The sequence below is a fragment of the Mya arenaria genome, chromosome 3 (genome assembly GCF_026914265.1).
Source record: "Mya arenaria isolate MELC-2E11 chromosome 3, ASM2691426v1".
Taxonomy (NCBI): domain Eukaryota; kingdom Metazoa; phylum Mollusca; class Bivalvia; order Myida; family Myidae; genus Mya; species Mya arenaria.
This window is the reverse complement of record NC_069124.1, coordinates 36,024,816-36,147,771: the sequence shown is the minus strand read 5'-3', so window position 1 is coordinate 36,147,771 and position 122,956 is coordinate 36,024,816. Positions and strand designations below refer to the sequence as shown.

At 35.8% G+C, this 122,956-nt stretch overlaps 4 protein-coding genes across 7 annotated transcripts; 3 read left to right on the top strand and 1 right to left on the bottom strand.

Moving 5' to 3' along the window:
- Positions 1-1,867: 1,867 nt before the first annotated feature.
- Positions 1,868-38,618, bottom strand: LOC128226816 (thymosin beta-like). Of its 3 annotated transcripts, XM_052936884.1 has the most exons (9): positions 38,479-38,618; positions 31,657-31,786; positions 23,024-23,119; positions 13,582-13,683; positions 9,299-9,412; positions 7,105-7,212; positions 6,652-6,753; positions 5,392-5,423; positions 1,868-3,967 (listed from the first exon to the last, which is right to left on the bottom strand). In XM_052936884.1, exons 2-8 carry the CDS (start codon positions 31,763-31,765, stop codon positions 5,404-5,406), a joined length of 651 nt encoding a protein of 216 aa, XP_052792844.1. In that variant the 5' UTR covers positions 31,766-31,786; positions 38,479-38,618; the 3' UTR covers positions 1,868-3,967; positions 5,392-5,403. The 3 variants fall into 3 exon arrangements, with proteins under 3 accessions (XP_052792844.1, XP_052792843.1, XP_052792845.1); XM_052936883.1 differs by lacking the exon at positions 5,392-5,423; XM_052936885.1 differs by lacking the exons at positions 5,392-5,423; positions 9,299-9,412.
- Positions 38,619-40,125: 1,507 nt separating this feature from the next.
- On the top strand, positions 40,126-48,440 carry LOC128228203 (alpha-N-acetylgalactosaminidase-like). 2 transcript variants are annotated; one of them, XM_052939368.1, is made up of 9 exons: positions 40,126-40,466; positions 43,840-43,996; positions 44,575-44,749; positions 44,950-45,124; positions 46,191-46,285; positions 46,548-46,709; positions 46,948-47,145; positions 47,422-47,520; positions 48,234-48,440. In XM_052939368.1, the coding sequence occupies exons 1-9, from the start codon at positions 40,439-40,441 to the stop codon at positions 48,396-48,398; spliced, it is 1,254 nt and encodes a 417-aa protein (XP_052795328.1). In that variant the 5' UTR covers positions 40,126-40,438; the 3' UTR covers positions 48,399-48,440. The 2 variants fall into 2 exon arrangements, with proteins under 2 accessions (XP_052795328.1, XP_052795326.1); XM_052939366.1 differs by lacking the exon at positions 46,191-46,285 and adding an exon at positions 46,039-46,133 and having other exon boundaries at positions 40,133-40,466.
- Positions 48,441-52,816: 4,376 nt separating this feature from the next.
- On the top strand, positions 52,817-61,680 carry LOC128225984 (acid-sensing ion channel 1A-like). Its single transcript, XM_052935876.1, has 6 exons — positions 52,817-52,916; positions 53,192-53,393; positions 54,422-54,968; positions 57,815-57,917; positions 60,251-60,416; positions 61,632-61,680. Exons 1-6 carry the CDS (start codon positions 52,862-52,864, stop codon positions 61,678-61,680), a joined length of 1,122 nt encoding a protein of 373 aa, XP_052791836.1. The 5' UTR covers positions 52,817-52,861.
- A 19,821-nt stretch (positions 61,681-81,501) lies between these two features.
- On the top strand, positions 81,502-97,621 carry LOC128228953 (gamma-aminobutyric acid receptor alpha-like). The gene is made up of 9 exons (XM_052940537.1): positions 81,502-81,530; positions 81,637-81,737; positions 92,116-92,183; positions 92,932-93,155; positions 93,492-93,574; positions 93,801-93,947; positions 95,693-95,845; positions 96,807-97,066; positions 97,322-97,621. The coding sequence occupies exons 3-9, from the start codon at positions 92,142-92,144 to the stop codon at positions 97,619-97,621; spliced, it is 1,209 nt and encodes a 402-aa protein (XP_052796497.1). The 5' UTR covers positions 81,502-81,530; positions 81,637-81,737; positions 92,116-92,141.
- Positions 97,622-122,956: the final 25,335 nt, after the last annotated feature.

Below are 122,956 nucleotides of genomic sequence, written 5' to 3'. Positions count from 1 at the left end.
GTCAAGGGGCGTATGGTCGTGGTGTGTTTTCTTGGTTACCTCAACGTATACCAGATGCGTCGAGTGGCGTATGGTAGTGGTGTGTTTTCTTGGTAACCTCAACGTATACCAGATGCGTCGAGGGGCTAATGGTAGTGTTGTGTTTTCTTGGTAACCTCAATGTATATCAGATGTGTCGAGGGGCTAATGGTAGTGTTGTGTTTTCTTGGTAACCTCATATTTACAGAATGTGCCGAGAGACCTATGGCCTTGTGCGTTTTCTTGTTAACCTCAACGTATACCAGATGCGTCGAGGGGCTAATGGTCGTGTTGTGTTTTCTTGGTAACCTCAACTTATACCAGATGAGTCAAGGGGCGTATGGTCGTGTTGTGTTTTCTTGGTTACCTCAACGTATACCAGATGCGCCGAGAGGCGTATGGTCGTGGTATGTTTTCTTGGTAACCTCAACCTATACCAGATGCGCCGAGAGGCGTATGGTAGTGGTGTGTTTTCTTGGTAACCTCAAAGTATACCAGATGCGTCGAGAGGCGTATGGTCGTGGTGTGTTTTCTTGTAACCTCAAAGTATACCAGATGGGTCGAGGGGCGTATGGTCGTGTTGTGTTTTCTTGGTAACCTCAACGTTTACCAGATGCGTCAAGGGGCGTATGGTCATGGTGTGTTTTCTTGGTTACCTCAACGTATACCAGATGCGCCGAGAGGCGTATGGTCGTGGTATGTTTTCTTGGTAACCTCAACCTATACCAGATGCGTCTAGAGGCGTATGGTAGTGGTGTGCTTTCTTGTAACCTCAAAGTATACCAGATGCGTCTAGAGGCGTATGGTAGTGTTGTGTTTTCTTGTAACCTCAAAGTATACCAGATGCGTCTAGAGGCGTATGGTAGTGTTGTGTTTTCTTGTAACCTCAAAGTATACCAGATGCGTCTAGAGGCGTATGGTAGTGGTGTGTTTTCTTGTAACCTCAAAGTATACCAGATGCGTCTAGAGGCGTATGGTAGTGTTGTGTTTTCTTGGTAACCTCAAAGTATACCAGATGCGTCTAGAGGCGTATGGTAGTGGTATGTTTTCTTGGTAACCTCAACGTATACCAGATGCGTCTAGAGGCGTATGGTAGTGGTATGTTTTCTTGGTAACCTCAACGTATACCAGATGCGTCTAGAGGCGTATGGTAGTGGTATGTTTTCTTGGTAACCTCAAAGTATACCAGATGCGTCTAGAGGCGTATGGTAGTGGTATGTTTTCTTGGTAACCTCAACGTATACCAGATGCGTCTAGAGGCGTATGGTAGTGGTATGTTTTCTTGGTAACCTCAAAGTATACCAGATGCGCCGAGAGGCGTATGGTCATCTTGTGTTTTCTTGGTAACCTCAACGTATACCAAGATGCGTCTCGAGGCGTATGGTAGTGTTGTTTTCTTGGTAACATCAACGTATACCAGATGCGCCGAGAGGCGTATGGTCGTGTGGTGTTTTCTTGGTAACCTCATATTTACAGGATGCGCCGAGAGGCATATGGCCTTGTGCGTTTTCTTGTTAACCTCAACGTTGTCAAGATGTGTCGAAAGGCTATTTTTTGTGATATATTTTTCAGTCGAACAAGGGTCATAATTAGACTATTATTAGCCACGGCGTTATTGGCCTTGCTACAAACAATGTCTGGTTACTATCACTTTGTACCAAGTTTCTTCAACATTTTTGGGTTATGGCCAAGGTAAAAGAACTCGCACACCAACGACGAAGCCGACGACAAGGATTTGAGGAGAACGCCTTGACGAGAAGGCTGTGACAAACAACCCAAGATGCATAAAGAGCCAGCTGCATAAAAAGGATTTTCTACAATCAAGAAACCATAATAGATAAAAAAAACAAATTTATTATTTTTTTTATTGTAGCAGAATATAAATGTTAATACGTATGATGTACACTAAAATATGTTGTGAGAACACGAAGAAATCTTGAACATTTTGAGTTAACCATGTAACAAACATATATTAATTATGAAAAGAATACTATTAAACGTCTTCATATTCACAAAGTTTGGTCCCAAAACATGAATACAACAGAAAGAAAAAGTTTTGATCAACATGGGTTGAAACAAATTTAACAAGCCACCCACTTTTGCTTACGAAGACTGCTTATCAGAGATTCTAAAATTAACTTCATACTTCTTATAAAAGCTACAAATTATGAAAGCAGACTAGAAAAAGTCAAATGATAAAATACTGAAACATAAACTACAAAAAGCTCTACAGTATAACTATCAAGCCACACCAATGTGATTTTTACCTCCACAGATTTTGACTGAAAATAAAATTGGAGCAAGCCAGATTATTTTTGGGGGGTTTAAAAAACAGTGAAAAAGAAACATTTTTTCTACATAATTTATCTCAAAGAATGATAATCCTGAGTAAATATAACTTAATTCACACCTGATTCTGTTTTCCGTGGGTAGTCAGTGATAAATAATAACATGTTTTTGCATTGCACAATGTGACATGGCTGAACTATTATTATTTAGTAAAAAATATATTTGGTGAAAATTAAAAGAAAAAATATTTTTTTCATTTTCTGAAAAATAGTTGTGGTAAATCAGATTAATGAAACATCAATTTGGTGTGGCCCAAGGAAAAAACTATTGCAGCTACAAAAGCATTTTGTAAGAAAAATAAACACAAAATTAATATGAGATTTTCATTTCTTTGTCCTAACAATCACCTAAACTACAACACAATATTGCGAATTTGTACAGTGCACCAATAACCAATATGGCAGGAAAAAATGTTGCAGGCAGTTATAAAAAGTATGCTTTATCTTAATAATATCAGATATTCAACAACAGAATATTCAGTGAACATCTACAGAAGTAAAAAAACTTGTAAACTGATCCAAATCTAAACCATTAATTAATAATTAATTGCACTTTAGTGTGAAAAAATGCCAACATCATTGGGCTAAGGACAAAACTTTTGAGTTTAACTCTATGTGGACAGACAAGAAAAAACACAATAAGTTTACAACACAAAATCAGTTGACAACAGTAAGTTATAACAATACAGGCATAGGAAACAAAAAACTGAGAATGCAGATTTATTAGAAAGTTTGTTAGATTGAAATAATGTTTTCGTAGAATCTCAAAACCACGAAGTTTGCCTTAAAAATATGCTACTACTTTTTAGACAATCCCATACAAGCAAGATAAAATGAGGTGTTTTTGTTTTTTTAAATATCTGTTAATAATTTAACATACGATATCAAAAGTGGACGAAGTATTAGCGATATTCCTTTTTTAATACTAGTCATCCGTGAGCTGTCAAGTCAGTATGCAATCTACATAAGTATATTGAAACATTGTTATTCACTACAACGAGATACACAAGTTTATACAATTTATAATTGATATAGCAAATTAATTAGGCAAGATATGATACAGAGTCAAGATATCTAAGGAAAACATCTAACAAGTCATGCTAAATATAATGTTGTAATGCTTAATACATTGGTACCCAAGACAAACCAATACAAAACATGTATAAGTAATAAATGGGAGAGATGACAATTTACAGTGAGAGCAGCAGTCTCAGAGGTCTTGGTGAAATGTGCGTCAGCGAAGCGGAATCTACCAGAGAATAAGTCCAGGCCAGTTTGATCAATGTGCTATGCCCCGGTACCAACATCCAAGCAAATCGGTTTAAGCTTAATTGTTAATGCCAAAATAATGCCAAGTCAATAAGAAACCGAAAAATCAAATAATTTCAACAATAACAATCATTTCATTGAACCTGAATCTTGTTTAACTAACTTATGATATGTTTGGTTTCCCAGTGAGTCAAGTTAATCAGTGCAATTTTTCATAACAAAAGGGAAGAAATAACAAATTGGTCAATGTCTGAACAAAGCAGTGATCTCCCTTAGACTAGCTGCCTAAACTGGGAGACTCTTCTATGAGGTCGTCTTTTCTTTCTTGATATCTGAAATAAAACACAGAATAATATTTAGAAAACATTTAACAATTGATAAGGTATGGATGTTACAATTTTTATAATTATTCCTGGACGCCGGAGACAATGCAAATGTACAAATGATTATATAAGACATTAAACAACTTACATTTTAATATGACATATTAACGCGAATATTTCACAAAATGAAAGTTTTAGGAGCTAAATGTCAAAAGATTAACTTCTAATTAATTCAAGGTTAACTTATTCAAAATCAAAGAGCACAAACATTAAATCATTAATTCCATGAGTGATATGGCACAGCAATGGGTGGGTGCAAGTGTGAATTTTTATAACTGACATACTTTTCAAAGAACTATGAAAGAACTATGAAAGAACAGGTAAATTACTGTGTTTCAAGGCTGAATCTTGAATGCTGCACACATATTTGAAATGAAAGGTTTACTCTAGTTGTTGGAAAGTTGTAGCTGATGTGGATTTATCACATAGTAGACTCTACTATACTTAAAAAAACTGCTCCAACAAACACGGTATACCAGACGAAAACACACAATATGGACACAACACAGGAGACATTGACAGGTTTTCCAATGAATCATTTGGATTGAGATTGTAAGCATTGCCAACACTTCAAGGCACTTTTGATCAACATTAGACCAAGAAAACTACAACATGTTTTTCTGTTCAAATATGCATGTATTCTTACAATGCAAAAAGTAAAATAATAATCTTAACCAGTTGTCTTTGGTATATCAGCATTATGCCATCTACTTCTTTAATCTACAAAGCTTATTAGATCTATTCAAATATATTTTATACTAGTTTTCTTTATCTGAATGTACAGCAAATCTGTATTATAATTATACACACGATGTTATATAGTCTATAATCTTGAATAACACTCATGTGTATCTTAGGTGATATAATTAAAGCCTGCAAAAATGACAACCAGCACAGCACAACACTATCTACACAGCAAGAAACACTGGCCATTGTTAACTGTTATTGGGAAACTTGTACCCAACCAACGGTTCACTTATCATTGCAGTGCAGAGCCTTTCAATTGGAGGAAAGAAAACTTGACAGCTTATGTTCATTGTTAAGTTGTCGATGTGACAATTCACTCTTTATCTTTGAATTACATCTATTATTGTGTTGTGTAAAATAATTTGAGGTAACCATTACTCCATTTTAATTACACTTAAACAAATGAGAACAATGAAAGACCATCAAATCAAGCTCTTAACTTGGGATCTTTAGTCAAGTGAAAGGCATACAAAGTTTTTGATGATTCTAGGAGGGACATGTATCTTCCAACAAAGGAATTATGGCAAACCACACATGGTCAAATGAGCAATGTTGGACAGGGAATTTGGGGGAACACGGTACATGTAGGGTAGACAATGTGTCTTGCTGATGTGGGTGAGCGTTACCTGGCAGCCTCCTTACTCCTTCCCATGAAGCTCTAGTAAAGTGGAGAGCAAATAGTTCAAGCAGTGCATGTAATTCATTAGGTGATGCAGGGCAATTCACTTTTTAAAATCCTTCTTAAAGTTATTATCCCAATAGCTTAAATATCAGTCAGCCTTTTCACATGTAAATACATGAGTGCCACTGAGCTCACGGAAATGCTCGTCTGTTGTTGGGGAATGACAGAACCATTCTTCAAGCCAGAGTTACTGGCCTTGCTATACATGTGTGTACTGACTCTGGTAACATGTTTACCAAGTTTCATTAAAATAACTTAGTGTTTTGAGTTCTGGACAAGGTTCAAGTTTTTACATGCTGACATTGATCACTTTGACACCAAGGCTATAACAATCTTAACATTTTTTCTAAGAAAAGGAGACAAGCTAAATAAATGAAGTCCTACTTTTGGTGCAAAACCATTTTGCATCACCCTTAAGATTTACCAAAGATATCACAGTTTTAAGAAATGAAATAATGAAAAACTAACAGCAGCTCATGAAAGGAATCGATTAATTAAGGATTATACAACTGAATCCTAGCTTACCAAAATAATCCCAACAGAATAAAATATGTTATATCACCCAAAAAGCGTCAGAGTGAAGCAAGCTGGTAAGCATATTTTTGGCAGTTAACATTTCTTGTTGATCTACTGATTGAGAAGCAGGTTCCGATGGAAAGCAGTTTCCGACAAATCACTTTTTGCATACATTCTTTCATAATTCATTAAATCTTGTAAAAACTGTTGGAAACTGCTTCTCAACCAGTAGCCGGTATTCATAGAACATCGTAAGTCATTTCCTCACTTCAGTTGATTACTTTAAACTTTCATTGTCAAATAAAAGTGTTTTTAACATAAAAGGAAGTATTTTCAATAAAACAATGAAAATTAAGTATAGAAGCTCAAATGTCAGGCACTTGTAAAATTCTTGCTGAGCTTGATCAATCTTACATACCCGGTAGTCAGTCTTCGTTATAATTTTCAAAGCCAATTAAGGATTCTGGGCTTGCTGCTCAAAATTCCAATTTCTATGAGGCCAGAAATTTCATTTTAGATTTTTATCCAGATTTGGAGCAAAAGGGTTTGGTTGGATTTTTTTTAAAATGCTTGTTCTTAATTTTTTCGTCATATATTTTTCCTAAATATGCATAGACTTTTTGGCAGGCAGAGATGAGAATCTACTTTTTTCCTCTGACTCAGGGACAAGGCAATCTGGTGCACCTACCATCAGCAGTGGGGAGTGGGTTTTTCTCAACAGTTTCAGCATGTTTAAGGTTGTCTTTGCTGAAGCTCTCAATGCCCTTGTGGGTTGCTTCCTGTGCTACAACTGAAATACACAAAAAACTTTAACATGCATTGATTGTGTTTTAAATGTGCTGCCTTGGGGAATGGATTATCCCACCCATTACATTCTTGAGAGAATCAAATAATCATTACTAAATGAACAATAGTTCTCTCCATAAAATCAACAGCATTTTTCAATCAAAGGAGTTTTAGCAATCGATTTTTATATCTTTCCTTGCACAATCCCTCTCATATATTGTATAGTAATAACTGAATCTAACTCTCTATAAAATCAATGAATTTTCCCAATCAAAGGATTGGTCGATATTTGAATTTCTTACTTTCAATGAGCATGTAACATTTTTCAATCAAACAATCGATCGATATTTCTTACTTTCCTTGAGAGCGTCTCTCTCATTTGTCTCCACCTTCCTGAGGCTGCTGCGGTCGTGCTTTCCGATCGAATCTCGCAGCTGCACTTCCTTTTTCTCCTGGACGATCGCTAAAACATTGAACACATGGACCTTTAATAAAAAGACGGTTTAAATGAATTATGTTAAGTTTGTTTCCTGGGTAAAAAAAAAAGCATAAGTGTTAATTTTCAGGAGCCTAGACAATGTGACACTGTACAAGCGTGAATACATGACCTCTTGGTTGAAAGACCGTCACTTCTATCACAAGACAATCTCTTAACTAGGTTTGACCACCTCTGTGTTTACGAATGGTCCAATATCTGAGTTTAGACATAAGACTCAAGAGCCCTAACCATTGAAGTATTATTTGTGAAATTTGTTGAATGTATTTCTACTTGCATGCTTGGCCATTATCTACATGCATTTATTTTTATTTCTTTATATAAAGTGTTTTTGTTAAATTGAAATTTGCATTTTTGAGTCTAGGCTCAGACTTCAGACACAGTTCTCTTTAAGGCCCTTCGTACTGCCAACCAGCACTAGGTTCTTAACCACTTGATCAAACGAAAAAGTACAAAATTTTATAAACAAAGTTCATGTTTACTTTATTTTTCTTCCGATGAAGCATTATAGTAAAATTATTACGATAGAAAAAAAACTCTGCATCACCAAGTAATTATTCAATTTTGAACTAAAGGTATAATGGTTTAATAATCATGATCTCTGAAAATAATTCTTGGTATTCATGCACAACTCACAGAAGCTTACTGCTATGTAATGTTTGACGACAAAATTGTAAGTGTAATTGGTCAAATGAAATAAATATATATAGGACTTTTCTTCATTTGTTCAAATATCAAAAGCATGTTAGGTAATTTTTGTTATCTTAAACTCTTTTTACATCTTAAGTCTGTAATTCTAAGATCATTTTAACTACATCAATGAAACGGGCAATTGTGCACTTATGTTTACAAGTTCAAGTTTTTTATACAAAAGCACAACTGTGTTTATTTTTCATACAAAAGCAGGATTCATGTTTATATTGACAAGCATTTATTATAATATTGTTGTCTGTGTATGCAAGAAAATCAAGCTCATTCAGATAGCTTGGATATAAAGCTTGAATATGTAAAGACGGAACCAAATATAACAGCCAAACCTGGAAGAAGTTCTCAGTTTCATTACAGTCAAGCTATACAATAAAAAGTTTCATGAAGTAACAAACTACTTGTGTTACTCAGGTGAATACTTGAGGCATGTGCAGTAGTAATAATGTATTTTTGTATCCCAAACATGTTGAGTGGTTCTATGGAGTCTTATGCCAATTGTTTTAAGAAACACCTCATTTTTTCATATTTTCTTTCAACTTTGATATATGTTTTATTTTGACCATTAATTTAACTGTATAGAATTAGCATGGACCCTCAACCAACTCAACAACTCAGTGGGGGTTAAGCAAGTCAGGTAGACTTAAGCTATGCACAATGGACCACTTGTAGGCTAGGAAGTCTTTTAACTCAGGTTACACTCAGTTAGCATTGGGAAAAATGCTCCCAACAGTGTTTCCCAAGTTACAAACAATGGTGGCAATTATCATGCAGGTATTGATCTGCCTACATACTGAAGTAGATATTAATTAAGCAATGATATATCTAGTTTAACCCTTTTTGGGTTGTGAATGCTTCATGATCAAAACCATGCCAACATACCAGTTATTGATAACATAAAATAATACACTGGTCAACCCAGCTTAAACCTTAAAAGAACTAACGATCAACTGTATACATCAATGCCTTTATAATGTCAACAAACAGATGGATCCACAATTACAAGGGGACAATATAATAAGCCAACCCCAAACAGCCATATCATCTGAACTCCTTTTCTACACAAATGTTCACAAACAAGATGAAGTATAATGTTTCTGTCACTGTTAAAGCATTGCTCAAGAATGAAACAGCTGATGAATTGATATAATGCCACAGGAAGCCACACTCCACCTTGTGCCTTGAATGAGATTTTTTTTGTCAGTTGGTACTTTAGTAATCCAGAGGATTATAAAACCATGTGCTATTAATAGTTTATAAACAAAATATAATCCCTAGTAATTTGTGAATTGAAAAACAACCAGCATTTTCTTAAGTACAAATAACGAAATTCCCCCGGCAGTCTTACCTTCTTTACTTGGAAGGACTATTTTTTCCTCGGTACGTTGTTGCTTTAACAGTGAACGGTCAAAATCGCCTATGGACCGTCTATGTTCAACTTCCTTCTTTTCCTCTTCTATCACTATTTGTTTTAATTACATTCTAATAAGAATAATTTGCTTTGTTGCCTAATTGACACTTCATAATTTTTTCTTTATTTAATATATTCTAATTAAATTAAATACATTCTTTCATTGCCTCTAATCTATGTAGAAATTTATCATGAAATAATTATAACATTTTATTTCCTTTTTTTCTTGATTATTAATCTTGCTACTTAGTTATAATATAATAAATATTTGACCTCATAAAAAGAGAGTTACTTTAAAAGGGTACATGAGAGCTGTGCAGCAAACGCCAACTCTTGTCTAATGTTGTTCTTTTATCGGTCAAACAAGGGGAAGAATTTAAAGATCATTACAGCCATAATTATGGGCCTTAAGCAACATTTGTTGGGCCTTAAGCAACATGTGTTGGGCCTTAAGCAACATGTGTTGGGCCTTAAGCAACATGTGTTGGGCCTTAAGCAACATGTGTACCAAGTTTCATCTCAGTTATGGCCGAGGTTGAAGATTTTGGTATAACAACAATGACACCACGACCATGATAATACTAAAGTATTTTTCTTAAAAAAAAACAGATTAGCTAAAAATAACAATTGATAATACAAGGGTGGGATCGAAGATAAATTAATAAATTAATATGAAGATAAATAGAAAATTTACATTGGTGACTACAAGTTTTATTACTATTGATAACAGATGAAGAATAGAATACACTCAAGGAAGTAATTAATGGTTATACATGTACATGAGACGTTATTATTTACATTCAACAGATTTTATACATTTTTCCCGAAGGCTTTTGGCTGGTACTGGTAATTTAGATGCACATGCACAGATGGCACATAAAGTTCACTATATAGAGTTTAAGACTTTTATTAATATTTAGTTTGTTTACAAAGAATCCATCTTACCCCACAAAGATGACATTAAAGGCAATTAGCACTACCGAAGAAATGTTCCTTTTGTCAAGAGGCAATATTTTAAAAGGTGAAGAGTTTAACGATTTGGATTGTCTCAAATATATAGGTTTAAAAATACTGAGATAACCCATAATAGCAATAAGTTTTCACACTCGATTTCATAAGATGATATATTAATGGCTATGAACTCTGTCAGCACAATAAGATGTATATATAAAAACACAACAGCCTTTATATCATTGTATGATAAATAGGTGAAAGATACATTATGTATACATTGGTCTTATCATTTGCATTTATTGTTTGTGGTCGTTAATTGTTATAATGTTAATGTTCATATAATTTTATGAAAGGGTGATATTCACAAATTAACTGATGTATTAATAATTTGGACTAAGATATTCATACTTATAATACATGTAATAACGATTTTGTATTCTGATTTATTTAGTGTCCGGTTTTGTAACTTATTTGCTTCCTTAAACTTTGTACCCTTTAGATTATACATGAATGACACACCTTACCAAGCTCTGATCATACTCATGCATAGTTTAAGCCAACATAAGCTCACCTTATAAAGCAAAATATTCCGAAGGCAATGATTTACTGAACAGTTCAAGTAGGGGCAATATCCCGTAAATCAAACCACTTTGATAAACAAAACTCCCACATGACCGGATAGTTACCGGATCAAATCTCACTGTCTTTATATTGTAGTGTAATCTAAATACTAAAATCATTTAAAATAACATGGTCTTTAATCTAATTGACCAATCATGCAAATAATTTTTGTCTGACTGCAGCGAGTAACAGTTCCCACAGACATATAATCAATCTCCATGTTCAACAATATTGTAGCTACATGACAATATAAGTATAAATGTACAAGCTTCTAACCTTGAATTTAAACTATTTACATGCATATAAATGACCATGACACTAAAAACCCTTGACGTTCATGACCTTAGAAAACAATTTTAGTTTAACATGATAAAAATGCAACTTGTGTGCAAAACCTTCAGATTTATTTAGAAAACAAAATGAAAACTAATCAAGGATCTTTGAGGGACCAATGCAATTTAATTAAAAGATTAACACCCACAATTTGAGGATTAAGGATCTAAGATCAAATATGGCAATCCTTGAAGAAATTGATTGCAATGGCCAAACCCACATTTTGTTACAATGGATCAGTTGCAATAAATTACTTTTTGATGGCTCTAGAGAATTGGGACGGACTGGTCGATGGCTCTATAAGGGGAATGGGACCGTTGGTTGATTGCTCTAGGAAAATATGACCAGCTGGTTGAATATAGCTCTAGAGAAATGGGATAGGCTGGTTGATGGCTCTAGGGCCTTGCTGGTTAATGGCTCTAGGGAAATGCAGCTGGCTGGTTGATGGCTCAAGGAAAATGGATACAGCTGGTTGATGGCTCTACATTAATTGGTCTGGCTGTTTTATGGCTCAAGAGAAATGGAACTGGCTGTTTGACAGCTTTAGGGAAATGGAATTGGCTTGTTGATTGCTCTAAGGAAATGTGACTAGCTGGTTGATAGCTCTACAGAAATGGAACTGGCTGTTTGATGGCTCTATGGAAATGGGACTAGCTGGTTGATAGCTCTAGAGAAATGGGACCGGCTGGTTGATGGCTCTAGGGAAATCGAATTGGCTTGTTGATTGCTCTAGGGAAATGGGACTAGCTGGTTGATAGCTCTACAGAAATGGAACTGGCTGGTTGATGGCTCTATGGAAATTACACTAGCTGGTTGATAGTTCTAGAATGGGACTTGCTGGTTGATGGCTCTAGGGGAATGTGACTGGCTGGTTGATGACTATAGGGGAAATGGGACTGGTTGCTTGCTGGCTCTAGGGAATGGGACTGTCTGGTTGATGGCTCTATGAAAATGGAAACGGCTGGTTGATGGCTCAAAGGAAAGAGGACTGGTTGTTTAGTGGCTTAAAAATTGTATAGGAAATGGGACCAGCTGTTTGATGCTTCAAGGGAAATGGGACTGGCTGGTTGATGGCTCACGAGAAATGCACAGCAGGCCTTCCAGAGGTGACTATTCAAGAAAAAGCAATTTTTGAATATGTTTTTTTTTAGATTTGGTCAAGCAATTTTTACTTTTAAAGGATAGAGCGTATCATGGAAACATGAGACACCATGCAGCTATAACATTTGAACTCAATACAGTCAAAAATTAATTATTTGGTAACAACAGTAAGTGTTTCATTTTACAAAGAATATTGCATTACAGTTTTTATTCCATTCAACCTGAGGTTAATGGTAAACTTTTCTACATGTATGACACAAGTGTGTAAAATAATAATTTTATCATAATTTTATAATGCTGTTGTTAATTAAATTTTCACATTACTCATTTTTATATCATAAATACAGAGCCGCACATTTTTATATTCTGAAAAAAAAAAAAAAATTGCTGAAACTCTGATTCACATTAAAGTGCATGAGACCTGCAAACAAATAAATGAATGAAATAAACTGACGTTACTCATCATGTTGTTCATACAAATGGAATTCATAGGATTGTTAGATATCCTAATTTTAAACCTGACACTTTTTCACTTGTATTATCTTAAAGATGTTGAGATGAACATTGAACACATTTATAAGCATTTAATATTTAACTTCTAAGTGACACATGCAGTGCTTAACATCAGATGTGTACAGAAGTCAATGAGGAAAGATAACATGTATAATGCCAACAAATATAGAGTAGGTAGATCAGGATAAAAGTTTGTTAGTCAAGTTGTGTCTTAATAACATTTTCACATTTTCTCATTGAAAGTCGTCGCCCTTTTGTCAGGGTGCATCTATGCGTCTTTCCTGTGCAAGAAACTACCAAAATTATATCCCTAATGGGGAACAAAAAAGTGTTTTTTTTGCCTGCTTGCAGTAATAAAGAATCAGGGTCGGACGCTAAATATTTAAGGTAGGTTGGGAATGACGCCTGATGCAACCAAATCCTGACTGAACACTGCTTAAACTTTTAAACTATCGCAAGGTGACACACACAGTGCCAAAAATGAGATACGACAGAAGTGAATAAAAAATACCATCAATAAATGATGATGCAAATGACTACATTAATAGAAGGCTTAAACTATGCTTTTAAGAAATTCTATTTCGGCTCCATACTTAATGTAACTAAACCTTAAGTGCTGCCAATAACTAAGAAAGACACAATCATGCTGAACAACGAAAGACACAGATTCAGAGCATGAGTTAATGGGAGACAATTACCATCCTGGTCTGGCAGTGGGTTTTTCTCAGAGGTCTCTGTGTGTTTCAGCTGGCTTTTGTCAAACTTCCCCAACTCCTCCGTTGCCTTGTCATGGCTTATTGCTGCAAATATACATCACATTGATAAGGCCAAAGTTTTAAACCATTCAGGATTTAAACCCAGACACATATACATTGATTTACATTGAATCTGCAAATATACAACTTAAATCAGGACAAAAACACATGAATTTGAATGTTTAACTTTCAAATGTAAAACAGTCATTTTAAATCTTCATTTTTTTCACAGAACAGTTTGTTCATCAATGAAGTTATACTATATGGCCTGACTGTAAGCTTAGTAACTGACTGGTCATGAAAACTGCAAGTATATACCATTGAAGCATGCTTCGTTCCATTTCCTGGGTAGAAATGAGTAACAGCGTTCAAGGGAGTGAGAGTGGATTATTAGAATGTTTGTCAGGGTTGTGTGTTTGACACTCCATAAAGGAAAATTCTCTTGACCTCTTGGACACAAGTACTGGTTTCTACCCAGGAAACAGACATGAGCATAATTTTGTAAGCTATCAGCTGTTTTGAAAATGGAGCTAAAAGAACATAAAACTTATTAAGTTCAAGAGGACAGTTCATAAAAATGTGTCAGAAGTGGCTTTCAAACCTTTTGAGGTATTGAGCAGGAGGCTGACACCTATACCAGTAGACTATTTAAGTCATGCTGATTTGAACATTACACAGCCTTACAATATCAACGAAATATGGCCATTATATCAACTATTTTATATATGAACATATATAATCATGATGATATAACATTAAGCCATACTAGGATATGTGTATCAAAATGCAACCATTTTTGTATACAGTAGTGCATGTCATCATTATCATAGAATATTGCCAGCAGCTTTTGAACATCAATCAAGGAAACATTTTTCATACATATTCATTTTGATTAATATCATTTATTTTAATATAAATTAAACTAGAGCTATAACTGAAGGTGATTAATACCCATGAACGGCACCTCTCATTATGATTTATCATTGTATGAAGTTTTATGGTATTCCATCTATTGTCCGGACAAAAGTTTGACACAAAAAAAAACACAGAAAAAGACAATAACTCTGTAATTGGCTAAAATAGTGTAGTGATTCATGTACTCTGAACTCCTTCTCATTGTGCTGTACCACTGTTTGAAGTTTTATTACATTCCATCCGGTACTTTTCAAGTTATGCTCCGTACAAGAAAAAAGTAACAAAGGGCAATAACTCTGTAATTGGCTGAAATAGAATTGCAGTTCCTGTACACTACACTTCCTCTCATTATGATCTATCACTGTACGAAGACTTATTAAATTCCATCCAATAGTTTTCAAGTTATGCTCCGGACAAGAAAAAGTAACAAAGGGCAGTAACTCTGTAATTAGCTGAAATAGAATTGCAGTTCCTGTACACTGCACTTCCTCTCATTATGATCTATCACTGTATGAAGTATTATTAAATTCCATCCAATAGTTTTCAAGTTATGCTCTGGACAAGAAAAAAGTAATGAAGGGCAGTAACTCTGCATTTAGCTGAAATAAAATTGCAGTTCCTGTACACTGCACTCCCTCTCATTATGATCTATCACTGTATGAAGTTTCATTAAATTCCATCCAATAGTTTTCAAGTTATGCTCCGGACAAGAAAAAAGTAACATTAAGGGCAGTAACTCTTTGTGCACTGCACTTCCTCTCATTGTGCTTTACCATTGTATGAAGTTTTAATAAATTCCATCTAGTATTTTGACAGCAAAAAATAAAATAAAGGGCAATAACTCAGTAATAAGCTAAAGTAGAGTTATGGTTCTTGAACAATGCACTTCCTCTCATTGTGCTTTACTATTGTATGAAGTTTCAATGAATTCCATCCAGTACTTTTCAAGTTATACTCCGGACAAAAAAAAGTAACAAAGGGCAATAATTCAGTAATAAGCAAGAATAGAGTTATGGTTATTGTACACTGCACTTCCTCACACTATGCTCTATCATTGTATGAAGTTTAATCCAATTCCATCCAGTGGTTTTTAAGTTATGCTCTGGACAAGGTAAATTGCAACGGACCGACCGACAAACTGACAGACTGACATTAACTAACATTAAGTTGGTTGAGCCAATGCCATGCTGACAGCAGTTTGAAATTCTGCTTTCATATCTCCATTTTCTCCAGCAATTTAAACAAAGTTTATAGATGCAAGCAAATATACTAAATTGGCTATGAAGGTTATCGTAAAATGCAACCTTGCAAATATCACTGTAGGCTACACAGAAACTAGAGTACTCAAATGAAAACAAATGTCTGGTTTTGACACCAATTTTCCTCACCAATTACCCTGTTTACAGCACAATTATGCAGGGAAACATTGAACTTGCAAGTTGTAAAGTGCTCCCTTTATAAATGTAAAACTATCAAGATAGAATGTAGCACCAAAGCAGAATTTATTATGACATCTCCCTGCAAACAAAAATGCAGATACACTACCAACCACTTGTTTTTGCAGAATCAGGATTAATTGTGGGAATATATTCCATGATGGCTAAATTGACACTAAAATATGCCTTCGAAAAGGCTTTCACACCTTAGTCTTACAGCAGTATTTAAGCTTCTTTGTTGGAAGAGCAAAAGTTATTGTGTGTTTTTGTAAATGTCAACAGTAATAAAACGGGTAACAACACCAGAAGGTGCATCCCGCATGTAACGGTTAACAACACCAGAAGGTGCATCCCGCATGTAACGGTTAACAACACAAGAAGGTGCATCCCGCATGTAACGGTTAACAACACAAGAAGGTGCATCCCGCATGTAACGGTTAACAACACAAGAAGGTGCATCCCGCATGTAACGGTTAACAACACCAGAAGGTGCATCCCGCATGTAGCGGGTAACAACACAAGAAGGTGCATCCCGCATGTAACGGGTAACAACACCAGAAGGTGCATCCCGCATGTAACGGGTAACTACACCAGAAGGTGCATCCCGCATGTAACGGTTAACAACACCAGAAGGTGCATCCCGCATGTAGCGGGTAACAACACCAGAATGTGCATCCCGCATGTAACGGGTTACTACACCAGAAGGTGCACCCTGCATGTAACAGGTAACTACACCAGAAGGTGCATCCTGCATGTAACGGGTAACAACACCAGAAGGTGCATCCCGTATGTAACGTGTAACAACACCAGAAGGTGCATCCCGCATGTAACGGTAACTACACCAGAAGGTGCATCCCGCATGTAACGGGCAACTACACCAAAAGATGATTTCCGGGTGTAATGGTAACTACACCAAAAGGTGCATCCCGCCTGTAACAGTAACTACACCAAAAGGTGCATTCCGAATGTAACGGGTAACAACACCAGAAGGTGCATCCCGCATGTAACGGGTAACTACACCAAAAGGTGCATCCCGCATGTAACGGTAACTTCATCAAAAGGTGCATCCCGCATGTAACGGGTAACAACACAAAAAGTAATAAACATTGAATCATTAATATATTGCCTCTGTTTGTATTCATTATAAAACAGCCTATTGTTAACCGTGAACCATGACGTCATGCCAATAATCAATATTATGTATAAAGCATATAATAATATCATATTAATAATTGGTGTTTAAAAATAGCTAGTGACGTTTATGGGAATTTTCAACAGAAAACAATGCAAGGATTAAGACCTTCAAACATGTGCTGTGAACTTCGAACGCATTTTTGACCCTAACCACTGTCAATAATGATTTTCTTAAAATCTTTAAATGGAAACATAGACTGTTTTGGGTGTAATGTATTCATCAACATTTATACTATATCAAAATAAACTGCCATTATTCATTTAAGATATAATCAAACATCGGCAACAAGAGCAAAATTAAAATTTTGATTGCACGGAAAAATCTAGATACAGTGGTGGTATTTTTAGCTACCTTCATGCAAAACACAATGTTAAAGTTTATAAAACTAGAGCTGTCACAGGAGTGACGAATACCCCCAAATGCCGCCTGGACACAGGAATCGCAAACCATTCCTTTGAAAAGAGGCCATAACTCCAAGGTTACTGCACCTGCATCTTCTTTTATCATGCATGTATTGTTTTATTTAAATCTGTTGAGTAATTCAGAAGTTACACTGCTGAAAAACTAGCTGATGCTCTAGCTGATCTCTTCTGGAATAAGACATCTAGAGCATTCATGAGCTTTTCTTCCAACACGATTATCATCAAATTTTGACCTTGGCCCCACCAGCCCCAATATCGAACTTGACCTGTATCTTCTGATGTTACACCTGTGTACCAAAAAATGTTCAAATCTGTCAAGCCTTTCATGAGTTATCGTCCGGAAACCATTTTTCTATTTTTAGTTAACAGTGAACTTGACCCCACCAGCCCCAATATCGAACTTGATCTGTATCTTCTGATGTTACACCTGTGTACCAAAAATTGTTCAAATCCGTTTAGCCTTTCATGCGTTATCGTCCGGAAACCGTTTTTCTTTTTTTTAGTAACAGTGACCTTGACCTTGGCCCCATCAGCCCCAATATCGAACTTGACTTGTATCTTCTGATGTTACACATGTGTACCAAATTTTTTTCAAATCTGTCAAGCCTTTCATGAGTTATCGTCCGGAAACCGTTTTTCTATTTTTAGTAACAGTGACCTTGACCTTAGCCCCACCAGCCCCAATACCGAACTTGACCTGTATCTTCTGATGTTACACCTGTGTACCAAATTATTTTTAAATCTGTCTAGCCTTTAATGAGTTATCGTCCGGAAACCGTTTTTTCTATTTTTAGTAACAGTGACCTTGACCTTAGCCCCACCAGCCCCAATACCGAACTTGACCTGTATCTTCTGATGTTACACCTGTGTACCAAATTATTTTTAAATCTGTCTAGCCTTTAATGAGTTATCGTCCGGAAACCGTTTTTCTATTTTTAGTAACAGTGACCTTGACCTTAGCCCCACCAGCCCCAATACCGAACTTGACCTGTATCTTCTGATGTTACACCTGTGTACCAAATTATTTTTAAATCTGTCTAGCCTTTAATGAGTTATCGTCCGGAGACCATGAAAACCGACCGACCGACAGACCGACCAACCGATCGACAAGCTCACTAACTTGATCTGTATCTTCTGATGTTACACCTGTGTACCAAAAATTGTTCAAATCCGTCTAGCCTTTCACGAGTTATTGTCCGGAAACCGTTTTTCTTTTTTTAGTAACAGTGACCTTGACCATGGCCCCACCAGCCCCAATATCGAACTTGACCTGTATCTTCTGATATTACACCTGTGTACCAAAAAAATTTCAAATCTGTCTAGCCTTTCATGAGTTATCGTCCGGAAACCGTTTTTCTATTTTTAGTAACAGTGACCGTGACCTTGGCCCCACCAGCCCCAATATCGAACTTGACCTGTATCTTCTGATGTTACACCTGTGTACCAAAACTTTTTCAAATCTGTCTAGCCTTTCATGAGTTATCGTCCGGAAACCGTTTTTCTATTTTTAGTAACAGTGACCTTGACCCCACCAGCCCCAATATCGAACTTGACCTGTATCTTCTGATGTTACACCTGTGTACCAAAAAAATTTCAAATCTGTCTAGCCTTTCATGAGTTATCGTCCGGAAACCATGAAAACCCGACAAACCGACCGACCGACAAGCTCACTCCTATATACCCCCTCAAACTTCGTTTGTGGGGGTATAATAATTTGTGGATCAAAAAAACCAAAACAGCTTTTACTGTAGCCATAATAATTAATTAACAGCCTTCTTAATTACCATTATTAACACTTCGCAGCACATTGTACACGCATGGGGACATTGACAAATTTTTAGTAATTAAAGCGGCATGCGATAAGCTTATATCACAAGATATTATGAAAAATAGATCAAACAGAAATTGTCACACAAAGAACACTCTTCAAAAATGGATGGTTGGTAGTGTATTATAAATAATATTTTGTCTGTGTTTATATAATAATCTCCATCATTCCGATACATATACTAGTGGGGTCACCTGCCAATCATTACTACTATGACCAGTGATCATAAAACAGTCTCATAAACACTTCCCACAATAATTGATTTCCTATCAGGCATGCACTTTTGTGAACAAATTAAACCACAAGATCCTGATGATTTCAGATTAAGATTACGTGTCATATCCTATTATTCATCAATTCAGCACTTGACAATAGCCCTATATAGGACTTTTAGGTCTAAGGTATGCCAGCTTCCGGGCTACATCTCACAATTATTATTTCAACATACATTATCAGCATAATTTTAACTTCCTCTGATCTAATCTGCTGTCAAATATCATTTTTCTAAATGAAAACCAAAGATGTTAAAATATTTCAACCAGTCATCATCATTATTCATTCCTTTGCATAAAACTAACTGTTAACAGTTTACAAGTACAGATATTATAAAATATCATGCTTATGATCTATCATTTGTATGACTTATGGTAGCTAGATCTACATGTAGGACGGATTTTAGACACCTTTAATCTAAACAAAAGCTGTCACAGAGACAGCGCGCTTGACTATTCCGCCGCTTTTCAGTGTATGGATTGAAGTTTTGGCGAAACATGCATGGATCACTGTTAGATTAGATTTCAATGCAATACATGATGTGCTGAGATATTAACATAAATGTGGTTACATGGAAAATTTCAACCAGAATTTTTAAGTCTAATAATAAAGGGCCATTATTTGCAAAATACAGTTATCGTTATTCAATTATGTTGGGTGGTTGAATACCATTGTATAAAGTCTCAATGCAATACATCTAGTAGTTGCTGAGATTTTATCCTATGTGTGCTAACATGCAAGACCTTAACCAAAATTTCTAAGTCGCATAAGAAAGGGGCAAAAATTATATAATATGAAAGACAGAGTTATCGTACTTGATTAAAGAAGAAGGTTAAATGGTTGGAAGCCTGTGTGTAAAGTTTCAATGCAATACATGATGTATTCGCTGAGGTATTGACCTAAAAGTGGTTACATGCAAATCCTTAACCAAAATGTCTATGTCAAATAAAAAAGGGGCCATAATTTGAATTTAATGAAAACTAGAGTTATTTAACTTGGTTAATAAAGTAGGTTGGATGGTTGAGTACCATTGTAATAAGTCTCAATGCAATACCTCAAGTAGTTGCTGTGATATTAACCTATGTGTGCTTACACACAAAACCTTAATCAGAACTTCTTAGTCGAATAATATAGGCCTATTATTTGCATTAAATGCAAACTAGAGTATTATAACTTGGTTAATCAAGTAGGTTGGATGGTTGAGTACCATTGTATAAAGTCTCAATGCAATACCTCAAGAAGTTACTGAGATATTAACCTATGTGTGCTTGCATGCAAAACCTTAACCAAGGTATGACGCCGACGCCAACGCCGATGGCGATGCCGACGCTTGGGTGAGTAGTAGAGCTCTCCATATTCTTCGAATAGTCAAGCTAAAAACCATAAAGTAATGTATTCAAAACACATTTGTTTCAAATAGAATTACTAAAAGTTAAAAAATAAAAGTCTTATCATAGTTTGGAAAATTACCAAATCACAAAGACCAAGCCATGACTCAGATAATTAAAAACGTCAATTATGACAATATCTCATTTCTGCATTTGATCTTTTCTGAATATAAAGGATGAGAGGCATAATTTCATTCACTATTATATTCAGTCCTTTCAGCAAGAGACGTATTTTCATCAAGAGACTATAAGACGAACAGCAAGAGACATAATTCCAGCAGGAGACAAAAAGACGGAAATCCAGCATCAGACTAAGAGACCTTCACCAGCAAGAAACAACAAAGAGACAAACGTCCAGCAAGAGGCTTATGTCCAGCAAAAGACAAAGAGACCTACGTCCAGCAAGAGACAAAGAGACCTATGTCCAGAAAAGACCTACCTCTAGCAAAAGACAAAGATACCCAAGTCCTGCAAGAGACCTACCTCTAGCAAAAGACAAAGATACCCAAGTCCTGCAAGAGACCTACCTCTAGCTGAGACAAAGATACCCAAGTCCTGCAAGAGACCTACCTCTAGCTGAGACAAAGAGACCCAAGTCCTGCAAGAGACATACCTCTAGCTGAGACAAAGAGACCCAAGTCCTGCAAGAGACCTACCTCTAGCTGAGACAAAGAGACCCAAGTCCTGCAAGAGACCTACCTCTAGCTGAGACAAAGAGACCCAAGTCCTGCAAGAGACCTACCTCTAGCTGAGACAAAGAGACCCAAGTCCTGCAAGAGACCTACCTCTAGCTGAGACAAAGAGACCTATGTCCAGCAGGCTGTGAAGTACATCTAGCAAGTGATTAAGAGACCTATGTCTAGCAAGTGTCGAAGCGGGTTCAGCCAGAGACGAAGAGACCTTTGTCAAAGCAAGAGACTTATTTTCAGCAAGTAACGGAGACACCTATGTCCAGCAAGTGATCAAGAGATGTACATTCAGCCAGAGATGAAGAGACCAGCAAGGGACATACTTCCAGCATGAGACCTGCTCATGAATAGGGCTTTGTCTAGGAAGAGACCCATGCAAAATATTTTTTCCAGCAAGTGACGAAGATACCTATGTCAAGCATATCCAGCCAAAGATGAAGAGACCTATTTTTCCATCAAGTGACAAAGAAGCATACAACCAGCAAGAGACATACATCCAACAAGTCATATCTGAATTCTGCATATTAAACTGTATAAACATCATTATGTACAGCATATTGTGAAAGTCTGCATATTAAGTCTTGCACCTTAAACAAGTAACCTTGATCGAAGTGTATAAGGGCTAGAATTTTGCACTTGATAAATGGGAGTGAACATTGGAAAATGCGAGTTGAGTTTTAAGGTTCTTGCAAAATTTTGATAGTGAAAACTTGGAAAAGGAAAATTCATTTTGCCTTCTTTCTTTTTCTTGTTAACACTCATAAAACGATGACGCATACACAAGCTCGTTAACTTAGTGCACAGTGCAGATTAGCATTTCATGTCTAGATTATAGGCGGTAGTATTTTGCTAAAATCGTATCAATTTTGAGGCATAGTCCACATTCATGACAAGCAAAACAATTTTTGGTACGCATGGATATTTAAAATCAACAACGGCTGATGGTGATGGTTAAACAAATCCAAAATAGAAGGCAAAATCAAATAAACCGTCCATAAAAAACTAAATAAATGGGAGCAGAAACTCCACATTATATTAACCTTCAATACAGACAATGATGGGAATATCAGCAGGGTATTTTGTGCAGACTGGGAATCAGTTTTTCTATGTTTACAAATAATATGGCTTTAGAAGGCGGAAAGATATGACACAGAAAACCTTATTGTTGTTTTTGATTACATTACATTTTCCTAACAAAGTTCAATTTCTTTCTGAATTCAACCCCGTGTGTATACATACATTCCTTCCAGCCGGTTTTCTCCTGTGGTTCCACATGTTTCAGCTGGCTCGAGTCAAAGTTGGGGATAGCCTGGACAGTCTTCTCTTGGGAGATGTCTGAAAATATGCCATGGTAGAAAATTGATTAGGTTTGTACAAAATTCAGCTCAATTGTGCAAACAGCTACTGTATAAGGTGATATGAATCATTCTTAAGTCTATTTCATCGGTAAAAAGAATTTCAGGTGTCTCGTTTAGAGACCAAGTCAATGTGCGTCCGACTTAATAAGCAGCTGCAAGTAATGCAGACACTTTTTGTCTTAGGTGACTATGGGCGTCAAATAGTAGATAGGAAATTGATAAAGCCATAGTTCTTTCAAACTTATATTTGTAGAACCTCTGTTTTTACCTTCCTGAACCTGATGCTGATGTGTGCAAACTATTTCACGTAAAAGAGGGAATTCCTGAAACCAATGTTTTATGCATTTCGAGCGTAACACCAAAATAAAAACCAGACCAAAAAAGCATTTTTTCAATATCAAATGAAACTGTAGCTCCAATTTCAGTCTGAATGCTCTATTAAGATATAAAAAAAAGAACCAGGAAGGAAATCTTAGAAAAGACAGGTTCAGTTTTTATGCCTTATAATCTAAACCTTGCACATGATTTATTCATGTTTATCATTTGACCATTCATAATACTTCCCTATGAAATATTTAAACATTCAAGCTGTTTTTCTTCTGTTTTTAGTTCTGAATTTCGCCTTCTTTCCCCACCTTAATAAGCACATACTTTTCCGCAATATTGCATTAAAATTCCCCTAAAGCTGCCCTGTTTATGAAGACAAATCGGACAAAAAAAAGCCAAGATATACTCTTATTTTACATGCAATATGTTGCAACTCATCCTCGGCACCCCAGCATATCATAACCTTTAAAGATGATATAGGTTATGATACGCTGGGGTGCCGAGGATGTTTGCAACTAGAAACCAGTTGTTATTTGAATATTAATATGAGGTCTATATGACACAACAATTTACTAACACTTGATTGTATTTAAAAAAAATTGAATCATTTCTGTTCATTAAAAACTCTCTTTTTTATCATATGCTTCACATTGTTTCTGGTTATAAATATAGCTAGCTTTCACATATTTTTCTGTATCATACATTTGTAATATAACATAGCTCCTTTTAATTGGTCAGAAAATATATCAAACTGCACATTTGTAAAAAAACAAGCAAATTTATTCAATTGATATCCCGCTACCAGATTTGGCAAAGTAGATGGCATGCAAATTAGGTATAGGTGCAATATTCCAACCAAAATATTCAATATGGCTGCAGGGTAATGGACACTATTGAATATTAGATATGATATGAGAGTTTGTTTGCAAAGGATTGAAATAAAATAATTCTGTTAATAATGTAACATTTAGATTTGACCCTGTTACCTTTTTTTGACCCTACGTTACCTAGTTGTAAACTAAGGCAGCATATTGACTAAGTTTTGAAATTGGACCAGAAATATTGCAAAAATATAGTCGCTAGAGTATTCTGAAGGCGTTTCTAAGATTTGACCTTGTGACCTTGTTTTTGACCCCATGTGACCTAGTTTCAATCTAAGCCAAGATTTCATTGACAGTGTGTGTATACCACGTAATAAATTGCGTCATAAACGCTACATCAGAAGGCAATATTTTGCTTGGAATGAACACTTTAAACAAAGATAACTTCCCTATTTCTTCACCATTTTAAATGAAACAAAGCGCAGCCTACGCCTTTTGCATTGCCCCGCCTTCGGTCTTTTAATAAAGTTTGATTAAGAGTTTAGTTTCTTAAAACACTTCGACAAACCTTTTGCTTCTGACGGAGCACAGAAAATGAATCAAAATGTTATTTTGGAAACAGGTTTGTCGAAGTGTTTGATGAAATTAATCACCTTATCAAACTTCGGTAATAAAACACAGGCGGGCTCTTTAAGCATCATAGACTGCCCTTTGTTTATTTAAAATGGTGTAGAAAAAGAAGTTATCTTTGATTTAATTCTTTATTTTAAGCAAAATGTTGCCTTACGACGTAGCATATATGACGTAATTAATATCACGTGGTATACACACACTGATTGAGGCAAATATTCTTATGAAGTTGCATTCAGATTGGAGACGATTTAATGTCTCTGTTTTTGTCTCAAGATTTTTTTTCTAAATTTGTCCTCATAACCTATTTTTTTACCCCATGTGACCCACTTTTAAAGTATACCAAGATTAAAATCAAGGGCAACATTCTGACCACAGTTTGAACCAAGTCTGACCAGTCAATACCTAGTGAATTTGTTTCTGACATATGACCCTGTTTCAAACTAAGTCATTGATTTCATCAAGGAAAACATTCTGATTAAGTTTCATAAATATTGTACTAGATATATTGCCTCTTGTATTTTCCCAAGATTTAACCTCGGGTGACCCACTTTCAAAATAGGTTTTATTAAGGGAGACCAAGTTTTTCTAACACATTCATAACTCCCTTTCAAAATGCGGTGAACTTTGTGTTCAAACAGTGTTCAAATTTTAACATTATCTGACCAATTATGTCCATGGTTACAGACAAAACAAATCTAAGATTTGACGTAGTGACCATATTTTTCAAATCAAATTTGACCAGTTTTATATTTGACCAAGATTCCATCAAAGGGAAGCATTGGTTGTCCAGTTAGCGCAGTGGAGTGCTCACTCGCTTCTCACCAAGGCGACCCAGGTTCGATTCCCGGCCTGGGCGCATGTGAGTATGGTTAGTGGTCACCAAGCCGGACAAGTGGATTTTCTCCCGATACTCTGGTTTCCCCCACAACACAAGACCACACTCTCGCGCAATATCGTGCCAACGAGAGTGATTAATATAAGTTGTAATAGCTTGTTTCACAATCATTGTAAAATTAAATAAAGTTTAAACTAAAGGGAAGCATTCTGATTAATTTTAATGAATAGTGGACTAAATATAATGCCTATACTGTATATAGTGCTTCACTTTTTTCTAACATATGACACAGTGACCCCATGTGACCAATTTTACAAGAGGTTGAAACTTAATCAAGGGGAACATTCTGACCAAGTGAACATTATCTTACCAATCCATACTAAGATATGGTTCCAGTAATATGGTTCCAGAAAAAATCGAAGATTTGACCTGGTGACCTAGTTTTTTTACACCACATAACCTATATTCAAATTAATCCTTTAGTTAATCAAGGAAAATATTCTGGTAAAGTTTCATGAATATTGGACCAAATATAATGCCTCTGCTGTGTTCCAAAGATTTGACCTAGTGACCCATATGACCCATTTTTACAAGCAGTCAAGATTTATCAAGGGGAATGTTCTGACCAAATTTGAACATTATCTGACCAATCCCTACCAAGATATAGTTCCAGAAAGAAAAAATGTGGCTGCTTGATGCAAGGACAGACGGACAATGCCAAAACAATCTCCCCTTCCCCAAACTTTCTGGTCGGTAGGGGATAATCAATTGGCAAAAATATTTGCTTCATTGGCAATATTCTAGCAAGTGATAAGCAGGGCTCTCGAGAGGGGGGGACTTGGGCGAAGTGGTCGCCTAAAATTCCCAGACTTTGCCCATTTGTATCATCAAAGCGACATTGACTTTGCTGAAAATTTAAGCACATTGTAAATCTGTCAATCAGCGAGTATTTGGCCATTGTCCCATTAGACAAAACATCGCAGCAAGCCATTCATAAAATTTTGTAATCTCCTAATCTGATAATTGGGCCGTGTCATCCAATTACCAAAACATCACCAGTAGACGGAGCTATTGAAAGTTCAACCAATCAGAAAGTACATTGAGAAGACCCTGATCAAATGATATAAGTTTGTTAAAATGAGTTAGAAAAGGCGACATAATTATGAAAAATTGTGTCAAGCATTAATGAAGTTAAAAAGTAATTGATACAATTATGTATTGAACAAACATTGCAAGACATTTTAAACATTGTTGCTTTTGAGGCAGACTTTCATAGCCATCTGGGGCCATCGGTAAGGTGGCGCTAAGAAAATTTATACCATGACGTATCACCAAATATTTGATTGGTTTTATTGAAATGTTCATGATAAAAATTGGATTTGTAAACACAAATTAATTTTTTTTTTGCTTTATGTAGAGTTTACATACAGTATTTTTCTCCTGTTTACGATATCAAAAAAATCAGCGAGATCGCCATTTTGTCAGAACAATTTTCCGAGTTAATTTCTTAACCTCCTATTACGAATTGATAGTTTTCGTCAAGGACAGCTAGTGATTTAAATGTCATTTGGATCTTAAATGTCAGAATATTTAAAATTATTTAGCCAGAGACAAGTAAACAACAGCAAAGCTGAATGCGTACCCTATCCCGAATGTACCAAAATAAGACTCGTCCCCCTACTACAGTACACTCAACGAGTTAGACCCACTTTCCGGTTCCCTCCGCGGATTTTTGCTACCGCGGCCAACACAATGATTTTATCGACTGTCCGCGTTCCTCGGAGTTTGAATTTAAGGCCCTCGGAGGGTGATAAGTCGACCGAAGAATAACGAACTCGGCGTTCCTCGGAGGGGTTAACTCCGTGAAACTCTGCGGACACTAGATAATAATCTACGCTAAAGGTATATTTATTTTATCAAAATTTTCAACAGATTACGACGGCTCCAGTAAATTGCTATTATTCTTTTTCTTCTGCCCGTTTTGCATGAAGTTAGCTTACCACAAAAATGCAGTCGTATTTCACTAGTTGCACATGCATCTTATAAACGTGTTTTTGCTATTAAATGACTGATAAACACATTTCTTCCGAGAAATTCTAGATTACACATTTTTGGAAAATCAGGAGGTCAAACACGCGTTCAAAGTTCACAGCGCATGGTTTTGGAGTCCTTCTTGCCTCGTTTTCTGTGGAAAATTCCATGAAACGTCATAGCTAATTTTAACCACCAATAATAAATAGTATATTCTACATGGTATTGGTCACGCGCATGACGTCAGAGGTCATGGTTCAGAAACTTGTAAATAGCCGGCTGCTTTATGATGCAATAACTTAGTGGATATACTTTAATGATTCAATGTTTATAATTCAAGACAATATTCAATTGGCCTTTACGGACAAAAATACAAATTAAACGTTGGTACATGTAAGTATCTTTTACGCTTAACAATGTGCATAAGCATAAAAATAAAAAACTTCTAAACAAGAATGATTTCTTGCTTATCTGATTAGACTCGGAGTTCCGCCACGGGATCATAAAATCGGACGATTCTCAACGCTATCGTTCATATTAAACTCGGCGGTAAGCCAGCCACTCGGAGGAACTCGGGGGGATTTTAGCTAGGGCAACAATTTTACCCTCGGAGGAAACCCGCGATCATCGACTTTATCCCTCGGAGTTAGCGAGGAAAGTGGGTCTAACTCGTTGAGTGTACTGTATATTGACAGTTCATTTATAAGGTCATTTTGATTGTTTCAAATCCTTAGCTGTGTTAGTTTTTGTTTCATTTTAGATGCTATTTCGAGATAAACTATGTGACCTTGACAAATACATTTTTGCTGAGCCATAAATGATACATTATATTATGAACATTTTATATAGTTATAGCAATCAATTTGAATGTGAATATAAACTGAGGTGTGTGGTATGGCATAGATTTTGTATCAGGTGTTACGAAAAGTATCACTTCTCCCTAAAGTCTCCCCACTTCTCCCTAAATTGACTGAAGGGAAAAGTCACTTCTCCCAAAATTTTCAGATAAGTTTACTTCTCAATTTGTATTTATGATTAAAATTTATTAAATACATTAGTACATTTTCCATCTGAATCTTAAGATAAAAGTATGATATTTCATCTTGATTTTGTGAAAGACATTCAGTACTTAATGTGTTTAAACAGGAAATCACTTTATTAAAACATATAACAAAATAAAAAGTAAAAATCTAAAAAACTGCAAAACAGTATAGGAATTGTTAAGGAGCAACAACTGATTAGCATACAAACTTGTGTAAATAATAAACATTGAAAGTTGCAAGGAAAGTGTAGCCATTATTAGCAAACCAGCAATAAGTGACGCATTTTAAATATACATGTACTATAGATTGAGTATCAAGTAACATCACAGCCAGAAACATGATATTTTATGATAACCAAGTAGCCCTTAATAGTAATCTGTTAATATAACTGGTACTGAACATGTCAGACAGATGATGAAACTGGTGTATCAGTTCCCTCATTTTGATGATATCAGAAAGACATTATCCTAGGAGAGGATCAATAAAACTATCTGCATGATATTACATGTTGATTAACTACTAAATAAAGCCTAAAGATGGTTCAGTTTAATGACTTTTTATGACCGAAATCAGCTCCCTCTCATCATTAACCAGTAACGTAATGACTCTCCAAACACTGCTGTACAAACAGTGAACATCATAGCAGTAATCAAGTAAATCTCAGAAAATGCCCAAATTAAGCTATAAATTTGAAACTTTTTGATCCATATTAGGTTTCATAAACAAGAGTTTAATATGCCCATAAAAGGCCTGCTATACAGTGCTTACGTTACACCAGATAAATCAATGACTGTGACATATTTGCAAGATGATACTATTTCCTGTTTTATATTCATATATATACAGTTAAGTCAGCAGTGTATTAGAATACGTACTATAGCGAGTTTCTTGTCTAGATCTCTGACCATCTGTCATAGATATCGTAAAACTGATCACACTTGTATCGCTGTTGTGCAATAAATTCATCTATATAATTTCTGGATATCAACAAGCAAATTGCAAGGTAATTAGGTAAATGTCACTCTGTTTTATTGGAAACAGCCCATATAAATGACAATCACCTTTTTTAGTCTATTCTGACACTTGTTAAATAAATATATGCCTGAAAATACATGTATTATATTATACATAAACATGCAATCCAAAATATTAACCCTTACACCGAGGACTTTACAATTAATGTATATCTATTATTAGAATGATGATAAGCAGCAATACAGTCAGTTATTTAACACATCATAAAGAAGTAAACTTGATACAAGCCAGAATACAAAACATCCAGCAAAACCAAAAACACCAATCTTATATTTGCTTTTAATTGCAAATGATTATCAGGAAAGCTTGAGATAAAGTTTACACACACCCTTGTAAAGTAGATTTTTATAATATTATTACAATTTCACAGTTGCTGTATTTACCATGGGACACATAACAGCATATTTGTATTTGCATCTTTGATTTCACCAATGGAGCAGTTACATCATAACCCAACTTGCATCTTTATGTAGTATATAATATTGTATTGATAGCAGGGTTGTCATTATGAACCGATTGCCGATCAAATCCATCGTTTAAAATCGTGAAAAAATCGGTTGCTTTTTCAGGAATTTTAAAATTGAGATCGAAAAAAAATGGCCGAAAAAGTCGAAGAAAATCGCCGTACTAATTGCCGATGAACACTGTATAGCGACACCGTTCCTTGTAGTACAAACGCTTGGAAAAAATAACACAGCGTTGGATTGATTACTCCAGTTTTGAGCGACCAATGATGTGCCGCGATACAAAAAACAAACAACACATGCACAATGGCGCAGCCGAAATCAACAAAGTTTAAAAGTCTAGGTGAGAACGAAAATGCAAATTGGAAACACATTGTTTGTTGTTCTTTTTAAGTTACGATCGATGCATGGCGCCTGCTTGAAATGTCCATTTTGTTGAATAAAATGTGTTTGTTTTCTGTTACGGAACAAATCTAGTGTAGCGGATCGCGATATATGTGTCGTTTCTGATATGTCTGGTGCTGATACCTTCAACCCCCCACTAAGATTACTCATTATGAAAAGCTAGCGAACTTTCTGAAACAAAATGTAAGATACTATGGTCGGCGATTTCAGCGGTCCACTAAGCTAGATTCTTCCCACTTTTTATTTTTCTCGGCGATCTCCGGGTAGGAGGTGATTTCATTGCTTCAAGTTCATTCTGTTGTTAGCTGTTATCAAGGTAAGACAAACGATTTATTATTCAATCTATGTAGAATCTAAGTGTTAATGTAAATTATTTCCATTCCATTAATGATTGAGTCTGGGCCCATAGTTTCGCCAAACTAAAATAGACCGACATCATCAGTCATCTAGCTCCGATTACTATTTAGAACAATTTGATTTGCAGGAGATAACAAGAGATTCTAGAGCCAGTAGCCACATAATCCAAAATTGGATATTTTGGCCCATTTATATTGTTTCCAAAGTAGAATAGTCTGAATAAATGTTTTCTAAACAGTCAATTTTGCTTTCAGGGAAACAGGTTTTAGACCCTCAGCTAGGAATGTCTAAAATTTGTTTTCGTCTCGGGGGGGCTTCGCCCCCCTGAACCCCCGACCAGGGCGTTGCCCTGGACCTAACAAGGGGGCCTAGGCGGCCCCCTTGACCCCTGGCCAGATCCGTTAGATTTATAAAAAAATCGGTTTGTGAAAAACATAATGACAACCCTGGATAGAGAATTATTTAAAGCACTTTTTACAAGCTATGATAGTATAATACCAAGCAACAGAAAATGGTTATTTAATTTAATTCTTGTAAATCTGAATATATATGTCTATGCTAACCTTCCACACTTGGAAGTGGGTTCTTCTCCTGTGTGGCAGCATGTTTGAGGTTTGTTCCACTCTCAATGTCCTTCAGAAGGGCGGGGTTGGTTTTGTGGTCCACAGACATTCTCAAATTTGATCAACCTCACTGCAAATAGAAAACACTGACATATTGTTTTGGGTTTAAAGCTGACAAATGAAAGTTCAGATTATAGTCTTTAGGGCTGCAAAAATATTCTGTCTTCTGTTGTTTAAATGTTTTGGAAATGCATTCATTCAATGTCACAAAAAAATGAAATGAAACAATAAAGATTCCTTGTTTAACAGCTGATGCCGTATCTATATAATGTCTAATGTTTATATGATAATGGGCCTGGGGCTTGAATAATTTGTCCCCACTAAAGTTACTATATTGTGATATTGGCTCTGCATACTGCATAACACTGGAATGATAACAAACCAAAAATCCCTATCCTTAAAGTTTACTTTGATTAGAAATGGATTCAGGCCCCAAATGCTGGGTTAAGGGACTAGACTGAAATTGTTTTCAAAGCCATTTTATATCCATTTTAAGGTACTTCTGAATATTGTTAATGCTTATGTCCAGCAAGAACAAACTAAGAAAATAAAGAGCAATATATAAAATTGAAAACACTCAATTGTGAGGGTTATTCTTCAACTTTTTATTACCCTCCCTCCTTATTACAATATGTTTTTACAAGCATTTATGCTGCCTTAACCAGCGCTGGCTGCCTTCAGTTGGTATTATACTTAGCATTAAAATTCCAATTGAAGTTTGCTTTCTCAATTCTAAGCCTGAAATGCTAAAACAGGACAAATTTATACTCAAAGTTATCCTGGTATGAAGTTATCAAAGTCAGCACAAGACCACAAGAAATGCACTTACAAATAGTCATTAACCTCATTATCAGAACTCTTACAGGCCTTCCATCAAGAAATTGAAACTGGAAGTATGAACTTCCTTGCAATCAATTTTGGAAGTTTTTCTCCGAAAGATGGAAGTTAAAGTCTCTGAAACACTAAATAATTTGTGAACTATCTTTCAAAAACTTCTGATGGAAAAAAGTTGCATGATAAAATAATAACATTGATGGGTGGAAACCCTATTAACTGGTTGCATTAAATAGAATAAACCCATGTCATGTCATTTAAAAAAAAAATAATTTCATTATGTTATTGATATAGTATTTATTTTTTTAATTTCTTTAAAAGAGGTGAAAGACCTGGTAAAGAAATTCAGCACCACAATGTGTTCCAGTAGGCAAGTAGTTTTTGGACAGTTGTAGTTCTAGGACAGTCGTGATTTTCACCTCAAGTTACATATCAAGCGTCTTCAAGACTTGTTATTATCAGTCAGGTGCTTCAAACGTCTCAGCAGGTAACAAATCTTTACATCAGGTTAGGATTGTAAAAAGTTTTAAACCAAATGTTTCAAGCTGTATAGAAAATCATATGATACAAAATACAAGTAGTAGAAATACTACTGTTCTGCAGGGCTCTCACGAGGGGGCGACTTGGGCGAAGAGGTCGCCTAAAATTCCCAGACTTCGCCCATTTGTATCATCAAAGCGACATTGACTTCACCGTAATTTTTGCACATTGTTAGTCTGTCAATCAGGGAGTATTTGGCCACTGTCCCGTTAGTCAAAACATCGCATATAGCTATTTATAAAATCTGGTAATCTTTTAATCCGATAATTGGATCCTGTCGTCCAATTACCAAAACATCACCAGTAGGCGGAGCTATTGAAAGTTAACCAATCAAAATATACATTGAGAAGACCCTGATCAAAGATACAAGCTCATTTAAATGCTATAGAAAAGGTGACATAATTTTGAAAAATCTTGTCAAGCATTAAGGCCACTACTTTTATATAAATTGGTTTACAAAACCGGCGGGTCTAATTTTCCGAAAAGTACAAAAAAAATAAAAAATGAATTTCACTTTTTTTTCAAGATTATTTTCCCGACCATATTGATTTTGGTGCGAAACGAAAGAAAAACGAACAGATAAGAGTACGAATGCAGTAGATCTCGACTGGTTTGTTGTTCCGTAGCCGTATTTGTCGATTTATAGTGATAACATGTGAGCCAGTCAACTGCTATGGCAGCGCCGTTGGCAATGGCGAAATTGACGATAGCAGTTATTCTTTGTATGAAATAATTAAGTTAAATATGCAGGAGTTGTTAAAATAACAATAGCAAAATACATTGGCAAATTTAACAGCCGACACAAACAATAACTGTCACGTGATTGTTGTTTTTCCCCGCAAATTTAGGTCATGAAAATATTGTTGTTTATAGATGAAAAATAAGTGGCAGCGGCTGCCATCGAATAAGTAGACACAAATATCTGTAAATTATGTGTGAGAAAATATTTTATAACATTTTATGGTTAAATATCAAATAACAGTGCACTTAGTGTGAGTGGTGAAATCGAAAGTAAAATTTCTAAGTTGACACCGGTGATCTACTTTCACAAGTTCGGTCGGTTGTGTTTATGGATTTTAAATCACAAACTGGTTTGGAAATACTTGTCATTGAGTCAATGTAAAGCTTGTGTTTATTCTAGATTACATGTTTATTCATGTTTGGGTTAATAGTAGAGTAAAAACAATGAAAGAGTTGAACACATGTGTCAATGCCATTTACTAATGCCAGGAGTTGTGTGCAAAACATTAAGATAAAACAACATGGAAAACTATTTTGAATAAGTCCATTTTAATTTGTTATGAACTTGATATTTCACTATAAATGAGATTTGTTGTTGTAACCAAGGAATTCTCTTTAAAATGAAAAATAAACAAGTTGGAGTTGGGAGAAGATGAAAATATCCGATAAATAATTATGGATTTCACTGTTACTATCATTGGTACATAAAGTTAAGTCACATGCTAGATTTATTATTTTGCTATGTGATTTTTATGTACTGATGTGGTAATTTGCTGCAAGATTTGAATTTGAAATGGATTTGCTGAACATCGCATGGTAAATATCCCGGTCCGAAAATATCCGGACTTAGCATGGATTGGGTTACACACAACTGGTAAAGGTTATTAAAACTCAAATCTAGGTCTAGTTTGGTTTTTAGTTTTTCAGGAATTGTTTGCACAATATTAAAGCACAATGTATTCATACAATATTACTTCCTTATTTACAAAATTGGAAATTATTTCACTTTATTGACATTTTCCAATATTGAAATAACTGAAACAATGCTTAGAAAATGTAATGTATTGTCTTAATACAGTGCAATTCTTGTGTATTTTAAAGCGTAACATTTGCCTTCCCTTTTTTCCAATTTAATATTGGTCAGTTTTTAAGTGTTCTGCATTCACTTTTGCTTTAGCATACCCTTAAAGCTAAACAAATGTCCTACTGAGTAATATTCAATGAATATTTGATAAAAAGTGTAGTTTATACATGTAAACATGTCTATAGTCAATTTCATTGATGTTTTATATGCACAGTATGTAAGATTTAAACTGTGTGTTTAATTACAGTACACTCCACGCGGAACTACCACTTCCCGTTTTCCTCGGCGGATTTTGGTCATCGCGGACACGACATCCAATTGATCATAATCCTCTTTCCTCGGCGTTTTTACTCGTTCACCCACCGAGGCTGATCAGTGGACCGTATAATTACAATCGCCGCGTTACTCGGAGGTAAAAACACTGCGAAACTCGGAGGAAACCGATAAGAATCTCCCACTGTATCTAATTTAGTTTAATTTATTTGATATTTTTTGCTACACCCGTAATTATTTATAAAAATAATTTATTTCGCGTACCTAATTTTCGGACATCCAAAGGACATCTATCATAACTTTCACACTTACCAAGTTTCACAGACGAAGATTATCTACCTAACTGTATACGCAACTGTTGACAAGTTAATGAGTAAATAACCATCCTAAACGATGTATTGCATGTAGAAAGAGGAAGTGTGAAATAATTATTGGAGGATTAAATAAACAGCAAGGGCAATCATGGGATTAAGAAAACAAAGACATGACATTTTTGTAAAACGTTCTGCCAATAAACTTTAAAACGTGTACAACACTTGTACACTGTAAGAAGCAATTATGTACAGTTATACTTATTGAATCATCAATAAAAGTCAACACATTCAATGATTTATAGGTAACTAATTAATGTGATGAAATAAAGTTGGAAATGCAATACTTAAGTTACATTCGAAAACACCACTCAGACACATTAATCCTGCATAACAATATACATGCTCTCCATGAGATCCTCGTGGGTAAAACTGTGAGTTATGTGACGTCACACAGTGAGACTGTTTGATCTCAAGCCGACAGAATGTGTTATTCATTTCAATGCATGTATACAATGGTGTTTAATGAGATTTTAGTTAACTTGATGAAGGATTTACACTTATATGCGTAATGAATAAGTTTAGAACCATTGATAACTACGGATAAATTAATAAGTGGTAAAATGCAAATTAAGAAATAATGACCGAAAAATATTCACACTTACAAAGTTCTCAACACCTTCATTACTCCAATCTAATTAAGTTCTCAACACCTTAATATAGTAAGAGAAAGATGACAATAACAAACACAAATACACGTTATGGTATATCTTTTAATTACATAATGTGAAAAACAACATTTGTTTGACGATGCTGATGAAAATTGATATGGAAATTTACAATAATTGTTTTTAAAAAGAAACTGACTGTACTTTGAAAAATTAATTATTTAATACTGTTTTAACAGAGCAATGTACTGAAGTAGCTATGCACAAAACGCCGAGTTCCGCGATTAGGTCAATAAATCGATACGATCACCGGCGCTACCGGCAATAAAACCCTCCATAGAAAACGATTAACTCGGTGCAACTCGGCGAAATTTAGCGAGGAAAAAGGTTGCGTACTCGGCGGAAATCCGCGATAAATTAAAAACGCCTCCGAGTCACCGAGGAAAGTGGTAGTTCCGCGTGGAGTGTACTGTAGTTCTTTGAAACTTTGAGTGTATTAAAACATGCATTAATAGCAGTTTAAAAATTGTAAATGTCAAGTAAATGATATAAATTTTCAATGTTTTTATATTGTTCTCTGATTTTCACCCTTTAAGAGTATGTTTTGTGACTTTTTTCCTTTTTTTTTTTTTTTTTTTTCGACCACCCGGTGGACATTTTTTCCAAAAATTCTTGTAAACCAAAAAATAAAAAAGGAGTGGCCTAATCAGGATAAAAAATAATTGAGATATGTATTGAACAAACAAAGCAAGACATTTTAAATATTGTTGCATTTGAAGCAGGCGGTCATAGCCATCTCGGGCCATTGGCAAGGTGGCGCTAAGAAAATCAATAACATGACGTATTAACAAATATTTGATTGGTTTTAGAGTTTACGATGTAAAAAATCGGCGAAATCGCCTTTTTGTCAGAACCATTTTCCGAGTTTATTTCTCAACCTCCCATTATGTATTGGTAATTTTTTCATCAAGGACAGTGATTTAAATGTCATTTGGTCCTTTAATGTCAGCATATTGAAAATTATTTAGTCAGAGACAAGTAAATAACAGCACAGCCGAATGTGACATTCGTACCCTATCCCGAACGTACCAAAATAAGATTCGCCCCCTCCACTTAATGTATTTTGACAGTTCATTTATAAGGTCATTTTGATTGTTTCAAATGCTTAGCTGTCTTGGTTTCATTTTAGATGCTTTTTGGAGATAAACTATGTGACACTGACAAATACAATATTGCTGATCCAAAAATGATACATTATTTTATGAACATTTTATATAGTTATAATAGCAATCAGTTTGAATGTGAATATAAACTGAGGTGTGCGGTATGGCATAGATTTTGTATCAGGTGTTACGAAAAGTATGACTTCTCCCTAAAGTCTCCCCACTTCTCCCTAGTTTGACTGAAGGGAGAAGTCACTTCTGCCAAAAATTTCAGCCTAGTGAGAGCCCTGTTCTGTGCAGACAACTTTATCCTTTTTTTATGAAGAAAAGCTAATTTCACAATTGATTTCATTACTGTGAACATGAAACAAACAAGCCACGTCCAGCCTTATGAATGTCATGTCTTGACAATGTATATGTGTATGCCCTGCTCATCAAAATCATTTCAAATGTATTAAAACTGGTTTACAAATTAAACTTTAAACTTTATATAAAAAAATGCTTCAAGACAGGATTACCCATTATGTTAATAATTCTAGAAGTGTCTGCGAACTTCAGTTACTTTACAATTGTTGAATTAAAATTTCACCCTTTTTTAATACCTCATTCAGAGACAAAACAAATATAGTTTAGTTATTCAATAACACCTTATTTTGCAGTATTTCTATAGAAGAAAATCTTCATTATGGAAAAACAAATATTAAGATTTCTTTAAAAATCAGGGGCATATTCATAAAGCATCTTCAGTCATTTCCTAACTTAAGTTGATTAAATTTTTCATAGTTAAATTAAAAGAAATGTGTAAGTGTTTTTAACATAAAAGTATGTTTTTATTCAATAAGGTCAATGAATTTTGGATTTCTTTATTTTTTATTTCATATGAATAAAGATATCTTTTAATTAGGAAAGTGACTTAAGTTAGGAAATGACTATGGTTATGGCAAAAATTGCATGCATAAGTCTCGAGCAGGACAATGGACAATACGGTCTTTTATCACAAAACTCACTTCCGCATTAATTTTACCAGCGCCAGAGTGTTTTTGAAACAATATCCACCATAAAAAGCAGTTGTCAACCTTATTGCAGCATGCACTATATAAATTAAAACAATAAAGAATATGATTTTAAATGAAATAGCACTTTCTTACCTGAATAAAACGGAATACACTGAATAATTTGTCTGCACTTTTATCTGCGTTCCCACTGAATAATAATGGTGTAAAAGGTGTGTTTCACTGCAAAAATACTGTCCAATGAAAATCGTTGTATCAAAACAAAATAATGTACCTTAATGGTCACTTAACAGTCACAACGGTATATGAAATACGGTCGATTTTATAAAAAATATAGAAGACGAGTGTAATTTCATTGGCTGAAGATGTGGGTTGTATTTTAATCTGATAGAATACAACCTACATTTTCAACCAATGGCATTGCAAATAGGCAAACAATAAGTGCTAAGCTTAATCATAAAGAATTTACACTTTAGAACGTGTTTAAAGGGACCAGTATTATTTATGGATTGAAATTTAAAGAGCACATTTTACGAATTTTTTATTACGAAATAAAGTTTGGCAAATCATAATTAGTGTTGAAACTAAGATACTGACGACTGGAAGCTTCAGTAAATGTTAACATATACTCAAATATTGTCCTTGAAGTCCAAAATTTTCCAAAGCGTTAGTAACGCGATTTTACAATAGGCTGTCCAGTATAGAGGTGAGTTGATCGACATTTTAACGTGGTACTTCCAATATTTTCATAAAAAGTTAAACTATCCGTCAGGTTGCTATGAGTCCTTGGGAGTGAGTGGAGAAGGTATAAGTTTTCTATTGACGGTACCGGCGTGGGTGCGTTTCCAACTACATCCAGTTTTTTTAAAACTTGTAATGGTATCTATTCTGCAATTTTAGTAGATCTAAGAGTACACTAACTACAGTATAAGTGTTTTCAAAAGTATTTTTTGGTGCCAAAATATTAGCGAGTCCCTTGAAAAGGTCAGCCTACTGCCACTGATCTACAAGATTTTGCGTTGACAATGTGTCATCCAATGAGGTTGTATTATAATTAAGCTACGCTAACTCCACTAATTCTTATTTTTTAAGATTTTACTTCAATTCATCTAACTATATCATAACTTCTAAATCTGTCTGTAGTTAAAATTCTTTTTGTAGGGTTTTAACGTGTTTTTTGTATTACTAAGTTTTCATTGATTTCCAGTAAAATGTATTTTTGCATAAAAATGAAGATTCCCAAGAGTAAAGTCACTATTTAATTCTATTAAGTTTAAATTCTTAATTGAAATTAATATGCGATCTATTTGCAGCGTAGTTAAGTGTAAGGATATCTGACATTGTAAAACGTCCATATACATTTGATGTCCCGAATGCCGGATCCGCCACTGTGTACCACCCCCCACCCCCACGGAGACAACGTCTGGGGTGTCTGTTATCTGCTTAAAAACCCACGAATTGCCTCTTGTGGGGTTCAAACCATTGGTTAGGGACGGGCATATTATGGTGCCCTACGTTACTTATCGTAACAAAATAAATATAATGAGGGCACCCGTCTAGGCGGACATGTGCCAAATTGCGCACCAACTTTACTTGACCTGTCCCCGAATTTGTTATCCGCATTGTATCACGCTGAATCGAATGCCACTGCTCTTATATATTTTGTATTTTAGATTTGAAACGTTTAGTTTATTCAGGTTTCATAAAGTCTGATAAAGCATGACAATGCATATAAGCAGTTTAGGAATACACGCGCCATACCAGGAAACATACACGTAATATATAATAATAAACCAGGTAGAAGTTAAAATTAATTATAACTTGGATCAATTTTATGTTTACTGCGGCTGTTTGGCTGATTAATTTATCGCAACGTTAACAACATATGAATATAAGAGAAATAGTAATCAAGAACAGTGCAATAATGTTATCGTATTTAAGCATGTCCAAACATTAGGACGAATCGTCATATGACTGCATACACTTTAGATAAATCCATAATCATGTTGTTGACTGACTGATTGCTGAGTGTGTTCTAAATCTTGAAGTTGAAATAGTTCAGATTGATATATAGCATACGCATACTTTTTCTGAAATGGATAAACCATCTAGAAAAACAGGCGGTAGGTAATTTATTGGCATTTTTAAAGTGACTTCCTGATTTGTACAAATGCTATTCATGTCAAATTATAACACTCTGTCTTGGACGGGTTATCTTTCTTGTTATTTAAATGCGTGTCAATCGATACAATGCACGTCAGTGACATATGCAAAACACCTCAATACAATACACGCTTTAGATATTTATAATTATATAGATCAAGATTGATGAACTCAAACAGATTGATATAACTGGTGTATTTACAAGTGTATTTTTATGTGTTTTTTCAATGTGTGATTATAGTATATCACTTATGTCTAATGTGGAATAATGCTTCTGTCCCCTGCTATATAATGCTCCTGTTTCCTGTGGTCTAATTATTATACACCCTGTGAAAGTATGCTTCTGTCCCCTGCTGTTTATTGCTTCTGTCCCGTGTGGTATAATGTTTCTGTCCCCTGTGAGATAATGCTTCTGTCTTAACTTATCCCCTGTGATTTAATACTACTTTCCCCTTAGGTTAAATGCTTCTGTACCATGTCTTTCTATGTAACTACAGCCTGCGGTTTAATGCTTCTGTCCCCTGTGGTGTAATGTGCATTTCCCCTGTGGTGCAATGCTTCTATCCCCTGTGGTATGACGTTTCTACCCCCTGTTGTTCAATGCTTCTGTTCCCAGAGGTTTAATGTTTCTGTCCCCTGTGGTTTAATAATGCTGTCTCTGGTGGTTTTCTGCTACTTTCCCCTGTGGTTAAATGCTTCTGTACCATGTCTTTCAATGTAACTATCCCCTGCGGTTTAATGCTTCTGCCCCCTGTGGTGTAGTGTGTATGTGTCCTGTGGTTTAATGCTTCTATCACCTGTGGTATGACGTTTTTATCCCCTGTTTTTAATGTTTCTGTCCCCTGTGGTTTAATGTTTCTGTCCCCTGTGGTTAAATAATGCTGTCTCTGGTGGTTGTATGCTACTTTTCCCTGTGGTTAAATGCTTCTGTCCCCTGCGATTAAATGATTCTGTCCCCGGTGGTTTAATTGTCCCTTATGGTTTAATACTACTGTCCTCTGTGGTTTAATATTTCTGTCCCATGCGGTTCAATGTTACTGTCCCCTGTGGTTAAATGCTTCTGTTCTTAGTGGTTGAATGGTACTACCCCCCTATGATTCAATGCTATTGTCCCCTGTGGTTGAATAATAATGTCTTTGATGGTTTAATGCTTCTGTCCCTTTAGTTTAATATGCTCCTGCCCTCTTTGGTTAAATGATGCTATATGTCCCTCGTAGTTTGATGATTATGCCACTATTGTCTCCAGTGGTTTAATGCTTCTGTCTCATGTGGTTGTATGCTACTGTCCGCTGTGGTTTCATGTGTATGTCCCCTTTGGTTAAACACTTTTATTCCGCGCGGTTAAATGATTATATCATATTTTGGCTAATGCTTCTGTTCCCTATGGTTTAATGCTACTGTCACATGTGGTTTAATATTACTGTCCCCTGTGGTTTATGCTACTGCCCTCTATGGTTGAATGCACCTGTCCCATGTGGCTCAATGCTACTGTCCCCAGTGGTTTAATCTTTCTGTGTACTCCTTGTAGTTTAATGTTTCTGTCCCTGCCATCCCCTGAGGTTTAATGTTCTGTCATCTATGGTTTCATGCTACTGTTCCATGTGGTTTATGCTTCCGTCCGCTGTAGTTTTATGTTTCTGTCCCTTTTGGTTTAATGTTTTTTCCCTATTGGTTTAATGCTTTTATTCCCTGTGGTAAAATGATTCTATCACATGTGGTTAAATGCTTCTGTTCCTCATGGCTTAATACTTGTGTCCCTTGTGGTTTAATGCTACTGTCCCCTGTAGTTTATGGGGTTTACGCATCTGACCCATATGTATTAATGCTACTGTCCCCTGTAGTTTATGGGGTTTACGCATCTGACCCATATGTATTAATGCTTCTGCCCCCTGTGGTGTAGTATGTATGTGTCCTGTGGTTCAATGCTTCTATCACCTGTGGTATGACGTTTTTATCCCCTGTTTTTAATGTTTCTGTCCCCTGTTTTTTTAATGTTTCTGCCCCCTGTGGTTTAATGTTTCTGTCCCCTGTGGTTTAATGCTACTGTCACCTGCGGTTTCATTAAGAATATAAGAGCCGCGACAATCAGAAATGTGTCTTACAGTAAATTTTGAATTGCCAATTCATCATATTAAATTTGTTTTTTACATTAAAAGACATGTAAATTACATTAAGCATTTTGGCCTTACAAACACAGTGTGTGTGTATACCACGTGATAAATTACGTCATATATGCTACGTCGGAAGGCAACATTTTGCTTAAAATAAAGACTTAAAATCAAAGATAACTTTTCTTTTACTACACCATTTTAAATAAAACAAAGGGCAGTCTATGCCGTTTAAGAGCCCCGCCTTCGTTTTATTACTGAAGTTTGATAAGGTGATTAGTTTCATCAAACACTTTGACAAACCTGTTTCCAAAATAATGTTTTGACAGTGCTCCGTCAGACGGCCGTATTGTGAAAAGGTTTGTCGAAGTGTTTTAAGAAACTAAACTCTCAATCAATTTCTGGTAAAAGACCGAAGGTGGAGTTATGTAAGCGACGTAAACTGCGCTTTGTTTCATTTAAAATGGTGAAGAAATAGTGAAGTTATCTTTGTTAAAAGTCTTCATTCGAAGCAAAATATTGCCTTCCGACGCACACTCATCTCTTCTTATCGCATTTCGTAAGTATAAAACATTTCTTTGCAAAGCAATGAGTACACCTACAGTAAAGTAAACACCTCATATCAATCAGAAAACTTACAGTGGTTATTTGATATACAAATTAAGCTACATTCGGTCGCTGATCTTGTTCTTTTATCATTAATATTCATTATCCATAATGGGGTGATACGTACACTAGTCAGGAGGGTACCTGTAGCATTTTGAATTGTACGACAGTACACATGAGATAATCTTAATCTGTCATACGGGGTGGTTGCGGCATGCTTGTCCCCCTCCCTCAAGATATATTTTTTTTTAAATATAGACATGAAATAACTATTTTCTAGTGTTTCTTGTTTCATTCCTTATCTCAAGATTCAAGCATTTGTCATTTGGGGGAAACGACAATTGATTTGTACGTCCGGGCGTACTGGAGTTTGCCCAAGTAGGCCCCTGCTAGTATGTATCATGATACTGTTACCTATCATCACAAAACACTTTGGGCTGGCATAAAATCTACTATTTTTTGTAAGTAATAGACTAAGTGATTGATAAAAGGTCTAGCACAAATTATTTTTTTGGCTAAAACATTGTTATCTTTCTTGAATGCGCAGACCATTGTGCAGAAAAACAATAAGGGAGATGATAATGAATATTTAAAGACGTTTTTGTGGTTTTCTATTTAGCGAGAACAGTTCGGTTCGTCCTCTCGCTGTTGCTGGTTGCCGGGGTGACAGTTGCCCTTGAAAACGGGTTGGCCTTGACCCCGCCCATGGGATGGGTGTCGTGGGAACGTTACCGATGTAATGTAGACTGCGACATAGAGCCAGATAACTGTATCAGGTATTTGCTAACTCATATCGTCAGATCAAACACTCTATGAGTCCGTGTATTCTGCAGTATCCTTCTACAGGGAATTCATGGTGTCGAGGGTGATGAAAATGGCGATGATGTCATGTAATCTAACCGAAGAATGACACGTGTATATTCAACACTATGAACTGCCTACTTGGTAATTAATGTATGAAATTAAGCTTGTATCTGTTACATATGGCAATAGTGATATAGTACTATATACAAGTTGTCCCTTGTTTAGATAGAAAAACATGTATGCAAAAAATATTGACAAATAAAATAAATTACCCTTTTATCCATTCTGCCATTAACAAATATTTTTCGGAAATTATCATGAATGTTCTGTTATTATAAGCCGTCTATTTATAAATATGTTTGGAAAGTCTTAAAATTGACGCTGGAAAACGCTCAATAAATAACTGTCACGTATACTAACGTTACAAAAGCTAACAACACTGATGTCAGTGCTATATCTCTAATCATTAAATATGATTGCCAGACACTAAGAAATTTATGAAACACTTTAATTACTTCACTCCAATAGTTTTGTAATTTTGTATTTTCAGTGAGAATCTATACATGAAGATGGCGGATCTCCTGGTGTCGGAGGGATACAAGGACAAGGGTTACGAATACGTAAACATCGACGACTGCTGGATGGAGAAACAGAGGGACGCCAACGGTACCCTCGTGGCGGACCGTGAACGCTTTCCACACGGCATCAAGTGGCTCGCTGATTATGTACGTGATATATATAGCACGCCTCTACATTGCGGTAATAGGAAAATGCTATGTATGTTTGAACGTGTAATTGTTATGGCGATGATCTGCATCATGGCAATAGAAAACATTGAATTGCCTGTTCAGCACAAAATCTGTAATACATATATGACGTCAATGTCAATGCCAAAGTAGTTACCTAAACACTTGTAATGTTGAAGGTACACAACCTGGGCCTAAAGCTAGGCATCTATGAAGATTTCGGTACGTTCACATGCGGTGGTTACCCTGGAAGCAAGTTCTACCTTCAGAAGGACGCGGAGACGTTTGCCGCCTGGGGCGTTGACATGCTCAAATTGGACGGCTGCTACTCGGACATCTCCGATATGGACTATGGTGTGTCACATGATTCAACAGTTGTCAAGTAATCGTCGTTTGTAAATATATTAATGTGGTATACAACAGTATTGTTCACAAATTTGCCTAAATGGTGTGTTTGAATATTACATGTATAAAAACTAGAACAAACCTTATTTGGTCCACAGTGGCTTGATGACAAAGGCTCATTAATCTCATTTTATGTTTATGGCAATGTATTATATTGATGATATACATGTTCATGTATGTATAAAATATAATTTTGGCTAGTTGAAATTATATATTGTGACTTTAATGAGCCTGTGTCATCAAGCCACTGTGATTTGGTCAGGTAGGTTGTTAGTGTAAGACAAGATTCTAGAGTAAAACAACTTTTAAAATAGAGTTTAGTATAAAGTGAGTTTCTCGTTTGAAACAGCACATTCAGTATTAAAGCTGCACTCCCACAGATTTACCATTTGGACAACTTTTTTATATTTTGTCTTGGAATGAGCCAATTTTTGCGTAAATATCTGCAAACCAGTGATAAAAGACTGCTGACAAAAGATCGCAGATTTTCATATTTGCGAAAAGTAATGTTTTCTGACTAAAGGCGTTACTAACGGTAAAAAATGCATAAAACTTCAAACTTTGAACTTAAATATAAAAATGTGCGATCTGAATTTTGTCAGTAGTCTTATATCACTGGTTTCCATGCATTTTCGCATAAATTGACTCTTTTCAAGACAAAAAAAAAAAAAATGATGAGTCGCCAAAAACATTCATAACACCATGTCATTTGTTTATTCATTTTCTTTGTCAATTTTCATATGCATGGACCAGACCCTGGGGCTAATGCTGATCCTTAAACAAACCCACCAAGACCCAATTTCGCCCGAACAACATCGAGAGGCTGAAGGCGATTTGTCTAATAGTCACACGTTTATTTCCAGGTTACCCGGCAATGTCGTTCTTCATGAACCAGACCGGTCGCCCAATGCTCTACTCCTGCAGCTGGCCTGCATACGTCGTCTTCAGTGGACAAATTGTAGGTTTTCATAAAAATAATCAATCATTGAAAACAACAACACACGTTTATTCGTAGGGTACCCGGCAATGTCGTTCTTCTTAAACCAGACCGGTCGCCCGATTCTCTACTCGTGCAGCTGGCCTGTCCCTCTTGTCTTCACCGGACACATTGTATGTCTTCCACGAAGTACTTTTGGATACACGTCGTGTAACTGACATGTTTGTTTTGATATTTTATATTTTCAGTCTTGTTTCAAATGTTTTACTAACTAAAGGATACCGTGGAATATACATTCCTATCCCATCCCTACCCTGCCCCCTGCCCCTTGAAGAAATCAACATTCAAAAATAAGAACCACGCATCCTTTAAAACTGCAATGAATACAGATCTAAGTATGAATGCTCCAACATTAAACAATACGTAATATTTCAGCCTGACTACAAGAAGATCGCGAGTTACTGCAATATTTGGCGGAACTACGCCGACATTCAGGACTCCTGGGATAGTGTGAAAGGAATCATCGAGTTTTACGGCAACGACACAGGCAACTTCAGCCTAGTCGCAGGACCAGGGAACTTTAATGACCCAGATATGGTAATGGTTTAATAAAATGCTTTATGATGTAACATTATGTTTGTTCTCAAGTTGTGTATGGAATTGTTTTTTCTGGACAATGCGTCTTTCTAAATTTCCACCGAACGTCCAAGTTTAAAACAAACGACCAAAGAATAAGTTTTATCTTGTTGTAGTTTGATAATTTGTATTTGATTGTCAATGGTAGGAATTCTTACATTCTACGCTATGTGATTTAAGTTTCACCCTCCTATTACAGATCATAGTTGGTGACTACGGCCTCAGCTACGATCAGCAGCGTACCCAGATGGCCATGTGGGCGATCATGGCGTCTCCACTTCTCATGTCCATCGACCTACGAAACGTAAAACCGGAAACCAAGGCGCTTCTCCAGAATGACAACGTCATCCGGGTCAATCAGGATGCCCACGGCATCCAGGGCCACAGGATTGTCAAGGCAAGTTCTTTTAAGTGTGTTTTAAGAAGCTCTATTTGCCTATATTTTGATCGAATTATTCCGTCATTTCTTTTGTTATTATTTCGGGAATCCAAATATAGCCCATATTTTTCTTTGTAAAAGAAAATAAGTTTTACTGTGAATTTTTACCTTTTTTGGAATACTACCAAATATCATACATGTATATCAAGGATAGACCAAACGATTCCTTTGATGTCAACACTGTGGGATCACGCCTTGATATCCAATTTCCATACGTCGTTTTTCTTTCAACAGCAAGGTCCGTTCGAGGTGTGGATGAAGCCAATGAGTGTAGACGCCAAGGGCGGGGCATTCGCATTCCTCAATCTGAATGATGGGGGCGGGCCCATGCAGGTATGCCGGGCTTCCTTGAATTAGTGTGGCAATAGACCCGACACTCGTCTGTAGCACGCGCAATAGGGAAATATGAATGTTGTCACTTTACTTTTATTCGAACAGTGACACCTATAAAATGACATTTTTTAGTATTTAAGTATAGTTTAAATATTCAATGTAAAAAGGTAGGATCTAGATCATGAACCTCCCCCTCCCCCAAAGATTCTGAGTTCCGAACGTCTAATAGACTATGCGGCAGATAGTTATTGACAGTCAGTCATCGGCCACATGAACACGTATGAGCTTTCTCCGATTAAAAATACGTATTCGATGCTTTAAATACCACTGGCGGCTTCAGTGTGCCCCCCCCCCCCCCCCCCATACCCGAAAATCGTCCAAGTTTACTGTTTAGTTCAATGAAGGAGAGGAAAAGTAATAAAATACGCCCAAAGTGCATCATTTCGGACTAGAAATTGTTAATATTCCCTTGGGGAAGGACCCACATACCCCCTACCAACACTTTAAACCAAATAAATTTCGTTTCTGACGGAGGAGCGCAAGTAAAAAGGGTACGCCCCTTAGTTACGCCCCCTCTTACGGCGAATCATGTTTCCGCCCGTGAATACGAATGTATGATAGCGTATACAAATTCAATTCATCGGTGGATTGGTTTTATCAAATACATGTCTTATACCCTCGTTATACTATATTTTCGATCATGTTGGTTTCAGGTGTCAATGAATTTGCAAGACCTTGGCCTGACACAGGCGGAAGGATACAACGTCACGGAAGGATTTACGGGACAGTTTATTGGTGTTCTCAAACCACATGACCTCATTAACGCTTCAGTAGACCCATCCGGTGTGTGGTTCGGCATCGCTTATTTTGATTGTTAACCATGCTGTATATTCTTATGCAATAAATACAGTCATAATGCACGTACATGTAATTGTATTTCTATGAGTGGTTGAATTTTTTTAGATACACACATATCACATTGGCAAATATAAACATTGTAGATATGTTTACAATTGTATCTCTCTTTGAATGTCATTTGTTATTTCAAATATTTCCCATTACATTTCTCTCGTTCTATGCACTTAGGGAGTTTCTTTCCATCAACATGTATTGAGTTTAATTTAAGATCAAATATATTCTGTTCCTTGTTGTTCATACAACATTCAGATATGTTTCTTGTAAATTGATCAAATACCAGTTAAATTTTCTTTCCATCTAGATACAATCGAAATGTATTTACACAACATAGAAACTCTGCATATCATGTGAGGAGATTAGTCCCCACATTTCCACACAATAAGTTATCAGTTATTCTTCATATAACGCCAACTTCTTAAAGAGTTTCCCCCCGCTTTCAACAAAACTCTTGGTGTCAAAGCTTCTTTGGGACAGTGCAGCTGCGTACACTGCAAAACATCTGCTGGACTTATTCGAATGTTGAGATGTAGCTTGCTCCCGTAAAACGTCACAAATATTCACCAACCGAACATGCAAATGCACGACATGAACAAAGGAACAAACAAGATGAATCTATTATGCACACCTATTATTAATTATTGCACAAAATTGGGTGTTTTGCTAAAGCTGTTTGCTAACGCTGTTCGCTTGAGAGCGCTATAAAGGTAATTAAGACACCACTTATTCATGTTTCCATAGCCTCCTATGTTAACAATAGAACGCTGACAGGTTATTTCTACACAAACAGAGTGATGATTGACCATCAAAAACCACACATAGCCTTAAAATTTAACCTCTACAATTCGAAAAATGGAATCCAGACAAAAAAAAACTATAATTCATGTAAAACATCTTAAAACCAACACCCTGGAAAACCAAAAATGAGAAATTAAATAGCCATGCGCCCTTAGGAACTCGGGCATGGATGGAAAATGGCTGAGGAGTTCCGAATGGTCATGCGCATGCAATCCGGCTGGTAATATATATCGATGTATATAACAGTCCAAAGACTTTCCAACAGTTTCCTAAATAAGTCACCAATATATCAAACACATGTTTTAATATGATATTTTTCTTTATCAGTAATTATTTTGCAGCAGGACATTGAGATTTTATCGATAATACATTAGGTTAGTTGAGAAATAGCATCCGATTTGGAGTACTCTTCCCTATACATGAATTCAAACACCTGTTGTTATTATTTTCATACAAAGTATAACCAGGTTGTCCATTACTCTGGAAACAATAGAACATAAAACTATCTCCTATGCAGGGATGCGTAAGCAGAGTGGCACCTAGGTATGTCCATCGCTTACTCTCACATAGCGCTTTGCCATGAGCCAGTGTGGCATTACTGCAACAATATTGATGGCCCACAACTGAATAAATTGTAGGTTTTCTATTTTCGGAGAAAATACTATTTAAATTAAATTTTTATTCAAGTTTCTACAAAATCAATGACTCATTGAACGTAGTGAACTCCTGGCTCCTACTAGCAGAAGAGCAATAGCTGATTTACATACCAACTATCAAAGCTTTTTATGTACAGGGTTAAGACAAGAACAGGTCTAAATTTTATGTTCTTTTTAATCAGTACACAAGCGATTAATTGTAGTTCCAATGCAGTTAATTTTAACAACCTTTGCTAAGAACCTCTAGCGTGTGTTATATATATAAAAAGGAAACATACGGAATAGGTATTTCTGGCTGAATTGCAAAACTTGCTCATGGCGGTGGTCAACTTTGGATTGAAAGGTATTCTTAGTCTGTTCAGGTCAGGTAAGTAGGACTTTGCAACAGAAATGGGCATACGCAATTAGCCTTTTTAGATCGGCTACCGTAGGACCCTGCAACATAAATTGACATCTGCTTTCATCCTATTTAGATTATCTCACGCAGGACCCTGCTTCAGAAATGGACATCTGCAGTCAGCCTATTTAGATCGGCTACCGTAGAACCCGGCAACATAAATGGACATCTGCAGTCAGCCTATTTAGATCGGATACCGTAGAACCCGGCAACATAAATGGACATCTGCAGTCAGCTTTTTTATGTGTTCCGACGTAAGTATTATATTTGCATGCGCCAGAATGTTCTTACGATGTGTGTATGCAACAAATTGTACTTGAAATGCTAGCAGATCTCAAAATATGCACAAGTCCGACTCGGGAGAAAAGCTCTTGGCACCAATGTTCCCAATATGTTATTGTACCGCATTCTCCGGTTTTCGAAATATGCCCTTTAGATAAAATTATCAAATAAAATATATATCATATTCACGTGTGTAAAAGTAAACACAGGGCATTGCTGCACCACGGAAGTTCTTTGCATCCTGTTTAATGGTGGAGCTGGCATTTAGCGGCCATGTAATAGTACTTGAAGTCATTCTTTCGTGTAATGAAATAAGTGCGAAGCATACATAATTGAAAGACTGTCAATTTTCGTCATAATATAATTTTAATTACACTCATAATACGCTTGGACCGCATCATGCCCATGCACAATCACTTTACGACTTACATATAAATGTTTTATCTTGGATATGCTCGAAAGCGAGCAAATGCTTCCCACGCAGGAAATTTCTTTTCTGATCCCCTTGCATGGGACGTTCAGGTTAAAGCATAATTGTATAGGTGCAACCAAACGTAAATAAATCGATATTGCAATTACCAATTTTTATTATTCTAAATTGAAGAGCTTCGTGAATTTGTACATGCATATTAATTTACACGAATAGCCATTTTCCGCTGTTTTTAATGATTAATAACTTTAAAATCATATCCGAGGAAACCCAAACTCAAAAACGATTTAACAGGAATATACCCAAAACATCTTGAAATATTCGTGGTAAAAGCGTGTAAAATGTTAGTGCTAGTTACATAGAAACCCCGGGCCCATGCCGAATATATGTGCCTACACTAATGAATGCTTCTAAACTTCTTAAATTGTACGAATGAAATACAGAACAATACGGAAAGACATCGCCCTAAATCCAGCCGCCATTGCACGTGAAAACGAAGTAGTTCTCTTAATGTGTCCAAAGAATGAGAAACATCCCGTTTAAAGTGGCGTCAACCAATATAAAATTAGAAGTTGGTCCCTCAACATCGTACATGGTGTAACAATAGCCCATATTTGTCTTGTATAAGAAGCCTGTACTCGAGAAAAAAGGTTGAACATCAATAGTTTTCATAACCAATGCGTAAATCCAATCAAGAAACCAAACTATTCTGGAAGAAAATAAAATTTATAACATTATTCTACAAGATAAATTGCTAAACTAAAGGTAGCTATTATAAACACATTAATACTATCGCAGTTGGAAAAGCATGAGTTACTGATAAATACACCATTTTAAAATACGTTTACTAGTCTTCTTCAAAATATTTGGACGTCAAAAACGAACGACCGCCTAAAATATGTGTGTTGTGTATTTATCAAAATTTTTAAATATTGAGCCAAGATTTTGAAAAGACTACATTCTTACAAAGAGCTTGATCTCGCCAATGGTATTAATAACTCATGAACTGTAGCCCTGCTTCATGATAACTCTGTATTAATGCAGTAACATTTGCAACAAACGCCCCTTCGTTTGTACTCACTTGATCTACTAACAGAGTAAATTAAGAACAGGAAGTAATGGTTTGTTCCATATTTTTGGTCGTGAAGATTAACAAGTAAAATTGTTATAAATTTTGTACATTATAAATTTAACTATTACCTTTAGAAGCGTTTTTCATACATGTTAGGCAAACTAGATGTGTCAGCGGAAATGCATTTTCCCAATCACCAGTGGTTGCCGTTTTTCATTTAGTATCACTGGGGTTGAAAAGTCTCTTGAAAGACACCCATGTTTTGACAAAGTTTAAGAAGTATGGGATGTGAAACTGTGGTACAGACGAAACGACACCAATTCAAAAGACTCACTTGACAACAAATTATAATAGATATCATTTAATAAACAATATATTCCTGTCAAACATTTATTTTAGAATACAATGTAGCGTTTAAACAAAATGGTTGCCTTAAGAAAAAAAGAAAAAAAGTTTCATACTTGTGTTTTATCTATTTTAACTTTCATTTAAATCGCGAGTGGACATGAATATGAATAGAATAATTTATAGTTGATGTTTAAATTAAACTCGTGACTTATTGAGTTTGATAAATTAATGGCAGATGAATTGCAGAAAGCATCATGTAACATTGACGGTAATTATAACGTGACTGGTATCCAGCTTTCAGGGAGAAAACCATTGATCAGATATGCATCATTAGAGACTATTAAAAGAGTTGTGGGAGATTGAGACAGTTTCATCTGACGGGAACGTAGATGATCCAATCTTTTTTTTCAAAATCGTATATACAGTGTTGTACGGAGATCAAAATGAATTGTCTGGATAGTAAACGTTCAACCGAAGCGTCCACTTCTGAAGGATTAGGTAAAACTGTTTCATTTTGTGCACATTTTTTATGAAACTTTTTCATATCAATGTATTGTGTTTGAATAACAATTATCTATTATATGTATAATGATAGAACACTTTTATATAGATTTTTCTGGGTACTATAATTTGCTTCAAAGAATAAACTATAGATATAAATGAGCAGTTGTCATGGTCGTTTGAATATATTATCAAAACTTATACTCATTAATTATAGTTTGATCACGAATCAAAGTATTTGATATTCATTAAACCGGTGTTCTTGTCAACAGATCAATTTAAGGCAAATGATGATGAATCTACTGCGAACGCCAAAGGTGATTTCGATGCCAATGTTTCCACATTACAAGATAGTCATACTCTAAGTAATAGCCGACTTATGGCGTTTAAACTGGAATGGAATGGCTGGGCTAGTAGAACGACATTTCATGGAATTGTAAATATTGTTGACAATGGATTGCTGTTGATTCGAAGGTAAATTTATTATATAACGCATATGGATAAAAAAAACCCACTAAAATGTTCATGCTATCGTGGGATACCCGTGTGCGATGTACACCGTTACTCTCCTTATAAAGTGTAACGAGGACATCGGTTATAAACATTATCGCGTCAGTATTCCGAACATTAGCCATTGTTGCAATATTGGCTCAAATATTTAAGCATATACTACATCAATAAAATTTCCAAACACAAAAACTCAATATTCGGTTATATTTGCATGCGGCATAGAAATGAAGAATACATATTTTAAATGTATAATTACATAGTGCCTAAGTTTCATCATTACTGTTTGAGCAGTTTAGTGTGAACATGTAACATCAAAAATCAATTCCAACATATGACCATATGATAGTGTTTTTAAAACGCTGGACTATTTGGCCGTTGTCTTCAAAGGGCGCATTTCTTTTAGATTCAAGCGTAATCACCATGTTTATATACGTGTGGCGCGTGTAAATGCATTTGTTTGGATTCCATGCATCAATGACACAGTCAGGCCGCAAGCGATGGCTTTACAGGGTTTACCCTTTGTCATTCTTGCAGCGAATTGAAAGCGAAACAAGTTGACGCAAACTTTCAAAATGATGATACAAAATACTTAAACCTGATTGTATGCCATAAGTAAAGGTTAAAGTAATCGATCAATTGCCAAAACATTTACGTCATTTAAGCAACAAAATACATTTCAGTTACCTTATTATTTATCAATATTGACCAGCTGCAGGTTTGGTCTTGTTGACAAAGCCAAGTATGTAAAACATATAATGCGCTGAATTATTGGTTTGGCCTTCTAGCGATAGTTTAACGTATTATTTTAATTTTTGAGACAATTGTCAACACAGAGCATGGCTACATTTAATAATAAATCAGTTTGTCTCACGACCGAAAAAAATGGATTTCGATTTTTATACATCTTTATATGAAAATATTTTTAAATACTGTTTGCTAGATGACATGTATGCTATAACTATATCTGTAGGGTCTTTTTCTTCTGTTTTCAGAATAGTTTGGTTTGTATTAATCGTGGCAGGTGTTTACGGCCTAGTGTCAAATACTGTTAGTCAAACTCAGCGCTTTTTGGAATACAGAACCCTCACACAAGACACAATATTCTATGACCCTGATCTAAAACTACCCGCTGTCACCGTTTGCAGTATGAACACATTAGATAGCACTTCTTTTACCGACAAAAGAGACTTGGTGATCTTACGAAACTTGTACGTAGGTATGTCCAACAGATCCGCTCTGCTAGAGTATCCTGGTGAAGAATATGTTAAAAACGTCAGCCTTAAGGAATTATTTAGGAGCGGATTCATGCCAAGCAATAAAACATTCCGTTCATGTTTTCGACCTAGGGGCGGCACCTTAGTTGACTGTGTTCCAGAGATTCGATTAACAAACTTGGGCCATTGCCACACCATGTACGATGTTGAAGCTCCCAAATCTACTTTTGTGCTTGCTGACTCGACTTTAAGCGACATCTTTCTTTTACTCTGGACCAATCAAGATGACTACTTTGTTTCATATGGAATGGCGGCTGGCTTTAAGGTAATGTCATTTATTCAGTTATTTCTGTAATTGATCGGAGTTTTCAATATGATTGAGAGCATCTTTCTGGGTAAATATAGGCGGAAAACAGTCCCATACGACACTCTTTCATATATAACCATCTGATGAACTACTTTTATGTTCAATGTTACTTCAACTTAATGTTAGGTCAAAAAAGTAATTGCAAGAGGACGAGTTGTCGTGGCAATGTTGACATTCGTATGTATCCTCGCTTCTCGGAACATAACATCATAACAAATGGCAATAAACCTGTCCCTTTCAACTCGCTCTTATCAGTTAAGCATCTTTCAAAATTGATTATACATCATTAATCGACAATACAATTGTATAACCACAGATGAGACTCCTCAAGATTAATGGCCCGTAATTACAATATCGATTGATTAAAGGGTGCTTGCAATCTGGCGTACAATGAAATAATTACATGTTTTCGAGAATAATCCCGAAAGACAGATATTCCTAGTTGCAAATCATTTGCTCGCATTATAACACACAATTAAAATGTAAAGGATTAACACAACGGGATTCAAACGTTAGCTTCAAAAGTATAATTAATCGAAAAACAAATATTCACATGTAGTCAAAATGTATAAAAAGGATCTCAGTACATTTCCATTAGCGACAGGAAGTCAAACTATGATGCATGTGCTATTCTTTTTACGTTTAAGTTTTAGAGAATAAACAAACAATACAAGTGCACTTGTAAATATACTTTGAGACTTAAATTGATTTCATAATAGAAGCACGCCTTTATCAAATTTCACTCTGCGTGTTAAAATGCAATTTAAGTATAAGATGTAACGATTTAATGCGCTATCGATGCTATGTTTCCGCAGATCGCTGTCCACGATGCTAACGAGACACCTGATATGAAAAATGCCCTTGCTATTGGTCCTGGTCTGGCCCATTTCATAACCATCAACAAGCACGAGGTCAGTGATGAACCCCTTACAGTTTGCATGTGGAGTCTACGTATTTAACTTGTCAATTAGCTGGATATAGCTAGCCAGGCAACGTTTTCTTTATTAAATGCACAGGTTAACACTGGACTAGTTGGTGACCAGACAAAATGTGTTCCTCGTCTTTTGCATAAGACAGGGTTTTCAGTTGTGTACGAGTATTAATATTCCAGTATCGATCACAATCGGATCAGTCAACTCTTTTATTAGCTAATAGCATTTTACAGAGCTAAACGAACTAACATATGAAAAACAATGACAACTCAGTTTAGCTGCAGTGGAAAATAAACCATCTGTGCTAGGGATTGGACAAGTGTACATAGTTTCTGACCCCTTGGTACGTCCTCTGTAGGCGGCCCATGTGCGTTCATAATGATGTAACGGTCCGCTGTAGGCGGCAGATGTGCGATCCGTTGTAGTTGGCAGTAGTGCGTTCATAATAATGTAACTGTCCGCTGTAGGCGGCGGATGTGCGTTCATTGTATAACATTCCGTTATAGACGGAAGTACGTTCATAGTACATATGTTTACTTGGTTGGAAATGTGCAAAAACAGCAAAGCCCGGGTTCTGTGTGGATAGAGAATTTACTGTATATAAAGACAAGCGGACCCCTTCAGGGTCGGGCATGCTTTTCTCTAAAGGGATATATTGGCCTTGTACGAGGGTCATCCGTAAAGTTGAACTGCCATGCTTATTATTGATAAGACGATATTGAAGTAAAAGTCTACAAATAAGCAGAATATAATGTTATCAATATATTTCAATACTAAAATATTCATATTATTGACATGTACTTAAATACATGCTACCTAGGCAACCGAAGTTAGGCGTTACGGAGCACTTTGAATAATTTGCTAAGTGTTGTTACATAAATCGCCGTAAAGCCGCAATATCTCTTTTAGAAATAACGGCATTGCCTTAAAAATTCACAGGACGCCAATTTAAACTTTCATGACGTTTACCGCCAAATTTCAATGTCGTATCTGGTATATTAATATTGTTGTGTAGCAAACACGTAGCACTGTAGCTTCAACGCTTAGCGTCACGGGTGACGACGTCAATTCATACGGAGCAACGCGAGGATATTAAGTTCTGCGTAAATGCTAGCTACACGCCTACACAGACGCTTGCTGTTTTTAAAAAGACAGAAAAATCATCCAAAGTGTGCAGATCACTCATTTTCAAATGTAACAGGCGTTTTGATTGGACTTAAACAGATAATGCACCGTCCATGTAGTCCAGAACTTACTCAAATGGACTTAGCTGTCTTTCCTCGCTTGAAGAGCGAGCTTTCCTCGCTTGAAGAGCGAGCTTAAGGGAAAACAATTTGAAGACATCAATGACATTCAGACACAGGGTTTGCTCATTTGTTAAGAATTGTTTCAGTGACTAGTACAGAGAGATAATGATAACACTTGGATAAAGCGACATCAGAAATGTATAGCACATAACGGTGAATATTTTGAATAATATTGACGCTTTTTAAAGTGCTCCGTACAGTTGCTTATATGCTATGTTCCATTTACTTTACACTTGTTATTTGTCATTTTTTTGTATGTAAATAGCGCATACATAGTATTATCGAGAAAAAATGTTTTTCTTTTTTTCTTTCAAAAGATGGGTTTGGAAATGCATTAGTCCACGAACTCGTCAGGAATCGCACGTTACACGATCAATATCGCTTAAGCCGATGTTAATTAGGGCGTTGACAGTGTTGCACCAACCAATTATGTCAATAAACAATGTCACCCACTAAATATTGAAACTGATGTTTGCATACTTGATGTATTTCGTGCGTCCAAAGGTTTTGTCTTTGAGACATTATGCCTTTAACAACCAAAGGCTGTCTCTGTATCTCATTTCAGCACAAGTACATGCCACCTCCAGTTCGAGCTTTTGGAGACCGAGTATGCGTTACCTTCGAAGATTTGCCGCATAATTATAGCATCAGTCAATGCTTACGGGAATGTAGGTCTAAATATATGAATGCAACATGTGGGTCCAGGTTACATATTAAGCATCAATTTAAACATTTCTTTTTTCAATAGTCTGCATAGGCCCAATTTGATTGTCTTTAATATAACATTTTCAGACTCTTTTTTGTAAAGATGTGTAATTAGAAACATATTCCGAATGATCAAATTAAAGTCATGTAACATGTATATTAAAATTCGTATAGGCAACCGGACTGAATGTGATCCACTCGACTTGATAGACTGTTACAATAACGCAGTTGGTAAGATATTTTTATTGCAAATAATATACAGGCATATTATCATGATACCTCTTTAAAGTGTTTAAAATGATTCATATTAAATATAATTTCTAATGCGTACGTCTTTATTATTGACATTGAGCTCATTGCCTTTCATGACGCATTGCCTTTCATGACGCATTGACTTTCATGACGCATTGCCTTTCATGACGCATTGCCTTTCATGACTCATTACAATTCATGACGCATTGCCATTCATGACGCATTACAATTCATGACGCGTTGCCTTTCATGACGCATTGTCATTCATGACGAATTGATATTCATGACGCATTGCAATTCATAACGCATTGCCATTCATGACGCGTTGCCATTCATGACGCATTGCCTTTCATGGCGCATTGACTTTCATGACGCATTGCCATTCATGACGCATTGCCTATCATGACGCATTGCCTTTCATGACGCGTTGCCATTCATGACGCATTGTCATTCATGACGCATTACAATTCATGACGCATTGCCATTCATGACGCATTACAATTCATAACGCATTGCCATTCATGACGAATTGTCATTCATGACGAATTGATATTCATGACGCATTGCAATTCATAACGCATCGCCATTCATGACGCGTTGCCATTCATGACGCATTGTCATTCATGATGCATTGCCATTCATGACGAATTGATATTCATGACGCATTACAATTCATGACGCATTGCCATTCATGACGCGTTGCCATTCATGACGCATTGTCATTCATGACGCGTTGCCATTCATGACGCATTGCCATTCATGACGCATTGCCATTCATGACGCGTTGCCATTCATGACGCATTGCCATTCATGACGCATTGTCATTCATGGCGCATTACAATTCATGACGCATTGTCATTCATGACGCATTACAATTCATGACGCGTTGCCATTCATGACGCATTGTCATTCATGGCGCATTGCCATTCATGACGCGTTGCCATTCATGACGCATTGCCATTCATGACGCATTGCCATTCATGACGCATTGCCATTCATGACGCGTTGCCATTCATGACGCATTGCCATTCATGACGCATTGCCATTCATGACGCGTTGCCATTCATGACGCATTGCCATTCATGACGCATTGTCATTCATGACGCATTACAATTCATGACGCATTGTCATTCATGACGCATTACAATTCATGACGCGTTGCCATTCATGACGCATTGTCATTCATGGCGCATTGCCATTCATGACGCGTTGCCATTCATGACGCATTGCCATTCATGACGCGTTGCCATTCATGACGCATTGCCATTCATGACGCATTGTATTGACGCATTGCCATTCATGACGCATTGCCATTCATGACGCATTGCCATTCATGACGCGTTGCCATTCATGACGCATTGCCATTCATGACGCATTGCCATTCATGACGCGTTGCCATTCATGACGCATTGCCATTCATGACGCATTGTCATTCATGACGCATTACAATTCATGACGCATTGTCATTCATGACGCATTACAATTCATGACGCGTTGCCATTCATGACGCATTGCCATTCATGACGCGTTGCCATTCATGACGCATTGCCATTCATGACGCATTGTCATTCATGACTCATTACAATTCATTACGCATTGCCATTCATGACGCATTACAATTCATGACGCGTTGCCATTCATGACGCATTGTCATTCATGACGAATTGATATTCATGACGCATTGCAATTCATAACGCATTGCCATTCATGACGCGTTGCCATTCATGACGCATTGCAATTCATATCGCGTTGCCATTCATGACGAATTGCCTTTCATGACGCGTTGCCATTCATGACGCATTGCAATTCATGACGCATTACAATTCATGACGCATTGCCATTCATGACGCATTGTCATTCATGACGCATTGCAATTCATAACGCATTGCAATTCATGACGCATTGCAAATCATGACGCATTGCAATTCATGACGCATTGCCATTCATAACGCATTGCCATTCATGACGCATTGCTATTCATGACGTATTGCCTTTCATGTATTTAGTGTGTAAGATATTGAAGAACTAAATACTTTATTTACAGTCTCCTACGTGAGCCAATCAAAGGAGGCACATTGTGACTGCCCATTTTCGTGTAACGAGAATATATACGTCACGAAACTAACGTCGACCTATTTTCCCTCCGACAACTATCTGAAGATGATGTACCCAAACCTGAGTCATTTAGAAGAACTAGCTAGGTCGTACAGGTGAATATACTTTTGACATGGATTAACAACTGCTAGAAAATGTTAATACTTAATTGTTTTTATATTGTATAGATGGATAGATAGCATGGTATTTTAATCTTAAAATAGTTCATTTTTATTCATCTTCACAGTTGTTAAATTCTGTCAAAGCATAGATATTGATAATACTGGGTTATTGCCGTCGATGGAGAACGTTTATCTGGCAAGGCGGAGGAATTTATCGGGTGAGCCGGAGGAGAACCCGATAAAATCCGCAGCCGAGCCAGATAAACTTTCTCCATCCACGGCACTAACCTAGTATTCTATTTATCCTGTTACTTTGTTAAATTGAACACCATAAATAACCTAAAAATAATTAAGAATCTTAAAAATAAGGGTGACAACTGTTTTTTTCCATGTTGACGTCTTCACACTCTGTATCTATCGGTCCCAAAATAGTTCTGAAAACTGTTCAACTTATTTGAATTTCAATACGTTTATATTAAAAGTAATTGCATTTTAATACGTCAATATCAATTCAAAACATAAAAAAGCTTTTAAAAGTGCATAACCATGGATCATTTCCCAAACATTATCTGATGATGAAACAATTATTCCGCAAGTCACAGAGTACAGTACGCAGGTGATGATTCAAGATCACGAGTGTTTACAAACAATCGCCACATGTTAAATGGATTTAATTCATGTTGATAGTGTTGGATGTTCAGAACTGCACCGGCAAAGTGATCATTCATTTCTGTTGTAAGTGAGATTTTGTCATTCACCACAGAAATGGAATAAACTATCGACGAGTATCGTTGAATGCCGCACAGTTTCCAGCATATGCAGGTGGGGTAAGAATTTAACATCACATGTAGATTTTCAGGTATGGGACTTTAGGGGCTAGTGATCGTTGAGGTCGATTGTTGGCGGTCTATTGATAAGATACTGAAACAGTATTTGTGCTTTTCCGCTGACATTTCCGAATATAGAAAAGAAGTTCGTTTTCGCGGTCACATGACCACCTGACTGTAGATGAACATCACGTGGTCTACTATCCTAATTAACTAAAATTTACACGGCACCTTGTTATTGGACCGATTTGTATGCAAGTGACAGGATAAAATAATAATGAAATATAATTTTACTTGAATGGTAATCCTGGTACAAATAGGGCCCATACAAACAGAGACAACACATTTTGCATCTTAATAAATTTACTTTTGTTTGTTTCAGAGCCAACCTCATGCAGGTCCAAATATCATTTGAATGTCTACCACCGTGAGCAAGTTCTGCAATTTAACAAGGAGGATCTATTCGGTATGTTATTTAATTGACACTGTTAATGTGTTGCTAGGAATTCTGTTATGCCAGGAATAAAATGGAAAACTTTGGGTTTTTATACTTGTGTTTTATGTAGCCAGTCAAATTCAAACAGAACTATATTGAGCAGAATTGTAATGGAAACATGCTTAGCACCAAATCCATATGCTAAAACAGTCGAATGGCAAAGACAAGAATAACGTGTAGTACCAAATGTAAACTAGAAGTTAATATTTGATGTGTACGTTTGCCTTTTATTGACAGCTTCTGTTGGTGGATTTTTTGGACTGTTTACCGGAGCCAGTGCCATTACAATATTCGAATTGTTCGAGCAGATACTGTGCAGTATATTTCGTTGCATTGTCCCAAATAAACAGTGACATCGAATTGACATTGTCATTAGAAAAATGGATTTTCTCAGATTTAAAGGAAAGAAAACGCTGGTAATATTGGTCGAAAGAAGAACATTTATGACACCATATTGTGGGGCCATGTGATGACAATTTCAGAAGTCATTTTTAAATTGCGTTTTAAAGGCATATTCCAAAGATATTATTGTGCTTCAAGAATTGACAGGCTATCATGATAGGCGGTCCCACGCTTCTACTTCGTTGAAGTTTTACTTGACCCGTTTCGATTGGGGGGGGGGGGGTTAATCCGCCCGTATCATGCGAATCATTAGAAAGGTAGAATTTGTCATTAATGCGACGTACTTTTTATAATATTCGAGCGTCCATTGAACGTGAATTGAAATGTTTCTCACTTCTTGTTCGGCAATATCTGGGGAGTTAACTATCTATGTACTGGAAAATAACATATTGTTAACGAATATTGTCAATAATTAAATGAAAATGTCAAAACAAGATATTTCTGTTCATGATATGTATGTAACCTCAATATTTTACCATGTGAATAGAAAAACGTAATGAACTGTAGGAAATCTCGAATGAATGAATTAACAGTGACCGGGTTTTACATTGTAACCAAAATGAAGAAAGCTTTGAAGTATTCGTAGGGATTAAATAAGTGTGTTATAGCTCTTTTTTCCACCGCTCTATCTACAGCTATTCCTTCCTGGCTTTTTTCGGCAAATCAGAAGGGTTTGCAGAAGAGAGACTCAGAAAAAGCAATTGTTCTGTTACTTCTCAATTTGGTAGAATTAAGATTGTTATTATTTTTTAATTCACTATATATCATTATATGTGTTATGTTATATGTATCGTTATTTATCTGTTTTAATGATCATGATCTATGTATCACTATCTGAAATAAATACTGGTAAAGCAAGAGCTTGAAATCATATTATTATGTTACATCTGTTTTTCAAATTTGATACAATTTGTGGCCAAAGACAGTAATGTAAACTTACAGACACAAACCGTTTAAAACCAATGATGCAATGAAAACTACAAGAACCGCCCAACACACATATTTGCCATATCAGTTATCAATAAACCCGAGTAACTACTACATTGCAACGGTTGAATCTAACGCAGAAGAATCCCATATCATTGACATTAACCGATTTTTGTGATTTTAAGTTAAACATAATTTATTGGAAAATATTAAGGCTGGTAATTTCTGGCTTTACGACTTCTGCAACGAGATATTTACCTCTTTTTGGCATAATTTCAACAACATTAATTTCACTTAACAGGGGATTTTCTGATAAAAACGTAGTTTCATTGGCCGAATCCCTGTACTTCGTATACGAGTGTTGTAATTGCTATTTATGGTCACGACATAGTCATGACACACTGAAGGAAAATGAACATCAATTGCAAGAAAAAATCAAACGAATATTGACACTGGAAACGAAAGCAAAACTATAAAAACTACTGTAATAAAATCCCCCCACCCCCCGATCCATCAGAAGTAGAAGCCAATGTTGAGACTTTGCAATCTAGAAAAGGCATTTTGTTTTCTCTACAACACCACGGAGCCTTTTTTAGAATATTTTAACCTTCGAAACATTATGTTAATATTATCATCAATTTTACCAAATGAACATGATTCGAGGGCTCGCATAGCTCAATTTGAAGTCTGGTGTGACTGTTCTGATGAAAATAGACTTAAACGTAGACAATATTGGATACGAAAAGATGTAATTTTTTAAGCTGAAACATCAAAATCATGCTACGTATTCCAGTTCGTGTTTGTTTCTGACCTATACAAGTTTCTTCCATTGGACAACAAATCATAAAAAACACATTTGTTGCATATGCAAAATAAGTACAAAGTTTGCAAGTTAACAATTATTTTTGTCTTAATAAAATCGTTTTCCTTGGAAGTAAAACAAAGAAAATAAGACACACAAAAGAAATTAAAAATGTTTCGCCGAGATCGTATACCAAAACACAGTGACAAATGGTTGTATACGATAAACACAATTTGAATCTTTCCATTCGATTGAGAGTTTTTAACATTCAAATATTGATGGGGTTTTTCTCTGAAAGGTCTCTTGAACTTATTTTTAAACAATTTTTGTTTTCCATTTGTTGTCAACATATTTCGCTATTGGTCAGAACGAAACTAAATTGTATTCAAGAAACCCGATGCACTCAGTAATGATTAATGTGTTCGCAAATGTAAACAAATACACCAGCTAAAATAGATCATGAGCCCTAAATTGAAATATTTCACAGAGTTGAATAAATTCATACCGATAACTATCCATAAAGAGTATAACGTAGAACTATACAATGGATAATGCCTACATCTTCTCAAATTATCCCCGTTGTTTTTATTTTATTATATATTTTTTTCCAGAATTAAATTAGTTGAACGAACTCATATTGTGTCTTTCGTTTAGTGATTTCTAATTTACTGATTTTGTTCACTAAGGTATATTACCAAAATAGAATAATTTGACATTGAATGATAATAAGTTTAAGGTGTATTGAGTGTCAGTTCATTTTTTGGACTAGGGCACTTGTTGGACTAGGGCACTTGTGGCCTAGTTCATAGCCATAACCGCGATGTCTGCATTTTCAAGCCGCATCTGAGGGTTCACTGACGTAATGTATTCATACGCTGTATTTTGATTGGATTGCCGTTAGCGAATTTGAATAATCAAAGTAGTACCAGAACTGATTACAATCACAACATCCAATAAAAATAGTTTTCCTAACAATTCAAGCTAACTGTATGTTCTTTTAATGAAGCACAATAAATGCATACGTAGCGAGTGAGTTAATCGGGTTAACCACATGAATGTTCTTGCATACGGTCAGATTATATGCAATAAGAATATGAACATATTGGAATAGTACGCATGGAGGTTTTTCCGTTCAATGCTCTGTATTGATATACTGGTACCCTCTTTCGCTTTTATCCGAAAAGAAATTAGTATCAGCTAACCGTGGTGCCCGTCGCGCATTCGAAATGTCTTGTGAATTCATACGTATTAAAAGCGAATAAAGCGTGCGGTCTAAGTAGAAAACAACCAGGAAAGTTGGTTTAAAAAAGTAGTGTTATCCTTTGTATACAATGTTGGTATTCCGAAGTCGGTCCCTGATCTTTTTTTCGACATAATTTGCATGTTTCCGTGATTTTTTCTTTTCGATACAAAGTTTATTTTTTAACTAATCATTGCATGGCACTTAGCAATTTTTTTGAATACAACATGATTTTTGGTATTTATTGTTCAAATACTATTAATGTTAACTAAAAACCATATGCCGCGTACCTGTATAACTTTATATTTTTGAGGAAAAGTAAATCAGGGTACCAGTCTACTAATTGACCTTAAAATTTTCTCTGATCAGAGCGGCCGAATGATTCAGACATGTACATGTTATCACTACTTCCGGATGCTGATGATGTGAATTTCATAGTGTTTTATTGAAGAAATTTATCAATAAAGCCGCCATTGAATGATTATCACCATCAAACGGATCTATTTTCATCTTACCGACGGTAGCATTTTTAATTTGACACGTTAATTTTCAACCAATACAAGTTCGTTTGAAAAACTCATGTGATTTCAATTTTGCAAAATGGAGATAAAAAGATATCAAATATGCGCATACTTATTTATGAAGTTTCATTCTAAATGAAGCCAAATATATGGATATGTGCACAGCATCTGTGAATAAGATGATTGTTTACCTATATGCATAGAAAAATCTTGGAGCCACTCTCAGTTTAAGTACATGACATTGTGATAAACCATCGCCATGTCATTGATAAAACAATCTTGCATGCTCAATTTTGATTTCCTCTCTTACATAATGCACCAGTCAATTGTTACCACGCCCCCCTCGAGGATATACCAGGGAAAAGGGCTGTGTTTTTACCTTTCAGGTGCCCTCGTAGCTAAAGAACTTCAGCGAACACATTATATATTACCTTTTTGGACGTGTTGTAAACATCAAAAAAATAAATATCAACATTACAGTTATGGAAGCCAGAACTAGTATCCTCGCAATGCTGGGTGATTGCGGTGGTTTTGTCTTCCCTCAAAATATATCAGGAAATTGCTCTTACCTTAGATCCCCGGGGTGTGGGGTTATTTACGGGATTTTACCACCAGTTCGTTCTCGCAGGGCAGGGATTTTACCGGGGATTGGCTGGATGAAAATCCGGGGGGGGGGGGGGGTGCGTGGTTACAATTGTCTGGTGCATACTTTACAAGTTCTTTTTCTGAAGACGCTTTGTGCTCACTTTTTGTTTTCTAGCCAAGAATGAAAATCAAAAAATCAGTCAGAGATACAGTATGGTGATGCATTGTTGTTGATAGATCAATATAAATTTGTGAAGTATTTGAGGGAAAGGTATTTGGTTAAATAATTTACAAGTGTAACTTTTGAGTTTTATTTTACAATGCAGTGCCGAAAATTGTGGAGATGTAATTGAATTTGTATTAATTAAATCAGTTGACTTGTGGCGTTTAGGGAACAAAATCAAAATATTCAATAAAGATCCCTTATGTTGTGGAATAGTAAAGTAATGACGATTTAATCTCACAACAGTCTTTCTCAAATGCTGTCAAGGCTTTTTTATGCTTAGGAATATCTAACCTCGCGATGTCAGACCAGAAATCATCTTGGCATGAGCTTGGATCACTGTGTATCGTTATCCACCAGTCAATTGTAACCACGGCTCTCACATCCGGGGGTATACCGGGGATAGCCGGCGAAATGGGCCATGTTTTAACCTTTCAGGTGGCCCCGCAGTGCCAGGTCTTCCCGGAAAATACAGTGAGGATGGGGCTTAACCTAATGTCCTTTGGGTGCGGGGCATTTGGTGGGGACGTTACCATCAGATTATCTCCGCAGGTCGAGGACTTTAGCTGGGTTTGGCTGGACCGAAAGTAAAAGTCCCTGCTATACCGGGACCGGGGGGCGGGGGGCATGGTTACAATTGACTGATGCATTAGCTTGTGTATTCAGATAAAGTTAAGAATAAATATTTATCTATATAACTTATACTTTGTAATCTAATTCAAAGATTTGAAAAAGGTATCCTTTATCATTAAATGCAAATATACATAAATGACTGTACAAATCTTTTTGTATCATCCAAATATGAGTACCTTGCAGGGTGAATGTTATTTGTAAAAAATATTCTAGGTGAGCTTTCAAGATTACCTTTCCAATCGCATACACGATGCAGTTTGAAACCTGAATAATTAAAACAAATCTTGGTTGTAGACCATTACTATTAAATATTTCATAAGTCACAGACATTATAAGGTACAGTTTAAAGGGGCTGTACTAAGTTAATGATGAAAAAGCAAAAATTTAAAGAAAATTGTAGAAAATTGACATAAACTTGGTATCGATGTGTACAATTAATGCATTGAAACTTACTACTGATGATCCCCATAGTCTACAAATGATTTATTATAAGCAGTTATTTCGTGTTTTTCCATTAAAAAAGATTACTAGGTATTGTCGTTCCAATTTAAAAAGTTGTCAAAATGAGAGTGCAGCTTTAAACTCATAATAAAATGTCAATGCACTTCAGTTGACATAATTTTAAACAGATGAAAAAATGTTATTTTTAAAAAGCACAATATATCTTTTATGTGACCTTACATTATAATGAATTTATTCATATCAGTGACTTTTCTTGCACTTAAATGTGAACAAGAAAGCTTGGGATTGAACACTAAATGAAACAGGAATGAAATTAAATGAATCACAAAATATCATCAAATTTATACACACAAATGTTCTTTGATATACCAAAAAATGAAACTTTTTAGACATACAAAAATTAACATTTACTAAATACGGTTATAAAAAAGGATTAATACATTTGTAGGATTTGATATCCTACTAGATGTAACTCGGCTTCGTTCATTTTTCTAAACTTTCTCTCAGTGATGAGGAATAAATTTTATTCACTGCAGTTGTGTTTTCTAAGTTTATGAAAATAAGAACAATTGAAACAATTCATTAACTACTGTTGATCAGCGCAGATTGTGGGAGGTCATGGTTGATTTCAATGAACCACCAATAAGCCCTGCCAAAATTGGATACTGATTGGTCAGTCAGGTGCTTTTGGTAGGAATGATTAGCATGAATGTTAATTTTAACCATCATTTATGAATGTTTACACAATCATTGAATATTGAAATAACAAGCGAAATGTTAGTTTGAATGATGAAAGTCATGAAATATTTGAAGTATTCAAAAAGAGACCATTTTTTCAGCTTGTGTAAGTATTGAGAAAATTGTTAAGTAAAATTATTTATTGTTTATCAGGAAAATGTTGAAATCTCATGTTTAGGCCTATAGTGATCATACTTGATTGCTATGTTATTGGCACTTATTGCAATATGTTTTATTCATTGCAATATTTATGTAAAACATCAATTATTATGTTGACTTAAGTTTGTAGATAAGAACTAATGGTATAGGTGATGTGAGAACGATCTTATAAGTCTTTAAAACCCCTTTTGGTATTGTGAGTTTTTTGCTCAAGTCTTGTTCAGTTTAGCTTTTAAAGATTTTCAAAGTAACTGCAAAACAAGTCCAGCTGTCTAGAAAGACTATGTCAAACCCTGACAAGATATAATTTCTTGTCTTTTCAAATTACCAACTTGGCAATGGTTTTATCATAACATAGGATATTGGTTTGAACATGTTAGTGTTTTTGTATGTGGAATGAAATATCATAAGTGGCACTAAATTGAACATAATTTATAGTTCTCATTGATAAAACACATAGCCCCAAGTACATGTTGATCTAAGATTTAAGGCTCGGATGGAGTCAGGGCAAGAAAAATGCATGTTAATACATTTTACTTTCCAACACAAGAACTGTTTGTTTATTCAAGTAAACAAAGCAATCCCAACACCAAGGAACTGCAGTATTGCATAACCAGCTTAATTGACATTATGAGTTAGAGTTCAAATTGCTGCAATTAAAGGCACATCTAGTTTTCAGAATTATTCAAACTCTGATTTAGCTACCTTAATTTAGTTATATGAACTTCTTTTGCGAAATGAAAGCTTTTTTAGACTTACAAGGACGGGTGAAAAGTATTTTCCAAATGTAATGCAACACCTGATACCTGTTAACTAGGAATCCAACAAATTCTTGGCACTCCAAATGTTACAGTACTATTCAATTTGGAGTGCCTGAAAAGAAAGCTTCTTGATTCTACATTCAACATCTTCTTTCTGTATGACATATTGGACCAGGGAATCATGAACCTACAACCTTTTGCATCTATTGAGATAGGGAGCTATCAGGACAGTGACAGAGGACAATATAAGAATGGCCAACTGCTGCATTTATTGAGTTATCTAATGCATATAAATTAAAACGGAGAAAATAATTCTAAATTTTTCTAAACTACTTCCTTAAGCATCTTGTACATGTATGTAGTTGTCTTTTACAATGATTGTTCAAAGTTACAATGGCCCTGTGGGTTAAAGATGCGCTGTCCACGGGGTAACAGGTTTTGTACATAATAGGGTTATAAGTACTGCGTTTTGATCCAGTAGGTTGTATTCGACTCAAGTAGATTTTTGAAGATTCGGACACCACAAGGCACAAGCCGAGTAAAATCAAAATCTACAAAAAACTTCCAGAATCAAATATGACATTCCGCCATATCCGGATCAAAACGCAGTTACCACATTTTAGCCTAAAATGTTATAATTATGGGAACTACTTTTATGCGCAGTCACCCATAGTCGCTTAGGTGTTAATCCGATCTGGTCATCGTTCAGTTTAATTTCGTCCCGTCCAGACGTCCAGTATTAGACTTAAAAAAATGGCGGCATCAGAAAATGGCGCTCGACCGAAGACAAAGGCTTCGCGAAAAGTTCAAGAGGCCATTGAGTCTCTAGTGGAGGAGAACAAGGAAATACAAGAGGAGCTTGTGAATTTGACTCCGAAGAAGGAGACCTCTTACGACTCTCTGGATGCTTTACGTCGTGAACGCTCGGTTCTACAACAGCAGATAGAAGAGCGGCGTACCGACGTCACAAGAGTGGTATATGGCCGTATTGCACTGGAGCGGAATATGGGTTAAAGTATTTTGTGATATGTATTGCATGTGGATTGATGATGGGTATAAAATAAAGAATAAAATTATGTTTGGTATTCCATTTTCACTAGCAGTGTGATGAACTGCTGATACCATGTTATGAAATTTGATGGTCAAAGTATTTAAAAGACATTTCAATATTTCATACATACTCATCTTAGTCTACTCAACTTGCTTTGCTATGTACAAAAGTCTGCAGCAGTTATATGAATAGCATTAGACAGAAGGCAGTGCCTAATATTTATCAACAGCACTAAGTTATCATGGTAACATGTTATATGAATTGAATACCAAGCACAAATTAAGAGGGAGAAAATAATTATTCACTTTTTAAATAAAAACTACTTCCTAATAGCATTGTCTATGCAGTATGACATAGGTGTACAATGTAGATGTCTTTTACAAAGATTGTTTAAAGTATGACTCTGTGGTTTAAAGTTCCCCTGAAAAAGAGGCGACAGGTTTTCTATATAGTATATAATTACATCATTGAAAATCTTCTCTGAAACTGCATATAACAGTCCTTTGATTTAAAGGAATTGATCAAATTAAAGAAGTATGTGTGTCAACCACGTAAATTAATTCGTACAAGTCTGATTTAACGACTTTGGGAAATTCAAAAGAACTATGACTTTATCTGATTTAACGCTTTAGCCCCCCCCCCACCCCCCTCACTCTACACACACTTAACTAGATTTTTCAAATTTCCTTTGCAGCTTGCAAGCAGTTTTAGTCTAAAGTTTAAGCTAGCCCATTAAAAAGTGACCCCTTGTGATATGAGCTGATTTTTTCAATGCTTAGAACATGGTTGTCAACATTCCCCTGAATGAGGCCCTAGTCCATCAGTGCTTTCAGCACTTTGATTCATAGTTGTAAACACGCGATCTGCATTCTCAAGCCGCATCTGGGGGTTCACTGACGTAATGTATTCATACGCTGTATTTTGATTGGATTGCCGTTAGCGAACTTGAATAATCAAAGTAGTACCAGAACTGATTACAATGAAAACATCCAATACAAATAGTTCTCCTAACAAGACAAGCTAATTGTATGTTCTTTTAATGAAGCACAAGAAATGGATACGTAGCGAGCGAGTTAATCGGGTTAACTACATGAATGTTCTTGCATACGGTCAGATTAAATGCAATAAGAATATGAACATATTGGAAAAGTACGCATCGACATTTTTCCGTTCAATGCTCTTTATGGATAGACTGGTAGCCGCTTTCTCTTTTATCCGAAAAGAGACCAGTATCAGCTATCCACGGTGCCCGTCGCGCATTCGAAATGTCTTGTGGGTACGTTAACCGAATCAAGCGTGCGGTCTAAGTTGTAAACAACCAGGATATTTGGTTTTAAAAAAAGTATTGTTATCCTTTGTATATAATGTTGGTATTAATTTATTCACAGGGCTGTTCTTTTTTTCGACATAATTTGCATGTTTCCGTGACATTTTCTTTTCAAATACAAAGTTTATTTTTTTACTAATCATTGCATGGCACTCAGCACTTTTTTAAATACAGCATGATTTTTGGTATTGATTGTTTAAATACTTTTAATGTAAAATAAACACCATATGCCGCGTACCTGTATAACGTTATAACTTGTGTTTTGAGGAAAAGTAAATTCGGGTACCAGTCTACTGTATTGACTCATTCACTCTGATCAGAGCGGCCGAATGATTCACACATGTACATGTTATCACTTCTTCCGGATGCTGATGAAGTGAATTTTATACGTGTGTTATTGAAGAAATTTATCAATAAAGTCGCCATTGAATGATTACCACCATCAAACGGATTTATTGTCATCTTACCGTGGGTAGCATGTTTAATGTGACACGTAAAATTCCAAGCAATACAAGTTCGTTTGATAAAATCATGTGATTTCAATTTTGCAAAATGGAGATAAAGAAATATCAAATATGCGCATACTTATTTATGAAGTTTCATTCTAAATGAAGCCAAATGTATGAATATGTGCACAGCATCTGGCTTATGAATATGATGAGTGTTTACCTATGTGCATAGAAAAGTCTTGGAGCCATTCTCAGTGTAAGTACATATTGTTCAATGGCATTGTGATAAACCATCGCCATTTGTAAAACAATCTTGCCTGCTCACTTTTGATTTCCACTCGTATAATGCACCATTCAATTGTTACCACCCCCTCGGGGTATACTAGGGAAAAAGGCAGTGTTTTCACCTTTCAGGTGTCCTCGCAGTGCCTGATAATTGCGGTGGTTTTGTCTTCCCGCAAAATATAGTGGGGAATTACCCTTACTTAAGATCCTTGGGGTGCGAGGTTATTTGGGAGGGATTTTACCACCAGTTCGTTCCCGCAGGGCAGGGCAGGGATTTTATAGGGGATTGGTTGGACTGAAAGTCAAAGTATTCCCCAGACCTGAAGGGGGGGGGGGCGTGGTTACATTTGACTGGTGCATGAATTACAAGTTCTTTTTCTGAAAACGCTTTGAGCTCACTTTTTGTTTTCTAGCCAAGAATGAAAATTAGTAGTCAGTCAGAGGTACAGTATGGTGATGCATTGTAGATAGATCAATATAAATTTGAGAAATATTTGAGGGGAAGGTATTTTGTTAAATAATTTACAAATGTATCTTTTGAGGGTTTATTAACAATGCAGTGCTGAAAATTGTGGAGAAAGAATTGAACTTGTATTAATCATTTGGCTTGTGGCATTTAGGGAACAAAATGAAAATCAGCATATTCAATTAAGTTCCCTTATCACCCAATGTTGTGGCATAGTGAAGTAATGAAGATTTTCTTAAATGCTGTCCAGGCTTTTTTATGCTTAAGAATATCTTACCTGGCGATGTCAGACCAGAAATCGTCTTGGCATAAGATTAGATCACTATGGATCAGTATGCACCAGTCAATTGTAACCAGGGCCCCCACATCCGGGGGTATACCGGGGAAATGGGCCGTGTTTTTACCTTTGAGGTGGCCCCGCAGTGCCGGGTCTTCGTGGAAAATACAGTGTGAATGTGGCTTAACCTAATGTTCCTTGGGTGCTGGAGGGGATTTGGTGGGGACTTTGCCATCAGATCATCCCCGGGGCGGGGATTTTAGCTTGGGTTGGCTGGACCGAAAGTAAAAGTCCCTGCTATTCCCTGGACCAGGGGGGGGGGGGTTGCATGGTTACAATTGACCGATGCATAAGCTTGCGTATACATTCAGATTCAGGGTTTTGGTGCGCAGTTGACAAATTAACTAATTACTTATTAGAAGTTAAGAATATATATTTATTTATATCAGTTATACTTTGCAATCTAAATCATAGATTTAAAAAAGGTAATCTGTATCATTAAATGCAATTATACATAAATAACTGTGCAAATCTTTATGAATCATCCAAATATGAGTACCTTGCAGGATCAATGTTATTTTTAAAAAAAATATACGAAGGGAGCTTTCAAGATTAGCTTTCCAATCGCATACACAATGCAGTTTGAAATCTTGATAATTCAAACAAATCTTGGTTGCAGATCATTATTATTAAATATTTGATAAGTCACAGACATTATAAGGTACATTTTAAATGGGCTGTACTCAGTTAATAATGAAAAAGAAAAAAAACTTTTTTTATAGAAACCTGACATTAACTTGGTATCGATGTGTACAATTAATGCATTGAAACTTACTAACTGATGATCCACATAGTTTACTAATGATTTATTATTAGCAGTTATTTCGTGTTTTTCCATTAAAAAATTACTAGGTACATTGTATGTCTACCGAGTAAAATTCATTCCTTATGCGTAATCTGCCGTTGATGTTATTACGTGATTTAAGCGAGTTAGGTATATATCTGGAAATTCCACCCAGTAAGAGTAAGTCTTCATAGCATAGTGGATTCGACACTGCACTGCAATTGTTTTACATTTTGGTATATTATTTACAATAACGATATCAAAGAGTATAATAGTTTATTAAAAAAATGTCCCTAGATTCGTTAAAGAAAAAAACAACTTTTTTGCCAATCTGGTGTACAATCCCTTTAATAAACAACAAGTGAAGCCAATGCTGTATTGAATTTGAGACAAACAAAAAGAAGACAGTACAAAGTTCAAAAAGTGTGACCAATTTGAGAATACCTTACGTAATTTATAAATTTTCATGCGATTCAGACAAATTCAATGCTAGAAATCACAAAAAACATTTCCTTGAATTATTCCTGTCATAGTTTAAATTATAATCAAATTTCAATGCACAGCATTTGAAATAATTTTAAACAGATGAAAAACTGTTATTTTTAAAAAGCACAATACATTGTATATCTTTTATGTGACCTAACATGAATATAAGAATTTATTCAGATCATAATTTAGTGACTTTTCTTGCACTTAAATGTGAACAAGTATGCTTGGGATTGAACACTAAGTAAAACAAAGTTCAAAGAATGAAATTAAATGAAGCACAAAATATCTTTGATATACAAAAAATGAAACTTTTTAGACTTTCAAAACTTTAACATTTACTAAATACGGTTACATAAAATGATGAATACATTTGTAGGATTTGATATCCCACTAAATGTAACCGTCGGCTTCGTTCATTCTAATCTTTTTCTCAGTGATAAGGAATAAATTTTATTCACTGCAGTTGTTTTCTAAATTTATGAAAATAAAAAGAATGGAAACAATGCATTTTCTACTGTTGATCGGTGCAGATTGTGGGAGGTCATGGTTGATTTCACTGAACCACCAATAAGCCCTGCCGAAATTGGATACTGATTGGTCAGTCAGGTGTTTTTGGTAGGCATGATTATTATGAATCTTAATTTTAACCATCATTTATGAATGTTTACAAAATCATTGAATATTAAAATAATAAGCGAAATGTTAGTTTGAATGATGAAAGTCATGAAATATTTGAAGTATTCAAAAAGAGACCATTTTTCAGCTTGTGTAAGTATTGAGAAAATTATTAAGTAAAATTATTTATTGTTTATCTGGAAAATGTTTAAATCTCATGTTTAGGCTTATAGTGATCATACTTGATTGCTATGTTATTGCAATATGTTTTATTCATTGCAATATTAATGTAAAACATTTTTATGTTGACTTAAGTTTGTAGATAAAAACTAATGGTATAGGTGATTTGAGAATGATCTCTTCAGTCTTTAAAACCCCTTTTGGTATTGTGAGTTTTTTGCCCCAGTCTTGATCAGTTTAGCTTTTGAAGATTTTCAAAGTAACTGCAAAACAAGTCCAGCTGTCTAGAAAGACTATGGCAAACCCTTACCAGATAAAATTTCTAGTGTTTTCAAATAACCAACTTGGCAATGGTTTTATCATAACATAGGATATTAATGTTATTGGTTTTAAAAAATGCTAGTGTTTTTGTATGTGGAATGAAATATCATAAGTGGCACTAAATTGAACATAATTGATAGTTCTCATTGATAAAACGCATAGCCCCAAGTACATGTTTATCTAAGATTTAAGGCTCGGATGGAGTCAGGGTAAGAAAATTGCATGTTACATTGTTAATACATTGTTTGTTTATTCAAGTAAATAAAGCAATCCCCACACCAAGGAAATGCAGTATTGCTTAACCAGCTCAATTGACATCATGAGTTGGACTTTAAATTGCTGCATTTAAAGGCACATCTAGATATCAGAATTATTCAAACTCTGATTTAGCAACCTTATTATAGTTTAATATATGAACTACTTTTGTGAAATGAAAGTTTTTTTAGATTTACAAGGACAGGTAAAAGTATTTGTAGTAAAGTAAATGTACTGCAACACCTGATACATGTTGCCTAGGAATCCAACAAATTCTAGGCACTCCAAATGTTACAGTTCTATTCAATTCGGAGTGCCTGAAATGAAAGCTTCTTGATTCTACATTCAACATCTTCTTTCTGTATGACCAATGACCAGAAGAATCATGAACCTACAACCATTTGCAACTATTGAGATAGGGAGTTATCAGGACAGAGACAGGGGACAATACAAGAATGGCCAACTGTTGCATTTATTGATGTATTTTACAAATATTGTCCAAAGTATGGCCCTGTAGTTTAAAGCTCCCCTGAAGAAGAGGTGACAGGTTTTCAATATAGGATATAATAACATCATTGAAAATCTTCTCTGAAACTGCAAATAACAGACCTTTGATATAAAATGATTTGATCAAATTAAAGAAGTATGTGTACTTTGGTTAACATACACCAACCACGTAAATTAATTTGTATAGGTCTGATTTAACGACATTGAGATTTTCAAAAGAACTATGACCTTATCTGATAAAACGCTTTAGCCCCCCTCCCTCTTAGCCCACACTTAACAAGACTTTTCAAATTTCCTTTGCAGCTTGCAAGCAGTTTTATTCTAAAGTTTAAGCTAGCCCATTAAACAGTGACCCCTTGTTATGTGAGCCGATTTGTTTAATGCTTAGAACATGGTTATCAACATTCCCCTAAATGAAGCCATAGTCCTTCAGTGCTTTCAGCACTTTGATTATCGTAGTGCCTTTAAACAAAATCAGGGTATAATATTTGACAACAAGGCTCTTCCCTGTTATTTCGATTGAATCATCAAAAAACATTAAATATAGTGTTTCCCTATAAATATTTAAATACAACTATATATATGTATGCTGTAAAATATCTTTCCGGAATAATTTGATTTTAGAATTTACGACCTGGTGTCAAATACTGTTTTGAAACAGCGCTTTTTTGGAGTACATATCCATCACACAAGACACAATCTACTACGACCCAGTCTTAGACTACCCGCTGTTACCGGTTGCAGTATGGACACACTATATGGCCATTGCATTACCGACACAAGAGATTTACGATCTTGAGAAACTTGTACGAGGATATTCAAAACAATCCGCTCTGTTAGAGTATCCTGGTGAAGAATAGGTTAAAAAAACTTCAGTCTTCGTGATTTATTTATGAAAGGATTTATAATACGTTCACTTGGTGTGTTCGTTCGTGGGCAGCACCTTAGATAACTGTCTTCAAAAACTTAGATCGACAAATTTGGGCTATTGTTACTCTATTTTCGATGTAAATGCATCCAACTCATGCAACTTTAAATGGGATTTATATTTTACTTTTGACAAGTCAAGACCAGTAATTTGTTTCATGCGAGATGGTGCATGGCTTTGAGTGTCTATGTGCAGTTTTTAATGTAATTGGAAGCATTCCCGTCCGTTTGTTCTTTAAACTGGTGTTATAGCTTCGGCCTCTTCCAAAAAAACATTTGTTGTATGCTTAATGTACGCCAAAGAAAGGTGAGTCTAAAACAGAAGTCATGTTAGCCGTTTGGCCTCGCTTCTTGATAATGGTTGGTCCACTTTTACCTGGATTAATCAGTCATATACATTTTTGAATTGAATTATATTTCATTGATTTAATAACAACACAGATGAAGCTCCTCAATTAATAAATACTTTGCAATGCACGATATGGATTGATTAACAAACAGGTGATTGAAGTCTGGTTTACACAGTAATACTTTCATGTTTTCAAGAATAATCCCAAAGGGTATTTTTAAAAGCAATCATTTGTTTTGTGCATCATATCAAACATTTATATGCCAAAATTAAATACAGCATTAGAAACGTTTTTCAACGTTCAAACATTATCTCTAAAATAAAGGATTTAAATGTAATTAGAGAAGGATTGTTGTTCACGCTGTTCACGATGACAACGAAATCCCCGACATGCAAAAGCCCTTGCATTTAGATTTAGTCTGGCCAATTTCATTACCCTCAATAAGCACAATGTCAGCTACCACCCCTGCTGGAATGGGCAGTCTAAATATTGTATTTGAATTTGTATTTAAAAATCATACTATGCTAATTGTATAAAAACAAAAAGGAGACCAGACAAAGATTTTGTGGACAGTTGCTACACTCCCTCGCATGCATTTAATTTCATTATTTTTAAGATTACCTGCATATGTCCATGCAGCCTGTATGGGAAGTGTATGTGATATGTTAACTTTGAACTAACTAAATAAGACGCTATGCAAGGTAGTTTAATTGTGAACTTATAGTCAACTGGTAGACGTTGTCTTATGCATTAGACATAGTATTTCAGTGTTGATTGAGTATTAGTATCCAACTATAATGCACACTCTGGTCAGTCAAATCTGTTGAATAATTAGCGGCCTTTAACAAACTATCATGTGCATCTAGCTAGGACCATATATCATCCGGTTTGGCTAAAGAAAGAATATATCCACTTTGTATTATTTAATTGATATTTTAGAAAAACAATTAATATTTTATAATCGGTGGTAATTTTTGAAATGAATTGTTTCTTGAAAAAGCTAAGACTCTTTATCGTTAAAAACACCTACTTTAGTTGGAAAGTATTCTTTAACCATAAATCTGTTTTCCCTAATACTTAAGCAATTAAGACAATTGTCATCTTGAACAAACGGTGGAAATTCAACTTAAAAGTTACTGTGATATGGCCCTGTTCCTTAGGAATTAATATGAGATTCTTGAAAATGGACTTCGGCTTGTACATACAAGCCGAGAATGTAGTTTTCCTACTTTGGATGTATTTTGCCTATGTCAAACATGGGCAATACGTATTCTTTTTCAGATTACTAAATTCGTGGATGTCCTTGGAAGACTATTATGATTAACATAAGTGATTACCTCGTGATGACGGTATCTGTTGTTTACAATTATGTTTTCGCTCTTCCTCTTAAAATCGATATAGATGTGGTATGTTTTGAATAGATATGCCCTTATAGTCGACTTTCTTGATTTGCAAAGAACAAAATCTGAGACCTCAACCAGTTTTAAGCCAATCACATGTTTTTTTACTGAAATGTAAGCAAGGTGTTAATTTTCTGAAAGAGCGACCATGACGCTAGGTTGAGTTAACAGTATGTCGTATTCTTCAAATTATCCAGCTAAAATGATAATATTTTTATTATTTATAATTTAAATTATTTATTTATTTATTTACTTATTGTCATAGTTTAACTGGAGTATGTAATAAAATGTTTCAAACAGAACAACAGTGTAGATTGCTGAGGTTCACAGAATGACGTGCTATTTTCAGGGTTGTACGCTTCGCATACAGATAGTAGCTTCCCTTTACAGGAAAGGCGTTTCAGGTGAAAGTGTGCGTGTTGGAAAATTCGATCAGATACCCTATGCCAGATAAGTCACGGGCAACAATGCGTCTCTCCATATTTTCACTTGGGTTATGGCATTTTAATACTGCCAGATCAAGTATATATTTATACAAGAAAGTTAATCACAAAATGAAAAAGAAAATTAAAAACGTAAAATTAGAGGATCTATTAGACATTGAATTAAGATTAGTACGAGTTATAAGGTCAGTTAACAATGTCGCACGCGCTGTTTGCTCAAAAGATAATTTTACACAAATATATGAATAGAGGTAAGCTAGAAAAATAATAATCATGTGTTTCCAGTCCGGATCGAAAGTCCGTCTCTCAGATATCTCAGGCCGGTCTGGTCAACCTGATAGGGCAAATATTCGCTCGGCTAAAGCGCATTTTTACAAACGTAAAACTTGTCATTTATTCAATGTATTTTTTATATTATTTGATCGTTCATTTAACGTCAATGGGAGTAAATCGTACTTCTTAATCAGAATCTCTCTAGAGAGTTAACTATCCATGTACTGGAATATAACGTATTGTAAGGGAAATGTTGTTAAGTGGCAAGACGGGATTTTCTTCTCTCATGGTATGAACGTCAACCCAATCAATTACCATCTGAAAAAAAACGGAAATGAACTCTAGGAAATTCAACTCGGCAGTTTTAAAGAAATGCATGATGAGTGACAGTTTCACATAATAATACACGCGGTTTAGTTTCCGTGAGGTTATATAACTGTGTCCAAGTTCTTTTTCCCTTCCCCTATTTCTTCCGGTCATTTACCTACTATCAAAATGAACTTGAAATGAAAATGAAATATATACGCAATATATGCCCATGCTTGTTGCGCTATTTTGATATATTCGTAAGTGTTTATATTGTCCTGAACATGACTGTTAATGTTTTCATGTGTAGGCAAATGCATCTTGGTCTAGGTATTAGGGGCGGTAATCGCGTGGTATATTGTTTTGATACCAAGCACCAAAGTATGGCAGCGCCCTTTGGAACGATATGTATTTTTGTGTATTTTCTCACCATAATTAAATAATTAAATTTCCTAACATCGACCGTGTTCGTGCGCCCAATTTTCCTTAGATTTTTGCTTGGTTCATCTCAATACTTCATTAAAAACCAAGTTTCAAGCTTCCATAAAAGTTATAAATAAAATAACAAATTACAATTCTTTGCAGTTCTGATCGAAAAATTTTAAGAACCATATTTTCTGACTAGATGACGTTGTTTGTAGCATCAATATTCTCTATACGCACTCCCGAAATGAAAAGCTAACCAATAATTAGTGGTTTGCTAATAATGTCATAAGGAGTTTCTTTGAAAATATTGAGAATTCTCAGACAACGGCTTCACCTTTGCGTCCATCGTCATTTCGGCGTGTTCGATGCAGTCTATGGGAAATATTTTTATTGATACAATCGTATCGCGGATGACAAACAGACAACATGGGAAGCGACTGGATTAACGTTTTAACTTATGGATTCTAGTCGCGTGGTTTCTTATTTGCCGTTTATATGGAGTCTCCAGGGTCTTTATTTTGTGTCGGAGATATTTGATGGTATCATTTGTGTAACACTATAATCAGGCGTGAATTGACTGGTGATTGCAAATCTAACGTGCGTGATTTATTTTGGGAAAATGTTCGTTGCGATGGTTTTAGCGTGCCTGTGGTAAGTGCTGCTTATACTGCTACATATTCTGCTACTGCTGTTGCTACTATTTCTACTACTACTACTACTTCCACTAACAATACTTCTACTACTACCACTAACTACTACTACTTCTACTACTACTACTACTACTACTACTACGACTACTACTACTACTACTATTCAAAATCACGAACTATACAGAAAAATACATCCGTTTATACATTTGAAAACTTGAAGCAATTGTTTATTGTTAAAAATGCAAATTTTCTTTGCGAATAAGTCATGTTTGTTATGTAGTGAAGTTTATTGATATTGTTTATTTGGGTATATTGCATCGGGTACATGTTTGTCACTGCAATTGTCATTGTCAATATAATATAGTATTGTGAAAGCGTTGAGAAAAAGCACAAACACGTTTTATCGAGAAGAAAGTTGTTTCACTTATATAAGCATACATCATCAAAATTCGGCAAGGTTTTCTTTATATTATAGTTTATCTAGAAAAAAAGTTTAAAGATATTGCTTTCTGGATAACATATAACAATTTATGGCATAATAAGTTATCAATATTTTAATAAAAAACTGCATGAAATAATTTGCATAATAATAACCAGCCCTGTGAGTGGCCAGTGGCCGACATATGCGGAGAACACTTCAGAGGTCCTGGACAAACTGCTCACCAACTATCGCAAGGAGATCAGACCAGGACTAGGGGGTATGTAGTCAAACTAATGAAACTTTGTAATAACAGAGGTAGTTGAGCTTTATCCATACCCGCCAACCAGCATTGTGAGTGCCCATATTCCTTGAATAAACTACTCACCAACACCTAGTATAATTTTGACACGAACAGGATAATAAGGACCTAAGTGGCCAACAAAAGCATATATGGCATACGTCTTTTATGTGATGGTTTTCGAACCCTTCCATGTGTTTAAGTTACCATGTCTATAATAATTGTCAAATCGATCTCTTTATCTCTATAATTTACTTTAAAGATGCACTCTTACACCCCATTATGTTTTCGACATTTATTCATCCTTTTTAATATATTAAAAACATTTGTTTTAATTATGGTTCATCATATTTGGGAGTAAGAGTGCATCTTTGAAGAACATTTCTTGTATTACATATAGGCCCCGAAAGCACGTTTTTTAGGCAATGAAATAGGAAAGAGGATCTACAACCTAATTCTAGTAACAAGAATTGAAGCTTAAGCATACTTTCATTCGCTGTTGCATTCGCTGTTGTTGTTTGTCGAGAAAGAAGACACAACCGAATGAGATGTACTTATTTAAGTGAATTAACTTTTGAATTACTGCACTTTCATGTGTTGTGGATAAAGGCTTGACCAACACAATCAAGTAGAGATCTTGAGAAAAATGGCGAAATTAAATTTGTGATATCGTTTTGAACAAAATAATTTGAAGTACCGTTGTGAAATTGGGATGTCTTGTATATTGTTTTCAGATACAGATAAAAACTCTTGGTTTGTACTTTTTACCCATTATTTCAAAAACATTGTTATGTGATTACTTTACTTCAAATCGAACGTGTATGATGCTCGAACAAGTCGACGGTATGAAAGTAGACAACTGAATAAAGTTATGTAGCTGAATATATAAGCCTTTTTTTTTTAAAAATCACAACACCGATGTGTTTTTTTTTAAATGTATAACAGTTTTCTTTGAAACCATATATCATTTGCTTAGTTTAAGGAAAAATGAGAATTTTTAAGTCATACCAGATTGAGCTAAATTTTATTGAGATAAAATGACCTGAAAACCTCCAGATATCCATGTTATCACTTTCAACCGGTTATGAAAAAATAGTTTTGTCCCAATAATATAATAAACGGAGATTTTGGACCCAATACCTATAACGATTATGTGATTGGCGTCAATACCCATGTACTTGAAATTCATTGTGTCTAAATCTAGTTGGTTTATGTCGAATTTAATTTCTTTTTCACTACGCCCGCAATGGCCTTATAGCCAACAATAGAGTAAATGTATATTTTAAATTTAGTTCACGGCACACAAAAAAAAATGTGGTTCTACAATTTCCGGTGAATATCGTGTTTTACGACCATATTGATATTGTTTTAAGGCAAAATGGGATGTTTAAAGAGAGACAAGATAGAAAATCTCATTAAACAAGTTCCCCTGTAATCTCTTTACGCCAAGCATAATAACAGAAGATTTTGGTCCCCAAATCCATTACGATAACGTGTTTTTTCTTCTCATCAATATTCATGTGCTTGAATTGTATTGAAACTAATTGAGCCAAGATTTGCATCGGGTTTAATTTTAATTTATTTGTTGGAAAGTCATTCAGTTGTCATGTAAAATTCCAGTATGCTCATCGGGCCAGATTCTCGATGTATTTGGCAAGTAAAAATTAGTAGTGAAATTATAATTACCATTACGTATATTTGCAGAGGAATTAATTCCACCAAACTTTAAACAAAACCACACTCCAAACGGTGTTATCGTATGCGTATATTTAATCTATATTATATAAGAACGCTCAACATAAAGTATTATACTATTTTGAAAAATAAGTATAAGTCCGTTCTTTAGATTGTGCTTGTACATGTACATTCTGCTTAAATACTGCGTTGGTCGATGGTTTAAGATATTATCAGAGATATTGAGAAAGTATTAAGTATTATTTAGAATTACATGTGATTATCTTCGGATAGCCCCATTCTTCGACTTCGCTCTGCCTTTCAACCGTCTTCATAGTATCTGTGCCATAGCTTACGAAGGCCAGCATTATATGATTGATAGGTTTGCGATCCCGAAACAACAACAACAGTTTCTAAAAATTGAAAATAGCCAAGTAAAGCTGCATTTAACGACTTATATAAATTATTATTATAAACCATAGAATATTTATTGCTGGCAATTTTAAACTTGCAAAGTCACATCGTGTACTTAAGTCTTACGTTACCGAGCCCTTGATTTATTTCCATGTGATTGAATTAAGGCAAGTATGCTTTTTTATTTCTTGACATATGAAGCATGAACCTTAAGCTAAGCATAAATTCAACTTTATAGAATAAATGTCATTTAGAATAAGCAAACTGATAGAGGATGTTTGGATACATAAACTAAATAATGTTTCTCTTAGCATCACCAGGGCCCATATTTACCAGAAAATAAAACAAATCTTAAAGAGGGAAAACAGTGACATATTCATTGCAAACAGGCATGGTTAATCTGATGATTAGTAAGTTAGAACAATTAATATCTAATTTAAGCGTATTATAAAGATTTTTTTTCTTAAAAATGGTCTTAAAAGTTAAGCTGTTTTATATGCTTTATAAACACGGCCACTGGAGACAAAACTCCTACCCTTACATTCAAATATCTGCAGTAAAAATATTAAGTATGTGAACTTTCACGTAGGACAATAACCCATATCCTTTGTTCATCCATCTTCGTTATATTGATCAGCGATCAGTGACTGTTTTATGTACGTGAAGTTAGCGGCCTAGCGGCCTAGCAGCGTGAAGTTAGCGGCCTAGCGGCCTAGCGGCGTGAAGTTAGCGACCTAGCCCTAGTAGTCCAGTGGCTTAGCAAAATGTTTGTGCACTTTTGGAAACAAGCATGAAATTTTGCACACATATACATATGACCATTACAGACTTTTTCTGCTGTAGAACCACTTCGACAGCGCCACCTGGTGCCAGGTGGCGCCACCTAGCGCCACCTGGCGGCAGAGGTGGGAGTTTTTTGCATATATATTTATATAAATGACCATAACTTTTAATCTAGGTAACATTTTTACATTCTGTTTGCAGCATATATGTCTTGTTACATAATAGCATACAATGGAAACACTTCTGCAGCGCCCCCTGGTGTCATGTGGCACCACATAGCGCCACCTGGCGGCAGAGGTGGGATTTTTTGCTTATATATTTACATAAATGACCATAACTTTTGATATAGGTAACATTTTTACATTCTGTTTGCAGCATATATGTCTTGTTACATAATAGCATAACATGGAAACATTGCAGCGCCCCCTGGTGTCATGTGGCACCACATAGCGCCACCTGGTGGCAGATGTGGGATTTTTCGCTTATATACTAACATAAATGCACAAACATTGTGATTTTGGGACCTAAGCCACTGGACTATCTGTGCCACTTCCTAATTGAGTTCTTATTTATCTTATAATTGATGTTGTAGGTTTGTGTCTACTATGAAGCTCGCACAAGGCGTTGGATAGAGATGGGCCAGTGAAGAAATCTATCACGGCTATATTGGACAATTTAGCGGAACACGTGTAGTACTTTCATTAGCCATGGCTGAGGTGGACAGCAGAGACGATACAAACGTGTCTATTAAATGGCATCTATGCATATTTTGCCAATCAAACACTTCGGAACATTTGGAATGTCCAGCAAAATCCAAAGCAAGTGATTCTGGAAAAGGTTACACAACATTGGTGGACTATTTGAAGGAGTTTCGCAATGCTGAGGTCTTACCAATTACCATAGACCTGGTGAATATGGATGTTGAGACATTAAAACGGCACGAAGCTTCCTGGCATAAATCCTGCAGGGTTCAGTACAACAGGACTAAGTTACAGCGGGTATTGAAGCGCAAGGTGAAGAGCAGTACGTCAGGAAATGATTCCGGACTAAGTGATGTTAAAATCACTAGATCAGCAAGCAATCCATCTGCAAGTTTCAGCGTTTTTTCAGACAAATTATGCTTTTTCTGTGACAAGAGTATTTCGTCTTCAGATAGATACAAGCGTGTGGCTTCAACCTTTGCTTTGGACAGAAAAGTGCGAAAATGTGCGACTGATCTTTGCGACTCTACATTGTTAACCAAATTAGCTGGTGGCGACATGGTAGCTACTGAAGCAGAATACCATGCAAACTGTTTGACGTCTCTGTACAAACAACATGCACAGTTTTTGGAACAATCACATGAGAGTAACTCCGATGGTAACATCCATGGCATTGTGTTTGCTGAACTGCTTGCATACATTGACGAGGCTAGGTGTGATGAAGAGCGACCTTCGTTCAGGTTAGCTAACCTGGTCCAGTTGTACAATAACAGAATGGAGGAACTGGGTGTTAAGGACAGTGTGCATGCAACACGATTGAAGGACAAAATCTTGTCACAAATACCAGATCTCTCAGCACATACGAGTAAATGTGGTCAGGGTCAAGGTGTAATTTTCATGTTTAACTCTGATGTAGCAAATCTTGTACAGGAAGCGAATCGCCATAGAGACTATGATCTGGATGCAATCCATATTGCAAAGGTGGCTGAAATAGTGCGATTAGACATGTTCGACAATGTGTCCTTATTCAATGGGTCATTTCCCCCACAGTGTCAAGAACATGTCATACCCAAGTCTTTGAAGGCATTAGTTGACATGGTTCTTCAGGGACTGAGCATAAAGGATCAGTCCGCAAAGGAAGGCTCAGACCTACAAGCAGCCCTAACCATATCACAGATGTTCCTTTTCAATGCTGTAAAACATTCCAGGCATGCATCTACCTCTGGACAGGTCAGACATAAAGCGGATCGTGAAACACCGCTGCCTCTATATATTGGCCTAAAACTACATGCTGCAACACGCAAGAAGAGACTGGTTGGCATGATGTTTCAGCTTGGCATGAGCGTGTGCTATGACCGTGTTTTGCAGGTTATCACTGATCTGGCAAATGGAACATGTGATAGGTTTGAAGCAGAAGGCGTCGTTTGTCCTGTCAATATGAAGCTAGGACTGTTCACAGTAGGTGCCCTTGATAACTGTGATCACAACCCAACATCAGCTACCGCACACGATTCCTTCCACGGAACAAGCATATCACTCTTCCAGTTTCCGACAGAGGCTGTACCTGGAACTGACAGAGGTATAACCTTGCTCCATCCTGCATCACCACACGATGACAAGCGAAAGGTTGTGCCACTCCCAGACGCCTATGCAGATGTCCCACCAGCAATACTACGCACAAAAACAATGTGTATTCCAGTAGCAATTGTTGGTCCTGTTACGCCAGCTGAAACTTCCGTTCAAGAGGCAATGCTTGAAGAACAAGAATGGCTTGTCCAAGTGAGACGTCTAGTAGACAAGACCAAACTTGAAAAAGGTGAATACGTGTCATGGGCTGCGTATCATGCTTCCCGACAGTCCCAAGAACCACATCCAGTCACCTTGGGTTCCTTGTTGCCACTCTTTTATGAGAGTGCGCACACAGTTGCCATGGTCAAGCATGGGATGGATGTGATCAGAAATGCAACACATTATGTCAATCCGGGTCAGATCGCAGTCATGGCTGTAGACCAACCCCTGTATTCCTTGGCAAAGCAGATTCAGATGTCCTGGCCAGTTACACACGGTGAAGACAAATATCTCATTATGTTTGGTGGGCTACATATTGAAATGGCTGCACTTGGTACTTGGCTGCAAGACAGCGGTTGGACATCAGCCCTTGTTCAAGCAGATGTAACAACGCCCGGCACTGCAGACTCATTTATTAAAGTAGCTCATGTCACAAAGACGAGACATGCCCATCAAGTCACAGCTGCTAGCCTTGCCATCCTCAAGCACAAGGCGTACCAGGCGTACATCGATTCACTTCCTGAAGAAGATCCAAAAGTTGAAATTGGCGACTGGGAGAAGCAACGGGTTGTGGCATGCCCTCACTTTCAATATTGGTGGCTAACTCTGAAACTGCAACTCATGGTATTGATGTTCGTTAGAGCTGAACGCGATGGCAATTTTTGCCTCTACGTAGAGACCCTGAACAAGCTGACTCCGTGGTTCTTTGCACTGGATCAAACCAACTATGCCCGATGGCTACCTGTTCACATTCGAGACTTGAACACGCTTTCACAGGTTCATCCAGACTTACACACTGAATTCCAGAATGGTAACTTTGTGATTCACAAAACTGCTCGTGTATCATCTGGAATGGCAATTGATCAAGGTCATGAGCAGAACAATGCGATGGTGAAGGGATCTGGGGGTGCAGTAGGCCTCACAGAAAATCCGAGTGCGTTCAGACGTTGGATGGTTGCAGGACCTGAGCTAGCAAGAATAACAATTGAATTTGAGACCGCGTTCACTGCTCAAGATGATGCCACCGGTCACCTTGAGCAGACTCCAGCAGTACAAACTGCATTTGCCAAGCAGGTAATGTCTCTAGTGTCAACTATTGAAGACATGGGGAATCCCTTTCTTGAAGAAAGTGCTGATCTTCTAGTCCTGGACACAAAGGACATAGTCAGTGAGTCCGTAGTTAAGACGGTCAGGAACATAGAACAAATAGGCGTGAAAGCGTACGATGCCTATGTAGAGCAGAGGCTAGTGAAGGCAGAAAAACCCATCTCAGACCCCATAGCGAAACAGCAATTGCCACTCTTCAGCAGACCACAGAAAAAAAATCCATCTCGTTCACAGCTGCAAGTAGCTGACCTAGAAGTTGATCGCGAACTTATGTCGCAGCTGTATGTATCCTGCCAAACACGAGCAGTTAACCAAGACGACTTCTTCATGTATGAGAATCATCCCTACGCACCAAGTCTCTCAGATCATGGGAAGCTGCGTGCAAGCAACAAGTCAGATTTGATTCCATGCCTGCAAAGCCTGATTACTCCTAAGACTGATGGACCTACAGTGGACTGTATAATCTTGGATGGTGCCGCAGTAGTGCATTTACTTGCTCCAAGAACAGCAGTAACCTTCAACGAATATGCCTCTGCCATATTTTTGCCATACATTGACAGACATTTACAGAATGCACAACGCGTGGATGTGGTTTGGGATGCATACATATCTGACAGTCTGAAGGAATCAACAAGGAAGAAGAGAGGAACAGGGATCAGACGGAGAGTTTTGGGAACATCTAAAATTCCGACGAACTGGATGAAGTATCTCTGTGTGGCAGAAAACAAAGTAGAGCTGTTTCACTTTTTGACACACGCTGTTATAAACAGACAACAAACAGAACACGAGGTGTATGCCACTGATGGAGTAGACGTACTCTGCTCACAACCAAATGCAGACTGTGCCTACATTAGTCCATGCAATCATGAAGAGGCGGACACGAGAGTCATTCTTCATGCCAGTGATGCTGCAAACAAAGGCAGTAAAAAGTGCCTTATCAGGACCGTAGACACTGACATCCTCGTTCTAGCGATTGCATATGTAGAGCGAATTGGTGTCGAAGAGTTATGGGTGGCCTTTGGCACAGGCAAGGGATTTTGTTATCTACCAGCCCATGAAATTGCGTGTGCACTAGGCTCACCGAAAGCTGCATCGTTGCCGATGTTTCACGCATTCACGGGATGTGATACGGTGTCCGCATTCGCTGGGAAAGGAAAGAAAACCATGTGGGCCGTTTGGCGTGTGTACCCAGAGATAACAGAAGCATTTGTAGACTTGTGCAGCGGCACTGATGTCATTAGTACAGAAGCTACTTCTCTGATAGAGAGATTTGTCATTCTTGTCTACGACCGAACCAGCCAACTCAAAGACGTCAATGAAGTTAGGAAAGATCTCTTCACAAGAAAAGGCAGATTCAAGTACGACAGTCTACCTCCAACGAAAGCAGCTCTCACTGAGCATGCCAAAAGAGCTACTTATCAAGGTGGCCATGTGTGGGGGCAATCGATCAGATCACAAATGAAACTACCAGATCCGGCAGCGTGGGGTTGGACGAAAACAAACGATGGATGGGAGCCATATTGGACCCCGCAACCAGAAGCATCAAAGGGATGTCGCGAGCTCATCAAATGTGGCTGCAAGAAAGTGTGCACCACAGGCCGTTGTGGATGTTTCCGTGCTAAGTTGTCATGTACCACGCTGTGTTCATGCATGTGCATGGATTATGCATAGACAATTGACATAATTAAGGGAGATAAATGATTGCTTGTGACCGAACAAAAAGCAATTGACATACCAATGCAAACACATCTGGTGGAGGCAATGTTGTGGATATTTTCGTTATAAGATGACATAACCATGTCGTGTTCTAATTAACATTTGCATTCTCCATAGACAATTAGTGGCATTATTAAGAACACTTGATCCCAATATAGGGGACTTAAATTGTCGCTTGTGACTGAAACAGTGAAATTTATATATATCAAGACAATTAAGCATGACTATGTATTGGAGGTAACTCACTTGCATATATGTAAGATGAGTCAACTATGCCACTAGATGGTGATACCTGCCATTAATGATTCTACTAGAATAATATATAATTAGTAGCAGTGAGCACATGCAACAAATAACCTAGTTGTTTGCACAAATGCACATATATTATCGTCTGAAAACTGAATAAACATATTTCAACTACGGTAGATCGAACTTTATTATTAAGCACTTCTGCCACTTCTGCACCACTTAGATACCATGTGACCCGGCACAAGTGTTTCTATGTGTTATGCTTTGATGTAACAAGACATATATGCTGCAAACAGAATGTAAAAAGGTTACCTATATCAAAAGTTATGGTCATTTATGTAAATATATAAGCAAAAATCCCACCTCTGCCGCCAAGTGGCGCTATGTGGTGCCACATGACACCAGGGGCCGCTGCAGAAGTGTTTCCATTTTATGCTATTATGTAACAAGACATATATGCTGCAAACAGAATGTAAAAATGTTACCTAGATCAAAAGTTATGGTCATTTATGTAAATATATAAGCAAAAAATCCCACCTCTGCCGCCAGGTGGCGCTATGTGGTGCCACATGACACCAGGGGGCGCTGCAGAAGTGTTTCCATTGTATGCTATTATGTAACAAGACATATATGCTGCAAACAGAATGTAAAAATGTTACCTAGATTAAAAGTTATGGTCATTTATATAAATATATAAGCAAAAAACTCCCACCTCTGCCGCCAGGTGGCGCTAGGTGGCATTGTGCTCAGTCTGTGAGATTCAAGTGTCACCATGATGCTCAACAGGGCATCTTTTTTCCACTCATCTTTATTACAAAGGACAAATGGATTAACTATTGCAGACATCTTTGTGCCAATCAAATCATTCTCTGACCTACCATATTTACACGATTTGCTTTCATAGAAGACATATGATTATCCGCTTATAAATGCATGACAACAGAAGAAAATGTACCTCGGTACAACCCGTACTTATCAACTAACCCATGTCTACATTTAATGAACATCTTCAATTTAATGAAAGATATATCAAATTGGTATAATTTGATAAAAGCAGAATATTCGATGCTTAGTTTATGATACATACTTTCGAAAAAGTTCAAAGCTTTGGGTGATCAGCTTAAACAAACAAACAGATAATGTTGATGTTTCTATTCATTTCGAAATGTTTCGAATTGAACACCTGATTATTCAACACCGACTTCAAAATAATAAGTAATTTAGTCAATGCATTGTCCTATTCAATTGACGCCACAAACGATAATAAAGCCTACAACTTTTCTATTTTTCTTCATTAACACAAATGATATTACTGCCGACGACCTCCTGGTTTTCCAGATTTTCTCGTCTTTGCGTTTTGCATTCAACTTCGACTCTTTACGAATAATATATCAACTACTAATACATTAAAGGTGACATTTATTCTTAGAAACATGTTACATAATGAATGGGATGAAACTATACATGGAAACACGTTCAAATCTTTACATCGATATCTTAGTTTTCCAAAGAAAATTGAATAAGAATTTTATTGGGTTGAAAGTAAGTAAAAACTTGCAAACAACCATTCATTCGTATACACATACATTTATGTTATCAGTTATGCCTTTTTTCGATTCGATCAACTGTTTCTAGAGCAACTAGTTTACTTCAAAACTATAAGTGGTTTAGTTAATGCAGGCTCAGAGATTGAGTTGACTTAACGGAGGACGTTTAAGCCATGTCGTTTTCTCATCCTCCTTGATCGTTATGGATTAATGGATTACTGAAGTCGGATGTTCTCGCCTTGGATTCTTGCTCTAAATTTTGATCCATGAAAGGAGATGTCAAATGAAAATCAATGCGCGATCCGTACATACTAGGTCTTAGGTGCATCAGTTCATTTCTGACATAAACGTAACTATTATTTTTACTTTATTTTCCAGGTCCGCCGTTAGTCATTGAGACAGATATGCTCATACGAAGTATCGGTCAGATCTCAGAGAGTGACATGGTCTGTATTTGCTTTATGTGCATGTTATGGTTTGGCAGCAATATTGTTATGGCAATATAAACTTTTTGTTTTAGTTGAAATATAGTTCAAACTTCATTCCAAATACTGCATGTAAAAACTTGAATTCAAGTTTAACACATATTTGTTTTCTTGAATACGTTTAGCATACGTTTATTGTACTTAAGTGCTTCAATCTCAGCTACATTTGTCAATCTAGCGAATGACCTTTCACAATGTCTCTTTAAAGGTTTTATTTCTGTGGTAAGTGTTTTATTACGCCTTCGTCTTGGAGAGACAAACACGATTCCGGAGATTACTGTTTATCTTCGTAGACAGATTGATTGATTAAATGAACTATATTCCACTGCCCGATGATTATCAGGTGGTCTATGCGTCCTTTTATGGAGATATTCTGATTCAGACTTTTGTTTTAATCAACGGTATACAAGGCGAGTTGCTTCAGTCGAACTTTCTAATATGATATTCGTATGTAGCAATGTACATATAGCGCTTCGGCGGCGCAGCATTTCCATTATGTTTTGGGGAATGCAGCCGAGCCATGATCTTCATTGTATGAGAAACATTCCAACTGTTTGTAGTTTGAAAGAACAAGAAGCTATTTGATAACATAATTGCTACCTTTTTATAGCTAGTATCAAATTTTAAAATAACTATCGTCTTTCTGGTATTGTGATATATAGCAAATTGTTTGAAGCGGATACTTATACTAAAGATACACATCTTTCAGGACTACTCCTTCCAGTGTTATTTCCGACAAAGATGGACGGACGAACGCCTAAGGTTTGACATTCGAAACATCACAGAAGTCACCTTAAATAACCTGTTCTTGTCCAATATCTGGAAACCAAATACGTTCTTCATGAACGGGCAAAAATCGCATCAACACAACATTCCTCGACCTAACCTCTTTGTCCGTATACGGAACGATGGCAGAGTCTACCTTTCAAGGAGGTGACTCATTTGATTATTTTGAAATTGAATGTACATTTGTAAATCACTCTATTGCTACCAAGATCAATTCATGAAGTTACGCTTTCCTTCTTTGTTTCTGTCTTGGCCTTTGCTGTATAAACCTAAGAAAAGATGTGAAGAGAAACGGCATGATATCTAAGAAGGTTCGATTGCGATACTTTAGCTCTTTTTCTTTAATGTAGCCCGTTGCATAGCACCGAAACATTGGATTATCCCGGTGTACTCTTAGTTCCCAAGAACTCTTCGTTTTGTTCGTGCTAATGCTAATTTTACCTACTACCAACATTATTGTCTCATTTCTCAATTCTATTTCAGACTGACAGTAAAAGCTGCCTGTGCAATGAAGTTAAACTTATATCCGATGGACAAACCCTCCTGCCCGCTTGTCATCGGTAGCTGTATGTTTCAATTATCACAGTTTTAAAATGTTGTATAAATGACCTTAAATATAACCGATTCACCCACGCTCAAAGGATTCGCAGAAGAAATGGGAATTTATGAAAATGTTTTCCGGACACAAATATATAATTTTGTTTGTTCACTATCATGATTTCTTTTGGAAGGCATCCGTGTGATATACTTTTCGACTAACTAGTTTGTATATAACAGTGTACGTGTTTATAGATGGTTACACTGAAGACGATATCCTGTACCGGTGGAAATATGCTGGCACGAATCGAACATCTGTTGACGTTGTTAACGACATTAGACTCGCACAGTTCGATCTCATTACCGTCACATCCAGCAACATGACCGATCACACACCATTTGGTAAGGACGCTGTCGTAATCTGGTCAGAATACGAAGGGGGCACATTCGTACATGGGTTCATTCGTACCTGTATACAAATGCGAGACTACCTTGCTGCATGTATGAGTTAAATGTACGTTGTTTTTTAAATGTGTTGCAGTATTAAGGACTGTTAATTTAATATGATATATCTCAATCCGCTCAAAGGAATAGTGCATATTCCTGGTCCGACCGTTGAAGATGATATCGTTGACATATCTTTTTAATTATGATATGAATATTTGACTTGTCAAGGCTGCAGAGTCACAGGCTTTCTTGTTTCTTTTTGATTTTATTTACGTAAATTTCGTGTCAAAATTAAAGTAAGATGGTTGCGTCATTTAAAACAAAACTTAGGAGCAAAGACTTTAGATGTTTTCAAACGCTAAGGTTTCACAACAGTAAAGCGTGCAAAAAAGTGTTCTCAAGATTGCTAAATAGATAGGTGTAAGTGTTTTATGGCAAATTGTTCTACGTTTTAGACAATAACATAGTTGAAAGCATGATATGTATTGTTTCATACTATGCTTCTTGTTGAAGTTACCATCTGACATTTTCAATGTCAAGGTCAAGGTCATTTCCAGGTAAAATTCTCTCTCTCTCTCTCTCTCCTCCTCCTCCTCGAGTGATATAGGTCTAATCCAAAAACACGTTTCCCAAAAGCGGTCGCAAATAAGTGTTGCTTCAAAGAGACCTTTTAAATTAGTGCGCTGTGAATATTTCACTTTGAAAAGTGTAGTTCAATACGAAGTGAATAAGTTATTAATAGTGTATATTGTATTTTGAATTGATCAAAGATTTTTAATTCCAAGCTGTGTCAAATACACACAATTAAACATATTTTGCTATATGCTAGACCATTAAGCATAAAAACAAACATGTATTTTATATCAAAGCCAATTCTGTTCCCATTTAATTTCACAATGTTGCCAGAATAAACATCATCGAGCGTCAAACAAACCGCAGAAGGTGTATTCCACACCAAACCTAATTCCGAACAAACTCCATTGTAGCTACAAGTAGGCCCACTTTGAGCCCAACAAACATCAGATCAGCAAAGTCTAATTAACCTTTACAGTGCCAGAAAGGTCACATTTTTAATTAAAATGTTGTGTATCTCTATGTGAGCATATACAGTGCCTAAGAGGTCAGATTATGGCAAACATATAGTCCATTAAGAGCCCAACAAATCTGTGTTAAGTTCTTATCAAACCTACTCAGAACTAAATAGAACACATTTTGGCAACCATAAAGCCCATTTATAGACACAACAAACACATGCACTGCTCGTATTGTATTAAGTGCCAAACACTAAACTCATAAAACCGTAAATTCTATTCAATTTGAAAACAACATTAGACAGTAATATTAAATCCAATTGTTTGCTAAATAAATGTAATTGTTCCTAAAGTTATGTACAATCAACCCACAAAATAGGTTTATATAAAGTGCATGTCTCTTTATTTGCACGCTAGTTATTGTACAATTAGGCTCCGCCTTCTAGTTATCTTTCTGATATGGGAGTCAGTGTATAGATGATGACAAAGGTTCTCTAACATTATAAACTTTCTATAATGACCCTAACATCACTTTCCTCATGACCCTTATTCGATTTGTTTTGCGTGCCCATTTAAAGAACGCACATAGTAGCCCATTTTGGTATATAAATAAGCTTTATGCAACGTAAAATGTTTTCATAATTTATCATTCTTGCTGTGCTTTTCCAGGTGAGTTTTCCATACTGAAGGTGTATATTTACTTTGAACGCCATATCGGGTTCTTCATCCTCCAGACTTATCTCCCCTGCTCAATGATCACGTGTCTTTCTTGGGTATCCTTCTGGATCAACAGGGATGCCGCGCCAGCAAGAGTTCTTCTTGGTAAGTAGTAAGTACTATTAATGAGATATTTGAGAACTATTTCAACAATAATGGCATGTGCATGGGACGAAGTGAAAGTTGCTCATTGGCAAAGTGTATTATATGGAATCATCATACTCACTTATTTACTCATTAATTGTCTAGATTTTATTATTTCTAGCCTTCAGCCTTCGTGTCAGGTCATGACGTCGCCCTAATCATTTACTAAAGCCATTCAAATTTACTTCACCTTCCCCGCCTTTGACTTCCAAGAAATTCCCCAAACACAAGCCCAATGATAAATGTGTGATCAATATTTATTTTCTTTGAGTAATTGGAAACAAATATTCCTGTCATATTCCGAGAGTCCAATTATTATGATTTATGTGTTCTATGGTTATGTTTGATAAACTCTACGTATCCATGTGCCATAAAAATGGAAAAACGATTTACGCGTCCTAAATGCAGTTACATTTTGAGCGTTATTGTTACATAGGAGCTTACATCAACATTGTATATATGTAATGAAAATGGTGGCCTGTGAGCACTAATATTACAATTGGAACTTCATGCAACACAAAGAAAAATAACTTCAATAGAACATTAGTCTTAAGTTAATTCTTCGCCAGAGTCACCAGTACTCTCAATTCTGCTCGTATTGGTATAACGGTCCGCAATCTTTACCATCTGTCGAAGCATTGTAAACGGAGCGTCTTAAACATACAACATGCATGTGTATTGCATATTATTTTGCTTACTAAAGTGGCTCACATCTGGCTTCCATCGGTATCCGTATAAAGGTCTACAAGCATAACTTTTACCCGAATCCACGTAGAAAAGGCGTCTAAACACTTTGTCTCTTTTAATGGTGTTTTGAACTAGTGTGCATACTACTAGCTTCCTCCATACTTTGCCAGAGTAAGTGTCATTCTAACTCTTATACAAATGTTGTCTCTTTATATACTTTAGTGTTGTTTTTCAGGAGTGACCACAATCCTTGCTACCGCAGGTATCGGTATGACGGTCCGTGAGGGACTTTCTCGTGTCTCATACGCCACTGCTCTGGACACGTATCTTAACGTTTGTGTGGTTTACGAGATGGCAGCTATGATAGAATACGCGGCTGTGAATTACTTCACCAAGGTGCTGCCCCTAGAGGGAGGGGCTGATTCTTCAGACGAGGAAATCGAAAATGTAGATCCACCTGGCCCAAATGAGAGCGTTTGTCTTTATTCTCAAAAGGTAAATGCTTGTTACTCACTTTTAGAATTAGGCAGAAAGTATTGTTAGAGTAAATCCAATTGACCTTGGTATGAAGAAAGACGGCTATCTTTTGTCAATCGAGTTCAGAATTTTGCAAAAGGTGCTATTTGAAACAGAAAATATGGCACTATTAAGGCCCACATTCATGTTTTTCTTTGACATCGTTCCGAGGGTATGAAGTTTGAACCCGGAAATAATTCATTATATATCAAAATATAAATTTCTATCTGTTAGGAGTACATTTACGGAAAGAGGACCCCAGAATTGGAGAAAGCACTTCCAAGGACTTCATTCAAGCTGCGATCGGTCGATTCTTGCCGCAAGAACAGAAGAAAACGACAGAATTCATTCGGGAGACTGTTTCTGAAATGTCTTACAGGAAATCTTAAGTATAGGTCACATTTACGTGGTCGGGGAAATCCAGACACCGGTAATGCCGTAAGCAACATCGACGTTTGGTGCAGATACGTGTTTCCAGTGACATTCTTTGTATTTAATATATCTTATTGGCTATGCTATCTGTTCATTATATGACATGTTACTATCCTGATTGTGAGATCGTCATTCTTTACAAAGTTATTTTTCAAATGTAAGCACTATATTAGTTACTATTAAAATATACATTATACATAAAACTTTTGAAAGCACCAGCATTATTTTCCAAGTATTTACTGTGTGAACGTTGGCACATACTAGAGCTTTTCATGTAAGTATTAAACTTAACCATTAAAATATGGTTTCATATATATAATGCAAAATGGCTCTGATGTTTTCTGCGATGATCACCAATTAATACAGAATAACAATGATGTGTTACAAAAATACTATTGTTTTAACAATAATTTCCCATGCCAAGAATGTATTTTGGATATACATACATTTATTTCTGTTTTAACCTCGGAAACGTTTTTCTTTATGTTTGCAAATAATTCACTTTTTTCTTCAGCCAAAATTGAGTATCCATTTTATCTGGTATTTTAGCAATCATATAATGGCTGGTTTGCTTCATACGTGCTATTGAAATGCAGTATTTCTCAGTATTGTATTGTTATTATGGAATTGAAATATGGAGTTGACCGTCGTTTCCATGTTTCGTTTCCATAACAATATAGAGTTAACGAACAGCTTTTGTCTACCTACTACATAACCTTTTTTGTCAGTTTTATTCGGGGTCGTTTGTATTTTCAACGGATTTAGGAAGGTGGTGCGTTTCGCTGATTACATTACTGATTGATTAATGAGTTCAGTAATTATTTCGAAGAAAATCATAAATAGTAACACTGTTTTCGTATTTTACCACTCAGATGGTCTTTGGAAACCTATTAGGTTATGACGTTATTTCCAGACAACTATCTTCGTGTTTTACACAGGGAAATACCGAAGTGTTAAATCATCGGCTGAATAACAAAAGCAGAGTTAAATGTAAAACGAATTATTCGTTCTTTCTTGTTACTCATATTTTTTCTACATTAAGCTAATATATAGGCTGTACCAGCTGGGTTTTTTTGTTATTAAAGTCTGCCATTTTGTAATCTGCGTAAAAGCACCTATAATTGAAGAATTGTTAAGTGCATTATAATATGAGAAAGCTTTTCCCGCATCATTGTTTTATACGTGGTTCTCGGGAATTGTTCTTTGAAAAGTCAACCATTACACGTGACGGTCTGTTTTGAATCACATAAAGCACGATTTGTGGTGTGTGTTTTTATAATTTCAGATTCCCATTAATTTCCCTTTTAACATCTGAAACTATGTTATAATTACATACATGACAATTACATATTAAACAATGGGTGTCATCTTAATCGAACGACACAGAAATTGTCAACTTATCACAAAATATATTTGTGCTAAACGACATTTATCAAAATGGAGATGACATAATGTGTCAAGGCATATGATATTCTCGACAATATTACAATCATTACATCCTTTTACACAGTAGCACTTAACATGTGATATATGGGGAAGCTTGCTAGTGCCCACTTTTTTATCAATAAAAAATTGAACAGTAAGAAATTGTATTACGAGTCGTTTTGTTTTTCATACATTCACTTCCTGACTTGCGATCCCATTGTACTGTGCACATACGTTCCTGACTTGCGATCCCATTGTACTGTGCACATACGTTCCTGACTTGCGATCCCATTCTACTGTGCACATACGTTCCTGACTTGCGATCCCATTCTACTGTGCACATACGTTCCTGTTATATGCAATAGTTTAAGTTGGAACAAAAGGTAAGGGCATGAAGAATATTTATAGCTAAACAAAAAAAGTATTATTTTGCTACACACTTATCACGTACCGATGTTAGAAGGGCATTGTCCTACAATCCGTGATGCCATTGTGATTCTAGTCGTAGCACCATCTCATTTTTTAAAGCTAACGTAGGGGTATGGTGGCCGATTTCAATCATTTCATTTCAATTCATATTCAATTAAGAAGTTGATATTCCTACAAATATAATAATTAGGTTGAGCAATGAGCTCATCAAAACAAATACTGGTGTAGTATTGTGAATAGGCGTATCGGGAAATGGTGTGTTTGTTTGCGTACATCAGAGGAGCAATGTCCTGTTCATTAGGTATTTTGCAATACTTATTATTGTTAAATGATTGATCTTCATACTAGGCCATCTGTTACTAAAACGAATAGTAAAAACAAGTTAAAAACATAGTGCATGACAAATATTCCCTTAAAATTGAAGCAGAGCATTTAGTTCCTGGTAAGATGACGCTGTCCTCTACTTGGCAATGCATTTTCTTTATAGATTTTCCTCCATTTAAAATATCGCTTCACATTCATCAAAGATAATTGCATTGTCTTTAAAGACTAAATTTGCATTTCAGTCGTCTGCAGATAATTTCAGACCGTACGTTACAATATAAAAAAACTAATGATGTTCTTCGTTCACAGTGCAACAATTTATTTCCATTCCTTTGGAATAATTGGATTTAACTAAGTGAATCAAATTGTTTTGTTTCTATTTCCGAAGAACATTAATATTAATTAACAAACACTATATGGTCATATAGATATACTCAGTAACAATGATCGCAGGGCTTCTTGCTTTTGGGTAATCTTTAAAAGTTGTATACAAAGGTTTGATTATTGAGTTGACAAAGCTTTCATTCATGGTTATGTAGCAAAGGTAAATAAAACATCATTCAAAACTGTCATGGATGATATTGTCTCTCTTACAGAATCCTGTCTCCTGTTATGTCGCGTAACATTTATAGCATGGTGTTATTTTCTAACATCCGAGCTGCCATCGTGTTTCAAGTCAAAATGTCTATTATCTAATAGGAAAAGCCTTATCACAGCTTTTATGTACTTAGGTTTTCGCTTTGGTAATCGCTAATTCGACCAAGAATGACATTACTGCTTAAGCCATTTACACGTATTATGTTTTGTTTGGTTTCTTTATGTGTAAGCAGAGGGAAGAGGAAATAGTGTGTACGAGTAAGCCTCGGATTCAGTAAACCAAGCGAATTATGACAGTCCGACTCGGAAATAGGTCTGTATATATGTATGTTTATCATATCACTGACAGGTTGCACAAACAATTGTTAGCCAATATTTATGATTAATCGATGGTTTCCCAACCATCATTTAGAATATGTTTAATTCCAAATGTCAACAGCATGAATTATCCTATTTTGTCTGCCTGCAAAGCATTTTTGTCTCCTTGTTATCTTGCATTTCTGTAAAGTGCTTGATGAGTGTGCGGTTGTGACATCATGATCATGAGGAACGATACAGTAAGTGTGTAATAACGGTCTACACAATGGATTGGAAACTGCCAAGACAAAGCAGGCAGTCAAAATGGACCAAAGGCGAAAATAAAAAGAAACTCAACAAGAGAAACACAAGTTCACGTTCATATAAATATGAATATGTTGTGTATCATCAAATATTTGGATTGGGCCGGTTCTTGAACGCTCAGCACCACACTTCTCTCGACATAAAAAATAAACATGAAAGTCTTCTGGAACCAGTATCAACTGAAAGCTAATAAACTTTATGAAACATTTCAATTTATACATTTTCTTTAACCTACATAAAGTGTGCAAATTAAACCCCCGCCCAGTATTGTTTGGTTTTATTTTTCAGTCAGAAGTTTACATCAGTGAAAAACACAAACAATAAATTACATGAATAAAGAAACCTGGGTTTATTTCAACCAAAATCAGCAGTGACACACAAATAATGTATTGGAGGTGGATTCAAGTAAAGCCTAGTTTATGCCTAGTTACGTTGTGAAAACTTGTTGTTAACAACAACTGGGGTTGGTAACTATTTCACCCAGTAAGAACTTAGATATAGTGTCAAAACTTTATTAGTATTCCAAATATTCCGTTGACGTCTCCTGCGATATTTGTGATAGTTTTGCAAACTGTGGTTTTTGGACGGTGCCCGCTCAGAAATTCTGCTGTTTTTAACAATTTAGTGCTGATCGTCTTTTGTATCATTGTTTCAATATATATATATATATATATATACATATATATATATATATATATATATATATACACATAAATTGATAGTGATCAGTAGTGGTTTTTATTTCTAATCAATAGTAAACATGAATTTCTCTGTTTGCAAATGTGTTTCCCATCATTACAATAAATGTGATCTGTTTGATATACACATGAATAATTTGAAAGTGAAAATAAGTTTACAAATTTACTAAATAGAACATGTTTATGAACATGTATATATATATATATATATATATATATATATATATATATATATATATATATATATATATATATATATATATATATATATATATATATATATATATATATATTAAGAAAGGTAACCATACTGAACTGCTTTATTTATAGTTTGAAAAAATGTAATGTTTATTCAAAAGGAAATGATTGCACTGTTATTTATGAACTGTTTTATTGTACTTCCATAGTTGTTGGAATATTCCAGGTCTTAGTTTGACAACTTGGTTGAACTTTTACTAAATATTGATTATGTTCAGGGCTTCAGGCCTAGTCCTGATTTTAGACTTGAGGCTCCTTATTTTTACAGTATTTTTTTGTTGAGAAAAAGGAGTTTCAAGAAACTAAAAAGGAAATGCAGGCCTGGGTTTGACTTTTAAACATGAATATTTCTACAAATATACTGTATTATAGCTTTTCATGTGTTGTTTGTTTCATGATTTTTATGTATGAAGTTTTTAAAAAGTATTGTCTCCATATTCATGAAAATTCAAAGTTTCATACCACCTGTTTACATTGTCATCTACGAAAGTAAATTCCATTAAATTTTGTAACTTCTATAACATTTACTGTATAACTATTATCACTCATCAGCTACGCTATTTTATTTATATATGTTGTTTAGTCTATGGCTTCAATACTCATGTTACTTATCATTTATTCCTGATCAGGTTTGAGTGCCATTGTTTCAATTCATAACCACACCTATATTATAGTGTCCGACTATTTAGTGTTGTTGATATTAAATTGATAATGAACAATTTAACCATTAAGTGCTGCTCTTTTCATGTATTCTTGTTTTATTCCATAAATGTAAATATCAGACTTGTTACCCTTATTCATATTCAATAATGAAACCCTTATTGTACTTTAATAAGTTTTTCACCATTACAACAAAAGCATTACAACAAAGGTTATCTTTTTCATCTCTGTATAGTTTGATGAGATAAAATTTCCTCTAATTCATACTGAGTAACCATGTTGGTAAATTGTTTCAATACCTAGCCATTAATAGGGTAAACATACTAAACAGTTTAACATGCTTGTCCTTCTTATTCAAATATGAATATTTGCATTGTAATTTATATGTTATATTTCTACAGTTGTGTTGGTAACATAAAACTTGCTGAAATTGCAATAAATAGTAATTACCATTAAAATTACATACACTGCAATATATTTTATTCCACCAAAATGTCTGCACACTTAAAATTTGTAATTTTATGTTATTTTGCATTTACAAATACATTTTAAGTCCACATTACGTGCCAATTGTGTTCAATCTATGACCTCAGCCAAAAAAGTATTCCTTTTGTACAAAATAAATGTATATTTCTACTGTTCTGCCTTATATTTTCGTTGCAATCCCATATTCACTACCATTGCCTTGTGCTTTTCCCAATATACTTTTAGTAAGCAACAGTTCAGGTAATACAAGTTATAGCCCACTTGCTATGTTTACATACACAACAAGAGCATAGTGTTGTTTCAAAGTATAACAAAAATTTATTTTGTTAGTTTGCAATTGCACATCTGCCAAAGATTTGCAACTTTTGAAACATGTTTTAAATACATTGTATGATCACAATAACAGTGCAAGACACTAAACCATAATCCTAGCCCTTAGTCAGTCGGTCTTCAACCATCTGTATTCAACATAGCTCTAATTTGGCAAGTATATAACTTCAATAATACTTAAATGGGTCATACTCCGGCACATTTCGACTTGATCACAAAATCATCATTTCCAACATCTTTTGCATATCTTAAAAAGTCTGTTCCAGTTCGAATGGTACAGATTTTTTTCTGGCATTGGCTTCTTGATTATATATATAATTAAAACACTTAACTTTACAAAGTATTAATGATCAATTCGTATGTTCATTAAAACAGATGACAATTTGATGTATTGTTGTTCATTTTATACTGCTATATTATTTACCAATATCAAACCATTATACTTAATGCATTCACTAACACTTGATGGTTCTATACATTTCATCACACAATTTTCACTGTTTATGTTCACAAAAATGTTTCCTAATCGTCAGTAATGGCATCTCTTTGAATGTAATTCCACGATGTCGAATTGATGTCTTTAGGCCTTTTTTGCAATAGAACGGCCCATATTTTCAAGACAAGTATCAATAACAAGTAAAATGCAGTGCACAAAACGCATTGCAAATAACAATTATTGTAAATGAATGCTTGCTTAACATGCATTCATAAAAAATAGCCATGCATTACGAATGTTTGCTGTTGAAATAACCAAACTGTCTATAGTTGATAACAATGACGATTTTGCAACCAGGCAGCTCTCCCTGTATATTTTTCTACACATACACCAGAGGCACCGTCCCTCAGCACTTTCAGTGCTTTGATTAAAGATTCGTATCATAACATCAAATCTAGCAAATGACAAAAGACTGTTTTAAAAGAAGTGTTGGTCATATAATTATGTTTGTTAAAACATTGGAAAAACTACAAGGACAAGCCCGAGTTTAACAAAGATAATGTTTAACGGCACACGGATCAATTTCGAACAAAACTCCAACCAAGACACATAACGCTATCCTACAAAAACGATCATATATGTTTTTAAATGAAATCCTCTTTGACCGTAGGTCCATATGCTTGTTCAATGAACATATGTCAGGAGTTGTATGGGCTGATATTGGATTATCTAAAAAGGGAATTCCTGAGATATATGTTTTATTCAAGACAGATCCCGGCTATTCTGTTATCACTTATAAAGCGTTTGTTTTGTACGATCAGGGATTTGTATTACTTTTTAACATTTGCAAACCAATGAGAAGCACACAAGTCCATGATTTGTATATTTTTTGTTTTATAAACGAAATATTTCCAAGTAAAAATGTGTGTATTACATTATTTAATGAAAGTGTGGTGTCATGTTTGTGTTTGTGTGTTAAAAGACAAAAAATGTATTGATGTTTAATTTTTAATTCAAACAACATTGTCCTTCAAGAATTAAAATATAAAACAGAGATGGATTGTAATGCTCTTTAAGATTTGATTTGCCATACATCGCCTTCCTTTTCCCGGTACTCGATTACCTGAGTAAGTTACAGAATGGACAAGTTCTCATGTAATGCTCATGGAATGCGTGACGTGGGTGCCGAATAAAATGCCGCATAAACTCAAACCGTTTCATATGATAAGATTTTATACCAGCTTATTTCAGTTCAATATGTTGTCTGTTATTTAATTCCATATATGCAAAACGTTTCGAATGATGAATTGTTACACTTTAGTTCCCTTTTGTTCTTTTTTTTTCTTTTGTTTTGTTGTTTTGTTTTTAGAAAAAAAAATCCGTTTAACTAGTTTGTATAATATACGGAACATCTCTACTTCATCCCAGATGTATATTCAATAGCCTGATATGGCCATTCACAAAAGCTTCAGCATCCCTTAATTGGACAATTTCCCACATTATTCGCTCATCAGTCTCATTCTGTTGACACTTACAGCAAGAATTGTCGTAACGAATAGGAAATTCTGATGTCCAGGACTACGATCTAAACACGCTTCCCGTGACATTTCTGTGACCGGAGAGTCCCCTCTTTGTTTTGTTTACTCGCGTGCGGGGACTTCATAAAATCTTTAATGATCAATACATAGCTGTTCGCTGATACTGTTTTAAAGTCATTTAAGTTCTGTTCTGTCCTTTACGACATTAAACAGGTTTGTCTTATCAACCTGTTTCGCTTCATTCATATAAATGTGCAAATTTATACAACCAGAAAGAACAGTTTGAACAGTTCATGCTAAACAGTTACTTAAAGTCGACTTTATACATCAATTTGTGTCTAGATCTGTAGAAAAATCGGTACTTAAACACCATACATTCAACACACAGTGCACATTTATACATCTATGTATAGAATAGCAAGGCTTATAAATAATGCAATTTTAAACAAACACAGCAGTTTTTTTTATAAATGTAAAATAATGATTATACAAAATATTTGCAACAACAATGTTTTTATGCAGGTTAATCTAAAACAAAAAAGCATATGTCGATTATCTTTCACTCATGGCAGGCATGCAACAAAAGAAAAGTCTGACATTTGAAATTTATGCGCTCCTTATAAATTGACCTGGATGGTCGTGTATTTAAAACGTATGTTCTAATAATGTGGTTTACTGTTACTTCACTTGAACGAAGAATGGGGTTAATATCCTTTTAAGCATTTTTTTCTCACACCTACAATGCCATTATAGTTCCAGACATAACATTACCTAACTGTAAGTGCATTAGCAGAACACTCTTGGCGTTGTTTTTTTCGCAGAGGTCTTCCCTTGGAAATTGCGAAATCGACGAAGAATGTTATTAGTGTTTATAGCGGTTTCTTTTTTTACTTTCATTATTTTATGAACAATAAAAACACTGAATAGCTGTTTTGCTTCCCGATCTCGAAAAAATCCTCATACCTCAAAAATGGGGAATTACTGAGAGTTACAACGATTAGTATGCGGATACAATATTGGGATAATCAACGAGAAGGAGCACAATATATATACTCATGCTCGCTTGAAATGAAACTGTTCATATCTACATGAAATGCTTAACCAACACTTTAGATACGTTCCAAATCATTCAATGGTTGTACAGATATATCGTTGACTTCGATTCGTTTTTCTCGTTCATCTGTAAAATAACATACCTTTAAATATGTTTCTTTCTGGCTCTTTCTGGGTGGAGTCCGCCAATTGAAAAACGCCCAGAATACTTACAATGCACGGTGACTGAACTATATTTGCAATTATTGATGACGAGGGTTTATGTTTAAAGCAGTATGGTTTCTTCTGTCCGCAAGCATTATGCTTTATCCCAAACATTGTGCTTACATTGTGTGTCCTTCTGTCCGCAAGCATTATGCTTTATCCCAAACATTGTGCTTACATTGTGTGTCATTCTGTCCGCAAGCATTATGCTTTATCCAAAACATTGTGCTTACATTGTGTGTCCATCTCTCCGCAAGCATTATGCTTTATCCCAAACATTGTGCTTACATTGTGTGTCCTTCTGTCCGCAAGCAATATGCTTTATCCAAAAATTGTGCTTATATACCACGCCTGTGTTGTACAAATTCCAATAGAATTGAAACAGTTAATAACTTCTGTTCACCATTCACCTGTAATTGTCTTTTTTTGTATATGTGTATGCATAATGATTGTTTTGGGTCGGTGGTCTTTATCAAATAAATGATTTGAATTTGAACTAAGCTTTGCGCATGCTAGTATCTTACACGCAAAACATAGCTGCAAGGACAACACATCCACAGAGGCGATGGTGGCTGCACTGCGAACTTGTCCTCCGTTGTTGAGCTTTACTTTAATTGCTTTATAACATTAGTTATGGTGTGGCTATTATATTAGCCCACATGTATTTCACAGCATATTTTGTCATAGTTATACGACAGGTAAACAAATAAAAAAGTCTTAAAATAAATGGAAATGAGATAATTTCTTCATTGAGTTGCAGGTACAAGGTAAACGGTACTGAAGATGCTCAAGAATTAACAGGCTATCATGATGGGGGCCTAACGCTGCAACTCCGTTGCAGTTCTACTGTTTTCTATTTTATTAAAAAAGTAGAACGTAGCCTAAATTCAACGTGATTCATATTACTTGATAAAAACTTATAAGCGAAAGATATTGTTCTTACTTCGTAGTCAGTAACAGTCAGGCGAGTTTACATTTGAACAGACAGATATGTGTCTTATGCTAATATATCGCCAGAATATTGTTGAGATTTACATACAACACATGTGTTTTTGAACTTACAGTTTTAAAACAGACACTCTTTCCGTTTCGTTGTTTACAGTTGTTAAAATTCGGTGGCTATCGAGTGCAATTCGTAGGGCTTAAATAGTTTTAACTGACCCCTTTAAACATTAAGACCAATGTACATGTATAATGTAATACCAATTCACAACATATCCTGAACAACAAGATAACATGCACGAGTTTTTAATCAAACAAATAATTATATGTTTTAATAAAATGCAATGTCGCTGGCGTTTTGTCAATCTGAATACAAGCCAGTGCTTGATGTGCTATTCTGCTAGATTCATGAGCGTTAATATTGTTTATACAATTAATGCGTATGATTCTTCTGGCTTGCAAATGTAAATGTCTAAGTGTTTCATTTTTGTTTTAAACTTTATATATATTTATAATCACTCCTGGTACAATACATTGACACTCTAGTTTCGAGTACTAAAAATACTGCTTTTAGTGTCCTAGCCTGGCCGTTCTCATCTCATTACACACTAGTTAAAGTCTATGTTTTAGCTAACGCATTGAACGTTTAAAGTGAAATACTAAACCAAACTTATTTGCAGTATGGATATAAACTGGGGTTTTCTTTAAGAAATGAATGGTCTCTGGCGATATTTTTAAAAAGCCTTGAGAAATAACCAACCCACAAATAATATCAATTACGCAGATGGCTGTTTCACTTATATAAAAACACATCAACAAACTTTAAACATTAAACAATTAATGGCATATAAATTTTCATGAATATTTAAAAAAAAACATATATAATAATATCATTATTAACATATATTAACTAGTTTTTACCTTTCATAACGCACGGCGAGTGGTCAATGCGGATAACACTTAAGATCTCTTGAACAAACTTCTTGCCATATATCGCAAGGAGATCAGACCAGGCATAAACTTATTTTACATTGACAATAGCAGAGGGAGTTTAGTTTAATCATATCCACCAACCAGCATCGTGAGTGTCCAGTGACCGACGTACGCGAAGAGCACACAAGATACCCTGGATAACTACTCGCCAACTACCTGTACAATATTGACCCGAACAGGACATTACTGACCGACGTGGCTACACATGCAACATCACGTATTAAGTCCACTTAGTATAGCTTAGTTTATAATAATGTAAAAAGAAATCTCTGATCAAGAACTTCAAACACCAGAGCGTAACTTTTAAAAAAAATCGAAACTAATGGCTTCAATGGTCAGAAGATGCAATGTTGGAATTTTCAATCCAATTAGTGACACTCGTACACTAGTTAACCGAAATTCGTTCGTGCCAACAAAGTACATTTATCCAATATGCTATTATGCACAATATATAAAACAAGACCGAATGTGCATATTCATTCTTGAAGATGATTCAACTTAAACGAAATACATGACGAGATAACAAGTACAGGTTATTTATTTTTTCAAAGTTCTATATGGAAATCAATCGTTCGTCTGGCTAATTTCCATACAAAACTCGTGTATGTTTATTTATTTTTTTTATTGACAATTTTATCGTTCGTTTCGATCCATGAATATATAAAGCATTTGGATGGTAAAAGTAGCAATACATATGTGCGTATTTTCATATTATACCTTATATTTCTCATTTTCCGTTATGGGTTTTCACACATTAGAGGTACTTTACATGAATGATCTCTGACGATATTTTCCAGTGTGTAACACTTCCTTGAGCGCTATAATATTTATATTTGCACTCTCACACATTCGGAGTTTTTAATGGGACAAGAAACACTAACATTTTTTTAATTGAAAAGGAGTAAGGCATTTACGACAGCCGGTATTTATTGTAAGATTATAAAATTTGAATATGAGATGAATTAATAAGTACAAGCTACAAAGAAGTTTAATTAGGAAGTATTTATGGTAGCAAGGAGATGGGGTAGGTTGGAGAAATCGACAGCAATGGTGCTTCGAAATATTCGCTTGGGCTTGGAAATTTCATTAAATAACTCAACAATTTCCGGAATAAAGGTTATACTTTACTAAAGATTCAAAAATTTGAATGCTCAACAGAGTTCAGCCCCTTCTGCCTTTCCTTGAAAAAAAATGGGAAGCTACTTAAGATGTCTGGTTGTTTGATGCGCTTTACTATAAATTCAAAATGTTAGATTCAACCAATTAAAATAAGAAATTAATCAAATTAGTATTGTTTTGTTTAAAATGAGTGTTAAATTTATCTCTATAGAAAATATTCAAAGATTCAACTAACCAGAGCTATGAAATAGCTTTAAAGCTGCACCCTTGTCTTGGAACGAACATTTTTTTTTTCGAAAATCCATGGAAACCAGTTATATAAGACTGCTGCCAAAAAATCAGATCGCAGATTTTTATATTTAAGCTAAAAAATAGATGTTTTATGCATTTTCCTTAAACCGTTTGTAACGGTTTAAGCCATAAAACAGTAATTTCCAAACGGAAATATGAAAATCTAGAAACTGATTTTTTGTCAGCAATCTTATATCATTGGCTTGCAGACATTTACGCAAAAATTTGCTCTTTCCAAGACAAAAAATAAAAAGTTGTAAAAATGGTTAATCTGTGAGAGTGCAGCTTTAAAAACCCTCATACATTTGACTGTGCTTAAACATCCTTAACAGGGGAGGTAGTCTATAGTTTCACAATAAACATACATGATAGTTTACTGAAGTGTAATTTTACTCTCTGGATACAACAGGTTTTGTGGTTTCTTGGGTTTTATACTATCTTCAAACTAATTAGTCAAAGTTTCATGGATTAAGTTTAATTGAAGTAAAATTACTTCAAAAAACCATAATTGGCATTAGGATGAACGTGTTCTAATCTCGCTAGTGAGAAATGTCAATATGAGTAAGTTCGAATTGAATCCGAATGATATTATAAACTGTTCTTCCTATCAATATATCGAGGTCGTTGAAAAAAATCTGCAACTTAGTATTTTTCTACTAAATTTAATCATGAAATTATCAAAAATGAAAATTTTCAAGTGGAAACTTATAACACATAAAAAAACAACAAGAAGATTACACTTAAGGATGAAAGTAATCACACAGAACATTTCTGCTGAAAAGATAATGCTAGAACACGCAATTAAAAACCTTCTGTATAGGTAAGTTAATTTCATTTTGTTAACATATTCCGTCAATTACATGGTATTGGCTTCAATTATTTTTTCAATTTATTTCGTTTGATGACTTGGGTTAAAAGGCATGTTTGTTTACTTGGCCAGTAAACATATCACAGTTGAACAAATATGTGCATGATTGAAGCTATAAACGTTTCAAGACAATGATTTGCGCAACACATGGGAGCTTTATTCATCAATGACGACATAACTTTCCTTATGATGAAGTGCGAAAAGACCATCAACAGCGTGTTGTAATAAAGGTATTTATTTCATTTTTACGCAACATGCACTTTAACCAACATGTGTAAGGCCTGCTTCACATATAATAATGAAATAAATCGAAATAAAACAGTGTTAAGTGCCTTAAGACTTTTGGAAACATTTTTTAGGAAAAGTATGTCGATTTTGATATTTCTAAAGAAGAATTTTATGAATATTTTTCAAATCTGAATAATAACATGACAAATATGGATAATGAACATGCTGATTTTTGTAATAAGGCCACACCAAATTGATATTTCGTTCCGCGGATTTACCGCTCCTATTTTTTTGAAAATGTAATTTTTTTTTTTATTTTTTTTTTTTTTTGTGCGCCAGCACCTCCATTTTGATCGCCAAGCAGGTTTTTTCAGGTAATAATTTATTAAAAGGCTAAAAATAATCAAGTATATTTTTTTATACGCTAGTTTTCGTGTTTTTGTAAAGGGAAGTTACCGATGCGTAGTTTTAATTAGGAAGTAGCCATCAAAATGGCGGCTTCCGGTATAAACAATGTGGCTCGAAGTTTGGAAATTAAATCTTATTTTTGACAATAAATATGTTTTGAGCATGCTTGAAGTCATTGTTGATCGTCTCATGCACTAAAAGATCATTATTTAAAGCAATCATTATGCAATAAAGCATTTGTATATGAGACTGATAGCGATTATATTGCGTAATTAGTGACTCGTTTTGAATGGAAATCGGAATGATCAACTTAGTACTATTCTATTCAAGTCATAATACAAGGGACAAACATTTTACCTCGTTACGACGATGCTGAAGATGGCAGGTCAACTTAACTGGAACATGAGGCATTGTTTGGTCCAAATTGATGTATCAAGCTCATTTTTGATCAAATGCTGACAAAACTACAGTTTTGAACAAATATCTTTTCACAAATAGCGATATAAACACTGGTCTGGATATACCTCAACATAGGTAAGCCTAAGTTTATCACCTTATATTTTGTTTTTATTTGCAGCATAATCCGAGATTGTAATGCACTTTTCAATTATAACCACTGCCCCGCCCACCCCTCGCCCTTGTTCCAGGGGTATACCGGGGACAGCAGAGACAATGGGCTGTGTTTTTACCTTTCAGGTGGCCCCACAGTGCCTAGTGAATGTGGTTTTGTCTTCATATTGAAAATAGTCGGGAATGGGCCTCGCAGAGGTATTCGGGGTTGCGGGGCCATTTGGCAGGGATTTTACCAGCAGTGTGTCCCTGCAGGTCGGGTATTTTACCCGGGTTTTGAGAGACCGGGAGTCAAAGTCCCCGCTATTCCGGACTTAGGGGGGGGGGGGGGGGGCATATACAATTGGCTGGTGCATAAAAACATATAAATAACCAAAAAAGTACTCTGAAAAAATACCCTTGTTCTTTTTGTTTTAATATTTAAAGCACATGTCATTGCATTTCCTGTGATATTAAAAACAAAATTTAGTCTATGTTATATGGAGTCTGATGTTTGATGATGCCTGTGTAAGTGATCATTTTTTAAAAATCCAAAATCAATCCTAAGTTATGTCTAAATACAGTTGCATATGATGTTAAACTGATTCAGGTAGATTTATATAAGTCGTTTCAAACTTTTTACGAAAAGCAGTGTTATTTATTATTATGAATGATCGTCATATTAAAGTACGTTTTAATTATATAAGAAATTAGATTTATCCATATAATGTTTGTACTAAACACGGATGAATAAATAGTATGTATTCCGACATTTTCCAAATGTCCATTAGAGGTTCAGTTCAAGATGGCATTAAAATGGGTTTAAGGGCAATTATTTTCAACAATCTTTCTTTATATTGAATATAAGGGAAAATATATTTTTCGCTCTTCGCTCGCTTTGTTTTTTATGAAAACTGACAAAATTTTATTTTTATTTTTTTTCGCTCGCTCGCTCCAATTTTTTTGGGCAAAAATCCGAGGAACTAAACATTAATTTGGTGTGGCCTACCCATAACAAAAATATTTTATCTCATTATGTCATATTTTGGCATCGCATTGAGTTGATATTCTAAACAGTATTTTGGATACTGGTTATTTTCCCGACCATTGGATGGAAGGTATAACTTTGCTTCTTTTAAAGAAACATGATCCCAGTGATGGTTATTATTACCGGGGCATAACCGAAGATGAAAGATGTTTTTCGAAAATAGTTATTGGTATAATAACTAAACTAGTCACTGAATGGACTGTAAGCAATGAGATGTCAAAGGGATGCACAGTGTAGCTTTCCAAAGGGAAGGTATACAGTGGATGCTGGTATCATGTGCATTTAATGATTTTAAGAAAGTATATAAAGGCATTCTTGAAAAAAGTTTTGCGCATTATTAAAACTATGTATGAGAAGATGTGTTAGATGCTGCAATTCTTACTCAGACTTTTTCGAATGTTTAATTTTTTAAACAAGGTGAAGTGATGTCGCCTTTACCGTTTTCCATGTTTTTGAAAGAATGTATAATGATATTCATATCAACTATAAAACAATAAACATTTTATGCTTACGTTACTTAATAAATATGTTTGAATCTTCTAACCTTGTTAAGAAATATAATTTCTTAATGCACAAAAATACTGAAATCGAACTGGTTAAGTAATGCAAGGGTTCTTCGAAACGTTATTCTGTATCATTTATAAAGTACCTACGTAAAAATGGTCAACAAAATGGAACAGTATCAAAGGTCATGGCGTTCATTATGTGCAGGGAGTGTGCTAAACGTTGCAAAAAGACTTGTTTTGTTCCGAAGTAAATGCATGCCTAGGTCGGTGTCGTTCTTCGGCTCCATGAGCATACTAATCACATCAGGAAAAGCACATCTGTAAAAATACACAGAGATTTCAGTGGTTTGATTTTTCGAGAGACATAGAAAAAAATGTTCATATTTTCAAAAGGCCAACCACACAAATGAGAAAAATACGATCTTAGACTATAATCATCAACTTTTCTGTTTTCTGTTATGCGTGTGTTCGGAGACTGATTGGAATTTTTTCCTTTGCTACCAGGCGACCAGGGACGCCCCTCGTGCATAGTTTTGATTACCGATCACGTAGAATTTTGTTCCTAGGCTGGCTTATGCAGAAATAGTTCTCCATTTTTTTTCAAAGTTTATCACTTACTCGTATTTCCGAGCAAACATTTTATAAACATTCATCAATAAACTTGTATTCATGCATTCATATTTAAAATAATAACAATTAGTGCATAAGTATTTTTGTATTTGAACAGGGCATACCTACATGACTTTTAAATTACACTTCGTCATTTACTGTATTGATTTTAAAAAGCAGGAAGTGTAAGCAAAACACTTGTGGATTAAAACCATTTTTCAAGTTTTAGAGGGGTTTTTTTCATAGCGCATGGGTATTCAATCATCCTCACAGTCACAGATACGTCTGATTCGCTTGTAGACGGTTCGTTTTCCAGATAAAGCCAAGTAAAGACCCCGTTTCGTTGTTGACATTTGACGTGTGTGTAAGTATTTAAGTTCATCAGTTAATTGTTAAAATGTCCGTATTATTAAGTCACGACAGTACGATATTCCATATTATGTCACGACAGTATGACATTACATATTAAGTCACGACAGTACGACATTACATGTTAAGTCACGACAGTACGATATTCCATGTTAAGTCACGACAGTACGACATTCCATGTTAAGTCACGACAGTACGACATTCCATGTTAAGTCACGACAGTACGACATTCCATGTTCAGTCACGACAGTATGACATTACATATTAAGTCACGACATTATGACATTACATATTAAGTCACGACAGTATGACATTACATGTTAAGTCACGACAGTACGACATTCCATATTAAGTCACGACAGTATGGCATTCCATATTAAGTCACGACAGTACGACATTCCATATTAAGTCAAGACAGTATTACATTCCATATTAAGTCACGACAGTACGACATTCCATATTAAGTCACGACAGTATGACATTCCATGTTAAGTCACGACAATATGACATTCCATGTTAAGTCACGACAGTACGACATTCCATGTTAAGTCACGACAGTACGACATTCCATGTTAAGTCACGACAGTACGACATTCCATATTAAGTCACGACAGTACGACATTCCATGTTAAGTCACGACAGTACGACATTCCATATTAAGTCACGACAGTACGACATTCCATATTAAGTCACTACAGTATGACATTCCATCGAGCATTGGAAGCTAATGTTTAAGCAATTAGCTGCAAGAAAACGTTTGAAATATAGGATCACTACTCTTATGATCGGTTAGTTACCTTTATTTCCGATTTTTTTTATTTTATTTTAGCATGTGCAATAAAAATGTATATCAAATTAATGTTTTGACATAATCAGCTGTTTCAAAAGTAATTGTCCAGGTTTGATCAAAACGAAGTTACTACAATTTATTCAAAAAACAGTTCTTTAAGTGTTATTTTCACTCCTAAATTTGCAGTGAAATTAAATTAACTGCTTACTAAATAACGCATTTATGGAAAATATGAATTACTGAATGTTAGATTGTAACCGTGTTTCTAAAAGCTGAAAACACACAAATATTAAATGACTGGTGGTTCCTAAACTATTTACAGTGATCAACTATGGTCTCATAAGGTAGAAATAAAACACGGTATCCTTGAAAAGAACCATTGTTTTCGATATTTATTTATCCTTTTCTGTAAATTAAAACAACAATTAATTTTTGTACATTTTATTTCGGATTTCCATTGGATGCCATCAATTGAAAGTTTTTTTTCTTTATGCGGTAAGATTATACTTTTTGAAGATGATTTATACAAAATACAACATCGTGTCCCGATGGATTTATACTGACACGAGTGAAACATCAATTGATGTCGTCAGCGACATCAGTCTTACCAGGTTGCCCACAGGACTGTCAAATTCAGCAACACTACGGATCACACAAAGTTTCGTAAGGAAACCGTCGTATTCTGATAATAATGCGAATACTAACAGTCGAACCTCTAGTCAAATGCATGTATGAGTTCTATGGATGGCGCGGATTAGCTTGGACTCAGTGATAAAGGTATCGTAATTGAGAATTGTATATAACTCATTACCTACAAGGATAGTGTAAACATTCTTTAAAACTCTAAAGGTATGTCAAACTCTTTTTGCATAGGGCAAAAACAAACACATTGTTTTGAATGAAAGTGGATAGGTATTTAAAATAACATCAAATGATATTATTAAATATGATTGAGCGAAACATAATCTACGAGTGTGAATGTGTTTTATACAATTGTCCAAAAATACGAAAATGACAGCATTTATATGAAGAGGTATATTTCCTCAGGGATTTGAGAACTTTTCGAATCATTTTATATGCATGTTCATAATATTCGGTGTAGAGTGACATGGCGACAAATATATTTTCTAATCGCAGTTTATTTTGGCAAATATATTTGATGAATGGTCTCCTGGTTAATTTATTGCCATGATTCCTTTTAAAAACATACGTTCGCTTAAATATTTCGTGCAATAGGCACGATACTGGTAAAAAATTACAACTTTCAAATGGTTTCGCGAAATTTTAGAAAAATGTGCTTTAAAACAAAATTATGTTAACTAAGTATGACAGTATCTAACATTGCGGAAGGCTTAGTTACATATGAAAAAATATATCTGACAGTGAATAACATCGCAGACAACTTAAATACAAATATATATATATCGCCAAAGAGAGGTGTTATTTTCGTGTCATTTCTATATGCCGTACTTCGTGCAAAAAACTACCAAATAATTTCATCCAAAACAAGCGCAGAGATAAATGTGTAATCAATATTTACTTTCTTTTAGTAATAGGAAACAAATACTCATGTCATGTTCCGAGACTCCAATTATTATGATTTATGTATTCTACGTTCTGTTAGATTAACTCTGCGTATACATCCATGTATCATAAAGACGGCAGAGCGTTTTACGTTACTGAGAAGCAATATCATTTTGAGCGTTATTGTTATATAGGAGGTGACATACCTCATGGTTAAATATGCATTTATATGACAAACGGATTTTTTTTGCATTACAAACAAAGATATTTTCAGTAGCAGAGCGTTATACAAAGGCATAATTGTGCCATTAGCCTATGATTACAAACAGAGTATTCGCAATGCTGCTCGTATTGGTATTACGGTCCGCCAGCGTTACCTTCAACCGAATCTTGGTAAATGGAAAGTCTTAAACGTACTTTGTGTTTTAATGGAATAAAAATTCAGAAGTGGCTCGCGCGTGGCTACCATGGCACAAGTGGCTCGCGTGTGGCTACCATGGCAGGAGTGGCTCGCGAGTGGCTACCATGGCAGGAGTGGCTCGTGTGGCTACCATAACAGAAGTGGCTCGCGAGTGGCTACCATGGCAGGAGTAGCTCACATGTGGCTACCATGGCAGGAGTGGCTCGCGAGTGGCTACCATGGCAGGAGTGGCTCACATGTGGCTACCATGGCAGGAGTGGCTCGTGTGGCTACCATAACAGAAGTGGCTCGCGAGTGGCTACCATGGCAGAAGTGGCTCGTGTGGCTACCATAACAGAAGTGGCTCGCGAGAGGCTACCATGGCAGGAGTGGCTCACATGTGGCTACCATGGCAGGAGTGGCTCGCGAGTGGCTACCATGGCAGGAGCGGCTCACATGTGGCTACCATGGCAGGAGTAGCTCGCGGGTGGCTACCATGGCAGGAGTGGCTCGCGAGTGGCTACCATGGCAGGAGTGGCTCACGTGTGGCTACCATGGCAGGAGTGGCTCGTGTGGCTACCATAACAGAAGTGGCTCGCGAGTGGCTACCATGGCAGGAGTGGCTCACATGTGGCTACCATGGCAGGAGTGGCTCGCGCGTGGCTACCATGGCAGGAGTGGCTCGCGTGTGGCTACCATGGCAGGAGTGGCTCACATGTGACTACCATGGCAGGAGTGGTTCGTGTGGCTACCATACCAGAAGTGGCTCGCGTGTGGTTACAATGGCACAAGTGGCTCGCGTGTGGCTACCATGGCAGAAGTGGCTCGCGTGTGGCTACCATGGCAGGGGTAGCTCGCATTTGGCTACCATGGCAGGGTTGACTCGCATGTGGTTACCTTGGCAGGGTTGACTCGCATGTGGTTACCATGGCAGGGGTGGCTAGGGGTGAATCGCATGTGGTTACCATGGCAGGGTTTGACTCGCATGTGGTCACCATGGCAGGGTTTGACTCGCATGTGGTTACCATGGCAGGGGTGGCTAGGGTTGGCTCGCATTTGGTCACCATGGCAGGGGTTGCTCACGACTGGCTACCATGGAAAGGGTGGCTTACGAGTGTACCATAGATATCGGTAAGACGGTCAGCCAGCGTAGTATTAACTTTTCGACTATTCGAAAGGTCTTTGCAGTCTTTGCAAAGGTATAACGATTACAGGAGTTACTGTCAGTCGAGTCATTGTACATGTAAATAGATGTCGTGAACAGTATATGTTTGTTGAATAATGTGTTCCGAGTGGCTCTCGTCCGGTTACAGTGGTAACTGTAGGGGGCTCGGAATCCACGTTAAAGGGCGTCTTTGTTATTGTTTTTAACGGGTGGCACATTTCGAGCTAAATCTTTTATCTGAAATCTGTACGTGTGTACGCAAGAGAAACAATTATTCAAATATTCTAAAAACTGTTTTAATCACAGCTTCATTATTTTAAATCATTAGCTATTCTCAGACCTAAAAACGCATCCTCTTAAGGCTAAACAATTATGCCGAAGGTTGTTTGCATTCCTCTCAAGTGTTGGTAATGTGCTTGCAATAAACATAATGGGGGTTTAAGGTACAAAAGATCGGCGTGGAAACATGTACAGTCGAGTAATAACCATGAAGTTTGGAAAATTGGAATAATTACATGCAATCACAGTTACAACATGCACAGATATGCCATATTTGCCGAGAAAATACGAAAAATTGTGGATAAAATCAACACGTTTATTGTAAACATTGCCTCCTAAGCCACAATCTGTTCAATAACTTTTTATCTTTAAAGTTATGATAACATTAGAGAAACGAAGTCTAGACCTGGGGCGTACTAGCCTGTATATCAAATTGTCACCCGGACACCGATCGGCATCCCTGACAGTTGTATAAGAACGACCTCGGGTGCTTACAATATCAAGTTTGAAACCCGGAACTATTTCAGCTCTAATGTTTATCTCTATTTTAGGAATCCATTAACGGAAAAAGGCCTCCAGAAATTTAGATAGCACTTCCAATGAATTCTTTTAAGATGTAATTGGTAGTTTCTTGTTTTAAGAAAAGAAGAAAACGACAAATTTATACTGTTCCTGAAACTTCTTACAGGACGTAAGCAACATCGACGCTTGCAGGTGCTGATACATGTTTCCAGTGGTTTTCTTCTCATTGTGTCTTAATGGCTAATCTTATGTTGCTATCATGTTTGTGATATAAAATAGGTGTCCACCTCTCACCTATGAGGTCATGGATTCGAGAAATGGGCGGGAATGATCAATTTTGTCCTCTTAAAATTGAAATCAGAAATGGTTCACAACCATAACTCGAGAGGGGTTCATATCAGCAAATCGAGATAAAATGTAACCGTCGCTTTTCAAAATAATTATGTTAAAATATATTATTGGTTTGATAATGTTTGTTATTTTGTTTCCAGAACGTGTCCTATTCTTTAGTATAAATTCCTACAGTATTCCTATACTAAAATGTTTTAAATTGAATATTAGCTTCTGCGGCTATTGGTATTTTGAGGATTGGTGCGCGTTTGTTATTGAGCTTTCGCTTTTTATTCAAACAAGGAGATGCGAAAAACAGTTTTCACTTCTTACAAACAAGGCGATGCAAAAACAAGATATCACTTTTTTGAAACAAGGCGATGCGAAAAAAAGATTTCACTTTTTTTGAAACAAGGCGATGCAGAAAACATTTTATATTTTGAAAACTAAAACAAGCGAACGAATCGTTATACATGGGACGTTCTAGAACATTTCATGTGTATATCGCAATTATAAACTATGATTTCATATATACAAATGCTAAAATGCTCTGATATGTTATGCTATGATCACGTTTTACACTTACACCTTAAAGGTACACTCTCACATATTTACCGTTTTGACAACTTTTTTAGCTTTGAATGAGCCAACTATTGCGTAAATATCTGCAAACCAGTGATATAAGACTGCCGACAAATTTTCGAACGGAAAAAAATCCGTTCGAAAAGTAATGTTTAATGACTAAAAGCGTTACTAACGAATTAAGAAAAATGCATTAAACATCGATTTCGTCAACTTAAATACGAAATCTGCGATCTGATTTTTTGTGGGCAGTCTTATACCACTTAGTTTTCATGCATTTTCGCATAAATTGCCTCGTTCCAAAACAAAAATTGTCAAAACGTTCAATCTGTGAGAGTGCAGCTTTAATGGATGTGTTTTAAAGTAGCATTAATGAAATAACAGTATGCCATTCCATGGGCTGCATTAATGAATGCAATGGGTTAAAATAAATGCGTGATATCTATTTGTAAGAAGAATTATTTTTGTTCTCATTGTTCCTTATACTTTGTACATTCTGATGCAGTCTATTGTATCGACTTATTTCATCTTTTCAGCATTTTCATTTTTCTTCGGATTTGTAAACTCAACTAAACTAAAACATTTAAATAACACATGATGAATTGGAGAGTGCCTTATATGAGAATGAATTTTCCGCATCAGTGTATTAGTTCGTAAGTTGATTCTCGGAAATTGTCTTTTGAAAAGTCAAGCGTAAAACGTGTCGGCCTGATTTGAATCAAATCAGAATACTGAATCCTTAAATAGTCAGAAGTCTCATTATTCCCACAAAATGTCTTTTCTGTTAAGTAACAGCATTATTCCTTTCAATATGTCTACTCAATATGTCTACTCAATATATCTACTTCTTCGATCATTGAGACATGTTCCGACAATTGACATCACCCTTGTTTCTAACTGATATTTGGTACGGTGTAAATCGAGTATTATTGAAACCTGTAAAAGCCCCTGTGTTCACACGGATCATGCCAACGTGATAGCCTGAACAATTATTAATAATGATATTTATGCCATTGGATCGTCTAGATGGTTTTCGTCCATTTTGTCTTATGAACATCGATCTCGGTACCTCGATTAATGTGACGTTTCTTTTTACAGGGCTTGAGATACCATTCTGGACAGGCAATCCTTCGGAAACACAGACCTCATAATTCATTCACTAGTTTAATTCCCCCAGTGATATCCTGTTTCACTTGCCGCCCAAAGGCAGTATTCTTTAGGCATTGACCGTGTATCTTTAAGCGAGGTGTTTGCTGTTTGTCCCTGTAGTTTCCATTGTGATACTGTCTCTAAGACTGCATTACGGTATGATCAATTGTTTCGTAAATTAGTGTCACTTCACAAATGAATTGGAAATGCTCTTTTTAATATATGCTGAAACAACTTTGAATTGACAGATTGTGTATCAAAATCTTATATTTCCGCAAGACACATACACAACCCATCAGACAACTCCCATAATGTTTTCGTCACAGACAAACGAAGTTTGAGAAAAGTTAATGGTTTTAATATTGTCCAATATAACTTGACGGCAACATGAATGGAGTTAAAAGGGACATAGCCAGTAGTCATATATACCTAACTTAAACATGTAAACTGCATGTACAGGTACAGGTACAGGGCAAGGATCAAACCACAAATGGACAAGCAAAGTGCCGTTAACTCTAATATTAAACACTCTGATTTAAACAACGTAAATAAACACTTACATATGACATACGTAATCGTCGCTATTTGAATACCGTCGGTTCACCAGGGGTTCAAGCATTTGTTTTTTACGTACCAACAGAATAACAACTTGTCAATTTCTTAAGACCACTGACAGCAAGTCACAACAAAAACACTTATCCTAAACGGCATTTCCTCTAACTCGAGATGTCATTCGGTGTCCCGGCATCTCATGATCTCAACAATTATCAGATTAGTAAACCCTTCTGCAAAATAGTGTGTCTCATTGCAAAATAGAGAGTGTCTCATTTTACACTTTAGAGGTTACTGTACTGCACAATTTAAAAAGGACGAAAAGGTAATTGAAACATATGTAATTTGATACGAATCGTGTATAATGCCTTTGGATGGTGTATGATTTTGTTGGATTCAATAGGAAATAACAAGAGTAGAAAAATCCGAACAATACAATGTCAATATCACGCGCGACATTCCAATTTCAAACCGATGGTAGAAGGGTTTTGTTCTACAAGCTCTAATGACATTGTGTTTCTAGTTATAGCAAATGTTATGTTGTACAAAACGTCTTACTTAGTGTGTTATATGTGTTCTTTATAAGTTACAATACACTTCATCATTTGTTTAAGTTACAGGAGCAATGGGTATTATTTTAGAATTGAATTTACATTTTTAGGTCGTTCTGCATTCTAAATCATTCTGGAATCATGTGGAAAAAGGTATCCATTGAAAATTTGGTATTCCTTACTCGATTCCGGCTCCTTTCCCGCAATAAAGTGATTCCATACTCAACAACGCTTCTAATGAAAGTGCAATGGAGTACTGTGATGAGAACATTTCAGCTGTTTGCCAATATGCTATTCACATTACGTTTGCAACACATACAGTCGCAGTATTGTGAATAGGCGAATACGTGCACATTATTTGTTAAAGTATTTTTCTGTCATTTATACAAGACTTCAGAGAACGAAACGTGCAGCAATCTACAAACAAATTATTTGTCCATGAAGTGCATCAATTGAACGCTCTGAACTCGTCGATATAAATGAAACTCCATAAACCTTCTGATTTCACACAAATGTCACTACATTCGATTAATTTCGAAACTGTCTAGACATAAGAATGTACAGTAAAATGTCCCCTGTTACTGAAACGAAAACTAAATTTGTT

What these genes read in the sequence shown, in the direction of transcription:
- LOC128225984 (XM_052935876.1), top strand. Translation starts at nt 52,862, where the DNA reads ATGAATTGTCTGGATAGTAAACGTTCAACCGAAGCGTCCACTTCTGAA. An exon ending in GTCCACTTCTGAAGGATTAG is followed by an intron (nt 52,917 to 53,191) that starts GTAAAACTGTTT and finishes TCTTGTCAACAG; the next exon opens with ATCAATTTAAGGCAAATGAT. An exon ending in GGATTGCTGTTGATTCGAAG is followed by an intron (nt 53,394 to 54,421) that starts GTAAATTTATTA and finishes TTCTGTTTTCAG; the next exon opens with AATAGTTTGGTTTGTATTAA.
- LOC128228203 (XM_052939368.1), top strand. Translation starts at nt 40,439, where the DNA reads ATGGATAAACCATCTAGAAAAACAGGCG. An exon ending in ACCATCTAGAAAAACAGGCG is followed by an intron (nt 40,467 to 43,839) that starts GTAGGTAATTTA and finishes TTTTCTATTTAG; the next exon opens with CGAGAACAGTTCGGTTCGTC. An exon ending in ATGGGGGCGGGCCCATGCAG is followed by an intron (nt 47,521 to 48,233) that starts GTATGCCGGGCT and finishes TGTTGGTTTCAG; the next exon opens with GTGTCAATGAATTTGCAAGA.
- LOC128228953 (XM_052940537.1), top strand. Translation starts at nt 92,142, where the DNA reads ATGCTCATACGAAGTATCGGTCAGATCTCAGAGAGTGACATG. An exon ending in AGATCTCAGAGAGTGACATG is followed by an intron (nt 92,184 to 92,931) that starts GTCTGTATTTGC and finishes CACATCTTTCAG; the next exon opens with GACTACTCCTTCCAGTGTTA. An exon ending in CCCGCTTGTCATCGGTAGCT is followed by an intron (nt 93,575 to 93,800) that starts GTATGTTTCAAT and finishes ACGTGTTTATAG; the next exon opens with ATGGTTACACTGAAGACGAT.
- LOC128226816 (XM_052936883.1), bottom strand. Translation starts at nt 31,765, where the DNA reads ATGTCTGTGGACCACAAAACCAACCCCGCCCTTCTGAAGGACATTGAG. An exon ending in GAAAACCGGCTGGAAGGAAT is followed by an intron (nt 13,684 to 23,023) that starts GTATGTATACAC and finishes GTATATTTGCAG; the next exon opens with CAATAAGCCATGACAAGGCA. An exon ending in GAGAGACGCTCTCAAGGAAA is followed by an intron (nt 6,754 to 7,104) that starts GTAAGAAATATC and finishes TGTGTATTTCAG; the next exon opens with TTGTAGCACAGGAAGCAACC.